Source organism: Pinus tabuliformis, chromosome J (genome assembly GCF_031772625.1).
Source record: "Pinus tabuliformis cultivar Carrire ecotype Pingquan chromosome J, CPIR1, whole genome shotgun sequence".
Taxonomy (NCBI): domain Eukaryota; kingdom Viridiplantae; phylum Streptophyta; class Pinopsida; order Pinales; family Pinaceae; genus Pinus; species Pinus tabuliformis.
The window spans coordinates 1432186961-1432331139 of NC_142295.1; the positions used below are offsets into that span (position 1 = coordinate 1432186961).

Sequence of the window (144179 nt, forward strand, 5' to 3'; positions counted from 1 at the left end):
ATTCTTATCTACTAACAAATCTCACATTCATAGGCCCTTGAATCCCGCTTCTCTCATTCCCCTAGGAGCATAGATGGGGGTCAAATGTTATGCTCCAAATATTCAAAATATCATAAGTAACTAGAAGTGCACACCATATACACCAATATGAAGATGGAGCACAACTCCAATATAGGTAAGAGAGATAAATTACACAATAACCCCTTACATATTAGGAGAAACTCCTCCAAACACCTTAATACATTCATACCTCCAAATCACATCTCAATAATTACTACATAATATATATATATTGATTCACACATTGTGCATGTGGCCCTTTTATTATTAGACCAACCCTATTACATATACATTTACAAATTACATGTATTTAATCTCATATATGCCCACCTTGGGGTCATGTCATATATTTAACCCCATCTATGCTCCCCTTGGAGTCATATCATAGTAACTTCCTTCAAAAAACTTTGTTCTAGAAGCTTTGCAATTAAGAGTGTTGCATGTTATGAAACCAAATAATAGGATTTCCTTGTATTCCTACATTCTTCTTGTCATTGATGATGATCCATCCATCCAAACTCAATTCTTTTCAGTGTTAATCCTTGATGGTTCATGGTTCAATATTTTTTTCATTTGATTCTAGGTAGTGTTATTGTGGCTTCTGCATATTGGAAATATTGAGAGGGGGGGTGAATCAGTATTTATTTTCAATTGTTATTTTTACCAGTTAAGATCACTTATAATTAGAACACAAAATGAATAATGATAGAATAATAATTTTATTAATCAATGATGAGGACTCCAATCCTCTTTACAATCAATCAAGTACAATAATAACTAGGGCTATAACCCTAGATGAAGACACCAATCTCCAATCCACCAGGCTCCAACCTGTATTTTGTCAAGCATCAACTTAGACTTCACAAGGCTCTAACCTCTAGGGCTCCAACCCTATCTTCCCAAGGCTCCAACCTTGTCACTTTGAGGCACCAACCTCTAGGGCTCCAACCTGATCTTCTTGAGGACTCCTATCCTATAGGGCTCCAACCCACAACTTCAATTCGTCAAGATAAGTTTAATGATTCTTCACTGCTCCCAATATCTTCTGCAATGAGCCTTGAAAATATCTTCACCCTTAGCATTGTCCTCAAATGATCTCCAAGGCACTAGCTCATCAATGACAACTTTGTCTTCTCATGAAGGTGTCTCCACAACTCTTCATGTTACCCAAACAAAATTCTCCAAGGTCACCTCATGATGGCTTCAGCACATCATGGTCTCCAATAATGTCTCCAAGATCAGCTAAAGCTTCTCAACAAGATGTCTTCAAATGGCTGCACTAAGCCTGCTCAAAAAGCTTCTTTAATAGATCTACACACCAACCTTCAAGGGGTCTTCAAATGGCTCCAAGACAAATCTACAAAGGCTTCTCCAATATGCTTGCACACCACTCTTAGAGTGTTCTTTAACAAGCTATCAAAACTTGAAGTGTCCTTCAATTATGCTTCAATATAGGATCAACCTTCAATCAAGCCTCAAGTTTGCTTCACACAAGCTCCAAGATCTAATCTGGAAAACCTTCAAAATTTGTTCAGACTATCATCAAAGTCTTCTTCAAAGATCCTTCAATAGTTGCTCCAAGGAGGTTTCTCTAGGTCTTCAAATGCTTCAAATAACTGTCCAAACTAAGTCTTCAAACCTACTATAAATCCACCTTCAAAAGGTCTTCAATGTGCTACAAAAGGGTATCTCAGGACTGTTTGAAAAAGACTTTCAATTGCTGCTATAGGGTTGTTTTTAAATCTGGTCCAAAACTACCTTCTAACAGCCTTAAAAGATGCTCCACAAATACTTGTTATAAACATCTCTCCCAAGCTACCTTTTAAGTTTGAGAAACATTACTTCAATATGGTGTTAAGGTATGCTCTTTAGTTATGCAGAAAATTGTTCCAAGGTGAGACTAATCACAGGTGGCTCCCACAGCGTGTTGCACTAGTAACAGTCTTCTGCAATTGAAGACTGAGCTCCTTTAAGAGATTGTTCTCACAGTCTTAGCACTTAAAACAAACTTGCAGATCCTAGTCTTCACAAAATGTTGTCCAACCACTTCTCCACAGTGTAATTGTTCTGAGATCTGCACTAGTCTATTGACCACAGGTCTGAAATATCATAGACATGATGACAATCCAAATGTAGGTGAGCTTTGTGTCTTGTCATAGGTGGTTGTCCAAGAGTTTATAATCCGACTTCTCTTAAATGACTGCTCTTTGTCCCAAGATCATATAGGAGAATTTCTGAGCTCTTACTATCCAGCGAACATCGAGTTTTAAAGACCCTTAACACAAGAATTATGCCCACATTCTATCTTTATCAGCCTCCTTATTGTTCTTATTCTCTTTTATGAACTCCTATGTATATTCTTCGTTGAATTATGATGAGAAATGAAGTGTTAAGACTTGTATTTATAGTGATTTTCGACTAGAAATGAAGGGACATGTCTCATGGTGGTCAAGCCGACTTAGACAAGTAGGCTTAGGTCGACTAGGGGAAATAATATGATATATCATCTTAAAAATTCAATTTCTCCCAATCTAGAAGGAGTTAGAAGATGAGTGAGGGCTCATTGGAAAGAGGAAGAAATCCTCTACAAGCCTATGCCAATTTTATCTTTGAATGAAGTCATTTTTCATTCATAAAAAATGTTTTTGTGAACTATTCATGGAAGCCTTTAGGATTTTATCATTATGTTTTTGGCATTCAAGATAAAGGCTCCTTCAAGGGTTGACATTAATGGACTTCTTAGGATTAGGGCTTCTGTCATGATGAGTCAAGGTATAAAAGTTTAGGGCAAGGGCTTCTTCATTAAAGCTCTAAGTGTGACCTCTAAAAATCATCCATGTCATTACTATCTAGAGTTAAGGATTCATGATATACATGAGGCATCTAGGGTATGCACATAAGATTAGGGTTTCGTTATGATGAGCATTTAGAATTTATTTAATGTACTCATGCACCTAAGGTCAAGTCAAGTAGATAGGGTTTAGGTCTCATAGGGTTTGCATGAGGTTAGAGCAACATCTCAAAGGTTAAGACATGTATCACAAGAATATTTGCCATCACAAACAATGCCGTATTGACATCAATGACAACTTTTACCAACACTACAATTTGTAGTAGTTGTTGGTCTTTGACAAATAGCTTATTGAATAATGGTTTTGTGATGTCTTGTTCTATGAATATTGATGAGTATTCCATATCCTTCCTTGATAACATCAATATAGATCTTCTTTTCTTTTGATAGGCTCCAAAAATGGCATATTTCTGTAACGTTGTTTCCCTACTTCTAACCCCTCTTCGCTTACCTAGACTTTGTATTAATCCATTATTGTATGGGATTTAGACTTAATGTACAACCACCACTACTATCGGCAAATGCACGTTCACTCATAATTGTTATTTAAGGAAAACCATGTCACCTAGATTTACCCACAAGCTTTCATTCCTACCAGATACTTTTTAATATTAGGTCGTTAACTTATTTCCTTAAGTCCAAGAAAAACAAAATTTTAACCAAACAAAAACAATTTTAGCACTACATTGAGCCTAATATAAATATATAGATTTTCCATAAATATAAATACACATGTTTGAAAAAAAAAAAAAACAGTTGAAAGGCATAGCCTTGCCACAACTTCAATGAGGATCATATGCTCCTGAACCACTACCTCCTGAAGCGCAAAATCAATCAGCTGCAAAGGCAAGGCATCATCAACCACTCAAACGGATAGTATCCCACCATGACTAGTGATTATTAGAAGGGCCAGGGAAAACAAATAAGGATTAGGGAGACGAGCGTGAATAAGGACTAGGGAAACGAGTGCGAATAAGGACTAGGGAAACGAAAGCACAGACAGCCGGGACTAGGGGGATCAATGCCTACACGGATGTGGAGGAGCAATGGAAATGAAGCAAGAGGCATAGGGGAAGCAATAGTACCCAAGAGGAGGCGGAGGCATAGGGGAAGCAATAGTACCCAAAAGGAATCTAGGAAGGATGGAAGCGATGAACCATCCCAAGGAGAACCAATTGGCAAAGGGAGCCAGGAAAGAAATCAAGACACAAGATACCCAATTAGCGAAGGGAGCTAGGGAAGAAAGAAAGATAGACGACTGAGGGAATTAGGTTGAGGGAAAGATACACGTGGTGGTTTAGTCCATTTGGGGATGATTTGGCTTTTGCGTCTATGAATATCATTATTACACTTAGCACATCAATTGGTTATCATGTTGTAGAAGTAGTCATCGGCCCCTAATAATGTTTGTTGTGAGTTCTATGGTACCAACATGCATAGTATAGGCAAGGACCCGAATCTGCAGGCACTAATAGAAAGAATGGAGAGGACTTCGTTTAAGGTAGAATAAAATTAGGAACTGCGAGGGTGAGGTAGAGGTCAAGGAGGTAGAACTGGTAGAAGATTTGGTCCTAACCAGTCCTACAATTGTGATAAGGTGGCCACAACGCTCATGATTATCCACTTCATCGGTGGTTAAGGTGAAACCATTTATTGAACTGCTAGTCATGCCACTGAGGATTTCCCCTCTCCCAGGCTCTATGTTCACTCCTCTTGCAAGTAGTAGAGCATGCAAGACAGCCAACCTCAAAGCAATTGAATGAATCTCGCTCAGTATAGAGAAAGTATCTGAAAAAGCCAAAATTGAGTAATGAAAAGTCAAATTGAGTGGCCCTGATGAGTTGCAGTAATGTCGGTGACACCTAAAAAGGATACTTCACAAAAAGGAAATGATGAATGAGAGGAGTGAGGGTGTGAGGTACGAACCCGCTCGACCAATAGGGAGAGGATACGAGTCACTCCCCCTAAAGTGGTAGGGCCTCATGTTGGAAGTGTAGAAACGAGATTCCCATATTCCCATGTCCTAATACAGTAGAGATTTACCCATTTCATCATGCTCACACTCATGGCTGACAGCTACCCAAGCGAAATACCTTCCTTATGGACTACTAGAGTCTCTTAAGGTTGTCATGGTCTTGACTCTAAGGCAAGTAGTGGGACTAAGGCTCAAGGTCTTATTGTACAACAAGTAGTTCTTCCACTCCATCTTATGCCTACAATTGAACTCTGGCCTTAGGGTCAAGTCAAGTAGATAGGATTTAGGTTTCCTAGGGTTTGCATGAGATTAAGGCAACACCTTAAAGGTTAGTACATGTATCACAAGAATATTTGCCATCACAAACAATGCCATATTGACATCAACAACAACTTTTACTAACACTGCAATTTGTAGTAGTTGTTAGTCTTTGATAAATATTTTATTGAATAATGGTTTTGTGATGTCTTGTTCTATGAATATTGATGATTATTCCATATCCTTCTTTGATAACATCAATATAAATCTTCTTTTCTTTTGATCGGCTCCAAAAATGGCATCTTTTTATAACGTTGTTTCCCTACTTCTAACCCCTTTTCACTTACCTAGACTTTGTATTAATCCATTATTGTATGGGATTTAGACTTAATATGTAACCACCACTACTATCCACAAATGTGCGTTGACTCATAACTGTTATTTAAAGAAAACCACATCACCTAAAATTACCCACAAGCTTTCATTCTTACCTGATACTTTTTAATCTTAAGCCATTAACCTATTTTCTTGAATCCCAAAAAAACAAACTTTTAACCAAACAAAAACAATTTTAGTACTACACTGAACCTACCTAATATAAATATATGTCTTTTCCATAAATATAAATACAAGTTATAAAAAAAATAAGAAAACAAAGAAGCATGCATCATTCGAAAGGCATAGCCGTGCTACGACTCCGATGACTTTAGAGCACTTAGAGATTTTTGCATAGTAAAAGGTGGTTACATACAAATAGTTTCATCTAAAGGGAAAAGGGAATGTACAAAACTATTAAGGGAGTTAAATTTGAAACGCATAGCCCTATCTCGCTTTTGATGAAATTGAGAGCAATTGGGATTTCGCAGCGGAAAATGAGGGAGGCAACCACAATTATAAGCATCAGTAGCGATTCTTCGGATTCAGAGGGAGACCATCCACGCCCCACGAAGCCCGCCTTCTTCGCCTGCTACTTGCTCTGTTCTCTACGTCCTCGTTGCAAAGCCACTTACATAGGGTAATTATAGAGCAATACGCAATTATAACTAATCTATGACAGACACAAAGTTGCATTCCAATTGATTGGATTTGAATTCCTAAACCCTTAAATTCTAATTTTAATGTAACGAAACAAATCTACTTCCGTTTGTGTAGTTAATCAGGTTGTGAAAAGTATGCCTGTTACAATTAGTTCGTGACAAAGATTCCTGCGATTTTCTCAAGCTTTGGATGAAATCGCTTTCAGACTTCACATTAATTGAATAATTTGCTCTGTTAATTTTGTTGTCTTTGTCTCTTTATATAATTCAGTGGATGAATCTGAGATCTCCAATATGCCTTGAAATTTGTAACTGTAAATTGAAGATATATTAGTTCTGCTTTATACAGATATCTTCACTTAATTCTATATGGTGTTCTGTTTTGAATTGTTATGACGAGGTAAGTGTGGTGCTATTTTTAATCCCATTGATGTTCATTGGTAGGATTTATAAAGTTATCATAGCTTATCTACAGCATGCGTGGATGTGGAGAGCTACAGCCTGAGTGGATGTGTGATGTCCCTTACTGTGTGTTGTGGGTAATTCTCTATCCACAGTACCTGCATAAGAGAAAAAAAGGCCACCATACACCAGGATAGATTCAGCTAAACCCCGGTTAATGCTGCTCACCCTTAATCTATTAATCACGCATCAAGAGGTTTTGGTCATTTGGATAGATCTATAGTTAAAATGGATCTATGCTAGTTGACTAAGATAGATGATATTCACAGCTCTAGAGTTAAAATGAACCTATGCTAATTAACCAAGACATAATATTCATATTTACCAAATTTGAATTCCAATTGACTAAAATAGATGATATTCATACATCTAGAGTTGTAATGGACCTTGTAATGGACCTATGCTAGTTGAAGACGATGATACTCATAATTACCAAATTTGAATTCAAGTTTTTTATAATACAGAAAAAATAAATTTGGAAAAAAATCCAAAGCAGAAACATTCCTTACAGTAAATGGACTATATGTTGAGATTCAAGCATTCAAATGAGAAAAACTTCCATTAATTGTGGTTGATGGTGTTCTGTGGTCGCTGGTGTATTGTACGCGGTGGAAATCTGGAATATGCAGCGAGAGAAGTCTAATCAGGTAACAATCTTCTTTCTGCTGGAATCCAGTGTCTCTGAAAGGTCAGTTTCAACTTTCAATTGATCCAGAACTTTGATCGATTTTTTAGCATCGTGGTTGGATTCGAATAGAGTAGAACCCCTGTGGCAAAGTTCTATTATTCGTAGAACTTGGATCGTGGTGGAACTCCGAGCATATCTGAAAATTTGGCTGGATTCAGTTTAAAAAGTTGCCTGTAAATGGGATCTGTGTGCTACCAGATTAGCTTACTCCCTATGCAGTGTGATTATACATGATTAACAACAGTGAAAATGGGGAAAACCTGCAAATTGTATTAATTGCTATCAGGTTCAGCATGATTTCTGTAATTCATGGCAATTACATTAAGTGGCTTAACGATCTTAATGCCTAATAATATTAACTGCTGTTGCCAGCTGTCTGACCAAACGGAACATTGTTTTTTCAGGAAAGAAAAATGGACTGGTTTTGTATTAAAAAAAAACGGGTTACATATAACTGATATTCAGAGTCCTGCAGAGAAATCTAGGCACAATAAGTCCTAGGCCACCAAACTGTGAAAAAAAAAACAAGATACAGGGCACACAGGCTCGTCAAAGAACCTGGTAGGGAGCTCCAGATATAGCCCAACAAAACCTACAAATTGTATTAATTGCTATCAGGTTCAGCATGATTCCTGTAATTCATGGCTATTACATTAAATGGCTTAACGATCTTAATGCCTAATCATATTAACTGCTTTTGCCAGCTGTCTGACAAAACGGAACTTTTTTTTCCAGGAAAGAAAAATGGACTGGTTTTGTATTAAAAAGAACCAGTTACATATAACTGATATTCAGAGTCCTACAGAGAAATCTACGCACAATAAGTCCTAGGCCACCAAACTGCGAAAAAAAAACAAGATACAGGGCACATAGGCCCGTCAAAGAACCTGGTAGGCAGCCACTCGTAACTATGCAGGTTATTAAACCCCATCAAAATCTGATAGGAAAAAGGGTGCAAGGCCCACAAACAAGACCCTAATGGACACCCTGGCAATGCCAGAAGATGCTCTGAACGACAAAAAACAACACCGGATGATACTCTGACTGGCAAGAAAAAAAAACCGGAAGATACTCTGACCAGCAAGAAAAGCCAAGAGTTGCTCCGACAGTCCTCTTCATCCCAACAGACTCATAGACTAGTGGACCCTCACAGGGAGGTGAACACATCTTTGATCCCAGCAAACTGCAGAAACTTATTGGGCACACGCACGGCCACTAACCCGGCGCCTCTAGGTGCAAGCATCATTCTGATGGTAACAGACCATGGTAAGCAGATTCTGCACTCTGTATTCTAACCTAAATACCTAGATAGCTAACACTGAAAACACCAATCAATCAGACCATGGTTAAATTTATTCTGAACCCTGGAATCTAACCTGAAAACCTAGATAGCTAAAACTGAAAACACCAATCAAAAGTACAGCTATAGATTATTTTAACATACAAATCCACACTACTGATAATTAGGGCAGCAAACATGCAAATCTGAACTCTCAAAGTAGCATCCCTGATTTTCTCTTAAACCCAAAAATAGTAAACTAAGAACTAGAGCCCAAGACTCTCTCAATCCATCGCAGTGATTCATCCTGCTTCTTTACAGACTAGGAAGAAGAGAGGATACAATGAATCTGGACACATGCATAACAGTGCCTCAATTGTCATACCATAGTAAACAGATTCTGCATCTGGAATCTAAGCTGAAAACCTAGATAGCTAAAACTGAAAACACTAATGAAAACACCAATCAAAATTACAGCTATAGATTACTTTAACCTACAAACGCACACTGCTGATAATTAGAACAACAAACATGCAATTCTGAACTCTCAAAACAGTGTCAATTATTTTCTATTAAACCTGAAACAGTAAACTAAAATTAAATACTTGTTAAAATTGGCAACTAGGGCCAAATTCCACCCTAGGATAGCTCATTTGATGGAGAGATGATGATAAAGATCATCTCATTTGGACAAGCAGAAGTGTGATTTTGATTTTATGCCCACACATGTGCAAATTGTCAAGGTTGGCCACATTATCATGTAGGCTCAGAAAGCCCAATGGATGTGTCACTTCACCCTTAACAACTTGTATAAATACAAGTGGCCTTTCACCCCATTTGGCATCTTCTTCTCTCACACATTCTCTCTCATTGGTTCGTATTACAATGGGCATTCTTTTCTCTCATACGTGTAGATCAAGAAGGACGAATTTCAGAAGCTGAATTATAGGGCCAAAATTACAGAGTTGACTGCAGTTTGACCAGTGTTGACCAGCACAGTGCACCTTCTAGGAATCACTTGACTTTGATCTTTTGGGGATATTTCTAACTGAGCAAGCCACAGTTTTTGGCACAGAAATCGAGGTTTTCTGAGCATTTTGACCGCAGACCAAATTGCAGGTGACCGCAGATTTCAGACAGCAGTTTGACCATGTTTGACTGTTGACTTTGTCACTGTTTTGGGCTGACTTTGGCCTCCTGATCAGGCCAAGTTTGACTTGGGAAGACTGAGCTGTTTTGAGGACATTATATTGCTGCTTTGACAAGCGTTGACTTTCTGGTTAGGGCTGATGTTTGACTGCAGAAATTGACTTTGAATTGGGCAAGTCAATTTGACTTCTGTACTCTCTCTCTTTGTTGAACATTTTGATATAATAATAAGAAGAATTGATCAAAGGGTTTTCCCCAAGCCCAGGTGAAGACAAAGCCCAAGCAAGAGAGAGAAAAGAAATCACTAAGAAAAGAGTTGTTGGACAAGAATATTGGTCTAGCTCCAATGGCGACTACATCATACATCAAATCCGAAGATAAGCTCAAGGACAAATCTGAGTATTATGCATTGAAGATGACTTTGGATTTGACTTTGGAAGAGAATGATGCTATCAACTATGTAAAGGGAAGAGTGGTGGAGCCTCCTTCAAATGCACCTATTACTGCAAAGACTAAATACAAAAAAGGTGAGGTCAAAGCTAAGAGAATCACTATAGACTCTATTCAACAAAGGCATTTGGTTGTTTATATTTCTGATTTAAAAACATCTAAGGAAATGTATGACAAGCTAGTTGGGATGTTCAAACTTCAAAGTGAACAATGCAAATCAAATCCTCTTTTTCAAAAACAAGTTGAAGGATATCAAGATGGACAAACGGGAGTCTATCCAATCCTACTTCATGAGGATTACAGAAATCAAGAATGACCTTCTATCTATTGGAGAAGTTGTTGTTGGCAGGGAGTTCACTCTCATTGCTCTTGGAGGTCTCACAAGAGCATGGGATGTGTTTAACACCACTATTCTTAACAATGACAGGATTTGTAGTTTTGATGAATTATTGGCTAGATGCACACAAGAAGAGATGAGGATGATGGAGAGAGACAAGCCTTCAAGTGGAAATGAACCTATAGCTTTCCTCGCTCATGCAAAGAGGAAGAACAATGCTGGTCCAAAGAGACAAGGTCAAGGATTCAAGCAGGTGTTCAAAGAAGGAAGAAAAGGAAAGTGCTACAATTGCAACAGGTTTGGCCACGATGCTAGACTGTCCTCACAAGAAGGATACTCCACGGGATGACAACAACAATCACAACAATTTCAAAGGCAATGGCATTCAGAGGAACAACAGGTTCAACAATAAAGGAAAGAGGAATGCTCTCGTTGCTCAATATGGTAATGGTCGACCTCCCAAAAGGACAAGAAATTCCAGGTATGAGGAAACTAATGTTGTAGAAAAACAAAAAGAATTTTATCTTATTTCTGCCCTCACTACTACCTCTCCTCTGGATACTTCGGATAATTGGTTGATTGATAGTAGAGCCTCAAGGCACTTCACCGGGTACAAGGAAGTCCTCTCAAATTTGATTGAAAAGAAGAGTAATTTGGAGATCATTCTTGGAGACAATGCCACCTACCCCATGAAAGGGATAGGGACTGTCACTCTTCACTTAAATCAAGTTCAAACCCTTCATCTACAAGAAGTATTGTATGTACCCAGTTTGAAGAAGAACCTGGTGTCTAATTCTGCGATGGAAGATAAAGGCTTCAATGTAGCATCCATTGATGGAAAGGTACATATTTGGCAAAGAAACCCTAAAGATGCATTTAAACTTGAATTTAGGGTTGAAGGTCTCTATCAAGTTGGAAGAAGTCCTTTGGGAGCTATGACTTGTGATACTTCTCTTCAATCTGAATTATGGCACTGAAGATTTGTTCACCTTCATTACAAAACCTTACCTGGGGTAAGGAAGATGGACGCAAGTATGCCCGAGTTCAACATAAATCGTGAAGGTGTTTGTCAAGGTTGTGCAGCTGGAAAGCTTACAAGGGGACCATTCCCATCAAGCAAAAGTCAAACTATCGACATTCTTCAATTGGTCCGTTTTGATCTATTTGGTATGTTGTCGGTAACATCATTAGGAGGATACTTATACTATGCAATTTTGGTGGATGACTTCTCTCCCAAAACGTGGATCTATATCTTGAATAAGAAGGACGAAGTGTTCAAATGGTTCCGTTCTTTCAAAGTCTTGGTTGAAAATCAAACAGAGAAGAAGATCAAAATATTGAGGACCAATAATGGAACCGAATATGAATCAAATGAATTCAATTATTTTTGTAGAGAGGGTAGTACTAAGAGGGAGACCACCACTCCATACACTCCTCAACAAAATGGAGTTGTTGAAAGGAAGAATCGAACAATCATAGAAGCCACCCGTGCCATGCTTCATGACCAAGGTCTATTGAAGTTCTTATGGGGAGAAGCTGCCAACATTGTCGTATATGTTCAAAATAAGAGCCCGCATCAAGCATTGGATTTCAAGACACCCTAATAAGTATTCTTTGGTAAGAAACCTGATGTTTCTTATTTTATAATATTTGATTGTCCTGTGTATTTTCATGTGCCTAAAGAGAAAAGAAACAAGTTAGAAGCATTTGGGAATAAAGGAACATTTGTGGGCTACAATGAAACTTCGAAGGCATATAAAATCTATGTGCATGGTCAAAGAGAAATGGAAATAAGCCATGATGTCACTTTCGATGAAAATTTTGCCCTTGCGAAAGCCAGAGATCTCCCTATCCCAAGGAAGGTCAATGATGATGTTGCGGAAAAGTAGGATGAATCTCCGACAGATGAACTGATGCCTGATGTTGAAGGCCCGATGGATCCAATTGATCCACCTCTTGGTGATCCCTCTACCTCAAGGAAAAGACCTTTGTGGCTCAAAGATACTCTCGAATATGCTTAAAGATTATTGCTCCAAGAGGGACATTTCGTGAAAGTAAGAAGTCGAACAGGTATCACGGGTACTTAGCTGCTATGAGTAATATTGTTAAATCTGAGACATGTACGTTCGAAGAAGCCATGAAACACCAAGTATGGAAGGATGCGATGAATGAGGAGTATGAATCAATCATGAAGAACGATGTCTGGGATGTGGTTCCTAGATCCAAGGACAAATATGTGGTCACTTCTAAATGGCTTTACAAAATCAAACATGGAGCTGATGGGAGTGCTGGAAAATACAAGGTCAGGTTCATTGCTCGAGGCTTCTCTCAAAAGGAAGGAGTGGAATATGATGTGATATTTGCAACGGTTGCCCGATATACCACTATCTGATCCATTATTGCCCTTGCTACCTCTCAACGCTGGAGCCTACACCAAATGGATGTTAACACTGCTTTCTTGCATGGATCGCTTAAGGAGGAAGTCTACGTAGAACAACCTGAGGGGTTCGAAGTACAAGATCGAAGGACACACATGTGTAGGTTGAAGAAAGCCCTCTATGGGTTGCTTGGTATGAGAGGATTGATAGCTGTCTTATGAAGCTGTGATTTACAAGGAGCGATGTTGATCCTAGTTGATACTTCAAGGCTGAAAAGGACATGCCTCTCATTTTGGTCCTTTATGTGGATGATCTCTTTTTGTCAGGTGCAGACCCTCGCATTTATCAATGCAAGAGGGAGTTGGATTCCCAGTTCGAGTTGGATCCCTAGGTCTGATGCACTACTTCCTAACCCTGGAGGTCTGGCAAAACCAGGTGAGATTTTCCTTTCTCAAGGAAAATACATTATGAACTTGCTCGAGAGATGTGGGATGGTGGATTGCAAGTCTCTGTCTACTTCGATGGAACTTAACTTCCAGAAGCTATGTGGAAGTGTTGCTGGGCCCGAATTGGCAAATTCTTCTGAATATAGACAACTTGTGGGGGCCTTGATGTTCTTGGTAAACTCTCATCCTAACATATTCTTCGTTGTGAATACATTGAGTCAATTTATGGTTGAGCCTCATCGCATACACTGGTTTGCTGCTAAGAATCTCTTGAGATATCTCTATGGCACAATCAACTATGGACTAAGATACACTGCCGAGAATTTGAGGATACATGGATATACTGATGTTGACGGGGCTGGCAGTGTGGTGGATCATAAGAGCATGTTTGGATGTTGCTTCTCATTGGGATATGCTTCAATTTCTTGGATGAGCAGGAAACAGAAATCGGTTGCTCTAAGCACAGCCGAGGCCTTATACATTGCAGCTAGCATGGTCTGTTGTGAAGTTGTTTGGTTGAGGAAGCTCTTTAGTGAGCTATTTGAGCATGTGTTGGATACCACTGTGATCTGTTGCAACAACCAAAGTGTGATTCACCTTTCAGAGAATCCCGTGTTCCACGACTGATCCAAGCACATTGATATCAGGTACCACTTTATCCAGGATATGGTACAGTGGGAAGCAATAAGGCTCCAACACATCAGGTCTGATGAGCAGGTCGCAGATATCCTCACGAAGCCTATGGATCGTCAAATTCTTAGCCTTTCGAGAGAGACTTGGAGTTGTTGCCGCTTGAGTTGGACACTAAGCTCTGGGAGCTCCTGGGGCTTGGGGTACTTCTTGGAGCTATGAGTGACCATAGGGTGAGTAGTTAACCTTCCCCTATTGGTGCGTTGTGTACAGGGTGAGCGGTTCACCTTCCCCTATGATGCCCCATGATGGTAGACATGTCTGTAGGGTGAATGGTTCACCTTCCCCTATGATTACAGACACATGTTTGTAGGGTGAGTCGTTCATCTTCCCCTACGATTGACATATGCATAGGATGAGTGGTTCACCTTATCCTATGGCATATGAGCAAGATGAGTGGTTAACCTTCCCCTGTTGATTCCCTAGCATACATCCTACCCATGTAGTCTAGGACTCATGGGAAGTACCTCTCATCTAGCCAATGAGTTGGGAAACGTGGATAGGGACCATAGCACTACCGATGAACGCATCGTGTACTATCGTACTCCCTATGTCTAGGATGCATGGTGTTCAACAACTTGATATGGGATCAATTGAGGTTCCACCTCAGGACTGACTTTTGTCAGTGGAGAGTGGTAAGGTCTTGTGACTCACTCTCAATCAATTCTTCTTCATTATTACATCATGGTTCAGCAGAGCAGAGATGGTACATGATGACAGGATGGCATAATGGTCGATGATGATGATGGATGTATTGGTGGGTGGAATTCTCCCTAGTTGAGAGGGAGTGTTAAAATTGACAACTAGGGCCAAATTCCACCTTAGGACAACGCATTTAATGGAGATGATGATAAAGATCATCTCATTTGGACAAGCAAAAGTGTGATTTTGAATTTATGCCCACACGTGTAAATTGTCAAGCTCAGCCACATCATCATTTAGGCTCAGAAAGCCCAATGGATGTGTCACTTCACCCTCAACGACTTGTATAAATACAAGTGACCTTTCACCTCATTTGGCATCTTCTTCACTCACACATTCTCTCCTCTCATTGGTTCGTACTACATTGGGCATTCTTTTCTCTCACGCATATGGATCAAGAAGGACGAATTTTAGAAGCTAAATTACAGGGCCGAAATCATAGAGTTGACTGCTGTTTGACCAGCATTGACCAGCACCTTTTGGGCATCATTTGACTTCGATATTTTGGGGATATTTCTATCTGAGCAGGGCACAACTTTTGGCACAGAAACTGAGGTTTTCTGAGCACTTTGACCGCATATTTCAGACAGCAGTTTGTCCAAGTTTGACTGTTGACTTTGTCACTGTTTTGGGCTGATTTTGACCTCCTGATCAGGCCGAATTTGACTGGGGAAGACCGAGTTGTTTTGAGGACATTCTATTGATCCTTTGACCAACGTTGACTTTCTAGTTAGGGCTGAAGTTTGACTGCAGTTGACTGCAGAAATTGACAAGGTTGTTTTGACTTTGAATTGGGCAAGTCAATTTGACTTTTGTACTCTCTCTCTGCTGAACATTTTGATATAATAATAAGAAGAATTGATCAAAGGGTTTTCCCCATCTTGGGGTTTTTCCCTGGCGTCCGCCAAATCTGGTGTCCTCTTGTCTTGGGCTCGTCTTCTGCATATTGCTTTATGTTCTATCTACTTTTACCGTCAATGTGATTAATGGTTAATGTGATTGCTACCGGAAATCTAAATTGGAAATTGCTATTGGGTTGTTTAAAGAACATTGAAGTAATTTTGCTAAGCATATAACATGCCATTGTTAACTAAATTTAACAATACTAGATCTCGAAACTCAAGCTCATGAACCATCACAGTGGTGCACCCTGCTTCTTTATAGACTAGGAAGAAGAGAGGATAAAATGAATCTGGACACATGTAGAACAGTACCTCAGCTAAAAGCATCAAACTGTAAGCCTAATGCACCTTCTTTGCATGGATAAACAAGCCAAAAAAAGGTGCACTTCTATTGGAGATGATCTGAGGCATGCAAGCTCGCATCCTCCTGGAGAAACTGAGGTTGGTAGTCCACATGCATAGGCACCCAGTCTAAGAAGGGAACTGTGCATGCAGATACTAAATAAAGCAAAACTCAGAATTACAACTGAACTCCCAAATAAGGAAAAGCATTTAAAACTGGAACTGAACTGAGGATGGCACATGCATGCTGAAAACATACATGCACCCCCATCTCTCTCTCCTCCGTAAATGTTCCTCTGCCCTCATTAATGCTGTAAAGAACTGCTGAATGAGCTTCACTATTGCTGATGCTTACTCTGCTGGAAGAAGCAAAGTGTTATCACAGGAACACTGCCCAAGCAACACGCAGGTAAAGCTAACATTGCTTTGTAGCATCCCCTTCCGTACAATTCCAACCACAGAATGGAACCCGTTTTAAGTTGTACCCATTAAGATTTTTGGGCCAATAACAACCCAATTTCACTATTGAACTAGGTCTAACTTCCCAAAAGAAACCCAATGAACTATAAATGCATGCATGAGTGAATTAAGTAAATGCAGCAGAATAATCAAGCATAGAATAACTCAAATGATGGCAACACATGTTTGTTTCAGTCATAATCAGATTTACAGAAAAAACATGCTCAATCCATCTTCAAAACATAAAATATAGAATTAAATTACAGAATTATAAACAAGGATAAAACACTTATCATTTAAACAAAGATGGTCCAAGAAACTGGTTGTGTATGAGCAATTCATTGCCCAGCCATAGGCATTCAATGCAAATTCCACCCTTGTCAGGCTGAGGAATGACTCCACACTTTGATGTTTATTTCAATAACTCAAAGCTGCATATATATGTAAGGAAGTGACTATTCATTTCACATTCCATGAGGGACTGTTGGTCCACCTTGTGACTGTTCATTTCATCTACCTATCAATTTTTTTTAATGATAAATATCCATATATTCCATATGAGGAGTATATATGTTCATGTCCATTACATCAAAGTTCATCATGTCACTTGCGGGAATTGAACCCGGGTGGGGAGGATCCCAATCATTCCTCCCAACCACCTGGGATAAACCCAATTGACAGCCTACCTATCGACTTATGTACAATAATAATCTCGAAGGATTATGTGTCTAATAACCCTTAGGTCGCTCTATTGAGACCACCATGGTTAAGAAACCAACCTATAGGTTACAGCTCATTTAACCCAATCCATTGCTTCCATGACTCAGCTAATCTACTCACTACACATCACTCCAGGCACCTCATCCAACCATCGATCGGCCATGGCACTCTTTTCCAATGTTCCACCAAGTTTTCGAGACTAGAGTAGAACAGGGAAATGCATAGGGGGAACATGTGGGAGCACCCTCAAATTTTAGGGAAATTTAGGGGAAATGTCGGAGTATATAAATGACATATTTATGTACGTATATTATAAACATGATTCAAATTCAAATTCGATAATGAAATACATTGATTCATACATCATGATTCATAAATGATTTTATTGAAATAGAAATAGTAAAATATCGTATACATTGATCTAAATTCATCATTCATATTCTAGAAGTTGATCACCACTAAGCAAAATTGTAGATATTAAAGTCTAAAGACTGGAATAGTAAATTGGAATTACTCAAACAAAAAAATAGTGACGAGTCAAAGACTTGGTTCAATGTCATTAGTAACTAGAGTCAAGACTCAAAAGTTAAAGCTGAAAATGAACAATGGACAATTAACCAATGTTGTCAAAACCAGACTGGTCATAAAATCAATCAGCCCCGAAACTTAGAACCAAGAAAAAACTAGACCAAAAAATCAGTCTACTAGAAACTACATAAATATTCAAATTTTGAAAAAAGTGCATAAGTATTCATGTGCATCCATATGAACCCAAACCATTATACACAAATATGCAAAGTTTCTTATATATGTAGCAAGGGTGCATATAACCAAAATAGCACCGATCTCAATCCATCTTTGAACCAAAAATACATCAACAAAGAGGCTTTACATGGCCTCTATAGTCCAAACAAAATCATGCTACAACAAATACCTACATATCATCAAAACCATTGCCTATATTGGGATCCTCATCATCAATATCACCCTCTAAGCATTAAAATAATATAGAAAAAGCTTAACATGTCAAATTGAGATTTTGTTTGAGTGATACGTACAATTTTACTAGGGTAATAATAGTGGAGTTCGACAATCAAACCAACATCGAGGTACATAGAGGGTTTGGTGCTTTTGGTTAAATGCTAGTTCCATACCGTTATACATGATAGAATCCAATGGAAATGTTGCAATCCCCTCAATCTTGAAATACTCAAAACTGTAAAGTTTGTTGGATTTTGAGTGGGATTTAAAATTATACTTTCTCCATATGAATCCAATGAGGTTGGAACCACTCTCAAACATCCTGAAACAATCAATGATAATGTTAAAAATTTAAGTAAAAGGACTTCTACTTTAATTATATGACATTAGTAGGGCCCTTAGATTCAATATTAGACTTCCCCACTCAAATTATTGTTTTTAGGCAAAATTCAAGGGGAATGCCTAACCGTTTTGTGGGGGGACACCCACAAGCACTTATTTTGGAGAAATGCATCCTCCACATTGGGGAAATGTTTCCCTTGCCTCTCCCCAAGTTTCCCCAAAAGGGGGACATGGGAAAATGTTTCCCTAGGTGCCCCCCAATCTGAAGAGCGTGGGAAACGTGGGGAGCGTGCCCCCACCTTGGGGGATGCAACCCCGTGGAACACTGATTTCTTCCATTGCAATAGTCAACACAAGGAAATGTTTTTTCTTTCTTTATTCAAGAGTCTCTCCAAAATTTCATTCCCCTCCAGTGCTCTTCAGTGCAGGCAAGAAGTCTAATTGTTGATTGCCTTTTAGGAATAACCTAGTCCAATAATACTAGCTCCAAAATAGTAAATGGTCTGCAAAATGAGGGGAGTATAACGGTTCCTCAATCTAACCAGCATCTAGGCTCATCTACAAGCATCTATCTCTCTTCCAAGCACTCAACCCAATGTTGATTTGATCATTTTTCGATTTGAAAAATGCACTCATTTTGAAGAATGTAGCATGAATTTGCAATCCAAAGGATGGTGGTATGAATAAATTCCTGTGAGGTTGGCAAATGGAAGGGAGGATTCTCACTCTCTCCCCAAAATGATTGTACTCGGCCCATGCTCAATAATTGCTTGAGGTAGTCATTCCTCACCAACCTCTCTAGATGCAATGATTTGGCTTTCTAAGTCGAAAGTGGTGGATGAGCTTCAAATAAGGCATGTGATGGAAAATATGTGACTTTCTAAGATGGCATTTGGCAACAAAGGCCTTTTTTGCATTGGGCCCCTTTCCATCATTCTCTCTCATGGACTCCTAGCTCCTATCTGCTCTCATAGGAGGGTCTTTCCACAACTTCAAGTCTCTCTCGGAAGGCTAAGAATTTGACCTTCCCTAGGGCTTCGTGAGGATGTCCACGACCTGCTCATCAGTCCTGATGTGTTGGGGCCTTATTGCTCCCCACTGTACCATATCCTGGATAAAGTGGTACCTGATATCAATGTGCTTGGAGCAGTCGTGGAACACGAGATTCTCTGAAAGGCGAATCCCACTTTGGTTGTCGCAATAGATCACGGTGGTATCCAACACATGCTCAAATAGCTCACTAAAGAGCTTCCTCAACCAAACAACTTCACAACAGACCATACTAGTTGCAATGTATTTGGCCTCGGCGGTGCTTAGAGCAATCGATTTCTGCTTCCTGCTCATCCAAGAAATTGAAGCAGATCCCAATGAGAAGCAACATCCAGACATGCTCTTATGATCCACCACACTGCCAGCCTCGTCAACACAAGTATATCCATGTATCCTCAAATTCTCGGCAGTGTATCTCAGTCCATAGTTGATTGTGCCATCGAGATATCTCAAGAGATTCTTAGCAGCAAACCAATGTATGTGATGAGGCTCAACCATAAATTGACTCAATGTATTCACAGCGAAGCATATGCAGGATGAGAGTTTACCAAGAACATCAAGGCCCCCACAAGTTGTCTATATTCAGAAGAATTTGCCAATTTGGGCCCAGCAACACTTCCACACAGCTTCTTGAAGTTAAGTTCCATCGTAGTAGACAGAGACTTGTAATCCACCATCCCACATCTCTCGAGCAAGTTCACAATGTATTTTCCTTGAGAAAGGAAAATCTCAACTGGCTTTTGTGAGACCTCCAGGCTTAGGAAGTAGTGCATTAGACCTGGTACCTTCATCTCGAACTGGGAATCCAACTCCCTCTTGCATTGATAAATGAAAGGATCTGCACTTGACAGAAAGAGATCATCCACATAAAGGACCAAAATGAGAGGCATGTCCTTTTTGGCCTTGAAGTATAGGCTAGGATCAGCATCGCTCCTTGTAAATCACAGCTTCATAAGATAGCTATCAATCCTCTAATACCAAGCCCTAGGGGCTTGCTTCAACCCATAGAGGGCTTTCTTCAACCTGCACATGTGTGTCCTTCGATCTTGTACTTCGAACTCCTCAGGTTGTTCTACGTAGACTAAGTTCCATCGTAGTAGACAGAGACTTGTAATCCACCATCCCACATCTCTCGAGCAAGTTCACAATGTATTTTCCTTGAGAAAGGAAAATCTCAACTGGCTTTTGTGAGACCTCCAGGCTTAGGAAGTAGTGCATTAGACCTGGTACCTTCATCTCGAACTGGGAATCCAACTCCCTCTTGCATTGATAAATGAAAGGATCTGCACTTGACAGAAAGAGATCATCCACATAAAGGACCAAAATGAGAGGCATGTCCTTTTTGGCCTTGAAGTATAGGCTAGGATCAGCATCGCTCCTTGTAAATCACAGCTTCATAAGATAGCTATCAATCCTCTAATACCAAGCCCTAGGGGCTTGCTTCAACCCATAGAGGGCTTTCTTCAACCTACACATGTGTGTCCTTCGATCTTGTACTTCGAACTCCTCAGGTTGTTCTACGTAGACTTCTTCCTTAAGCGAGCCATGCAAGAAAGTAGTCTTAACATCCATTTGGTGTAGGCTTCATCCTTGAGAGGTAGCAAAGGCAATAATGGATCAGATAGTGGTATATCGAGAAACCGGTGCAAATATCACATCATATTCGACTCCTTCCTTTTGAGAGAAGCCTTGAGCAACGAACCTGACCTTGTATTTTTCAGCACTCCCATCAACTCCATGTTTGATTTTGTAAAGCCATTTAGAAGTGACCACAGATTGTCCTTGGGTCTAGGAACCACATCCTTGACATCGTTCTTCATGATTGATTCATACTCCTCATTCATCGCATACTTCCATACTTGGTGTTTCACGGCTTCTTCGAACGTACATGTCTCAGATTTAACAATATTACTCATAGCAGCTAAGTACCCGTGATACCTGTTCGACTTCTTACTTTCATGAAATGTCCCTCTTGGAGCAATATGTCTTTAAGCATATTCAAGAGTATCTTTGAGCCACAAAGGTCTTTTCCTTGAGGTAGAGGGATCACCAAGAGGTGGATCAATTGGATCCATTGGGCCTTCAACATCAAGCATCAGTTCATCTGTCGGAGATTCATCCTGCTTTCCTGCAACATCATCATTGACCTTCCTTGGGATAGGGAGATCTCTGGCTTTCCCAAGGGCAAAATCTTCATCGAAAGTGACATCATGGCTTATTTCCACTTCTCTTTGACCAAGCACATAGATTTTATATGCCTTCAAAGTTTCACTGTAGCCCAAAAATGTTCCTTTATTCCTAGATGCTTCTAACTTGTTTCTTTTCTCTTTAGGCACATGAAAATACACAGGACAACCAAATGTTCTAAAAATAAGAAACATAAGGTTTCTTACCAAGGAATACTTATTAGCGGAAACTAAATTGCACTGGAGAGAAATAAACACACACATACACTGTTGTTTTTGGACCAATGCCCTCGGAAGAACCCAACTTGCGAAAATCGATGCAGCAGTAGAGGGTTTTATTATTGTGCAGTAGTAATCTGAATATAAATCATTAGATGCCCAATCTGGAAATCTGATACAAAGAATAAGTTGGCAAAGAGGTAGTGAGAAATATTTTCACACTGTCACTGGCGATCTGACTCTGATCCAGGCTGTGGATGGCTAGCCCCATGGTGCCTTTGCATGGGCTCACGCACAGTCACTGCGTCACAGCTTCTAGGAGTTGCGTCACCCTTCCAGTTGATCGGTTTGTTGATTGGAACTCGACTCTTTAGCCTTCCAGTCTCACACCTCGTATTCCGGCACTAGATCTCGACTTCTCCCAGCGAAATGACGGACTCCCTCTAAAGCACTGCGTGGCACTGCGCTGCCTCTCTGAACCTCTCATTGCCTTCTCTACCTTGCACTCTCCAAAACTAGAAAAATCCATTCCGGTCTATTATCCTTGCCCCTCACTGCAACAAGATCACTCAATCTCTCTCTAGCAACTCAGCGCCGCTACTCTTGAGAAATTCCATCTCTAGATCTCACTATCTCGGTGTGTACTCCAAGTGCCCATCAAGCTCCTTATAATCTCTTGTTGGAGTACCAATGACCAAGATTAAAACATAATCAAAGGCTAAGATTAACTTGGAGTTGATCCTCGCCGCCTTCTAGAAGACTCCCACTAGATTTAATTAATACCCTTTAATTAATCGCATTTCCTAAATTTAGACTTAGGAATACATTAAAAAAAGATGAATTATTTTAATTAAACAATCTCTAGGTAGAATTTTCCCAAACGATTTCTAGGTATTGGGAAATGCATGTGTCTTAGCCTCTCTGCAAAATCTAGAGGCTAGAGCACTTCCGATGCTACAGAAATGAGCACTCCCTATTAGTGAAGAGTGTGCTCTAGTGTTGCAACCCATTGAAGCATCACTCTATATCTGCACCATATCCTGTTGCATTGTTGATGTATGCCCATCAACTAGTGCGCAACTCTAATTGATGCATACGTGTTGTTGTTGAACTACTGCCAACACTGCATCTACACTGCAACCTTCTCCAACTGTTGCTACTGCAACTGCAACAACTGCAACGGAAAAGCATCCAAAATACTAAACCAAATGTGGTCAGTATGATGTATTCGTCGTCCGAGTTCTGACTGTTGCTAGCCTCTGCGCTGTCACAGAAGCCTCTGCGTTGCTACTAACTCTGCTCTGTGACAACTACACTACTGCCAACTCTGCTCTGTGACAACTGGACTGCTGCCAACTCTTCTCTGTGCTGTTCAGTCTCAGACCACTACTAGCCACTGCATCTGTCACTCTGGCACCTGACTGCACCAACTGCCACTGGTCCATCTTGCTACTGCTGACTATGGGCTCCCATAGCAAGGTCTTGATCCAAGAGGTGGACTCCTCAAGGATCCTGCCCATCCTGTAGCTCTCTAGCACTACAATTCCAGATCGTCGCACCTCACCCCTAGAGGCATCTCGCCAATCATGGCAAGCTCTTCCTCCAGTCTGAAGGACGACCTGTCGATCTTAGCAGATGCAGCTTGTTGATCCTGCTTCTCTTTGTCCTTCTTTTTGAGAGGACATTGAGTGTTGTAGTGGCCCAGCTCACTACACCTGAAGCACTTGATCTTCGAAATGTCCTCCTTTCTTTTGCGCTGCCCCTTTGATGCAAGGGCCACGTCCTCTTCCTTCACTTGCTTCATCCCACTGCTGCTACTGCCACTGATGGTGGCCTTCACCAAATCACGCCTCATTTCCTCCTCCTACAGATCAGCCCACACACATTCCCAATCTGGCAGTTTTTCTCTGCCCAGGATGCTCTAGGAAAAAACTTGCCAATCATCAAAAACATTATTCAACGCAAATCGTACAAACTCTGAGGCTTGGGCACTGACCCCACTGAAGCCATTTGGTCCCGGACATCCTGAAGCCTCGTAAGGAAGAGGTCTACACACTCCCTTTTTTGCATCCTCGTGCATCTCAACTTCTCCTCTAAGTACATTTTCCGCTACTTGGAAGATCCTTCGTACAACTTACTAATGCTTCCCACATCTGTCGAGCAGTATCCTTGCCAGCTATATGGGATACCACATTATCTCGAAATCCGTCAAGAATGATTCTCTTAGCTCTCGCCATCTCAGCATTGTACTTCTTGAGCAGATCTGAATCGACGGGTACAATTACCACACTATCGATATAAGTTTTGAAAGCGTGCTCAACTAGAAGGCAAGAAATTCTAGCCTTCCATATCACATAGTTGGAGGCTTCGTCCAACCGATCTTCATCTCTCAACCCAATTGATGCCATCTCTCTAAAAAAGCCAAATTCCTCCTCTTCTCCTTTGCGCAGCTGTTGCCCAGTTATTCGCACTCCCTTTTGGAGTGAGAAATCCTGCACACAGCGACTGTTGCTCTGCTATGAAAATTCGAACTTCTTGGCAAGAAGTCTCATCCCCTGAGGAAAGAATTCCCTCAGTGTGTGCTCTTCCTTCCTCCTAACACTATTTGCACTAGCAAACTGCTGCAAAATCTGCGCCCCAGCTGAAGATTTGCTCTGCAAGGAAATTGTTGCTACTCCCTCTACCTCTGGTACTCTTCGATCTAGAAAATTTTATTCTCTCTCAACTCACTTAGAGAAGTAAAACTCACGAAAAACTAACCCTTTCGACCAAGGAAATATGTTGCCCCTAAGGGTTTCGATTTGCTACCTACGCAGAGGTTCAAACTGCCTCCTTCCTTATGCGTTGAGCTCCCCAACTTACGATTTATGCCCCAATACCATGTGAAAAATCGATGACCCAATTCCTACTACAACAACCTGATGATATTTCTCCTATTTGTTAAATTACTTGAACAAATTACTTGCAGTCTTCTACGACAAATATTGAAATACATACACTGCAGCCTACACAAAATAAAATACTATGGAAACTAAATATTGCACTGGAGAGAAATAAACACACACACATACACTATTGTTTTTGGACCAATGTCCCCGGAAAAACCCAACTTGGGAAAACTGGTGCAACAACTGAGGGTTTTATTATTATGTAATAGTAATCTGAGTACAAATCATTAGATGCAAAATCTGGTGATCTGATATAGAGAATAAACTGGCAAAGAGGTAGTGTGAAATATTCTCACACTGTCATTGGCGATCCGACTCTCTGGATGGCTAGCCCCAAGCTGCCTCTGCGTGGGCTCACGCAGTCACTGCATCGCAGCTTGTAGGAGCTGCATCACCCTTCCAATTGATCAATTTTCTGATTGGAACTAGACTCTCTGGCCCTCCGGTCTCACACCCCAACTTCCGGCACTAGATCTTGACTGCTCCGAGCAAAATTACGGACTCCCTCTGCATGGCATTGCACTACCTCTCTGAACCTCTCGTTGCCTTCTCTGCCTTGCACTCTTCGGAACTGGAAAAATCCCCTCCGATCTACTATCCCTGCCCCTCACTGCAAGAAGATCACTCGATCTCTCTCCGGCAACTTAGCGCTGCTACTCTTGAGAAATTCGATCTCTAGATCTCACTATCTCGGTGTGTACTCCAAGTGCCCATCAAGCTCCTTCTTATAATCTCTCTTTAGAGTACCAACGACCAAGATTAAAACATAATCAAAGGCTAAGATTAACTGGCAGTTGATCCTCGTCTTCTTTTAGAAGATTCGCACCAGATTTAATCAATACCCTTTAATTAATCACATTTCCTAAGTTTAGACTTAGGAATACATTAAAAAATGATTAATTATTTTAATTAAACCATCTAGGTGGAATTTTCCCAAACGATTTCTGAGTATTAGAGAATGGATGCATCTTAGCCTCTCTACAAAATCTCGAGGCTAGAGCACATCCAATGCTACAAAAATCAATGTTAATTTCTAGTAGCATTGAATGTGCTCTAAGTCTCAAAATTTGCAAGGAGGCTTAGACACATGCATTCTCCAATACCCAGAAACCTTTTGGGAAATTCCACCTGGAGACAGTGTATTAAAATAATTAATTATTTTTAGTGGAACCCCAAGTCTAAACTTAGGAAATTAAAATAATTAATGGGTATTAATCAATGTTTTTAAAACCAAAACCGATCTAATCGGGACTGGTTTGGTCTATACAAACCGGTTTTAAAAAAATACATTAAATAATTAATTTTAAATGAAACAAAACTATTTTTAAGATTTAAAACCATGATTCCAAGCCAATAGAGACAAAATATGCAAAGTTTGCTCATTTATATACCATGTAAAGATGAATATATCAAAATGGCACCAAGTGCAATACATATCATTGACAAAATAGCAAAATACATAAGAAATGAGGCTCTAAATGGCCCATAAAGTCCAAAAACAATGCTACAACCTGCAAGCTATGAAGCCATTGGCCTACTACAAGTCTACAGTGTACACATGATCAATCATCAAGTTCATCACCACTACTAGCCACAAGATCATCATCAAGAGATACATAGACATCATCTGGTTCAGAGTCTGAGGATGCCCTAGCCTGATCTGCAACCTCAGTATCAATCCCACCAATAACAATAGAAGTGGACCTAATGGAAGCACGAGTTTTTCGACCTGCACGACTAGTGCCTTCCATTAGTTCTTTACCTTTCCTTGATGCCGCTACTGATCCTGGTTCTGATGCCGCCACATAATCTGCTTCATCCCCCGCTAAAGCCATGTCGATATCAAAATCAGCCTCAAACACAGGGTCTTTAGTCTCCTCCACCCATTCTGATGTTGGATCAATATCGTCCAACACAATGGGATCTAGATCAGGTGTTTTGCTCATCATTTGGTTCCTCCTTAGTCGAAAGTTGTATTGCACGAAAACAAGATCATTTAACCATTTTTGTTCCAGACGGTTTCTCTTCTCCGTGTGTATGCACTCAAAAACAGACCAATTGCGCTCACAACCTGAAGCACTGCAAGTTTGACTGAGGACTCTAATTGCAAACCTTTGCAATTGAGGACACTGGCCACCAAATGACTCCCACCAATGTGTTGCAAAGAAAAAGACATTAATTAGTAACTTAGTTTATAATTTGAATTGTAAAGAACGTAAACAATTTTAACTTGAAAAGAAAAACAAATTGGAAATTGGAATTGCTTACCTGGTTGGTCCACATCTCTTGCCATCTTTGCCAAGTTTTTGCCAAAAATACCACCTGCCATAGTGAAAATAGTAAGTTGTCTATGTATTTCCCACTGGTTTGCATGGCTAGGGACCATGCGCTCCAAACAATCAATCAATCCAGCTCTGACCTCCCCATCATCCAAATCTCCTAGCCGATTTTTATAATGATACTTTGGGTTCAAAAAATACCCAACTGCATGTATAGGACGATGGAGTTGATTGTTCCATCTGTTATCAATGATCTCCCATATAGGGCCATATTTAGCTAACTTGTCCTTGTAGGCTACCCGTATTTGCTCCTTTGCCTGATCCATAGCCTCGTAAATGTAGCCCATGGCCAATTTTTCCCCATCCTCCATCCTTAGCACCTTAACAAGGGGCTCGGTAATTTTCACAACCTCTACAGACCTTTTCCAAACCAAGATTCAGACCATTCTTCAGAGGAAAACATTTTTTGCAAGTTTTTATGTTGACCATTGAGACATTGCAACGTGAGGAAGTGAGTTGCAAATCTCGTAATTGCAGGCCTAACAAGCTTTTTGCCCCCAGTGTTTTTACTCATTAGGCTCAATACCCATGAGTGGTTGTAAATGTATTTTGTAATGCACTTGGCATGCTCTACAGTGTTTTTTACCCACTCCACTTTGCCTATATCCTCAAGCATGAGGTCTATGCAATCTGCAGCACATGGAGTCCAAAATATGGTCTTATATTTGGTCTCAAGCATCTTTCAGCAAGAACATAGTTTGAGGCATTATCGATGATGACCTGCACAACATGCTGCTCCCCAACTTCCTGAATAATGTTATCCAAAAGCTCAAATAGAAGGGCTGCATCCTTCACCTTATTAGATGCATCAACTGATTTCAAAAACATGGTTCCTTGAGGGCAAGAAACAAGGAAATTAATGATAGTGTGGTTCTTTCCATTGGTCCATCCATCTGACATGATGGAACAACCTGTTTTGAGCCATGAATCTTTAAACTCAACCAAATACTCATCAATGGTAGATATCTCTTTTTGCAAAAGAGCTCCCCTCAAATCATGCATACTAGGGCCTTTGAAGCCTTTTCCTGCAGCTATAACAAAGTCCCACATAGCTTGGTAATAAGGTGAGCGAGCAGCATTAAATGGCATATCTGAATCATACCACCATCTAGCAATGTATTGATGAGAAGTTTCTTTGCATTGTTTTTTTCAATGTTGATCCAAAGTGGGTTGACGACTTGGCTGGGAGGAAATGGGATTAGAAGAGGCAATGTTGGCAGAAGATGAGAAAAAACTTTGGATGTTTCTCTCTTTGCTCCTTTTGATGGTTGGCCACAAGAAGGATGAAGATAGTGAAAGGGGTCATTGGTGGAAGGGATAGAAGTTGAGTCTTGAATCTCATAATCATCATACCCACTCTCTTTCGTGGCTTCTAATAATTCCCTCTTCCTTGCAATGTCATCTTGGATGGCCTTCTCCCTAGCCTTATCCTCATAAAACTTTTCAAGCTTGGAAATGTTTTCTACTCTAATAGGACCTAACACTGTATTTGGTGCATCACATGGCTTTACTTGGCCTCTTACCCCAGCCAAGTGTTGTTTCAATCTAAGAATACCCCCACTTCCAATAGATTTATGGCATAATTTGCATATCATTTTTCCATCAATTACATCACAATGAGCCCATGCATTGTCTTTTCCTCTTGGAGCCATGTTTGTTTGAAATAATAACAATTTGCAAAGAAATTTGCCATTTAAAAAAAAAGATTGCAGCTAAGCAACATGGAAAACCAAAGCTAAATGTAGGAAAACAAATGCACGTGCAAGCTACAAAATTTGATAGCATAGAGCTAGAGATTTGATAGCATAGATGATAGAAGTGAGAAGTTCATAAATTTATAACACATAAAAAAAATTAATTCATGGACAGCAGTCAAATGAGGAATTTTCAAGTGAAAATCCTTACCTGGAAATGCAAACTAGCTTCCTTAGCCTCCTCTTGAAGATGGCAACTCCACTGACAGCTACAAACTATCTTCAAAATAGCTCCAACTCCAACTCCAAGATGACTACTCCAGCAAAAACTCAACACTCTCCAAGCTCACAAACAAACTCACAAACACTTACAAACACTCCAAATCAGAGGGAGAGAAGCCTCTTAAAGGCTCGGAGAGGGTGTTTTTGGATGGGAGGCACCCTTAGTTTCCCTCCAAAACCCCTAAAAGACATTGAGAAATGCACTGGTTGGGCTCACGGTGGGCTTGACCGGTAATCGATCAGTTTAGGACGAAACCGGCCGGTTTGATACAAACCGGCCGGTTCCGTCCTAAACTGATCGGTTAGGACCGGTTAGGTCACTTTTTTCGGCACAAAGGGTATCTAACCCAGTTTTTTGACCGGTTCCATCCGGTGGGCCTGCTAACCGGCCAGTGAGACCGGTAACCGATTAGCTGGGCCGCTTTTTAAAACTATGGTATTAATCTAAACTTTGGGTGTAACTTCTAGAAGAAGATGAGGATCAAGCCAAAATGATCTAATCCATTGATTAGAAGTTAATCTGGGTCATTGGTTGTCCAACAGAAAGATATATGAAGAGGCTTGAGGGGCACTTGGAGAATACACAAAAGGGAGATCAGCACTTAGATTTTCTGAAGCAGAGCAACTGCTGGAGAGATTTTCAATAGTCATCTTTTGCAGTGAGGGGCAGGGATATTATACGAAGGGAAATCTTTCCCAGTTGGAGAATACTCAGCAAAGGAGGTAGAGAGAGATCTGGGAGAGACATCGCAAAGCCAGAAGAGGCTGACGCAGGGCCACACAGAGGCAACGTAGTATGATGCAACGGCAGCACAGACCCTTGAGGAAGTTCGAAAATTTGCTGGGGAGATCGATTTCTGAGCTAGAAGCCGGGGTGTGAGACCGAGAGAGCAGAAGTCAGAATCTCAGAGGCAAATTGATCAGCTGAAGGGGTGATGTTGTCCCTAGAGGGTGTGACGTTGGGCTGACACAGTGACTATGCATAGGCAACCAAGGGCAACGCACTCAATGGCTGGATTAGCCAGGATTTCCAGCGATAGTGTGAGGTAACCTCACTTATCTTTCTATCAGTGATATTCTTTGTAACTGGACTATCGGGAAGGCATCCAAAGATTGTATTCAGAAATTACTACTGCGTAATAATAGAATCCTCAAAATTGTTACACTGATTTTCCCGCATTGGGTTTTTCCGGGGACATTTGTCCAAAAATAATTGTGTAGATGTGTTGTATTTCTTTCTTGTTCTGTTTCTTGTTTCCGCTTATAAATTTAAATGGTGTAGGTTGCAGTGTATTCGTTTCAATGTTTACTGTAGGAAACAGTAAATAATTTGGTTCAGTAATTAACAAATAGGAGAAACGTAATCAGTTGCTGCAGTAGGAATTTGGGCATCCAAATTTTCACAATCAACACTCCCTCTTAGCAAGGAGTGTGCTCTAGTGTTGCAACCCACTGAAGCATCACTCTATCTCTACACCATCTCTTGTTGCGCTCCTGATGTCTGGCTCTATTGCCTATCAACTATTGCGCAACTCTGATTGTGCATCCATGTCGCAGCTGGCCCTATTGTACTGTTGCCAACACTGCATCTACAATGCAACCTTCTCCAACTGTTGCTGGTGCAACTGCAACGGAAAAGCATCCAAAACACTGAACCAACTATAGTCAGTATGATGTATCCGTTGTCCAAGTTCTGACTTTTGCTCGCCTCTACGCTGTCATTGAAGCCTCTGCGCTGCTGCTAACTCTGCTTTGTGCCAATTACACTACTGCCAACTTTGCTTTGAGTTGCTCAGTCTCAGACCGCTACTAGCCATTGCATATCACTCTGGCACCTAACTGCACCAACTGCCACTAGTCCAGCCTTCTACTGCTGACTACGGGCTCTCGTAGCAAGGTCTTGATCCAAGAGGTGGACTCCTCAAGGATCCTGCCCATCCAGTAGCTCTCTAGGACTACAATTCCAGATTGCCCCACCTCACCCTTGGAGGCCTCTCGGCAATCATGGCAAACTCTTCCTCCAATCTAGAGGACAGCGTGTCGATCTCAGCAGATGCAGCTTGTTGATCCAACGTCTCCTCTTTATCCTTCTTTCTGAGAGGACACTAAGTGTTGTAGTGGCCCATCTCACCACACCTGAAGCACTTGATCTTCGAAATGTCCTTTCTTCTGCATTGCTCCTGTTGCCCCTTTGATGCATAGGCCACATCCTCCTCTTCCTTCACTTGCTTCATCCCACTGCTACTACTGCCACTTACGGTGGCCTTCACCAAATCACGCCTCATTTCCTTCTGCTGCAGATCAGCCCACACACGTTCCCAATCTGGCAGTTTTTCTCTCCCCAGGATGCCTTGGACGAAAACTTGCCAATCTTCAGAAACATTATTCAGTGCTAATCGTCCAAACTTTGAGGGTTGGGGCACTGAACCTACTAAAGCCAGCTGGCCCCGTACATCCTGAAGCCTCGTAAGGAAGGGGTCTACACACTCCCCTTACTGCATCCTCATGCATCTCAACTTCTCCTCTAAGTACATCTTTCGCTGCTCGAAATATCCTTCATACATCGTAGCTAATGCTTCCCACATCTACCGAGCAGTATCCTTGCCAGCTATATGGGATACCAAATGATCTTGAACTCTGTTGATACTGATCCTCTTAGCTCTCGCCATCTCAGCCTTGTACTTCTTGAGCGGATCTGCATCGGCAAGTACAACTACCACACTATCGATATAAGTTTTGAGATCATGCTCATATAAAAGGCAGAAAAATCTAGCCTTCTAGATCACACAGTTGGAGCCTCTATCCAACCAACCTTGATCTCTCACCCCAACTTAGGCCATCTCTCTGAAAAAGTCGAATTCCTCTTCTTCTCCTCTGCGCAACAGCTACCCAACTATTTGCACTCCCTTTTGGAGTGAAAAATCCCGCACATAGCCACTGCTGCTCTGCTACGAAAATCTAAACTTCTTGGCTAGAAGTCCCCTGAGGAAAGAATTCCCTTAGTGTGTGCTCTTCCTTCCTCCTGACACTATTTGCACTAGCAAACTGCTGCAAAATATGCATCCCGGCTGAAGATCTGCTCTACAAGGAAACTGTTGCTACTCCCTCTGCCTCTGGTACTCTTTGATCTGGAAAATTTTATTCTCTCTCAACTCACTTAGAGAAGTAAAACTCCCACAAAAAACTGACCCTTTTGGCCAAGGAAATACGTTGCCCCTGAGGGTTTTGATTTGCTTCTTATGCAAAAATTCGAACTGTCTCCTTCCTTCTACATTGAGCTCTTTGACTTATGATTTGTGCTCTAATACCATGCAAAAAATCGGTGACTCAATTCCTACTACATCAAACTGATGATATTTCTCCTATTTGTTAAATTACTTGTAGTTTTCTACGGCAGATATTCAAATACATAAACAACAGCCTACACAAAATAAAATACTATGGAAACTAAATACTGCACTGGAGAGAAATAAACACACACACATACACTGTTGTTTTTGGACCAATGTCCCCAGAAAAACCCAACTTGGGAAAATGGTGCAACAACTAAGGGTTTTATTATTATGTAGTAGTAATATGAGTACAAATCATTAGATGCAAAATCTAGTGATCTAATACAGAGAACAAACTGGCAAAGAGGTAGTGAGAAATATTCTCACAGTGTCACTGGCTTTTCGACTCTATTCCAGGCTCTGGATGGCTAGTCCCACGCTGCCTCTGCGCTGTATTTGCGTGGGCTCACACAGTTACTACATCACAGCTTATAGGAGTTGCATCACCCTTCCAGCTGATCAATTTGTTGACTGGAAGTCGACTCTCTGGCCCTCCGGTTTCACACCCCGGCTTTCGGCACTAGATCTTGACTGCTCCCAGCAAAATTACGGATCCCCTCTGAAGCACTGTGCCACCTCTCTGAACCTCTCGTTGCCTTCTTTGCCTTGCACTCTTCGAAACTAGAAAAATCCCCTCTGGTCTACTATCCCTGCCCCTCAATGCAAGAAGATCACTTGATCTCTCTCCGACAACTTAGTGCTGCTACCCTTGAGAAATTTGATCTCTAGATCTCACTATCTCGGTGTGTACTCCAAGTACCCATCAAGCTCCTTCTTATCATCTCTCGTTGGAGTACCAATAGCCAAGATTAAAACATAATCAAAGGCTAAGATTAACTGGGAGTTGATCATCATCCTCTTCTAGAAGATTTGCACCAGATTTAATTAATAACCATTCTAAGTTTAGACTTAGGAATACATTAAAAAATGATTAATTATTTTAATTAAACCATCTCTAGGTGGAATTTTCGCAAACGATTTTTGGGTATTGGAGAATGCATGTGTCTTAGCCACTCTGAAAATCTCGAGGCTAGAGCACATCCGATGCTGCAGAAATCAACACAATGTGACTATCTCAAATGGAGATATGCTAAGGATTGCCTTGAAAGGGTTCACCGAGGAATGGAAGACCTTCATCAAAGGGACCGTTGCTAGGGAGAAGCTGCGAAACTGGGATAGGCTATGGGATGACTTCATTCAAGAAGAGTTGCGAGACGAGGAGCTTTATCCAAAGAAGATGTCTTTCGATGATGACGTGGCATTTGCAACGCGAATGAAGGGTAAGCAAAAGAATGACTTAAGTAAAGTCAATTGTTTCAACTGTTGCGAGATGGGTCATTATTCATCGAGATGTCCAATGAAGAAGAAGGGAGATGATGACAAGAGGAAAGGAAAGTAGGTCGCCAGTGTTGCCACTTCAACTGAGATAGATGATCTCTCCAGGAGATTGGAAGAAGAGGACTTTGCTATGATTTCTCATTTCTCGCAAGGTACTATGAATAAGGATGGATTGTACGTGGACAATGGTGCGACGAAGCATATGACAGGGTCACAAGAGGTTTTTGAGACTCTAGTTGAATGGGACTCAATGTTGCACATGGTGTTGGGCGAAAAGAGTCAGTTGGAGATCCGAGGATAGGGAGTTATGCCATTCAGGATGAAGACGTGACATGTGATGCAGGTCTAGGATGTACTGTTTGTAGCAGGACTTAGATATAGTGTGATTTTCGTCTTGATGATCAAGAGGAGGGGGTTTGAGGTCTTGTTCCAGGATGGGAAGGCAAGACTTAGGCCTAGAGGCTCTAAGTCCGATGGGATTGTACTCGGAGTTATAAAGCATGGTCTCTACAGGTTGACAGACAAGCCTGTGGATCATGGAAAGATGCAGGTGGAGCAGGTGCATGTTCTAGAGAAGCAAGAGCAGGTGCAGGTGCAAGCTTCAGAGGAGTAGGTACAGGTTCACGAGAAGAAGGTACACCTTCCCAAGAAGGTTAAGGTTCCAGAGACTCAGAGGCACTCGAGTTCGAGAGGGAGCTTGCAGATTCAGAAGGAGACTCTGCAAACAAAGAAAAGCGCGTGGCCAGTGGGGAGCAAGGGTGCTCCTACAAGTGCCAAGAAGGAATCATGGAGAGAGTGGAAGACATTACAAGATAAGAAGTAGGATACTTCCAGCAATGACAATGACACTTCCGAGAAGGGCGTAGTTCATCGTACAGGGATTGTTGCGATTGTGAGCGCCATGAGTTGGGCAAGTGTTGTGAGTAGTGATGATGATGGGGAAGTACTTCCTAGTCTTGTAAGTACCTCCCTCGCTAAGAGAGAGTGTTCATTTGTGTAGCTTGGGAGGTACTTCAAGCCCTACCGTTCAAGGTTTGGAGGGCAAAGCGCCACAAGGGTCATTTGTGGACAACCCAAGGATGGGGTTTTGCACCAGATCATGTTTTAGGTATTTCCGGTAGCACATTTCTACATGTGATGGCATGAGACGACAGAAGGCGGAATGGGGAATCCAATGCTTCGAGAATCGTCGATTTTCGAGTTGTAGAAGTGGACAAATGAATTTTTGATGTTCACAAGTAACTATTGGTTTTCAAGTCATGTTGGCTTGAAGTAAAATTTGTCCAATAGATGTCTCTCTTCATCAATTCGTGGAGCCCCTTTAATGGATATAAATAAAGGGTGAAGACATGTTGTTTTAGCATCCATCTTGTGCAATGCAAGGCATAAAGAGAGCTTAAGAAACTCGCCATACCTTCCTTTGATTGGGCCGCAGATAGGAGACATTCTAGTGTGAAATTGTGGAGGGTTACTACTATTTGGAAGCAGGAATAGAAGCAGACCAGCGAGGAGTTAAAGGATTGTTTGGGCATCCTTTTGTGACTACGTGGAGTTGTTTTCTTCTTGTAGGAGGGTCGATTTAGAGGATCTAAGGAACAGGTCTGTTGGGGCATCGTTGGAGGGACAAGGAACAAGGTTTATGCTGCCTAGAAGCTACAGGAAGACTGTGTGTTAGGCCACAAGCCATAACACCACAGTCAAGGGTTGCGTAGGGGTGTTTGAGGGCTTATATATACCCAGATCAACAACATAACCAAGGAGTTGTCTTGTAAGGTAATGCCGCAGAGTTTAAGGGTTGTTTTGATGATTGGTTGAGGGTTGTTACCGCATTATTTGGTGCCCTAACCAATCACTGTGATGACAACGGCAAAGCAGATTTGTTGCAGCAGTTGAACTTATGTTGGGTCAAATATTTTGACCAGATTTGGATCAGAGTATTGCAGCCTATGGAAGCCATGTATTAGAGTTGACTTGGTTGTCATGAAGACATAAATTAGGAGAAGATTCTGCTGTGGAGGATTGGGCATCTTTGGATTGTTGGAGGGCAGCGTGTGGATGTCCAAAGTAGCCCTAGACGAGCTATCTTGAAGTGACGAAGAGGAGCTGAAGATTGGGTGAAGTTTGGTGCCGAAGTGCAGTACCTTGATGGACAAAGGTGACTGCTAGCCTGGCAATTTGGAGCTCGGGAATTAGGCCTACCTAGAGAGCAGATTGGATCAGCCTGTGTACATGCTACAGAAGTGACTTGCAGCAGTGTTAGGTGGCAGCCCTCCTGGAGTCTCGATGTGTTGTCCTTTGAAGGACTAAGGGGCAGCTAGTGAGCAGTATGGAAGCAAAGGACCTGCAGGACAAGATACAACAAAAAAGTGCAGCGAATATTGTCATTGTATCTTGTATACCATAGACTGTTGTATTATTAAGATTTGGTTTAATATATCGAAGATTGGGGTTGTACATTATTGTACAATTTGTTAAAAATTGTGTATACTTGTGCATATGTGGTTTACTGCTTATATTTTCCGTTGTGTAAAGTAGTTGTTGTTGAGATTCTTGGTTTGGTAGCGTCAGAGATTTTAATATTCTAACTTAGACCCAAGATCGTGGAAATTCAACATGTTATCAGAGCGTGTCTGAACTACTTTCGAAGTAAGTAAATCAGAGTTGTGCGCTGCGAAGTACAGTGTGAGAGGGAGTTGGTCACATTGTAAGTGAAGGGCTCACTACAATGTCGAAGTTGTAGGCATGTCTCCTGTATGAGGGCAGGTTGGAAGGGTTGTCCAACACTACTCCTTGGAAGGAAAGGATCAAGTTGGGCTTGCAGGTCATTAGGATCTGGGATTTTGTCAAGAAAGAAATCAAGAAGCCAACCGACCCTAAGGAGCTAGAAATATGGGATGATTTGGATGTGAGCGCGAGATTGATCATCCTAAATGGTGTGAATGATGCCCTAATACCTCATTTGTCTTAGAAGAACAATGCACGAGATATGGGTGGCTCTTCAGAATTTGTTCCAGAATAAGAACAAGAACCGAGTACTGGTATTGGAGGATATGTTGAAGTCCACCAAGATCATAAAGGGTGAAAGCGTGACCTCGTATCTGACGAGATTGGCTCAGGTCAAAGATGAGCTTGCTGCCATCGGTGTGAATATCTCAGATGAAGATATGGTAAGGATTGCCTTGAAAGGGTTCACCAAGGAATGGAATCCCTTCATTAAAGGGATCATTTCCACGGAGAATCTGCTAGACTAGGATAGGTTGTGCGATGACTTCATTTAGGAAGAGTTGTGAGACGAATATTTTCATCCAAAGAAGAAGTCTTTCGATGATGATGTGGCACTTGTAGTGCGAACGAAGGGTAAGCAAAAGGACTTGAGTAAAGTCAAGTGTTTCGACTGTGGCGAGATGGGTCATTATTGGTCGAGATGTCTGATGAAGAAGGGAGATGATGAGAAGAGGATAGGAAAGCAGTTTGGCGGTGTTTCCACTTCAGCTAAGATATATGATCTCTCTAGGAGATTGGTGTGAAAAATCTTGAATCTAACACATCAGAAACCCCTACTGTAATTATTAGTTTACAATCTCCTACTTGTTCTTTACATTAACAATTTATTTAATTGCATAAACATCAAAGTAAACATTATTGCAGCCTTCAAAAATATACAGATCATGCACTGAAATAAACAAAGACAATAACAGAAGGGACACTGTTATTTTTGGACAATCGTCCCCGGAAAAACCGAATTTGGGAAAACCAGTGCAGCATATAAAGGATTTGTATTATTAAGCAGATTTCGTGAATACGACTAGGGTGCCAGAAATGGCTCACCCAATAGAGAATATCCTCGGCAGTAGTACCTCTATCCGAAGACAAATATTTCGGCAAATCAGCAAACGGATGATCAAACCCCACAGCGACTCCGGCTGTTCCTTATGTTGGACAGTGAAAGTTGCTCCAAGCACTACTCTGGCATTGCGTCACTCCTCCAGGCATTGCGTCACCCTCTCCCGGCTCAGGATCTATTGATCTGCTCCCAGTCTGCCCCATAGAATCTCCCCAACGCTGCCTTTGAGGCCCAGCATCAGCCTCTACGACTTTTGTGTCCTCTGCATCAGCCCGTCTAGGGCTTGCGTTGTCTCTCCTGGCACTATGCTGCCTCTCTGCTATGTATTCTTGGACCTCGAATGAAAATCCCTTGCCTAACTGCCCCTCACTGCAACTGATCACTTGCTCGATTTCATCAGCAGACCTCATCCGAGAAAATTGAACTGACTGATCTCTCTTGGTGTATCTCCAACTGACCCTCAAGCCTCCCCTTATATTTTTCCTATTGATGAATCAACGGCTGAGATTAGGTCCCTAATCAACGGCTAAGATTAGAACTAGCTTGATCCTCGTCACTTAGAACTTTCTCACCCATATTTTATTAATACACATTAATATTTTTATTTTCCTAAGTTTAAACTTAGGAACCCATTAAAAATATTAATTATTTTAATAACTCCTCATCTGGGTGAAATTTCTCCAAACGATTTCTAGGTCTCGGAGATCTCATGTGTCTTAGCCTCTCCACCAAATTTCATGGCTAGAGCACATCCGATGCTACCCAAAGTCAAAACTCCCTCTTAGCAAGGAATGTGCTCTAGCAATGCTTCACCATAGAAGCATCACACTGATCCTCTGCATTGGTCCTCTGTTATGATGCTTCGCCTGCTGCCTCACATCCACTGCACTTCTGCTTCCTGTATTGCCGACCATGACACTGCCACTGCCACTACTATATCTGTACTGCAGCTACCTCTCAAAATGTTGCATCATGTTGCCGATAGCACTGCCACTTCTAACTGCTGCACTGCAACTCAGTTACCGAGAAGTAACTGACTTCACCCAAAACACTGACATCCTGGTCAGTCTGGAAGCCTCGTGATGCTGAAGCTACCTCTGTTGCTATCATGTGCTCCTTCTGTTGCCATTGCGTTGCTGCAACTTCTTCTATGCCTCTCGCACTGTTGCAACCTCCACTACGCTGCTACAGACTTCTGCACTCTAGCACTGCCTTGCCGCTCCATCGCACCTTGCTCCACCCGACACCTGACATCATGCTAGTGTCTTTAAGGGCTCCCGTAGCTGGATGTGATCCAAGAGTTTGGGCACCTCAAGGATCCTGCCCTTTTCTATAGTCCTTTCGACTACAACTCCATGTTTCCCCATGTTAAATTGGCAACTAGGGCCAAACTCCATGTGGGTCGGCTTATTTATGGCAACTGATATTTTTATTGGATCCCTCTCGTCGAGAGGTGTAGGATTGATCCAAAGATCATCCGATTCCGATAAGTATTTATGGAGATATGAATTTATTTTGTTTATATAATTATTATCAAGCCGACCAGCTCTTATGTAGGCTCTAGAAGCCCAAACGTCATGTCTATTCAATCATCCGCCTTTAGTATAAATAGAAGAGTTTTTGATGTCAATTCGCACACTCATTCTTGATGTGATCTCCTCTCCACGTCTTGGGTTTTTGGAAGGAGAGCCACAAAAAGAGTACGCTGGCCTAGATTAATGATGCCCTAATTCAACGCAGTCTTATAAGATATACGCTGCTCATAATACACGTTGTTCATAGTGGATATGCTGTGAATATTATACGCTAGTTTCATGGAGTCATGGGAGATATTCACGCAATCAATACTCACACTAAGGGAAGGAAAGACATCAAACCGCAGTAAGGGATGGAATAAGACTGATATTCACGGGTCATGGGACAGCAATATTTTCGCACAGCATTTCATACGTTGTAATGGAACAGCAGTATATATATATGCGCAAAGCATACACTTTCCATGTAGTCACGAAGACATTTAAACGCTGAGACCTGTTGACGAGTTAATGGCCTAAATGCAGAGATCTGTTCACTGCCATATTCAGATGGATCTGGAGTCGCTGTCATGAGGCCACATGTTATATATGAAACGCAGTCATATATGTCCCTCGCTGTTTGGAACGCAATCATAGAACCCGCAGTCAATGGTGAACGCAGTCATGATATATATATCACGCACAGTCATACGCACAGGTCCAGACAAAGTACGCACAGTCATACATTGCAGTTGTGGTTATATACATTCGCTGGACAGTCATATACGCTAGGCTGTATACATGTGAACGCAGTCACATACATATATGGAATGCAATCATATGAACGCAGTCAAGGTATTGAAGACTATACGCAGTGAAGGTAATATGAATGCAGTCAAGGCACTCAGTAATGAAGACTGTACATATGATCATAGGGCAGCAATATATATACGCAGGCCCTAGATCTGGCAGTGTACAATATATACGCTGGGGTGATACAAGTTATACGCTCTATGCTCATATCTTCTAAACTATGCTCATATATACATGACTAGGTATATGCAGGTTATGGCCATAAATATCTATGCAGGCAGAAGGACGTATTATCATAAGGATGCAACTATAGATATTATGATGCATGGAGCATGGATAACATCATGGTAAATGTAATCATGAGAATGGTACAATTGTGATGAATGATGCAACGGGCAGCAGCATGATAAGATCATGGACATGGGCAGCATGATGATAATCACAACTATTGCAACATGACATCATATGCAGTGATGCAGCAAGTGGACTTCTGTTGTAGATCTAGACAAGTCAAAGTGTTGACTTCTGTTGTAATTGTACTCTCTCTCTCTCTATCTCTCTCTTTCTCTGCTGAACTTTGAAGATAAAAGAAGATTTGATCAAAGGGTTTCCCCACACATTGTGGGGTTTGTCCCTGGCTTGCGCCATATCTTGTGTCCTCTTGTCTTGGCTTGTCTTCTGCGTTTTATATTTATGTTCTATCTGCAGTTTATCGTAATGTTGATGTGATTGCTAACTATGAAAATTTAAATAAATTGCTCTAGCATAGAACATACCAAAAATTAACATGGTATCAGAGCTGAGGTGAAGACAATGCCCAAGCAAGAGTGAAAGAGCAATCACCAAATACAGTTGGGACAAGACAAAAGGATCAATGGGTTCCTCATAATTCACCTAGGGTGAAGTTGAAGCAGAGAATGTTATTAGAATGGCGCAGCAAAACTTCTGATGGCATCACTTCATTGGGAAGTTCAGATCTAAGGGTAGGAAGGAAAGGTAGATGTCTTGAGTTCGGCCCTTATGCGAAGGAGTGCCCGAATGACAAAGATGCAGGTCATCAAGGAAATGGTCGACTCTTCCACGAAGGCAAGGAACCCCAAAATCTCTTTTATATACCTCTGATCGAACCTGATGTCCATCTCGGAAATGGAAGCCAAAGGTTACAGGGGGGGCACTTATCGATGGAAAGGTACGTGTTTGAAAATAGATCTTTCAAAGATGTTTTTGAGTTCAGGGTTGTATCAAGTTGCAGGAAGTCCACTGGGGACCATGTCCATTGGCTCAGCACAGGAGGTCTGTGAGTCAGCTGGTGACTAGGATGCCTGAATTCAAAAGGGAGCATGAGGTACATGTCTGAAATGTACCGAAGGAAAATATTATAAGGGGACCATTCCCCTCATGCAGCAGGTCCATAGGCTTGGAACAACCCGAGGAGTTTGAGAATCATGATCAGGGAATCTCATGTATACATGTGGAAGAAAGCCCTCTATGGCTTGAAGCAAAACACCTCGGGCGTAGTATGAGAGGATTGATAGCTATCTAATGCAGCTGAGATTCACTAGGAGTGAAACCGATACAAACCATTACTCGAAGGTTGTGGATGATAAACCTTTCATACCGGCACCTATGTCTGACAGGTGCAAACCCTCTCATTTATAGAAGACAGAGGGAGTTGGATTCTGAATATGGGAAGATAACTGCTAGCCTGTGACTGCCTCAAGGATCTTAACTTTCAGAAGTTATATGGTAATGATGTCGGACCAGATTTGGGAAATGCCTCTGAGTTTCATAAACTCATTCCCATTGATGTTCTTGGAGAACCTCCGTCCGGACATCTGTGTTGCAGTTAGCATGGTGAGCTCATATTTGGTTGAGCATCACTAGATTGGTGCCAAGAATCTTCTAAGATATCTTCAGGGCACAATCTCTCCTGAATTGAGATACACTGCCAGAAATATGAAACCACATGATTATTCGAATGATGAGTGGGCAGGTAGTATGGAGGATCACTAGAGCACTTCTCAGCGTTGTTTCTCTTTGGAATCTGCCTCGATAGCCTGGATGAGCAAGAAGCAGAAGTCGGTGACTCTGAGCACCACCAAGGCAGAATACATTGCTGATAGTATGGCCTTCTGTGAGGCAGTCTGGTTGCTGAAGCTCTTCAGTGAGCTGTTTGTACACATGATGAATACCACTGTGATTCTCTGTGACAACCAGAGATGGGATTCGATTATTGAGGAATCCCGTATTTGACAATGCTCCAGCAGATAGACATCAAATACTGTCTTATCTGGGATATGGTAAGTCGATGATCAAGGAGGCTCCATCGAACTGAGATGATGTACAGGACAGAGCCCCGAGGAAAGATCAAATTTGTGATTTTCCTGAACGACTTGGAGTCATCTAGAGACCTTTGAAGAAGGGTCCTGCATGTTGCATACATTGAGCTCCGGGAGCTCTGGGGGGCTTGCAGAATCTACTGGAGCAACATACGACCACAGGGTGAATCACCCTCCCCTGGTGGTGCGCACTGGAACAAGATGATTCGCTCTCTTGTGGGACAAGATGATTCGCTCTCTTGTGGAACAGGATGATTTGCTCTCCTGTGTAGCAGGATTGATGTGTTCTCCTGTGAGGCCTGGATTGATGTGTTCTCCATGGCGGCCTGGATTGATGTGTTCTCCATGGCGATTGTAGCAGGATTGATGTGTTCTCCTGTGAGGACAGGATTGATTAAGTTCTCCTGTCGAGGCATCCTACCCATGCAGTCTGGGACTCATGGGAAGTACCTCTCATCTGATCAATGAGCAGGGAAATGAAGTTAGGGACCATAGTAATACCGATGGACGCATCGTTGTATCTACCGTACTCCCTACGCTAGGATGTCCTCCATTGATCTGGGATCAATAGTACTGGTCTGGGACCAGTGGTAGGAGTTGTACATACTATGACGCTGACTTCGGGTCGGCTGAGACTGGTCTGGGACCAGTGGTACATACTCCGAGACTGACTTCGTGTCAGTGCAGGACTGGTCAGGAACCTGTGAGAGTGGTACATACTATGACGCTGACTTCGGGTCGGTTGAGACTGGTTTGGGACCAGTGGTACGCACTCTGAGTCTGACTTCAGGTCAGTGGAGAATGGTATGAGACATTCTCGATCAATTCTTCTTCTTCATAGTTCAGCAGAGCCAACAGAGCTAAGCAGAGCTGAGCAGAGCAGAGAAAATCCATCAGAGTTGAGCAGAGCTAGCAGAGCCAACAGAGCTGAGCTGAGCAGAGCTAGCAAAGCCAGCAGAGTAGAGCAGAGCCAACAGAGTTGAGCAGAGCTAGGCAGAGCAGTGCAAGGCACTAGTGGCCGAGATAGTATAGTTGGACATATGGATCACCGGATGGAGTTCTCCCTAGTTGAGAGGGAGTGTTAAATTGGCAACTAGGGCCAAACTCCATGTGGGTCGGCTTATTTATGGCAGCTGATATTTTTATTGGATCCCTCTCGTCGAGAGGTGTAGGATTGATCCAAAGATCATCCGATTCCGATAAGTATTTATGGAGATATGAATTTATTTTGTTTATATAATTATAATCAAGCCGACCAGCTCTTATGTAGGCTCTAGAAGCCCAAACGTCATGTGTATTCAATCATCCGCCTTTAGTATAAATAGAAGAGTTTTTGATGTCAATTCGCACACTCATTCTTGATGTGATCTCCTCTCCACGTCTTGCGTTTTTGGAAGGAGAGCCACAAAAAGAGTACGCTGGCCTAGATTAATGATGCCCTAATTCAACGCAGTCTTATAAGATATACGCTGCTCATAATACACGTTGTTCATGGTGGATATGCTGTGAATATTATACGCTAGTTTCATGGAGTCATGGGAGATATTCATGCAATCAATACTCGCACTAAGGGAAGGAAAGACATCAAACCGCAGTAAGGGAAGGACTGCACTAAGGGAAGGAATAAGACTGATATTCACGGGTCATGGGACAGCAATATTTTCGCACAGCATTTCATACGCTGTAATGGGACAGCAGTGTATATATATATGCGCAAAGCATACACTTTCCATGTAGTCACGAAGACATTTAAACGCTGAGACCTGTTGACGAGTTAATGGCCTAAACGCAGAGATCTGTTCACTGCCATATTCATATGGATCTGGAGTCGTTGTCATGAGGCCACATGTTATATATGAAACGCAGTCATATATGTCCCTCGTTGTTTGGAACGCAATCATAGAACCCGCAGTCAATGGTGAACGCAGTCATGATATATATATCACGCACAGTCATACTCACAGGTCCAGACAAAGTACGCATAGTCATACATTGCAGTTGTGGTTATATACATTCGTTGGACAGTCATATACGCTAGGCTGTATACATGTGAACGCAGTCACATACATATATGGAATGCAATTATATGAACGCAGTCAAGGTATTGAAGACTATACGCAGTGAAGGTAATATGAATGCAGTCAAGGCACTCAGTAATGAAGACTATACATATGATCATAGGGCAGCAATATATATACGCAGGCCCTAGATCTGGCAGTGTACAATATATACACTGGGGTGATACAAGTTATACGCTCTACGCTCATATCTTCTAAACTATGCTCATATATACATGACTAGGTATATGCAGGTTATGGCCATAAATATCTATGCAGGCAGAAGGACGTATTATCATAAGGATGCAGCTATAGATATTATGATGCATGGAGCATGGACAACATCATGGTAAATGTAATCATGAGAATGGTACAATTGTGATGAATGATGCAACGGGCAGCAGCATGATAAGATCATGGACATGGGCAGCATGATGATAATCACAACTATTGCAACATGACATCATATGCAGTGATACAGCAAGTGGACTTCTGTTGTAGATCTAGACAAGTCAAAGTGTTGACTTCTGTTGTAATGTACTCTCTCTCTCTCTCTCTCTCTCTCTCTCTCTCTTTCTCTGCTGAACTTTGAAGATAAAAGAAGATTTGATCAAAGGGTTTCCCCACACATTGTGGGGTTTGTCCCTGGCTTGCGCCATATCTTGTGTCCTCTTGTCTTGGCTTGTCTTCTGCGTTTTATATTTATGTTCTATCTGCAGTTTATCGTAATGCTGATGTGATTGCTAACTGTGAAAATTTAAATAAATTGCTCTAGGATAGAACATACCAAAAATTAACACCCCACCTCTTCTCTAGAGGCGCATGAGCACTCATGGCACAATCGTCATTAGTCTCAACATCCTTCTCCGCCTTTGCTGAAGTAGCCTTTGAGTCGGAAGCTTATCCCTTGCCTTTCTTCCTGGGGCACTGACAGGCATAATGTCCCAGCTCCCTACAATTGAAGCACTTGACCTTGGAGATGTCTTTCTTCTTCCTCTTTTGCAGTCCCTGTTGTCTCACTGATGCGAGAGTTGCATCCTTCTCCTCTTTCTTGATTTGAACTCCTTCACCGCTACTCCCTGCCTTAGTCAATCTCCTGAGCTCTTCTTGTCGAAGAGTTGCCCACATCTCCTCCCAACTGGGGAGAGTTTCTTTGCCCAAAATGCTTTGGACAAATGTCTCCCACTCCTCGGAGACTGCATTCAGGGCAGTCCTGACCATGAACTCTGGATCCGGTGTAGACCCCACGAAAGTAAGTTGGTCGCGAATCCCTTGCAACCTGAGAAGGAAGGGATCTATCTCCTCTCCTTTCGGCATTTGATACTGTCTCAGCTAATTTTCTAATAGCATCTTTTGTTGCACAGAAGAGCCCTAATACAAGGTGGTTAGGGTCTCCCACATCTCCCTTGTTGTGTTATTCTCAACAATGTGTGGTACTACATAATCTTTGACCCCGTCTAGGATCATGCACTTGGCCTTAGCGTGGGCCTCCTCGTATTTCTTTAATGGATCAACGTCGATCGGTTTAGTAACAACCTTCAAGGCATAGTCCTTGATGCGATGTTTTTCTAAGATTGCCAAGATCCTGGCCTTCCAGATGACAAAATTAGATGCTCCATCCAATCTGTCCTGATCCCTCAACCCATTCATTGCCATCTCTACTCCTCTTCTCTAGACTCCCTCTGAGTCCTGATTTCCCTCTCGGAAATCCTTCGGCCAACCATCGAATCACTCCTCTCCAATCCTCCTTTGTCGCTGCAACTCGGATCTAGATTTCTTGGCTAGAAATCTGTCGAGGTAGTGCTTCCCTCTACCTTGGTTCAGTCTCCTTAGACATTGTTCTGCACCGACAAAAACAACGTCCCACCAGCTCCTCAAATCAAAATCTGCACAACTCCCTTAGCCCCGGCAACTCAAAGAATCTAAGCCCTTCAGGCTCTGCGCAATTTATATGTGGGTTGAATCTGCTCCTCCTGGCCAACTGTGTCAATACTTCCTGGCTCAGAAAGATGACGTGGCTCTGCTTGAGCCTGATCTGCCCTCCTCTACCTCTACACTGGCCCTTTTCCTGACTCAGAGTGCTGACGCAAGCATGCGTGAGCCTCTGCGTCACTCTCTGCACTGCATCACTCCTCTTGCATCTTCAGCTCTGGAACAACGTTGTCTCCCATCTTGTGCAACGCGAGGTAGAAAGAGAGCTTAAGAAACTCGGCATACCTTCATTTGATTGGGCCGCAGATAGGAGACATTCTAGCATGAAAGTGTGGAGGGCTACTACTGTTTCGACACAGGAATACTGAGAGGGGGGTGAATCAATATTTCTTTTTCAACTATTATTTTACCAGTTAAAACATTTACATTCAAAACACAAGATGAACAACAAGAATAAATGCTTTTATTAATATCATCTTTGCAGTAAAATAGATACAATATATATATAGGTCCAATCTGTTGCCAAGCACCAACTTGTACTTTTGTGAGGCTCCAACCTCCAGAGCACCAACTCTGTTTTATCAAGGCACCAACCTTGGACTTAGGAGCACCAACTCCCAGGACAACAATCCTTCCAGTTCCTGAGGCACCAATCCCAAGGACTTAGGAGCACCAACTCACAAGGACTCCAATTCTTCCAACTTCTAAGGCACCAACCCCAAGGGCTCCGACCCAATCTTGTCAAGGCATGTTTGATAGTAATGTTCTGCTCTCAGAACTCTTCTTTACTGAGTTTTGTCTATTTACAGCTTCATTGTAGTCCCCATGCTATAGCATCAATGGTAACCAGTGTTCTTATGAAGGAGTCCTTACAACTCTTCATAATGTCCACACAAAGTCTGCAATAGCCTTCATGATCTCTGATAATGTCTCCACACAGCTTTAGTGAGTCTACTATTAGCTGCACTAAGCTCTACACAAGAACCAACTTTCTGTTCAAGCATCTGTTCTAACTGTCAGAGTAAATGCTTCAGCATGACTACTTCTCTGTTGGCTACTTCTCCCTTCAAACAATGTTAGAAAAAGCTTTATTTATTACATCACAGAATTGTTCTTCAGACTGCATTGTGTACCTGATTAATTCATCACAGGTCTGAGTCTCTCACAGGGTAACACGATCAACAGAGATGCTCGTCCTTCAAATGCCTCCTGTCCTGTTGGTCCTTCGGCCCTTTTCTGTTCTGCTGGACCCTACGACTGCCTCTATTTCTTTCAGCTTTTTAACCAACCTTTTTCTTTCCTTGTTCTCTGTTTTTATATATTCCTGATGCCTCTGACTGTCGATTTCCTCTTTCTGCTGGCTCTTCGGCTTCCTCAACGCTCGCTTGATCCTTCAGCTACCCTCCTCGGTCACTGTAGTTTCCTCTGCGCTTGCTTGCTTCTTCGGTTTCCCGATCCTTTGGTCGCTTTAGCTTCCTCTGCCTATTCAAATTAACCAATGCTTCACAGGACACGTTCAAGAGGAAGAGGAGTCGAATTACAATAGAAATGATGCTTATTAAAAAATATTAGAGGTCTCTTTTTTTCCTTTAATAACGTTCATACATTAGACTTCATTATTTACAGAGATATTGTTAAAATTGGCAACCAGGGCAAAACTCCATGCGGGTCATCTTATTCATGGCTGATAATATTTTTATTAGATTCCTCTCATCGAGAGGTGTAGGATTGATATAAAGATCATCCAATTCCGATAAGTATTCATGGAGATATGAATTTATTTTGATTATGGAATTATTATCAAGCCGACCTACAACTCATGTAGGCTCAGAAGCCCAACAGTCGCATCTATTCACCCACCAACGTTGTGTATAAATATAAGAGGACTTTTCCTCATTCACTCACTCATCTCATCACATCTCTCTCTCTCTACTGCGCAGATATGAGTCTCTTTTCTACTGCGCTGAAATGAGTCTCTCTCTCTCACACATGTGAAGCCAGAAACTGCTGAATTTGAAGCTGCAACTGCAGAAGTAAAGATTGACTTGCGTGGCCTAGAAGATCTCCTCTTTGGAACTGCGCTGTAGGTTCATCTGAACCTCCTTTGAAAGCTGCAACTTTTGGTGGTGGAATGAAGTCAATCCGACGAACGGTTTGCAAGATATCGACTGCCCTAGTTTGAAGCCGGAAACTGCTGAAACTAAAGCTGCAACTGCATAAGTAAAGATTGACTTGCGTGGCCTAGAAGATCTCCTCATCTGAACTGCGTTGTAGGTTCATCTGAACCTCCTCTGGAAGCCGAAACTTTTGGTGGTGGAATGAATTCAATCCGACTGTCGATTTGTGAGATATGATCTGCCCTAGTTTGATAATGAAGCCGCTAATGCTGATGCTACTGATCTAGGGTTTGCTACTGCTGATATGAATCAGATTTATTGTACTATTTCTCTCTGCTGAATTATTGAAGATAAAAGAAGATTTGATCAAAGGGTTTCCCCACACATTGTGGGGTTTGTCCCTGGCTAGCCGCCACATCTTGTGTCTCTTGTCTTGGCTTGTTTTCTGTCGATCGTTTAATGTTCTATCTGCACTTTACTTTATGTACATGTGATTGCTAATCGGTGGAATATAATAAGAAAAAGAAGTAAACTGTTATAAGCATAGAACATACCATAACTTAACATGGTATCGGAGCTGAGGTGAAGACAATGCTCGAGCAAGAGCAAGAGCAATCATTGAAGAGAAGATTGGCAAGGCTATCCTAAAAGAACTATGGGGTCCTCAACACTCTTTCCTGCCGAAGACAAGCTCCGTGAGAAAGCTGACTATCACGGATGAAAGATGTCTATCGATCTAACCCTTGAAGATCAAGGAGTGCTGGACCATGTAAGAGGCAATATTGTTGAGCCTTCATCAAATGCATCTGCTGCTGCCTGGAACAAATGGAAAAATGGAGAAGTCAAAACAAAGAAGATCATCCGGGACTCTATCGACAAGCGCTTGGTGGCCTACATCTCTGATCTAGACACCTCCAAGGAAATCTACGACAGACTGGTGAGTTTATTTAAAGTTAATGATGCAAATCAAGTTTTGTTTCTTAGAAATAAGCTGAGGGAAATCAAAAAGGGTAAAGATGAAAGTATGCAAGCATACTTCTTAAGAATCACCGAGATCAAGAACGATCTCCTATCTATTGGGGAAACTATTACTGACAGAGAAATGGCACTCACAACTCTTGAAGGATTACCATCTGAATGGTATGTGTTCAAGACTACTCTTCTGAACTATAATGTAATTCCTGGTTTCGAGGAATTAATGGCTAGATGCATTCAAGAAGAAACAAGGGAAGAAGTGTAAGAAATGCCCATGCCTAAAGGTCCTCCTGCTGCCTTTTCTTTTCATGCAAAGAAAAGAAATAATTCCGGGACTAAATCAAAAGGAAAGGCTGGACCTAAGGCTAGAAGAAAATGACGATGTTACATTTGCGATAAAGCAAGTCACTATGCAAGGGAGTGCCCTGATAGAAAGGACTCACTCTAGGACGATGATCAAAATCCCTCTGATGGCAATCAAAGGAATGACAAATTCAACAGCAAAGGTAAGAGGAGAGCTGGGAATCAAGGAAGAGGACAAGCATTCAAGAAGGCCAGAAATTCCAGGATGTATTAAATGCACCTGACCTCAAAAAGAACCTAGTGTCCATCTCGGGAACGGAAGACAAAGGCTACAAGGTAACCTTCAGCAATGGCAAGGTATGTATATGGAAAAATAATGTTAAAGATGCATTTACTCTTGGGTTTAGTGTTGATTCATTATATCAGGTCGATGGAAGTCTGCTAGGTGTCATGTTTTATGACACATCTCTTCAGTCCGAACTTTGGCATTAGAGGTTTTCCCCCCTTCATTATAAAGCTATACTCGGTGTAAGACAAATGGTGATAGGGATGCCCGAATTCTGAATAGAGAATGAAGGTGTATGTCCAGGATGTGCTGAAGGAAAGCTCAAAAGAGGACCATTCCCCTCAAGCCAAAGCAAGACCTCTGATATATTACAATTGGTTCACTCAGGCATACCTGAGGTTGGCATTAAGAGGGAGACTACTACACCACATACTCCTGAGCAGAATGGTGTGGTGGGAAGGAAGAACCGCACGATGATGGAAGCTGTCTGGGCCATGCTACATGATCAAAGACTTCTGATGTTTCTATGGGCTGAAACTACAATCACCGTCGTATATGTACAAAATTGATGCCCTCATCAAGCATTGGGTTCCAAGACTCCTAAAGAAAAGTTCACCGCAAGGTGAACAATCTTTCGACTTTGAGGAGCTCTCAAGAAGCCAACACCAGGGAACCGAAAGAAAAGGATGATGAATCAATGCCTGGTGTAGAAGAACCCATGGATCTGATAGATTCTCATCCACATGAGCCTTCCTCTTCTAGGAAGAGGCCTTCATGGCTTAGGGGGATACTTGATGATGCTAAAGGACATGCTGCACCCTGAGGAACCTTCCGTCAAAGTAAGAAACTTAATAGGTATCAAGGATACCTGACCATCGTGAGCACGATCATACAAAATGAGCCTTCGTCATTCTCAGATGCCGTCAAGCACCAAGTATGGAAGGATGCTATGACCGTAGAATATGAGTCTATTATGGAGAATGATGTCTGGGAAGTAGTTCCCAGAGCCTCGACAAGACAATTGTTACTTCAAAATGGCTTTACAAGATAAAGCATGCAGCAGATGGAAGCACAGAAAAGTATAAGGCTTGTTTTGTTGCTCGAGGTTTCTCCCAAAAAGGAAGGTATAGACTATGATGAGATATTTGTACCTGTTGCCAGATATACGACCATCCGCTCGATCATAGCCCTTGCCGCTTCACAAGGATGGAACCTACATTAGATGGATATCAAGACTGCGTTCTTGCATGACTCGATCAAAGAAGAGGTCTACGTGGAGCAACCCGAAGGATTTGAGATTTATGATCGAAAATCTCATGTATGCAGGTTGAAGAAAGCTCTCTATGGGCTGAAGTAAGCACCCCGAGCATGGTATGAGAGGATCGATAGCTACTTGATGAAATTGGGATTCACTAGGAGTGAAGCCGATCCTAACCTTTACTTTAAGGTTGAAGATGACAAGCCTCTCATACTGGTGTTATATGTGGATGACCTCTTTCTAACAGGTGCAGACCCTCTCATTCACAAATGTAAGAGGGAGCTGGCCTCTGAATTTGAAATGAAAGACCTAGGACTGATGCACTACTTCCTAGGACTTGAAGTATGGCAGAAGCCAAGGGAAATTTTCCTATCTCAAGGGAAATATGTGGTAAAGATATTGGAAAGATTTGGTATGATGGACTGCAAGCCTGTGACTACCTCGAGGATCTTAACTTTTAGAAGTTATATGGTAATGATGTCGGACCAGATTTGGGAAATGCCTCCGAGTTTCATAAACTCATTCGCATTGATGTTCTTGGTGAACCTCCATCCGAACATATTTTTTGCAGTTAGCATTGTGAGCTCATATTTGGTTGAGCCTCACTGGATTGATGCCAGGAATCTTCTGAGATGTCTTCAGGACACAATCTCTCATGGATTAAGATACACTGCCGGAGATGTGAGACTACTTGGATATACTGATGTTGATTGGGCAGGCAGTGTGGTGGACCGTAAGAGCACTTCCGGGTGCTGTTTCACCTTGGGATCTGCTTCGATATCCTGGATGAGCAGGAAGCAGAAGTCGGTGGCTTTGAGCACCGCCGAAGCAGGATATATTGTTGCTAGCATAACCTCGTGTGAGGTAGTCTGGTTGCGAAAGCTCTTCAATGAGTTGTTTGGATTTACATTGGATACCACTGTGATTCTCTATAACAACCAGAGGTGGGATTCGATTATTGAGGAATCTCGTATTCGTCGATTGCTCCAGCAGATAGACATCATCTTGGATATGGTAAGTTGATGAGCAAGGAGGCTCCATCGCATTAAGATGATGTACAGGTTGATACACCTTGTCAAAGCCCCGAGGAAAGATCTAATCTGTGATTTTCCCAAACGACTTGGAGTCGGTAAGAAACCCTTGTACAAGGGTCCTGCATGTTGCATACATTGAGCTCTGGGAGCTCTGAGGGCTTGCGGTTATTACTGGAGCAACATACGACCACAGGGTGACTCACCCTCCCCTGGTGGTGCACACTGGAATAAGGATGATTCGCTCTCCTGTGTAGCAGGATGATTAGTTCTCCTGTGAGGCCTGGATTGATGTGTTCTCCATGGCGATTGTAGCAGGATTGATGTGTTCTCCATGGCGGCCTGGATTGATGTGTTCTCCATGGCAATTGTAGCAGGATTGATGTGTTCTACTGTGAGGCCTGGATTGATGTGTTCTCCATGGCAATTGTAGCAGGATTGATGTGTTCTGTGAGGACAGGATTGATTAGTTCTCCTGTCGAGGCATCCTACCCATGCAGTCTGGGACTCATGGGAAGTACCTCTCATCTGATCAATGAGCAGGGAAATGAAGTTAGGGACCATAGTAGTACCGATGGACGCATCGTTGTAACTACCGTACTCCCTACGCTAGGATGACCTCCATTGATCTGGGATCAATGATACTGGTCTGGGACCAGTGGTAGGAGTTGTACCATAGTATGACGCTGACTTCGGGTCAGTTGAGACTTGTCTGGGATTAGTGGTACATACTCTGAGACTGACTTTGAGTCAATGGAGGATGATATTGGTCTGGGACCATTGGAGTTGTACTCACTATGACGCTGACTTTGGGTTGGTTGAAACTGGTCTGGGACCAGTGGTACATACTCTGAGACTGACTTTGAGTCAGTATGATACATCCTCGATCATTTCTTCTTCTTCATAATTCGGACAAAAGCAAAGTAGAACAGAACAATGCAAGAGCAGAGCATAATAGAACAAAACAATACAGATCAGTGCAGGGCAGAACAAGACAAAGCAGAACAGGCAAAATAGAGCAGAGCAGGGCAAGGGTCAGGCTGTACAGGGCAGTGCATTTGATGGATGAATAGTAACGACCGATAGACAGATTGCAGATGAAGTTCTCCATGGTTGAGAGGGAGTGTTAAAATTGGCAACCAGGGCAAAACTTCATGTGGGTCATCTTATTCATGGCTGATAATATTTTTATTAGATTCCTCTCGTCGAGAGGTGTAGGATTGATATAAAGATCATCCAACTCCGATAAGTATTCATGGAGATATGAATTTATTTTGATTATGGAATTATTATCAAGCCGACCTACAACTCATGTAGGCTCAGAAGCCCAACAGTCGCATCTATTCACCCACCAACGTTGTGTATAAATATAAGAGGACTTTTCCTCATTCACTCACTCATCTCATCACATCTCTCTCTCTACTGCGCAGATATGAGTCTCTTCTCTACTGCGCTGAAATGGATCTCTCTCTCTCACACATGTGAAGCCGGAAACTGCTGAATTTGAAGCTGCAACTGCAGAAGTAAAGATTGACTTGCGTGGCCTAGAAGATCTCCTCTTTGGAACTACGCTGTAGGTTCATCTGAACCTCCTTTGAAAGCTGCAACTTTTGGTGGTGGAATGAAGTCAATCCGACGAACGGTTTGCAAGATATCGACTGCCCTAGTTTGAAGCCGGAAACTGCTGAAACTGAAGCTGCAACTACAGAAGTAAAGATTGACTTGCGTGGCCTAGAAGATCTCCTCATCTGAACTGCGCTGTAGGTTCATCTGAACCTCCTTTCGAAGCCGAAACTTTTGGTGGTGGAATGAAGTCAATCCGACTGTCAGTTTGTGAGATATGATCTGCCTTAGTTTGATAATGAAGCCGCTAATGCTGATGCTACTGATCTAGGGTTTGCTACTGCTGATATGAATCAGATTTATTGTACTATTTCTCTCTGCTGAATTATTGAAGATAAAAGAAGATTTGATCAAAGGGTTTCCCCACACATTGTGGGGTTTGTCCCTGGCTAGCCGCCACATCTTGTGTCTCTTGTCTTGGCTTGTTTTCTGTCGATCGTTTAATGTTCTATCTGCACTTTACTTTATGTACATGTGATTGCTAATCGGTGGAATATAATAAGAAAAAGAAGCAAACTGTTATAAGCATAGAACATACCATAACTTAACAGATATTGTACCAACAGGGAGGCCCCACATGCCATGTCACAATCGCAATCGCAATCGTTCAGGCCCACTGAACTATCGGAAGAGTTTATTCATGCATTTGACCTTAAGAACCCTGGGCAATACATTTATTGAAATACACAGGAATACATGGAAAAACTCGACCAAACGCTTAAGGCCGGACTTCAAATGCATTACGCCCGCATTTATAACTTCATCGAGTCCGCTCCTCCACAACGTTATCGCAATAGGCAGTTGTGGCTTTCGAAAGTCTTTTATAAGTTGAGCGCATAACATCGTCGATGGCCGTGGCTGATTCCCCTACTAGACGCAATATTATATTAAGCCGCAGTTGATATACCCTTTGGGTCCATGTGTATATATCACAATCGGCACTTTCAATGCGGCAAGGCCTTAAACACTTACGATATGGCGGGTGCAATATAGTATTAAGTCATTTTACAATGTTGCAGCGGGTCCGCGTACTTTATCGCAATCGGCGCTTGCAGGGGTGACAACCCTTTATATATTGCGATTACCGCAGATACGATATATCAATAAGGCATTTTATAATCTCGCTATGAGTTCGCATACGTATCGCAATTATATAATATATATCTATATATATTGCAATCGCATATTTTAATGTGGCAAGCCTTAGAGCCGGAATATATGAAATCAATGTTACTTGGGAGCGGGAGCAGGAGCGGGGAGCGAGAGCGGAAGCGGGAGCGGGAGCAACCATTTTCAGAAGCTCCCGGTTTGGGAGCGAATCGGGGAGCGATTTTTTAAAAATATATATATTTTTTATATTTTTTAATTTTTGATACATATATGTCAACAAAAACATGTAGAATGATGAAATAGACATAAAAAACATAAATTGATCATTGAACCATATATCACATCAATCATCTAGAAATTATAATCGTCATCAACCATGTCCACAAGTTAGTAAAATACATATTACAACTGCAACATAACATGAAGTTGATACATTGAAGTTGAAAGCTTTCAGAATTGAAAATTCAATAACATTTATCATCATTGATCACCAAAGTAACAAGTTGTACTTGTAAGCCAAGTTTAACCATTACAAGAAGTAATATCGAAGATATTTCTAAGTCCTAACTTCTAACTGTTAACATGATATGAAATGTTAAAAATTTATAAAATGAAACATGAATAATGAGATGAAATGAAACAACTTTAGTCTTTCACAAAGCATCATATTCATAATTCACAATCATTACCAATGAGTTATAATTGCCAAGGCCCAACTTCAAACTTCAAATTTTCATTGTCACAGTGATATAATGTTTACAAAAAATATCATAATGTCATAATGATATGAAAGAGTCAAGAGTCAAGAGTCAAGAACTCAAAACTCAACAGTTATGAAAACTAAAGTCTAATAGAAACTAAAAAAGACAAGTAAACTGTAAATCTACAAGTGGCCCTTGCCACGAGAGTCCCCAGGAGTATAAGTACGTCGTGGTGGTCTTCTAGGAGTCTCCCGCACAGACCGACGACCAGAACTAGAGCCTCCACGTGAGGGTGTCGATGGAGGTGGCGACAGCAATGGAACAAGACTCGGGCCCCGAGAACTGCTACTGGATGGTGGAGGTGGAGGTGGCATGGCTGCTGCAGCTGCTTCATGTTCATCCCGTACAAGCTCCTCTTCTAGTTCTTCCATATGTACAATGCCATCCTCCAAATTGTCGTCCTCAGGGTGATTGTCCCAAATTTTATATGTGGGATCTTCATTAGCCCGATCACAGTAATGGCTCAACAACCTCAAATTGTAGTGCACATAAACCAAGCTTTCTGCTCGGTTTTCGTTGAGCCTGTTTCTTTTCACATTATGTATATAACTGTAGGTGCTCCAACACCTCTCTGCAGAAGAAGAATTTACAACCTGTGAAAGAACTTTTTTTGCCAATTTTGGCAAAAGTCCGTGGCCGCCATATGTTTCTCACCATGTGAGAGAATCAAATTTATCTTTGTCGTCCATTGCATGGAAGTTACCATACAAACCACTGCCACTGAAGTATCTGCCTATTTCAAGGCGCACAGCTGCACATTCCTCCCTGTCAGGCACCAACTTTTCTAATGCTTCCAGATATCCTCTAGTTACCTCTTGATCTAAATGGGGTTTGGTCCTAACACCACCCCCTGCTGCAGGTTTGCCCAACCAAGATTCTGAGTAGTATTTTGGCGTAAGGATATACGCCAAGCAATGTAGTGGAAGGTTAAGCCTATTCCACCGTTCACACACACAATCATGAATCAGTTTGTACAAGTTGGGATCTTTATTATGAACAATGTCTTTTATTTCCCCCAACATGGTATCCATTTGCTCATACACCTCGCCAATCACTGGTTTGTCTGTATCTGCAAACCGAATCATGTTATAAATTGGCTTGGTGAAATCCAATACCTGTCTCACAGTTGTCCAAAACTGCCCATCAAGAGCGGCCTCCTCCACCGTTTCAAAACCTGCCATGTCAGCTACATTTGTAGCCCTTTCCTTTAACACCTGCCAATGTGGACTTGATACCATGCTAGCTAATGCCTCTCTTACCTTCAAAAGGCGCCTGAAGGTGAGGTAATAGCTACCAAATCTAGTCCTCGCAATCTTCAGCAACTCCAATCTCGAGTGACTGCGGAAAAGGCCATGGGTATTGCTATGATTTGTAATAAATTTTATCATTTTTTTTCCTTTCTTGTACAAATCACCAATCCATTGGTATTGTTCATTTTTGTTTTTGACAATATCATGCAACAGAAGGTTCAATGTGTGAACCAAACATCCAGACCAAAATATGTTCGGGTATTTATCCTCAATAATTGCTCCCGCTGCCTTACAATTAGGAGCATTATCAGTGATGACTTGGATGACATTGTATGGGCCAATACGCTCAATTGTTTCAAGCAATGCTTCTGCAATGTTGATAGCGGTCTTGAACTTGTCTGAGTAATCATGTGCAGCTAGAAAGATGGGACCACTTCGGGACACAGCAAGAACACTTATCAATGGCTTGCCTTTTACATTTGTCCATCCATCAGATACAATGGACACCCCATTGTCAGTCCAAGAACTTGTCATTTTATTCAAAGACTGTGATATTTTTGCTTTTTCATGATCAAGGCCAACAGTTCTTGCCTTGTCATACCCAGGGCTCTTGTATCCTTTAGGGGCATCATTTATGGCAGAAACCATTTCGTGCCAATAAGGTGAGCGTAGAACATTGAATGGTATCCCACATGCATAGAGGAACCTGTAAACTTTTGAATCCACATCATTCCTACACCCCTCATCAAGGAAATCTGATATGGTTCTACGCCTTAAAGATGATGACCCTGTGCCTCCATGTCCATATCCACTGCCTTGGGAGGATGCTGAAGGAGTTCTTTGTGATGGTGAGATTGGTTCAAAGAAACCCCTTGATCTTTTTGTTCTGTATTGGGCGTCCTCCTCTTCCTTTATGTATTTGGCTCTATCTGCTGTTGACACCTTGTCACAAGTTTTGATTCCTATTTGTTTCTCTCCATCCCATGGCCTTTTCCCGCAGAGGTGTCTTCTAGCACGGGTGTATGAGCCTGTGTAGTCAGTGTTGCAATGGGGGCAATGAAATTTAGTGGTTCCACCCCCTCTCCCTGTTTCAGCCCTGTGAAGATATTTCCACAATGGAGTTTGGTCTTGTTTAGTTTTTTGACCCTCATGTTCACCCTCGTCCACCTCCTTCTCACTGGGGTTTTCACCCATTTGACTTCCTCCGGCTTCTTCATCCACCTCTTCAGTTTGAGGCCCCCTCCGTTTCCTACTCTCCACCACCATAATAACCATAAAAGGGACCAGGAAGAGGAAAATGCCAATAAATATCCCCAGGTCCATGGTGTTTGATGTTTGTAGGGTTTGAGTCTTGAATCTGCAAATTAATTTAGTTTATTGGGATTAATTCATTTAATTTATTAATTTAATTTAAATTAATGAGCTTTAAACTCAAACAGGTAAATTAAACTAACCAAATTAACTACCTAACCAGCTAAACTAACTAAATGATTAAGTTACTTACCTCTGCAGGCTTGCTCCTCGCTCCTTGGCACTTGCTCCTCGCTCCTCAGCTCTGGCTCCTTGCTCCTCAGCTCTTGCTCCTTGCTCCTTTGCTCTTGCTCAGCTCTCAATCTCAAGCTCAATGAAGTTGAAATGATTTTTTTTTGGCCCATTGGGCTTATAAACAAAAAAAAAAATTCTAAATTTTTTTTAATTTTCGGGTCCGGCGGATTTTTTTTCCGCCGGACCGCTCCCGGTCCGTTAAAAATCGCTCCCGGAGCGTCTTTTAATGCCCGGGAGCGATCAGGGAGCGATCGCTCCCCGATCGCTCCCGGGCATTAAAAGACGCTCCGGGAGCGCGGGAGCGATCGCTCCCTGAAGCGCTCCCTCACAGACCAGGGAGCGCAAATTTTTTTACGGGAGCGATTTTGGGAGCGCGCTTCGGGAGCGGGTTCGAGGGGGGGGGGCGCTCCCCCGCAACACTGTATGAAATACACTGAAAAGCCCCACTTCGAACCACTTAGTTGGACCTCAACTGTTTATACACCCGGACATATATATCGTCGGGTCTGCACACGTATATCGCAGTCGGGGGTTTCGGGTAGTGGCACATAATAGAACCCCCCAATATGATTTCTCCGATATATTCGGGTAGTGGCACATAATAGAACCCCCCGATATGATTTTTCCGATATATATATATATATATATATATATATACTCCGCCTCCGATAGTGTATATTGCTCCACTGTTTCCTTTATGTCCTCCGCTCTTTGTACTCTTCCGCTCTTCCTCTATGCTCCTCTGATCGGTCTTCCTTTGGATTCCGATAGTTCTTCTTTGGCATATATTACTCCCGATACTCTCGATATGGCTCCTCCTGTAGCTCCGATAGCTCTATTTATGCTCCTCCGATAGCTCTGTTTATGCTCCTCCGATATGCTCTGCTTTGATATTCTGCAATACTCCTCTGATGCGTTAACTCCTCTTTTGATGAATTCTTCCTCTCGGTTCTTCTTGGGCATGTATTACATGCGATGCTCCTCCGATGTGGCTCCTCTTGCTCCAATGTCTTCCTTTGGCTTTGCAATGTCTTTCAATGACCTTCTCTGATACCTTCATACCTTGATGGCTTCTGTCTTTTCCGATATGCCTCTCTTGCTCTGATATTCTACAATACTCTTAAGCATAAGCGATAGCTTTGATATGCCTCCTTTGTTAACTCCTCCGTTAACAGACTCTTACTCATGGCTTGGCTTTCCTGATGGCCTTGCTCCTGTTTCTTCATGGATCTGCTCTGCTTCCCCTTGGCTTCATATCATCATCTAGTATCTAGAATATTGCCATATTGACATCAATGACAACCTAGGTCAACAATCTCCCCCTTTGTTATTGATGGCAATATTCTTCTTCTCTCCCCCTTTGACATCAATGGCAAAGGAGTGCTCTGGGACTCCCCCTATCAAACTGCTTCTGTTCTTTATGAATGGTAGATCTTCATGGGTCTGTTACTCCCCCTGTCATAGTGCTCTTCTTTTTACTCAAGATAGAAGGATTGATGCTTTATCATCAATTAGCACATTATCCCCTCTTCATGTCTCAGAACTACTTTATTATGGCTTCTACAATGCTTAAAGATGCTCTACTTCAATGCTTTCAACCAGATTGCAAATAGCCACACACCAAGTGTCCAAGTCCAGGTTTTTATGCTTCAATCCATATTTTGTTGTCTCCACAGTTAGAATTGAGAGGCCTTCATAGTCCGAATCAAGAGAAAATGCCACTGAAATTGTCTTTCTTGCTATCTTTCTTCAAATCCGAGTTCCTTTGTGTCTTTGTGCTTCTCCTTAAGTCACTGCCATCCAGTATTCAACATCATTGCATTTGGATGAAATGGTGAGAGGTTGTGCCTCACTGTTGCTATATTTTCTAAGTGACCAGTATCAACTTAAGTTATATTTGACTGCACAACATTCTCCTTTCTATGAGCCATCTTTTCCTTGTGTTCTTGTACATATCTCTGCAAGTTATTTCCGCTAGCAGATTTAGATATCCAATCTGTGACTGTCTTTTAAATTCATTTTGCTGATTTGCATCTTCTTGCAATGCTTCAGTTTTGTTATATGCTGCCAACTGCTCTTACTTCAAACTCCATTCCAGATGTATCTGTTTGTTTGAAGGTTGCCTCTATTTGTGTCCATAATCTACCTGTTCTCACATCAAATCCCTGAGTCGAGACATTTAACATTTGTAATATCAGCACCATAGTTATTTGCCCTATTTCTCTAGTATTAGATGACCTTCTCTGTTGCTCCAAATACTACTTAGTGATTAAGTGGAAAGCATCTTCAACAACAGTCCAAAGAATGGTTACAGGATCATGTTCTTCAATGGAGTACTCCTGAGAAATGATCTTTATCAAAGAATGATTGTTAATATAGCTCAACAAGGATTTCATAAGGACCCTTTCACTAATAGCTTCTGCAATAATGATCAAGAATCACAGGCTCCCCCTAACTGTATGCATCATCTCTTTTGGCAGAGTCTTCCCATCAAATGCTCAGATTGTCGAAGGTCAGGTCAACAACATGTGTTGTTGGTTGGAGAGTTCAAGAGACTTTCGGATTGTATTTTCTTCCTACTCCATGCTTGTGTAACTTTCTTCTTTTGCATGGTTCTAGCTTGTGTAAGAGCCCAAGTTAAGTTACAATCACGTGCCATATGACCAATGTTATGACATTTGAAGCATTCTACATTATTCATGAATAAGAATTCATAATTTCTTCCTGCAAAATTGTTCCCTGGAGATTGTTGGGGACCATAATATCTATCTTTATGATATGCTTTACAATCTTTTGCCATGTGACCAAAGTTTGTACAAGAATAACAATAACCAAGAAATAAACTTTGGTACTCGGGAGATGGAGATTTCCTTGATGTACTTCTGAAGTCTTTCTGTCTTGAGTTCCTTTGATGATAACCATTGCTTCTAGCATCCTTGACATTATCTACATTTCTTCTTGGAGCAAGATTTCTTCCATTGTTGCCTTGATTTTTCTCCTTCCCTTTGCTGGAACTGGGAGCATCACCATTTCTTTCTGGCTTCTTCACATCCCTTTTGTTTGAAGCATTATTATTCTTGTTTGAGGATTCACCTGCATACCCGAGACCTGATTTATCAAATGGACATCTTTGATAGTTGAGCATGTCATCCAAGGCTTGAGAGCTCTTCAAGATTTTGTTCATCCCTTCAACCTTTTTTCTGAGGAAGACAATCTCTTCTTCCAATCTTTCACACTCATTATTCTTCTTAGCAAGTTGTTTCTCAGTTTCTTCCTTGATACCAGTAGCTTCATCTGCTTCTATTTTAAGGGAGATGATATCTAACTTCATTTTGAAGATTTCTTCATTTTCCTTTCCTAGACTGCTCTCCATTTCTTCCTTGATCCTTGTAGCTTTACATGTTTTGGCCTTGAGAAATTTGATGTTCGATTTTAATTTGAAGATTTCTTCATCCTTTGCCTTTAGTGGACATATCATGGTGTTTCTTGCCTTTCCTGCTTCATCACCCTGTCCTTCTATGATTTCCAATGCTTCCATTGTCTTCTCAGCTCCTTGTTCTTGTTTCCTTGCTTCTTGTAATTGAGATTTGAGAGAGGAGACCTCTACCTTGTACTGACCAATCTCTTCTTCAAGTTTGTTCAAGCTCTTGTGCCTTGTTCAAGTTGACATGACAAGGTATCTTCTCGTTTCTTTGCTTTATCCAATTGATTTGTCATGGATATGACTTCTTCATGATGCTTTCTTTTGCATTGATGAAATTCCTTCTTAAGCTTGGCAAGCTCTTCATCCCTTTCTTGTACTTGAAACTTGACAAGGTCAACTTTCTCCCGTGTTTGATCTTGGTCACCAGCTAGTGCTATCTTCTTAAGTTCCTCATTTTCCTTTTGCAAATTGTTAATCTCTTCCATGGCAACCATAAGTTGAGCGAGGAGATCTTCTACAAAAACTTTTTCATTCTCTTCATCTTCTAGGTCTGCTTTAGCCTTGATGTCATCATTCTCATTTTCAGCTCCAATGATGGGTTCTAGATTTCCTTCTTGATTTCCATCATCTTCTTGACTGATGGTCATGGTCAATGCTCCTTTTGAGTGAAGGTCATGAAGTTTGTCCCATATACCCTTTGCTGATGAATATTTTCCTAGATTGTTCTTTATAGAATCAAATAGCCCATTCAAGATTGCCTTCATTGCTTTTGCATTGTACTCCTTGGATTCTCCATCCATCCTACTATCAACAATCACTGATTTCCAGATTTCAATGCCTTGAGTCTGTAAGAAATTCCTCATTCTTACTTCCCATATATTAAAATTCCCATTGAACCATGGAGCCTCCTCAAATTGATTGTCGTCTATTTCAGTGGTAGAGGGAGACACATATTTAGGAGGATTGGAGACTTTCTTCCTTGTCTTTGCCATTTGTGCTCTAAAGATCAACCTTCAAGTTGTTAGGATTTGAATGAAGATACTGGCTCTGATACCAATTGTTGGAAATACTGGGGGGTTGAATCAGTATTTCTTTTTCAACTATTATTTTACCAGTTAAAACATTTACATTCAGAACACAAGATGAACGACAAGAATAAATGCTTTTATTAATATCATCTTTGCAGTAAAATAGATACAATATATATATATAGTTCCAATCTATTGCTAAGCACCAACTTGGACTTTTGTGAGGCTCCAACCTCCAGAGCACCAACTCTATTTTGTCAAGGCACCAACCTTGGACTTAGGAGCACCAACTCCCAGGACACCAATCCTTCCAGTTCCTGAGGCACCAATCCCAAGGACTTAGGAGCACCAACTCCCAAGGACTCCAATCCTTCCAACTTCTAAGGCACCAACCCCAAGGGCTTTGACCCAATCTTGTCAAGGCATGTTTGATAGTAATGTTCTGCTCTCAGAACTCTTCTTTACTAAGTTCTGTCTGTTTACAGCTTCACTATAGTCTCCATGCTACAGCATCAATGGCAACCAGTCTTCTTATGAAGGAGTCTTTACAACTCTTTATACTATCTACACAGAGGCTGCAATAGCCTTCATGATCTTTGATAATGTCTCCACACAGCTTTAGTGAATCTACTATTAGCTGCACTAAGCTCTGCACAAGAACCAACTTTCTATTCAAGCATCTGTTCTAATTGCCACAGTAAATGCTTCAGCGTGACTGCTTCTCTGTTGGCTACTTCTCCCTTCAAACAATGTTAGATAAAGCTTTATTTATTACATCACAGAATTGTTCTTCAGACTGCATTTTGTACCTGATTAATTCATCACAGGTCTGAGTCTCTCACAGGGTAACACGATCAACAAAGATGCTCGTCCTTTGAATGCCTCTTGTCCTATTGGTCCTTCGGCCCTTTTCTGCTCCATTGGACCCTACAGCTGCCTCTGTTTCTTCCAGCTTTTTAACCAACCTTTTTCTTTCCTTGTTCTCTGTTTTTATATATTCCTGATGCCTCTGACCATTGGTTTCCTCTTTCTGCTGGCTCTTCAGCTTCCTCAACGCTCGCTTGATCCTTCGGCTACCCTCCTCGGTCGTTGTAGTTTCCTCTGCGCTCACTTGCTTCTTCGGTTTCCCGATCCTTTGGTCGCTTTAGCTTCCTCTGCCTATTCGAATTAACCAATGCTTCACAAGACACGTTCAAGAGGAAGAGGGGCCAAATTACAATAGAAATGATGCTTATTAAAAAATATCAGAGAGGTCCCTTTTTTTCCTTTAATAACGTTCATACATTAGACTTCATTATTTACAGAGAGACTGTACCAACAGGGAGGCCCCACATGCCACGTCACAATCACAATCGCAATCGTTCAAGCCCACTGAACTATCGGAAGCGTTTATTTATGCATTTGGCCTTAAGAACCTTGGGCAATACATTTATTGAAATACACAGGAATACATGGAAAACCCGACCGAATGCTTAAGGCCAGACTTCAAATGCATTACGCCCGCATCTATAACTTCATCGGGTCCGCTCCTCCACAACGTTATCACAATCGGTAGTCGCGGCTTCCGGAAGTCTTTTATAAGTCGAGCCCATAACATCACCGATGGCCGATGGCCGATTCCCCTGCTGGACGCGATATTATATTAAGCTGCAGTTGATATACCCTTCGGGTCCGTGTGTATATATCGCAATCGGCACTTTCAATGCGGCAAGGCCTTAAACACTTACGATATGGCGGATGCGATATAGTATTAAGTCATTTTACAATGTTGCAGCGGGTCCGCGTACTTTATCGCAATTGGTGCTTTCGGGGGTGACAACCCTTTATATATTTCGATCCGCAGATGCGATATATCAATAGGGAATTTTATAATGGCACGTATCACAATTATATAATATATATCTATATATATTGCAATCACATATTTTAATGTGGCAAGCCTTAGAGTTGGAATATATGAAATGCACTGGAAAACCCCGCTTCGAACCACTTAGTCGGTCTTCAACTGTTTATACACCCACATATATATCATCAGAGCCACACATGTATATCGCAGTCGGGGGTTTCGGGTAGTGGCACATAATAGAACCCCCTGATATGATTTCTCCGATATATATATATATATATATATACTCCGCCTCTGATAGTGTATATTGCTCTGTTGTTTCCTTTATGTCCTCCGCTCTTTGTACTCTTCCGCTCTTCCTCTATGCTCCTCTAATCGATCTTCCTTTGGACTCCGATAGTTCTTCTTTGGCATATATTACTCCCGATACTCTTGATATGGCTCCTCCTATAGCTCCGATAGCTCTGTTTATGCTCCTTCGATATGCTCTGCTTTGATATTCTACAATACTCCTCTGATGCGTTAACTCCTCTTTTGATTAATTCTTCCTCTCGGTTCTTCTTGGGCATGTATTACATGCGATGCTCCTCCGATGTGGCTTCTCTTGCTCCAGTGTCTTCCTTTGGCTTTGCATTGTCTTTCAATGACCTTCTCTGATACCTTCATACCTTGATGGTTTCTGTCTTTTCCGATATGCCTCTCTTGCTCTGATATTCTGCAATACTCTTAAGCATAAGTGATAGCTTTGATATGCCTCCTTTGTTAACTCCTCCGTTAACAGACCTTTACTCATGGCTTGGCTTTCCTGATGGCCTTGCTCCTGTTTCTTCATGGATCTGCTCTGCTTCCCCTTGGCTTCATATCATCATCTAGTACCTAGAATATTGCCATATTGACATCAATGACAACCTAGGACAACACCTCAAACAATGATCAAGGCTATAAGCCTGCTGGATTTTGAACATGTGTCATTATCATGGTAATGCACCATCTCAACCAATAAACCATAGCCTGATGGACTCATTATGTGAAATGGTAGCAGCAATTAGATTGTAATTCTTTTGGTCTTCAGTTAAGGTGCAAGTAGAAGGAGAGACCATGAAGTTGATTAACCTTCAGACCGTATTGCCTAGAAACCATGCTGCTGGTGTGAAAGTGAATGAGAATAAAATAGAAAGTTCTTTTGTTTCTTCGAGCCCCATTCCTGAGTGAATCATAGCAAGGAAATCAACCTCCCTGGTGGCCAAGTGTTAAAGGTTCAATTTGTAATGATTCAATTTTATGATCTATATCTAGCCTGAACTCGGCGATCAATAGAACGCACTTAACCTTTCACTGTTTGAATATCTTTAGCATGCTGCTGGTGTAAAGGTGAACAAGAATAAAATAGAATAAGTCATTTCTGTATTTTTGCAATAAATATTTATATACTCGATTATTTTGTATTTTGCTTGTCTGGCAATAGGTTCACTGCTAATCCTCGTCGACGAATAAGACAGCATAATGGTGTAATAAAAAATGGAGCACGTCAAACCAAAGCGAAACAGCCTTGGGAAATGGTTCTGTGTGTGTATGGTTTTCCATCAAAAGCTTCTGCACTCAAGGTACCCATTGATGCCATGGCAGATTTTTCTATAGTTCTTTATGTTTTCTTATGTGCAATGTAGAATGGTGAGTTAAAAACATTTTTGCATTCATTGGTTTTATTGTTTCTTTGTATTACTAATTCATTGTCATATATAATCATTGAAATTTTAAAGCAGTCAACTGCATATCTTATATGCCTGCATTTTATAACATGCAAACAAAGAAAATTTGTTAGGAAAAATGAAAGCTACAATCACATTCTGGAATAGAACTCAAGAATGTTGATATATGATAATTTGATTGCGTCTTTTTGTTTGTTGCATAATTTATGTCTCGTTGTTTAGTATGCAGCATGCACCTCATTCATGATTACCATTATATTGGAGGCAATGTTTTAAAACTCAGAATCAGTTGAGGGTCAATTCAAACTTGGCCATGACTTGGACCAATCTGAATTGAATGACTGAGTTTACTAAAAAATACATAAAAAATTTAATTTTTAATGAAAAAATATATTTTGAATATTCCAGACCACCAGAGACAAAATATGCAAAGTCTGCTCATATATATACCATGTAAGGGTGAATATATCAAATTGGCACTGAGTGCAATACATTTGGAATCAAACCCATAATCAACAAGGCTCTAAATGGCCTTCAAAGCCCTAAAAATTGCTACAATCTACTGGCCTACTACAAATCACTGATCAACGTGATCAATCATCCAACTCATTACCACTGCTAGAAATGGGATCCTCATCATGAGCTACAAAATCATTTCTAAATCACATCTCTTCAGTGCTGCTCCAAAACTCCAAATGCTTAATGAGGGAGGTGTAAAGCAAATAGTGATGAGAGGGTGGGTTGGACAGAGGGGGTGTCTCTTTATAGTTTTTTTGTAGGGTTTAGGGTGTTAGGAATTTCTTTTTCCTGAAAAATGCACAGCAGTGGGGTCCTGGACCCCTCCAGCTGTGTTGACCGAGTTTGGAACCGAACCGGCTGAGTCATGCATTGATTTGACTGGTTTGGTACCAAAATGGTCCCCGAACCAAGCAGAGTCTGAATTGACCCAGTTAGGGGTTAACTTGGTCAACTCAACCAAGTCCAAATCCAAGCAGGGCAAGTTAAAAAGCTATGATCGGAGGAAGGCAGAACATAAGTGCTTTTATGATGGACTTTGTTTAATATATCCACTGCCTTGTCAGATTTATTCTTATATATTATGTAAAGTCTTTTTTCAGAATAGTACACTTTTCTGTTTTACTTTCTATTTCTTGATTCTAAATATATGTAAGATGCATTTATACTTATACATCATGCATTTTCCCTCTAGCACAACATAGGTACTTGTATACTTCATATCACCATTGCTCGCTTTTTGGGCCTTGTTTTTATAATCTACATATGGGTCTATTCCTATTCAATCTTGAATACTGTAAGTGAATATCTGGACCAAAGTGTTCGAAAATACAACAGAAAAGACGAGTTTAAAATAATTGAAGTGCATTTGAGAATTATTTTCAACTGTGAGTTCTAAATTGTTTTTTATTGTATATTGTGGGGGAAGTTGCTTCAACAAACATGCCCTGAGGTTGGGCGCTGCATGTTGAAAATGTAACCAGTGTCGGTCTTCATAATGAAATTCAAATGTATCATTGATGTACGTATTATATTCATTATTATTATTTTATTTCTAGTCAAAGCATGTTTTTCATGCTTTTAGGGTCAATTGAGTCAAAAGAAAATTTATCACAAGTCAATGAAATGTAATTGAGTCAAAGTCCTATTTGGAAAGTCTCTTAACCATCTATTCAAGTTTGCTGTTGCTCAAGGCTAAAGGTCAAGTTTATGAGAATCATATTTACAAAAGGATCAATATATTCTGGGCAAACGAAGGTAGAAAATGAAGCATAATGAAACTTGGAAGAGTACCTTATATCAGCAATATGTGACTTTAAGTATCAAAGTTTATATCACAACAAATTTGATGAAGCATCTAATCTCAAAAGATTGGGAAAATTGTTTACAATAGCAAAAACAAGAAGCATACATGACAGATTCGAACCTATGACTTCTATTGTGGCATCTGAATCTTTTATGGCACTATAGTATATGAAATTTTTATGACACCATGACATACAAGTTCTGAAATCTCTATGGCATTGCGCCTATGTGGCATCCGAGTTCTGTGAGATATCTCTCTATCTCGAGCTCTAGAGGAACAATATAAGTTCTTCACTATGTGATCCAAGATATATTTACTGATGCAAAGTCCCGAGGATTAATCCAAATTCAATCAAAGCTTTGTGGGTTTGGTTCAAGATATGAAGGACAATAGAATTTATAACAAGAGTTTGTCATATCCATGATATATGCAATGGACAAGGCTTATATAAGAAGGACAAAAGTCAAGACATGTCATCTTGTTGTGATATGTAGTAGATCATCTATGAAGTAATAGATCGAGACTTGGTGATTCAAATTACTGAGGAGCAGACTTATCAATGTAAGAGATGGTGTTATATCCTCCTGAAGAAAATACTGTGATATATGTGTTGGAAAATCCAAAAGGCAAAAAGATTTTCTTATGTTGATAATTACTTGTGATTTCTTTGATTTATTATTATCTTTCTTATGTTCTTCTTTTATCTTATTTCATCAAGCAATTACCAAAACCAAAATATGAAGATCAAGGACACCAGATGTAGGCACGCAGCCAGGGAAAAACCCCTATATAGGGGAAAACCCAGTCATAAAACCTTCCTTCAGTGGATTCATATGACAGTGAGACAACCAAGACCTTAACCAACAGACCTTCCTCCTCCACCAAGTCAGCCTTTCAATGAGATACAACAACCTTCAATAGTCTCTTCTTGTCCAACAGCTTCAACCTAGCATCAACCCAGAAATATTGGCCCATCTTCACCAGCAGCTTCAGAATTTCAGCCTCTCTAGCAGCTGTAGAATTTCGGCCCTCCAACAGCTTCACAAGTGTGGGAAAAAGAGAGAGAATTTCAACTTCTTATGCTTGTGAGAGACCACCTTCTCCTTTTCTATCCTTCTTCCTCTTCTTCCTTGAAATATGCACTTTTTCTGGCCCTAGAAGTTGCAGATCGAACTTGTTGTGTGTGAGTGTCAAATGAGGTCGAGTTGTTGCCTTTACATAGTGATTTTGCTGCCCAGTTGAGGCCGACTTGGTGGAGGAGGCCTAATTGACCTATTTTACAAGAAAATAAATTTCTTCTTTGACAAATAAATCCTAAGAAGGGTTCTTTACAAACATGGACAATGACACTTGACATAAACCCTAAAAGTCTTCAATGGAGAATTTGACCTAAAAACAATTGACCCAAGCATGAAACCCATGCTTTAATAAGTCAATTTCTTTAATAATAATTTCTTTCTTTTGATAAATACATTTCATTATGACTTAAGTACAATTATGAAGATCGACACTAGTTACATTCTTCAACAATATGAAGTTCATTTCTATGTGAAGCAGCCACACTATCGAAACTCCTTTCATATACATAACAGAAGTATGAATGACACCATGAAGCCAACTTATCTGACATTGAATCTTGAAAGAAAGTACATAAGACTTCTCTCTTGAAGACCGAATCCTTCTAGGATTCATATTTGTGGGTTGTAGCCTAGCTTGAAGGACGAAGGACTGAGATCAAATGTTCGACATCTTCAAGACCATATGGGACCTGATTGCAGAAGTGTATGGACAAAATTGAATGAGAAGTTTGAATTTAGTGTAAGCACGTCTCCTTGAAGCAGCCTCTACTAGTTACAATATAGTACCATACTATATTGGAAAACAAGTTGGTAAACATGTCCTAAATTAAGAGGGAGTTAACCCTCTTCAAAAGATAAGTACTCCGCATCTCCTTGTTTATAATTATTACTATTATCTTTGTACTTTGTCTATTTATGTTCTTTCATAGTCTTCTAACAAAGGTTGTAGATCAAAAGAAGAATTATCTAAGATTGACTAATAGTTAGAAGAATTGGAAGAACGTGACAAAGCATGAAGATTAAGGAGGCAGAAAAGTCGATTGGATGTTCAATTACCTCAGCTGAAAAGAGGGAGTTATAAAATCATGGATGGATACAATATTAATTGAAGTTTGACAAAAAAACCAGAAAGCTTGAGATCAAAAAGAGAAGATGACTAGGGAAATATCTTGTAGCAAGAAGTTGAAGAGTTATGATATCGTTGTATCGGCAATTGATTAGTTCGATCCAGGAGCACATTGATTGGTTTGATCGGTACTATCACTCATAAAGATACAACTGATGATTAGAAGCTGATAAATTTCTTGGAAAAGCATGAAAGCATAATTCTATTACAGTACAAAGAAAGAAGATGTGAAGGCTTGTGTAATCAATTGTGAAGAAGTTTGGCTCTATAAGATGTTTGATGAACTACTTAATGACAATATGACATGTTGAAGTTGCATGAAGATTGCCAAAGAACCAGGAAAAGTTGAGGTGATCTGAGAGTGTGATGCATGTAGGAGCTGAGAAGCTACAACAGGTCTCCATGGAAGAACAAGTAGTCGATGCATTGAAGAGTATTTTTGAGACAAGCTTAGGCTTGTGGTTATTCATCTATGTTTAAGAGGGAGTGAGGGTGGACACCATATTCTCCACATATCATGCACTATGGCCAGGACTAACAGCTGTAAACCTAGTGAAGGCACTGGTAAGGAGAATGGTGGATTGGATAAGCATCTGGGACCGATATTCTTTGAGGATTTGTATCCATGATAAGAATAGTCCTGAGGACCAATATTCTTTGAGGATGGGGTATTCAAGATAAGAAAAGTCCTGTGAGGACATACCTGGTAAACATTCAAATGGGGTATGTGCCTAGAGAGGCGGTGGTGTCCAAATTTATGCCTCCCAACATTGTGCTCTGATCTAGTGGAGAGATAGAGCTTGTTAGTTAAAGCCTTGCTATTTTTGACAATGTTGATTATGATGATGCTTGTCAATCTGAATCCCTTCTTATGATAATATTTCAATTTGAGAGTATGTTGTTGTGTCCTTAAGAATACCTCCCTAGTTAATAGGGAGTGTTGAAAATGTAACTAGTGTCGGTCTTCATAATGAAATTCAAATATATCATTGATGTACTTATTAGATTCATTATTATTATTTTATTTCAAATCAAAGCATGTTCATGCTTTCAAAGCAATTGAGTCAAAAGAAAATTTATCATGAGTCAATGAAATGTAAATGAGTCAAAGTCCCATATGGACTTCTTGTAAAAGAAAAAGAAAAATTATTTTTCGAGTCAAAGAGTCAAAAATGTCACCACAAAGACCAAGTCAACCCTCCTGGACAAGTCGGCCTAAAGAGGCAGCCATTCGACCTCCTGGACATGTATAAATACAAGATAGTTCGACCTCATTTGATCATCTATCCATCACTTCGATTTATGTGCAAGAAGGAGAACTTCAGAAAAAAGTCAAAGGAGAGAGAAAATTATGTTTTCTGCCCTAGTTTCTATTCATACATGCAAGTTTTCTGAAGCTGTTTATGTGCTACTACAAGCTCGAAATTTCAAGGAATGATCAGATTTCTGACATTTGACCAACATTGACTTCTGTTGACTATGACTTGTTGGAGATGGATTGAAGGAGAGTTGACTTGGGTCTTTGTCGTAGTCTTGGTCTTGGTCTAGGGTCTTGGATATCTCACTTTGTTATGATTCTATAAGAAGAGGATTTTCTTGGGTTTCCCCCCTTGTGGGGTTTTGCCTTGTTTTGGAGCCTAATTTCTTAAGTTTTGTCTCTTGTGATATTCATGCTTTTGTACATTTTGATAATTGCTTGATGAAAAAAATATAAATTTAATAAGAAGCCAATAAACATTCACAAGTAATTATCAAGTTAAGATAAATCTACCCTAATCTACAAGCATCTTGATTTCACAACACTGCAATGCATAATACAAACTTCCTTGGCTTAGGTGCCATGTTTGAGGGGTATTTATTTTGCTAAAGTTGCCGGGACTTGTATCCATCCTCATCCATTTTTAATATGCCATCTAGGTAGGGTGGAAGACAGCAGGAATGGAATAATGATGGATGGATTAATACTCCGTCAAATTCTCCAGTGAACCAATGCCTTGTTGGCAAGAGTTTGAAATCTTGGTTAGAGAAAGTTCCATTATATAAGGCCATCATAGGACTCGACAAGGTTGATTGCACAAGCACACCTTCATTTGTCACTTTTACACTAATGGTTTTAAAATAAAGTGGGCTAAGTTGTTGACAATCTCAACCTTTTACTGGTATCGTTGTTGTACGAATATTAACATGAATGAGAGCATATATTTCAGGACCTATAGAATGTAAGGAGGCAACATTGGGAGTCCTAGAAACTTGTCCATCCAATCACTGTGCATGACTGAGAGAATTGAGATATTGATTTCTATTTTATTGACGAACTTTACATCACATTCCACTGTCACTATAATTCACATTCAAGGTTCAACTTTTGCTTTAGAGGATGGTTTCTTCATCTTGAACTATTTCAACCCAGGATAGTTTCCTTCATAGATGAAACAATTGTTGAATAATCAACAAAATCACGAGAAATTGTGATGTCAAACAAGAAATCACTTGAAAAAATGATGACATTATGATGTATTTCTAAAAATCAGGAGTTTTGGGGAAAACTGCCAAAAATATCCAAGGCTTGAAAAATGGCTAATATAAACCTGATTTTTTTTTGTTGTCATTCATCTGACTTTAATTTTTGTTGGAAGCCATAACTGACAATTTTAGTTTAATAAATGACATCCTTGATATTGAACTTGATCTAATTTCTCTCGTGGCACTATTTATTGGATATTGCTTTCAACTCTATTATATTGTCCATAAAGGTATTTTCCCACGTTTATGTGGAAATTTATCATGCTTTACATAATCGAAAGGAATATGATTGAAATCAGATTTATACATCTCTTTTTCACCTTTGTTACCTTCATGAGGAGGTGAATCAAATGAAGAAGTGGCTTCCTTTGGAACGCCATCAATCTCTTCAATGCTTTCAGAGCTTTCACAATTCTCTGGTTCAAGTGCCTACTAATGAACACCTTCTTCCTGCAAAGTATGTTTCAAACTATTGCATTTCCCAAGAATACAATCTTTACACTCTTGAGGTAGAAGACTTGACATGAAACTCCTTTTAGGAACTATTTCAATTGCCTTCATGGCTGCTTTGGAACTTTTTCCATCAGCTTGTCCATAGCCAAGACCCAAATACTTAGGCCTTTCCTCAACCATTATTGGCTCAACAATGCCCTGTGCATGTTTGCCCAATCCTTTTCCTTCATAGCCCATTTGTGACATCAACTTGGACCCTATGCCTCTTGTATGTTTTTCAAAAGAACCAACATAATCATTTTTAGAGGAAATTGAAGAAAAACTGGAAATGTTTACCTCTTCTGCAAGGTGATACTTGACTAAGGCTTCTTTGGCAATAAAGAGTTATGTCTCCAACTCATGCATCCTTTCCAGGTTCATATTTGCAATATGAAGTTGGCTTTCCACTTCCTACAATTTGTTAGAAAGCAACTGCTATCGAAGCTTGGTGCTCTTCCTTCCATCCTCATACATTTCTCTCACCATATTCATCATGATGAACATGTCTTGCTTCAAGTCTTCATCAAAGAATCTTGTGCAGGAGGAAGATTTTGAAAACTCACTTCTACAAGTTGTCATTATCAAAATGAACAAAAGAACTTCAACAAAATTCACAAAGAGCTTATTCAAACAGCTTTTTACACACAAACCTCTTGTGCTTCAAGGATTGCCTTGAGGTCCTTGGGGTAAGGAGAATGCTTTCAGCCCTTCTTCCTTCTTGTTCTCTCCTGGACTTAGCTATCAATAGCTTTCCCTTCACTTTTGCAAACTCAAACAATAGTCAGTTTACAAACAATCAAACAGTCAAATCCTTTATACTGTTTAACACCTTTCAAGTCAAACAAGCGATCTATTGCTCTGTTAATCAAGCAAATATGCTCTGTCAATCACGCAGTTAACTCTGATACCATCTGATCTGAAATGGGGGTTTAACATCTTGTCATACTTACAAGAACCTCCCACTCCAAAGCTTAATAAATTTATGATCTAGCTTAGGTTGACAATTGCAGAATTAAGGACAATAAATAGGTGTATGTCCTTGTTTATATTGGTTAAGTGCTTATTTGTTTATGCTGATATTAAAGACAAATAACAAAAAAATGCAGCAAATAGACAATCACACATAACAACAATATAATATAGGAGTTCACCCTGATATCATGTGCTACGTCTCCTTCAGCTCTGGTCAACTTGACTAGGCTCTTTGGGATTATGGTAAAACTTCTTTTATAAGTTCCACACTCAACTCCAATGGTTTACAACTAAAACAATGGGCTTAGAATACCATCTTATCCCTGGTTTTCCTTACTCTGCAGGCAGACCTAGGCTTCTCTGGACTAGATTCCTTCAATTAGTACACTGAGCTGACTTGAGCTTCTGGATGGCACTAACTCCCTCAAAATTCTGCTAACTGTCTCTGGAACTCCTTCTTCTGTCTTCAGCACACATCAGACACCAGCAACAAACTTGATCATTTGATCTATTGTTGTTCTGCAACTTCACTGTAGCATCTTGTCCCTTAGAAGTCTTCAGATGCTTCTGAAAATCCCTTCAATGGATTCAGAAGGTCCTTTACAGTCATAATTGACTATTGGATCACTAAGAATGAGCTCTAGTAGCTCTTGCGACTGCCTCCAAACTCTGGTGGCTCTGAACTCCAGAATCAATCTTCTTGGATGGAATTCTCCATGAAGATGACTTCTGCAGCTTCTGTGGATCATTCCATGAGCTTCAAAAGGCTCTATTTAGTCTAGAGAGCCTCTTGTTTCATTCTCGGGCTCTGCCTCTGTTTCTCTGGAAAAAATCCATTTCCCTTTGGAATCCTCCAGCTCCCTGTAAACTACTATGTCTCTACTTTTATTTGATATCTTTAACCAAATTTAGCGACTACCCCTAACTTCCACTAAACTTAGCACATTCGCTAAACCTGAGCCATTCCACCATGCTGACCATCAGAGGTAGTCGTTTAGCTTTACCGCAATTGTTGGGCACACATATGTACGATATAACCCCGGTGGTTAGGACATTCAGCCATTGAGCTTTTGCGGTCGGGTTCATCCTAAACCGTCGATCTATCCCGTCATCCAACGGCTGTTGCGTCTTCTAATGGCCAACTTTCCCGGACAATCTCCACCGTAGATGTGGCCCCACTCGATTGTTGAAATTTGGTACCGGAGGACAAGTGGTTCCCTTAGGCTTTGATCTTTGGCCTAGGGAAAAGTGTCCAAAAGAATTTAATTTTTCTCCTAAAGTGACTTTATAATTTTATAAAGTTAAATCTAATTTAAAAGTGACTTTAAGTGATAAAGTTATTAAGTCTAATTTTGAAGTGACTTTTATAAAGTCAATGAAAAATTAGAAAGAAAAAGTGACTTTGGAAATAAATGACTAAGTGGGTCTTTATTAAAGAGGGGTGAATTAAAAAATAGAAAGTGAGATTTAAATGAGCATTTAATCTCAGCCATTGATCTAAATCTATTTCAGCCATTGGATTTAGAGATCACCCAAAAGTCACTTGGATCACCCAAAAGTCACTTGGAGTTATATTAAAGGAAGAAAAGGTCATTCATTCTTTCATGAGCAGATTGGGAGAAGGAGAGCAAGAGAGCAAGAAAGATTTCTGAGCAAGGAGGAGAAGGAGACAGCAGCTTGGCACACATTCCAAGGCAGCAGTTGAGCAGATTTGTACAGCTGATTCAGCACATAGTGAAAGGCAGATTTTTGCATAAAAATCGAGGAGCAGTTTGCTGATTTTTCTGCACACAAAACGGAGGCCGTACAGCATTTATTGCTGTCCTGTTTGCTGTAATTTCCAGATTGCTGTGAGGCACGGGAAAGGAGATAAGTTGTAAATTTGCTTGCTGATTTTTTGCTGAATAATTCTCACTGTAAAAAGACAATTTTCAGAAATAAAGAAGAGCTCTCAAACTGGTTTTCCCCAAGAGTTGTAGGGGGTTTTTCCAGGGTCAAGTTGACCAAAAATATCAGTGTTTTAATGTGTTTTAATGGCTATTTTTGATTGCTGATTTTTAATTCTGCAATTTCCAGCATTCTGAAAAATTTCCAGAATTTGTGTTTTCAGCGATATTTATTTTTTTCAGTCTGTTAAATGTATGGTTATGGGAATGGGCATTTAACTACATGGGAGAAATAAAGAGAAACTGAAAACCGAGGTGGGAAAACAGAAATTTTTACATGGTATCAGAGCTTGAGTGCTGAAGGGCAGTTTGGAACAGCAAAAGGAAAAATTACAGTTGCTGATTTTTCACTCAAAAAATTCCAGCAAGCTGATTTTTTCATAAACAGCAGTTTTATCTTTACTACAGCAGTGCTATTTTTCAGTTTTAGGACAGCAGGATGTCATTGGGATTGAGGGTGGAGGATAGGTTGGATGGGCATATAAATTACAGCGTTTGGAAGGAGAGAATGCAGAGTATCTTTGAAGAGGCAGAAGTCTGGGATATCATGGTGCATACCGCACAAAACCCTGTTGTTGTGCCCACTGATGTTACTCAGTTGGCTAAGTATAAAAAGAAGAACAATAAGGGTAAAAGGCTGATTCTAGACGGAATCAAAGACCATTGCATTCCTCATGTGAGAGGAAAGAGCAATGCCCATGAGATGTGGACAGCATTGTCCAATCTCTACCAGAGTACCAATGAGAACCGGAAGATGGTCCTGAAGGAGAAGTTGAAGAACATTAAGATGGGTAATGATAGTGCAGCTGGATATCTCACAAAGATTACCAATGTGAGAGATGAGTTGGCAGCGATTGGAGAGGCCATTCCATCCACTGAGTTGGTGCGTATTGCAGTGAATGGCCTCCCCCGTTCATGGTTGAACTTTGCTGATGGGGTTTGTGCACGTGAGACCCTTCCCACATGGGAGAGGTTTTGGGATGATTGTATTCAGACAGAGATCAGGAAAGGACAGCTTGGGGCAGCCAAGCCAGTTGAGCAGGATGAGGACGTAGCACTGGTGGCAGGAGGCAAGAAAGGCAAAGGGAAGAAGCAGGCTTCCACAAGCAGTGGTGGGGGCAAAGGCAAAGGTAAAGGTAAACAGGGAAACACACAGAAGGACTATTCCAAGGTGAAGTGTTGGAATTGTCAAAAGATGGGACACTATGCAGTTGTGTGTCCGGAGAAGAAGAAGAGAAGGGGAAGAACCAGGACGTGGCAGCTTCAGCAGAGATTGAGGACTTTGCAGGTCGTTTTGACCGGGAGTTTGCATTCACTACGTGTGAGTCCTCTAGTGCAGGATCACCTGCCACACAGGTTCAGAGGGAGCATGCTTTTCCCTCGATTAGCGGAGCATCTTCAGGTATCTGGTATGTGGACAGTGGGGCTTCACGTCATATGACAGGAGTCCGTGAGTACTTCTCAGAGCTTTCAGAGAGTGGCACTGATATCGAGATAGTACTCGGTGATGACAGAGTTGTTAGAGCAGTCGGGGTGGGGACAGTGACATTTCAGAGGGAGTCCAAACCTCCCTTGAAGGTGTCAGAGGTTCTTTATGTGCCAGGGATGAGGAAGAACCTCATATCCGTCTCAGCTTTGGAGGACAGAGGATATGAGGTACTGTTCAGGGGAGGACAGGTGTTGATGTATCCCAGGGGCACTCCAGCTGATTCAGCTAGAGTGATAGGTGTACGCCATGCAAAGGTGTACAAGTTTGCATTCCAACCCCTTTTGGCATTGAGCAGTAGTACCGACAGCAGAGCTAGCAGTTCTGAGCTGTGTGAAATTTGGCACCGCAGGATGGGACATATGTATCATGGAGCCTTGAGGACATTGCGGGAGATCACTACAGGTGTGCCAGATTTCAGTACTGATCACTTTGATACTTGCAGAGGTTGTGCGATGGGCAAGTTTGCCAAATCCCCTTTTCCCAGCAGTGACAGCAGAGCGACGGGGATACTTGATTTGATTCATTCCGATGTGAGCGGTCAGATGTCTCATGTTTCCTTGAGTGGATATGAGTACTATGTCTTATTCATTGATGATCACTCCAGGAGGCCCTGGATTTATTTTTTGAAGACCAAGAGTGAGGTCTTCAAGCGGTTTCAGGAGTTCAGAGCTCTTGTGGAGACTCAGACAGGTCGAAAGATCAAGTCTTTGAGGTCGGACAATGGAGGAGAGTACACCCTTGGAGAGTTTGTTGACTATTGTGCGGAGGCAGGCATTAGGAGGGAGTTCACTGTTCCTTACAACCCCCAGCAGAACGGGGTTACGGAGAGGAAGAACAGATCCATCATAGGGGCTGCCAAAGCCATGTTACATGATCAGGGGTTGCCATTGTTCTTGTGGGCAGAGGCCTGCAACACAGCTGTTTACTTGCAGAACAGGAGTCTGCATCGTGCCTTGGGGCACATGACTCCGGAGGAGGCTTTCTCTGGGAAGAAGCCTGATCTTGGTCATCTTCATATCTTTGGATGCATTACATACTCCTATATACCCAAGGAGAAGAGGACCAAACTAGAGCCCACCGCAGAGAAGGGTATCTTTGTGGGCTACAGTGAGACCTCAAAGGCCTTTCGGATTTACATTCCTGCACAGAGGAGAGTTGTTGTCAGACGGGATGTGAAGTTCGAGGAGGACAGGGCCTTTAGGAGGTCACGGGAGTTAGAGTATCTGGATCAGCCAGACCCTCAGCAGCAGTTGAGTCAGTCGCAGGGATCCAGTGGGCAGGGATCAGGAGGATCCGGAGGTACATCTATGAGGATGTCAGGTCCATCAGTGAGCAGTGGCTCGCCGAGCCAGAGGGGTGGTGCTCCGGGCAGCATGCAGAGCAGTTCACAGAGCAGTTCACTAGGGAGTCCACTGATGGACAGTTCACACGGTACCTCAGCTTCTACAGGTTCAGGTGCAGGCAGGAGGACAGCAGACAGACAGTCAGGAGTTCAGGCTACTGATGATGATGAGGAGGAGGAGTTTCATTCTCCAGTGGGAGAAGTGCGCTCAGGGAAGAGGAAGCCCAAGTGGCTTCAGGACACCTTGAGAGATGCCACATCTGTTGCTGAGCCGAAGAGGCCGGTCAGAGAGAGTAGACCACCTGAGAGGTTTTGTAGCTATATGGCGATGGTTACCAGCATCCTTGACTCTGAGCCTTCTAGCTATGAGGAGGCAGCTAGCCAGCAGGTCTGGAGAGAGGCCATGCAGGAGGAGTATTCTTCTATCATGAAGAATGATGTTTGGGAGGTGGTGCCGAGGCCTGAGGGCAAATCCGTGGTTACTTCCAGATGGCTTTACAAGGTAAAGCATGCTGCAGATGGCAGCATTGAGAAATTCAAAGCGAGGTTTGTGGCTAGAGGGTTCTCCCAGGTAGAGGGAGTTGATTATGAGGAGACCTTCGCTCCCATGGCTCGATATACTTCGATCCGCTCCATTATATCGATAGCAGCAGAGATGGGTTGGAAGATCCACCAGATGGATGTGAAGACCGCATTTCTCAATGGCTTCATACAGGAGGAGGTGTACATTGAGCAGCCACAGGGCTTTGAGGTGCATGGGAAGGAGTCCCATGTGTGCAGACTGAAGAAGGCCCTTTATGGCCTGAAGCAAGCTCCCAGAGCTTGGTACTCCAGGATAGATACATACTCGCAGGGGATGGGTTTCACAAAGAGTGAGGTAGATCCGAACCTTTACTTTATTGTGATTGGTGAGGAGCCTCTCATTCTGGTGTTGTATGTGGATGACTTGATCATTACAGGTGCAGAGAGACTCATAGAGCACTGCAAGAGAGATCTTGCGGCGGAGTTTGAGATGAAGGACATCGGCCTGATGCATTACTTTTTGGGTTTGGAGGTGTGGCAGGAGGAGGGGCATTTCTTCCTGGGGCAGGGGAAGTATATTGTGGACATCCTTAGCAGATTCCACATGGAGGATTGTAGACCCATGTCGACACCGATGATCACCAACTGGAAGAAGCTTCATGCTTCGGATTCCGAGTTGGTGGATCCCACATTGTACATGCAGCTGATTGGTTCCTTGATGTATTTGGTCAACACTAGACCAGATATCTGTTTTGCAGTCAACACGATGAGTCAGTTTATGTGTGAGCCTAGGAAGGTTCACTGGGTGGCTGCAAAACACATTTTGCGATACTTGCAGGGGACAGTGGATTATGGTCTGGACTACAGGCAGGGAGATGGAGTGAGATTGGCAGGGTACACTGATTCTGATTGGGCAGGTTGTGCTTCTGATAGGAAGAGCACTTCAGGGTGTTGTTTTGGGTTGGGTTCAACAGTAGTGTCATGGTTCAGCCGGAAGCAGCAGCCAGTAGCACTGAGTTCAGCGGAAGCAGAGTATATGGCAGTCAGTCTAGCTAGTTGTGAGGCTATCTGGCTTCGCAAGATGTTGTTTGGCTTATTTGGTTAGCCGTTGAGACCTTCAGTGATTTACTGTGATAATCAGAGTTGCATTAAACTCACAGAGAATCCAGTATTTCATGACAGGTCAAAGCATATCGGGATCAGATATCATTTCATCAGAGACTATGTTCAGAAGGGAGCTGTGAAGCTTGAGTATATTTCCACTGATGAGCAGGTTGCAGATATTCTTACCAAAGCCTTACCACGGGGCAAGCATGTCTACTTCAGAGACAAGATGGGTGTGGTGAGGAACACCTTCCTCGGTAAGAGGGAGTGTTGAAATTTGGTACCGGAGGACAGGTGGTTCCCTTAGGCTTTGATCTTTGGCCTAGGGAAAAGTGTCCAAAAGAATTTAATTTTTCTCCTAAAGTGACTTTATAATTTTATAAAGTTAAATCTAATTTAAAAGTGACTTTAAGTGATAAAGTTATTAAGTCTAATTTTAAAGTGACTTTTATAAAGTCAATGAACCATTAGAAAGGAAAAGTGACTTTGGAAATAAATGACTAAGTGGGTCTTTATTAAAGTGGGGTGAATTAAAAAATAGAAAGTGAGATTTAAATGAGCATTTAATCTCAGCCATTGATCTAAATCTATTTCAGCCATTGGATTTAGAGATCACCCAAAAGTCACTTGGAGTTATATTAAAGAAGGAAAAGGTCATTCATTCTTTCATGAGCAGATTGGGAGAAGGAGAGCAAGAGAGCAAGAGAGATTTCTGAGCAGGAGGAAAAGGAGACAGCAGCTTGGCACACATTCCAAGGCAGCAGTTGAGCAGATTTGTACAGCTGATTCAGCACATAGTGAAAGGCAGATTTTTGCACAAAAATCGAGGAGCAGTTTGCTGATTTTTCTGCACACAAAACGGAGGCCGTACAGCATTTATTGCTGTCCTGTTTGCTGTAATTTCCAGATTGCTGTGAAGCACGGGAAAGGAGATAAGTTGTAAATTTGCTTGCTGATTTTTTGCTGAATAATTCTCACTGTAAAAAGGCAATTTTCAGAAATAAAGAAGAGCTCTCAAACTGGTTTTCCCCAAGAGTTGTAGGGAGTTTTTCCAGGGTCAAGTTGACCAAAAATATCAGTGTTTTAATGTGTTTTAATGGCTGTTTTTGATTGCTGATTTTTAATTCTGCAATTTCCAACATTCTGAAAAATTTCCAGAATTTGCGTTTTCAGCAATATTTATTTTTTTCAGTCTGTTAAATGTATGGTTATGGGAATGGGCATTTAACTACATGGGAGAAATAAGGAGAAACTGAAAACCGGGGTGGGAAAACAGAAATTTTTACATCGATCCAACGGACATCGCTCATATCGCGCAGATTTCATGCACGAACGTTATCTAACCGAGGGTGCGCGAGAAAGGCAATTTTGCTCTGCTATGTCGCCTGCTGAATGGAATCGCGTGCCTTGGGTCGAATACTGCTTCTAGCCTTTCACCTGCGCGATATACCATTTACTGCTTGGCCAATACAACCCACATGCTTTATTCGAATTTAATGAAAAAGCACTTTATAAAAGGTTTAGCGCTTTAACAAAGGTTTTTACGTTTACCAAAGGCTTTAGCGCATAACAAAGGTTTTAGCGCTTTAACAAAGCTTTTGCGCTTAAGGCTAATATGCACCTTTTTAACCCTTTAACCCTTTGTTATTTACCTTTGGTCTTTAACCTTGGTTCTTGACTGTGGTTAAAGTCTTGGATCATTTTCTAATCAGTATGAGAGGATTGATAGCTATCTTATGAAGTTGGGATTCACGAGGAGCTATGTGGATCCCAACCTATACTTCAAGGTTGAAAAGAACATGCCTCTCATTTTGGTCCTTTATGTTGATGATCTCTTTCTGACTGGTGTGAAACATCTCATTTATCAATGCAAGAGGGAGTTCACTTTTGAGTTCGAGATGAAGAAACTAGGACTGATGCACTAGTTCCTAGGCCTGGAGCTTTGGCAAAAGCTAGGCAAGATTTTCCTTTTTGAAGGAAAATACATTATGAAGCTACTAGAGAGATGTGGGATGGTGGTTTACAAATTTGTGTCTATTCCGATGGAACTCAACTTCAAGAAGCTATGTGGAAGTGCTAATGGGCCTAAATTGGCAATCCCTTCCGAATATCGACAATTTGTGGGGCCCTGATGTTCTTCGTAAACTCTCGACCGAACATATGCCTCGTTGTGAATATGTTGAGTCAATTTATGGTTGAGCCTCATCACATACATTGGATTGTTGCTAAGAATCTCTAAAGATATCTCCATGGCACAATCGACTATGCACTGAAATACACTATCGGGAATTAGAGGCTACACGGATATACTGATGTTGACTGGGCTGGTAGTGTGGTGGATAGAAAAAGCTCATGAATATGTTGCTTCTCTTAAGGGTCTGCTTTGATTTCTTGGATGAGCCGAAAGCAGAAACTGGTTGCTTTAAGCACCATCAAGGCCGAATACATTGCAACTAGTATGGCCTGTTGTGAAGTTGTCTGGTTGAGGAAGCTCTTTAGTGAGCTATTTGAGCATGTGTTGGATACCACCGTGATCTATTGCGACAACCAGAGTGGGATTCACCTTACAGAGAATCTCGTGTTCCACGACCGCTCCAAGCACATTGATATTAGGTACCACTTTATTGGGGATATGGTACAACGAGGAGCAATAAGGTTCCAACACGTTAAAACTGATGAGCAGATTGTCGACATTTTCACAAATCCCTTGGGGAAGGCCAAATTCTTAGCCTTCTGAGAGACTCGGAGTGGTCGAAAGACTCTCTCATGAGGATCCCATTTGAGTTGAACATTGAGCTCTGGAAGCTCCTGGGGGTTTGGGGTACTTCTTGGAGCTATGAGCGACCATAGGGTGAGGGGTTCACCCTCCCCTATAGGTGTGTTGTCTACAGGGTGAGTGGTTCACCTTCCCCTGTGATACCCCATGATGGTTGACATGTGTGTAGAGTGAGTGGTTCACCTTACCCTATGATTAATAACACATGTATGCAAGGTGAGTGGTTCACCTTCCCCTACGATTGATGATATATGCACAGGATGAGTGGTTCACCTTCTCCTATGGCATATGAGCAACATGAGTGGTTCACCTTTTCCTGCGAATGCCCCAACATACATATGGCCAATGAGTTCGGGACTCATGGGAAGTACCTCTCATATGGCCAATGAGTTGGGAAAAGAGGATAGGGACCATAGCACTTCAAAGGGATGCATCGTGTACTGTTGTACTTCCTATGTCTAGGATGCATGGTGTTCAACAACTTGATTTGGGATCAAGTCTGATTGGGGTTCTACCCTTGGACTGACTTTTGTTAGTGGAGAGTGGTAAAGTCTTATGTCTCACTCTCAATCAATTCTTCTTCATTATCTATATCAGGGTTCAGCGGAGTTAAGAAGAGATACAGAGATGGTACATGGCGATAGGATGACATGATGATCAATGATGATGGATGGATTGGCAAGTGTAATTCTCCCTAGTTGAGAGGGAGTGTTAAAATTGGGACCTAGGGCCAAATTCCACTTTGGACAGCTCATTTCATGGAGATGATTGCATTCTATCAATTCTTCTTCATTATCTATTTGAGTCTTCAACGTAGTTGAGACGAGATGCAGAGATGGTACATGGCGATAGGAAGACATGATGATCGATGATGATGGATGGATTGGCAAGGGTAATTCTCCTTAGTTGAGAGGGAGTGTTAAAATTGGGACCTAGGACCAAATTCCACTTTGGACAGCTCATTTGATGGAGATGATTGTATTGAATTCCTATTTTTGAGAGGACCAAAATCAACTTAAAGATCATCAAATTTGGACAAGGGAAAATATGTTTTTGAGGTCAAGCCCACACGTGCAAAGTGTTAAGGTCGGCCACATGGGGGTCTAACATCTTGTCATACTTACAAGAACCTCCCACTCCAAAGCTTAATAAATTTATGATCTAGCTTAGGTTGACAATTGCGGAATTAAGGACTTGAAATAGGTGTATGTCCTTGTTTATATTGTTTAAGTGCTTATTTGCTTATGCTAACATTAAAGACAAATAACAGTAAAATGCAGCAAATAGACAATCATACATAACAACAATATAATATAGGAGTTCACCCTGATATCATGGGCTACGTCTCCTTCAGCTCTGGCAACTTGACTAGGCTCTTTGGGATTATGGTAAAACTTCTTTTACAAGTTCCACACTCAACTCCAATGGTTTACAACTGAAACAATGGGCTTACAATACCATCTTATCCCTGTCTTACTTTGCAAGCAGATCTAGGCTTCTTTGGACTAGATTCCTTCAATTAGTACACTGAGCTGAATTGAGCTTCTAGATGGCACTAACTCCCTTAGAATTCTGCTTTATAATTCTTCAAATGCTTCTGAAAATCCTTTCAATGGATTCAGAAGGTCCTTTACAGTCAGAATTGACTATTGGATCACTAAGAATGAGCTTTGGTAGCTCCTGCGGCTGCCTCCAACCTCTAGTGGCTCTGAACTCCAAAATCAATCTTCTTGGATGGAATTCTCCATGAAGATGACTTCTTCAACTTTTATGGATCATTCCATGAGCTTCAGAAGGCTCTATTTAGTTTAGAGAGCCTCTTGTTTCATTCTCGGGCTCTACCTCTATCTCTCGGGCTCTGCCTCTATTTCTCTAGAAAAATTTTGTTTCCCTTTGGAATCCTCCAGCTCCCTGTAAACTACTGTCTCTACTTTTATTTGATATCTTTAACCAAATTTAGCAACTACCACTGACTTCCACTAAACTTAGCACATTTGCTAAACTTTAGCCATTCCGCCAAGTTGACCGTCAGAGGTAGTCGTTTAGCTTTACCGCAATTGTTGGGCGCACATATGTGCAATATAACCCCAACGGTTAGCCATTGATCTTTTGTGGTCGGGTTCATCCTTAACCGTCATTCTATCCCGTCATCTAACGGTTGTCGCGTCGTCCGATGGCCAACTTGCCCGGACAATCTCCGCCGTAGATGTGGCCCCGCTTGATCCAACAGACATCGCTCATATCGCGCAGATTTCATGCATGAATGTTATTTAACCGAGGGCGCACGAAAAAAGCAATTTTGCTCTGCTACGTGTAGCCTGCTGAATGGAATCGCGTGCCTTGGGTCGAATACTGCTTCTAGCCTTTCACCCGCGCGATATACCATTTACTGCTTGACCAATACAACCCATGTACTTTATTCGGATTTAATGAAAAAGCACTTTATAAAAGGTTTAGCGCTTAAACAAAGGTTTTTACGCTTACCAAAGGCTTTAGTGCACAACATAGGTTTTAGCGCTTTAACAAAGCTTTTGCGCTTCAGGCTAATATGCACCTTTTTAACCCTTTAACCCTTTGTTATTTACCTTTGGCCTTTAACCTTGGTTATTGACTGTGGTTGAACTACTGGATCATTTTCTAATCAGTATGAGAGGATTGATAGCTATCTTATGAAGTTGGGATTCACGAGGAGCTATGTGGATCCCAACCTATACTTTAAGGTTGAAAAGAACATGCCTCTCATTTTGGTCCTTTATGTTGATGATCTCTTTCTGACTGGTGTGAACCATCTCATTTATCAATGCAAGAAGGAGTTCACTTTTGAGTTCGAGATGAAAAAACTAAGACTGATGCACTAGTTCTTAGGCCCAGAGGTTTGGCAAAAGCTAGGCAAGATTTTCCTTTCTGAAGGAAAATACATTATGAAGCTACTAGAGAGATGTGGGATGGTGGTTTGCAAATTTGTGTCTACTCCGATGGAACTCAACTTCAAGAAGCTATGTGGAAGTGCTAATGGGCCTAAATTGGCAATCCCTTCCAATATCAACAATTTGTGGGGGCCTGATGTTCTTCATAAACTCTCGACCAAACATATGCCTCGTTGTGAATACGTTGAGTCAATTTATGGTTGAGCCTCATCACATACATTGGATTGTTGCTAAGAATATCTAAAGATATCTCCGTGGCACAATCGACTATGGGCTGAAATACACTATCGGGAATTAGAGGCTACACGGATATACTGATGTTGACTAGGCTGACAGTGTAGTGGATAGAAAAAGCTCATGAATATGTTGCTTCTCTTAAGGGTCTGCTTTGATTTCTTGGACCGCTCCAAGCACAATGATATTAGGTACCACTTTATTTGGGATATGGTACAACGATGAGCAATAAGGCTCCAACACATTAAAATTGATGAGCAGATTGTCGACATTTTCACAAATCCCTTTGGGAAGGCCAAATTCTTAGCCTTTTGAGAGACTCGGAGTCGTGGAAAGACTCCCCCATGAGGATCCCATTTGAGTTGAACATTGAGCTCTGGAATCTCCTGGGGGTTTGATGTACTTCTTGGAGGTATGAGCGACCATAAGGTGAGGGGTTCACCCTCCCCTATAGGTGTATTGTGTACAGGGTGAGTGGTTCACCTTCTCTTGTGATACCCCATGAAGGTTGACATGTGTGTAGGGTGAGTGGTTCACCTTACCCTACGATTAATAACACATGTATGCAAGGTGAGTGGTTCACCTTCCCCTACGATTGATGATATATGCATAGGATGAGTGGTTCACCTTCTCCTATGGCATATGAGCAACATGAGTGGTTCACCTTCTCCTGTGAATGCCCCAGCATACATCTGGCCAATGAGTTCGGGACTCATGGGAAGTACCTCTCATCTAGCCAATGAGTTGGGAAAAGAGAATAGGGACCATAACACTTCAAATGGATGCATTGTGTACTGTTGTACTCCCTATGTCTAGGATGCATGGTGTTCAACAACTTGATTTGGGATCAAATCTGATTGGGGTTCTACCCTTGGACTAACTTTTGTTAGTGGAGAGTGGTAAGGTCTTATGTCTCACTCTCGATCAATTCTTCTTTATTATCTATTTTAGTGTTCAACGGAGTTGAACCGAGATACAAATATGGTACATGGCGATAGGATGACATGATTATCAATGATGATGGATGGATTAGCAAGTGTAATTCTCCCTAGTTGAGAGGGAGTGTTAAAATTGGGACCTAGGGCCAAATTCCACTTTGGACAGCTCATTTGATGGAGATGATTGCATTTTATCAATTCTCCTTCATTATCTATATGAGTGTTTAGCGGAATTGAGACGAGATACAGAGATGGTACATGACGATAGGAAGACATGATGATCGATGATGATGGATGGATTGGCAAGTCTAATTCTCCTTAGTTGAGAGAGAGTGTTAAAATTGGGACCTAGGGCCAAATTCCACTTTGGGCAGCTCATTTGATGGAGATGATGGTATTGAATTCCTATTTTCGATAGGACCAAAATCAACTTAAAGATCATCAAATTTGGACAAGGGAAAATATGTTTTTGAGGTCAAGCCCACACATGTGCAAAGTGTCAAGGTCGGCCACTTCATGTTATGAAACCAGCTCACAAAAGATAGAAAAGATAGATCAACACATTAGAATTCAGCCTCTTCGAGGGGGAAACCTCCTTTACATTACACAAATGAATGATTCTTTGATGATTCAAATGACAAAACCTCCTTTCTATATATAGGAGTCTAAGGAGTCACAATATAACCCAGCCGACCTAACAATAATAATATAAAGGCACAAAAATAACAATAGAGAGATTCTATGGGGCACAGTAATAACAATATGGGGACAATAGGGGCACAACAATATTAATAAGGGATACAACTACAATAGTAATGGGGTAATCACTAGTATTATAGGGACCTAACATGCGCCTCTCCTTCCAAAAAGTGTTGTCCTCAACGCTTGAGTAGTTCTTGATGCTTCTGTATAAAATTCTCATCCTCTCATGTGGAATCTTCAGCGAATAAGTTCTTCCACTTGATAGGATACTCCGAAATTAATCGATTTCGTAGCTGTCGAGTTCTTGTTTCTGTGACTGCTTCCGGTTCCAATATAATTTTTCCTTCCTCGTCAAGTTCTGGCAATATTGTTTGAACTGGGAGCTTGTCGCCTATAACCCTCTTTAAACATGAAACATGGAAAACTGGGTGCACTCGAAAAGCTGCAGGAAGTTCAAATTTGTATGCCATAGTACCAATATTTTGCAACACCTTGTACGGACCATAATACTTTGTTGATAATTTATTATCCTTCTTAGCTTGCTTGAGGGACATTTGTTTATGTGGTTGTAGCTGTAGGAATACCCAATCACCTACATCAAAATTTCTTTTGCTACAATATTGATCTGCCTGTTGTTTCATTCTATTCTGCGCCAACACGAGGTTATCCTTTAAGAGTTGGAGGACTTGTTGTTGATGCTCGATGTGATGTTCCATTGCTTGAACCTTAGAATTTTCTCTTAAATATGATTTGATGGATGGTGGTTAATATCCATAAAGTGCCCTAAATGGAGTCATTTTTGTTGTTGTATGGAAGGAAGTGTTATACCACCATTCAGCCAGAGGCAACCATTTGATCCATTGTGTTTGTTTATCAGATACAAAGCAACGAAGATATCCTTCCAAACATTTGTTTACTATCTCAGTTTGCCCTTCAGATTGAGGATGATAAGATGAGCTATGAGCTAATTGAGTACCAAGACAAGAAAATAATTTTGTCCAAAACTTTCCAGTGAAAATGGGATCTCTGTCACTTACAATAATCTTTGGGTTTCAATGTAGCTTTTGAATTGTTTCCATAAATGCAGTAGAAACTGTATTGGCTTTAAATGGATGTGATATTGCACAAAAGTGTGCATACTTGGTAAGTCTGTCAACTACCACCATGATGACACTCTTTCCCTCAGACTTGGGTAAACCTGTGATAAAATCCATTGAAACCTCCTCCCAACGTTGGTTTGGAATGGATAAAGGTTGTAATAGACCGAGGTCTTAATTGTTTCAACTTTATTTTGTTGGCAAACCAAACATTCCGCCACAAACTTTTGAATATTCGATTTAAGGCCATCCCAAAAAAAATCCTTCTTAACCCTATGGTAAGTTTTTAAAAATCCTGAGTGCCCTCCTAAGGGAGAAGTGTGCAATTCCATAAGAATCTTTCGTTTGAGTTGGGAATTCTTACAGAGGTATAAGCAATCTTTGTACCATAACGAATCATTTTGCCAGCTAAATGTATCAGATGTACAGGAATCTTGTTGTAACTTTCGAATAAATGCCCACACTTCTTTATCATTCTTCCATTCCTCTCTTGCTTCATTTATCCAATCTGATTGGATAATAGAAATGGCGCACAACAATGCTTCCACATCCTCATCCTTTCTTGAGAGTGCATTTGCCACCACATTTTGCTTCCCTTTTTTGTAGACGATTTCAAAGTCATAGCCCAACATCTTTGTGACCCACTTTTGTTGCTCTTCAGAGGATAATCTTTATTCTAAAAAGTATTCAAGGCTATCATGATCTGTTTTTACCTTCCCATTAGGCAGGGTCGCCATTTCTTAAGTGCATGTAATATTGCCAACCTTCTCTTCTCATAAATAACTTTGTGTAAAAACTTTCCCTTGATTGGATGACTTTCAAAAGCAATGGGTCTTTCATCTTGCATTAAAACAGCACCAATTCCATTTCCTGAAGCATCACATTCCACAACAAAGGTTTTTGTGAAGTCCGGTGTAGCTAAGACCTGTGCTTGGCACATTACCTCTTTAAGATGTTCGAAAGTCTTTGTTGCTTCTGGAGTCCATGAAAATGCATCTTTCTTCAATAATGTTGTTAGAGGTGCTGCTATTCTCCCATAATTCTTAACAAACTTGCGATGATACCCTGTCAACCCGAGAAATCCTCGCAGATGCTTTATGGATGTGGGGATTTTCCATTCCTTAATGGCTTTAATTTTGCTAGGGTCTACCTTAACTCCTTCATGAGATACAATATGACCCAGATATTCCACCTCTTGTACTCCAAAGAAACATTTGGATCTTTTTGCATATAATTGTTTCTCCTCCAATAGTTGTAGCACCCTGTCAACATGTTCAACATGATCCTTCCAAGACTTGTTGTAGATTAGTATATCATCAAAAAATACTAACACAAATTTTCTAAGAAAGGGTTTGAAAATGGAATTCATTAAACCTTAAAATGTAGACAGTACATTGGTAAGGCCAAAAGGCATGACCAAAAATTCATAATGACCTTCATGAGTTCTAAATGTTGCTTTCAGAATGTCTTCAGTCTTCATTCTGATTTGATTATATCTTGAACGAAGATCCAACTTGGTGAAGTAAATTGATCCATGCAATTCATGCAGTAATTCATCAATGACAGGAATAGGAAACTTATTTTTAATAGTGAGCTTGTTGAGATCCCTATAATCCGGACACATGCGCCATGATCCATCCTTCTTGTGCACCAATACCACTGGAGCAAAGAAAGAACTTTGACTAGGTTGAATTATACCCACCTCTAGCATTTCTGCAACCATATGTTCGATTTCACTCTTTTGGGCATAGGGATATCTGTACGGCCTGATGTTTGGAGGAACACTTCCTGGAATCAGATGAATAACATGATCATGATCGCGAATAGGTGGGAGACCTTTGGGAGTCTCAAATACCTTGGAATGATTGTCCAAGACTTTTTGGAGATCTAGAGAAATAGATGATTTTGATGTAGAAACATCTAGCGAACATAATTGTGCTTACACCTCTTTGTTCCTTTTTTAGAAGCTTTATCATACCGTTAGCACTGATTATCTTTCCCGGTTTCCCTGTAATACCCCTTAATTCAACTTCATTTCCTTCCGCAGAAAATTTCATGAGAAGTTCTTGAAAATTAAAAGCTATTGTACCCAAGAATTGTAGCCATTGGACTCCTAGTACAACATCAGCACCTCCCATTGGAATGGAAAGCATTGCGCTAGTCAATACATATTCTCCCATGGATAGCTTGATATTATGGCACTTTCCAGAGCAATTTATCGTTCCTCCATTTGCAACCATCACTTGACACTCTGGTGCTGGATATAGGAAGCAATTCAATTATTTTGCTATCTTACAATGAATAAAATTGTGGGTACTTCCTGAATCAATCAACACTATTACCTTTTTCTTCTTGATTTGTCCTTCTATCTTAATGGTATGAGGAGTGGTAATTCCAGCCAATGCATTACAAGATATGGTCGGATTCATTTCTTCTTTCTCTAGGCTTTGTTCCTGAAGTATATCCTATTCTTTTGACCTTTCTTGCTCATTTTCTTCTTCTTCTTCACAATCTATGCAGAATAATTTATTCTCAGCACACTTATGACCTTTAGTGTATTTTCTATCACAACTGTAACAAAGCCCTTTTGCTCTTTTTTCTTCCAATTGTTGTGGTGTCAACCTTATAGGTTGTGGAAGGCTAGAGGCAACAACACTTCCATCTTTATAGTTGTAAGTGGTATGTTTCCTAGTTGCCATAAGTTTGCTTTCCATTTTTCTTGCTAACCTGAATGCCTTCTCTAATGAATCAAGTTCCCAAAGGCGAACATCATGTTGGATATTATCCTTTAAAGTCCCTATGAACACATCAATCCTATGCTCCTTTGGAATATTTTTTACCCTTATGTTCAATTTTTGGAACTCCTCAATGTGCTCCATTATTGAACCCTTTTGTTTGAGACTTACCAATTGGCTAAAAAAAATGTTGTTTTTTGTATCCTCGTAATGTGCTGTCAATTCTTCCATAAAAATTGCCCAAGTGATAATATGTTTACGAGAGCAAAGCCATTGATACCATACAAACTGATTTGGTTCCAAATATAAAGTTGCAATACGTACCTTTTGTGTGTTTTACACATTATTGAGATCGAAAAATTGCTCCATCTGTAATATCCATGTTGAGGGATACTTGCCATCAAACTTCCTCATATTGATTTTTGGAATATGGTGGGTCTTCAATCCAACATTAGAGTCTATCAAAACATGATTAACATTTCTTTTGTTCTCATCATGAGTTTTCTTTACTACCCTTTCACCATTAATAAGTATTTCTTGTAGAAAATTTGTCAAATCGGTCTTCAAATCGTCCATCTTAGCTTCCACGTCATTCATCTTAGCTTCTACATCTTTCTTTAAACCATCCATCTTAGATTTTGTTACTTTTTGTGCAAGTGACATTTGTTGCACTTGGTCTCGTAATTTTGATATATCATGTTGCATTTCTTCCTCTTCTTCATAAGTCATGCTAGAGCTTTCAGGTTGCTTACTAGGTGTTTGCATTTTCTTTCATCGGGGCATCAGTTACCGATAATAATGCTCTACTATGCCTTTTGAATTCCTTCAAAATAAATTTTCAAACCAAGCTTAAGCAAAAATTTAAAAAAATCTACACACATTGTTTCACTTTGTAGGAGCTCGATATTTCCTCTGATGTATCTCTGTAATTTCGGATCATCCATTTTTGAAATTGCGACCTGCAGTAGCCCTCTTTGTCCTCTTTCCAATGCCACCAGTCTGATCGAATTTAGATTCTCCAAGGCAAAGTTATGCACAATCTCCCAAGATGACCTGATTATAGACCTTTTCAGAAGAGTGAACTTGTAGGAAGTGTCTCGTGTCACTGTTTCGACCTTAGGATCTGAAAAATATACACATGAAACTACAGAGCGTCCTCTTTCTCTAACTTCTTACAAAATTTCAATTTGATGCTCAAAACAAAAGTTATGACTATTTTCCCCAGGTCACCTGTTTGGAATATAATTCGGGAGTCTACAAAAATGCCAACTTCCTTAGATCATATCTCCGCAAATATAGCGCGAAAAGCTCTGAAATTCGGACCTGCGGTTCAGAACGATTTCAGCGCAAATGGGTTTTTTTAACGTCGCAAAAAAAAAGTTATAGCGCAAATGCCACGATGACCTGTTTGGAGCAGCGAAACCTTAGAATTCAAAGCTTCAATACCAAATGTTATGAAACCAGCGCACAAAAGATAGAAAAGATAGATCAATGCCTTAGAATTCAGCTTCTTCGAAGGGGCAACCTCCTTTACATTACACAAATGAATGATTCTTTGATGATTCAAATGACAAAACCTCCTTTCTATATATAGGAGTATAAGGAGTCACAATATAACCCAGTCGACCTAACAATAATAATATAAAGGCACAAAAATAACAATAGAGTGATTCTATGGGGCATAGTAATAACAATATGGGGACAATAGGGGCACAACAATATTAATAAGGGATACAACTACAATAGTAATGGGGTAATCACTAGTATTATAGAGACCTAACACATCATCATGTAGGCTCATGAAGCCCGATGGACATGTCACTTCACCCTCAACAACTTGTATAAAGACAAGTGACATCCAACCTCATTTGGCACCTCACTCACTCAAACATTCTTCTCTCGCCTCTTCTCATTGGTTCATACAGCGATTGGGCATAACTTCTCACTCACACATGTGGCCAGGAGAACGAATTTCAGACAGAAGACAAGGCCAAAAATTTCAGAAGTTGACTGAAGTTTGACCAATGTTGACCAAGGACTGTTTGACCAAGTTTGACTGTGATTTTGGAGGGTTTGAGTCTATTTGACCAAGCTGCATTTATTGGCACAAAAACCAAGATTTTATGGATTATTTCATTTGCGTTGACCACAAGCTTGTTTTGTCGCAGAATTGACTTCAGTTGACCAAGTTTGACTGCTTTTTGGATAACTATTTTGACTGTTATTTGACTAGTTAAGGAGGCTGAGTTTCACTTCCTTTGATTGAGCTTCAAAGGGGAAGTTTTGTTGTTGCATTGACCATCCTTAACATTCTGGTTAGGGCTGAATTTGACTGCAGATTTGACAAGGTTGTTTTGAATTTGATTTGGCAAGTCAATTTTGACTTTTTGTACTCTCTTTGTTGAACATTTGATATAATAATAAAAAGAATTGATCAAAAGGTTTTCCCCACATTAGGGTTTTTCCCTGGCATTCCATCAAATTTGGTGTTCTCTTTGTCTTGGCTTGTCTTCTGCATTTTATTGTTCATGTTCTATCTACAGTTATTGTCAATGTGATTTATGGTTAATGCGATTGCTATTAGAAAACTAAATTGAAAACTGTCATTGGGCTGCTAAAGGAACATTGAAGTAATTGTGCTAAGCAAAAATCATACCATTGTTAACTAAAATTAACAAAAAAACCCTAGGAAAACAAGTAGAATCATAATGATGCATTGGGTTACAAGCCAACCAACTAGCATAGACATAAATCAAATGATTTTCCCACATGTGTGAGCCGCAAGGCCTAGAAAGCCTGAAGACATCAATGCGTTGAGCTCCATGTGGCATGCGTTGAGGCTCTAGGGTGCCATGAGTGGTGAAGAAACCTCAAAAATCATGATGTGAGGGTTGGCCTTCAAATCTTAATTAAAATCCCCTTTGTGGACCCCAAAATCCAAATTGGGGCACCAAAGGTGGTCTACTAGGTCTCCAACTACTCAAAATGTCCATCTCTACTCCATGTTGAGAGCTTTCCAAGTGCTACTAGCCCTTTCATGTCTTGGAAGGTGAGACCATCCTCATCTGGGGTCTGGATCAGCTACCATCTCTTAGAGAATACCAAGGTCAACTTGGGGGCATGCTGGTCCAAGTGCATCATCCTGAAGAATGTAGTGCAAAGTGGCAGACTGTCTGGGGTGCAGAAGGTGTCAAGGGGTAAGCGTGATGCATTGCTACAATTCAGAGACCCAAGTATTTCAATGCTTCTCCCGTGGGTGCCAATATACTTCTCTAAGGCCTGCGTGCCTTTGGATAAGGTGCCCAAAGCCTGGGCTGGGGAACCACTTGATAATTATAACATAAAGTCTAGTGAAAGCAACTAGTCATCAGGTATAATAATCACTCTTGTATCTAAGTGATACCAAGCTTGAATATAAAGCGATATTTAATACTTCAAATGAGACTGCCCTTCCAAAATTAAGACCTTGAACTCGTAACAGTGTTTCTTCCTGTTAATTTCCCACTGTTTTATGCTTAGTACAATCAATTAGCCCAATTTTTTCTTCAATTAGCAATAATTTGTAAACAAAATTAATCTTCCAATGACAACTAACAATTGTAGATAGAACAGTAAATCCAATATGCAATAGAAGACAATCGAGCAATGACAAGAGACACGAGATTTGGTCAAAGACCTGGGAAAAACCTTTCAAATTCTTTTGTTAGATTGTCATCAAATGTTCAACAGAGAGATACAATGTTCCCATAATGAGTCAAACATCAACAACTTTGACTATCCAACAATTCACTAAACAATATCCAAGAGATGAACCCAAAAGTCAAATCTGGTCAACAAGTCAAATCTGCAATTTTTGTCAAAGTCAACAACAGTCAAAGATGCACTAACTAGTCCTAAATTCAACAATCAAACAGCGTCCAAATCAGATTGATCAAATGTCAAAATACTTGGCCTCCTTTGTTGGTCAAATTCAAGTCAAAACAGTGCCAAAAGGAGCTCGGTCAAAGGAGAGAATTTGTGGTCAACCCCAATCAAATAACCCAAAAAAGTTCGTATCCTCCACAGAGAAATTCGACCTCCAAAAATCAAAATTTTGAAAGTCAAAATGCCAAGTCAAACTTGGTCAACAACTGGTCAAACTCTCCATGTAGAAAAGTCAACGCATATTTCAGATTTGCCCTTCTTTCCTTCGCACATGTTAGCTCAGCTACCTTTGGTTTAGACCTGTGAGAGAGAGAGAGAGAGAGAGAGAAGATGTGTCGATGTGATGCCCAAATGAGGTTGCCTTGATGTGTATTTATATGCTTCTTTGGAGACCCAATTATGACTTTAGGCCGACTTGTACTTTTGTGTACTTGTGGGTTTTCCCTTAAAAATAATATTGTTCCTTGACCAAATTAAATTCTTCCAAGGGGTAGTAAGGGTCTTTCTTGACGAGGAAGGTTGTCCAAAGGAGGGAATTTGTCCTTGAGCTATCAAATTAACACTCCCGCTTAGCTAGGGAGAAATTTCCAACTACATCAAGAATCTTGTCATCTCAAATCAAGTCATATCTCATCTCTGCTCATCTCTGTTGAACACTCTCGATTCCAAAGAAGAAGAATTTGAGATCATAAGGGAACTCAAGCTACCACCCTCTATCTTAAGGATAATAGGCAAGATCAACTTACCACAAAGGTAAGGATCACACTCTATCCTGTTGACTTGTGACAATAGGCAAAATACCACTTACCGTAAAGGTAAGGATCACATACTATCCTATTGTCCGCTGATCTTCCCAACTTGACCCTCAAGAGTCAGTGGTAGAACATGTGCATCCCATCACTTGAGCAGGATACCATTTATTAGGAATAGTAAGGATCTCAAACTATCTCAAGTATACTCACCCATTAGCTACATGGGAAGAAACAATCCCAACAAGCTCAGCTTGTAGGTAGGAAGCCAACCGGTGTATACTTTGTCGAGTCCAATGAGTGACAATAGGCAGGATACGTCTTACCATGGAAGGTGAGGATCACAGACTATCCTATTGTCCAAAGTTCCCTCAACCCCAAGAGCTCTCAGGCTCAATTCCTCTCCCTGTGAGCTCAAACAAGGGGGAAGAGCATAGCTCAATATTCTCGATTAGTTAGGATCCTTACCCGATAGGGTCACATCCATTAGTCCAAGCTGCTCTCTGAAGACCAAAAACTTCCCTTTCGGCAAAGCCTTGGTGAGTATCTCTACTATTTGCTCGTCAGTCAAAATATGATGGAGTCTAACAACTCCTCTCTGCACTGTGTCTCATAAGTAGTGATATATGATCTCAATATGCTTGGACTTGTCATGAAACACGAAATTCTTTGCTAATTGGATCCCACTCTTGTTGTCACAGTATATCATTGTCGTATCCAAGACCGGCTCAAACAACTCTCCAAAGAGCTTCCTCAACCATATTGCCTCGCAGCTAGCCATGCTAGCAACAATATATTCTGTCTTGACCATACTCAAAGCTACAGAATTTTGTTTCCTACTCATCCAAGATATCATGGAAACCCCAAACTAAAGCAACATCCTGATGTGCTCTTCCTGTCAATAAAATTTTCGGCCCAGTCAGCATCAGTGTACCCATGAAGTCTCACGTCCCTGGCAGTATATGTCAGGGCAAGATTGATCATCCCATGCAAATATCTTAGCACATGCTTGGCAGCAACCCAGTGTACATGAAGAGGCTCTATCATAAATTAACTCAATGTTAATTGCAAAACATATGTTCGAATGGGTGTTCACGAGGAACATCAATGCTCCAATCAATTGTTAATATTTAGAGGGGTTCACCAAGTCAAGTTCAGCATCATCTCCACATAACTTCTTGAAATTCATCTCCATCGGTATGGTCCAAGACTTGCATTCTACCATTCCAAATTTTTCCAACAATATCACAACATATTTTCCTTGACAAAGGAAAATCTCATTGGGGCTTTGCCACACCTCTAAGCCCAGGAAATAGTTCATCAAACCAAGATCTTTCATTTCAAACTCGGAGGTCAACTCCCTCTTACACGCTAGCACCAAAGGCTCACTACCTGTCAAGAATAAATCGTCAACAAATAAAATGAAAATAAGAGGCATACCTTGGACCACTTTAAAGTAGAGGTTTGTATCAACATTGCTTCTCGTGAATCCAAGCTTCACCAGGTAACTATCAATACGGGCATACCAAGCTCTAGGGACTTGCTTTAAACCATAAAGTGTCTTCTTCCACCTGCAAACTTGAGTCTTCCTTGAGTCTTCCTGTCCTTCACTTCAAATCCCTGTGGTTGCTCAATGAGTATTCCTTACAATAGTATGTCATGAAGAAATGCAATCTTCACATCCATCTGGTGAAGGGTCCATCCTTGATTAGCAGCAAAGGCAACAATGGATCTGATATTGGTATAGCGGACCACTAGGGAGTTGAAGAATCTAGGGCAATTAGATATAATAGGATTCTTATAGACTTGATAACAATTTGTGAAGCACTTTTCCAATTTAACTTGTTAACTTGATCTTCTTCTCTTATTATTATTGTATGTGTGTTTACTTCATCAAACCGATATCAAAACACAAGAAACAAGAACACAAGATATTGGATCTCTGCCAAGGCAAAACCTCTCTCTCTTAGAGAGGAAAACCCTCCCGTAAATTTCTCTTATTGAAGCTTCTATTGATCAATGCCAAGCCCTAGACCCTTGACAAGAATATCCTCCAAGCACAAGTCAAGTCCTTCCTTCTTCCGACATTTTGTTTCTCAGCACTTCGTCCTCCTCTTTCCGGCACTTCATCCTCCTTCTGGCAACTGGTGATAGACCTTGTTATGTGAGCTCTAGAAGAGATACTTTATCTTTGATCCTTAGTCAGGTTCTTCACTTATAGAGATGCCTTCCTTCTCTTGACCAACTGAGCACCTTCTTGATGTGTAGTTGCAGACTTTATATGACAACACTGCAGCCCTAGTTTCTCGCATGTGTGGGAGGTTTCCTTGTGTATTTGACTCCTTTTACCTTCGCTGGGGAGAACCTCTACTTCGCTCTAGTGGGAGGCCTTATAGGCCTAAGTTTCTAGCCCAAACAATGAGAGATATGAAACTATTATGTTGTTGTTATGACCACAGAGAGACCTAATTTTCTTGTACGTGTGACTGTGATTTACCCTTAGAACAACCCTCTAAACTTCAGTTTCTTTGTTGCACTAGAGGCTCCTTTTACTTTGACTTTCTTCACCCTTTTTCAGTCTTCCTTTTCTCGTTAATTTCAGAGGTATCACTGCTTATCATTGGAGGAGTGGACAACCTCTGTACATAGAGGATTGTCCCTCCTTTAGGCCGACTTGACTTTTCCACTTCGTTTTTACTTCCTTGGTGATGTCATTGCATGGAAGGACTTGTGACTTTGCTTAGATGGATATCTTTGACTCTTATACAAATATATACATGGTGTAACATGCCCTTAAGGGTCTTCAACATTTTCTTTTGACTCTTTGACTTACCTATAACACTTTGACACGTGCTAAACCTATTTCAATGAACAAGAAAGTCATTGATAAATATAACAAAAATAATATTTCTTTTCTTTTATAAATACAAAGATCAAAAGTACATTTATGAAGACCGAACCTAGTTACACTTTCTTCAACACTCCCTCTTAACTAGGGAGGTATTCATAAATCATTACAAGGTGTTTGGCTATTTTTCAATCTTGAAGAATTCACATAAGAGAAATCGGATTGGCAATCCATCTGTTATAGCATCATAGTAACCAACATTGTTTATATCAAGGCCTTGACTAACAGCTCTATCTCTCATAAGATCAGAGCACAATGTTGGTGAGACCAATGACTTATAGACACCTTAATCATTGTCTCTCAAGGTACATACCCACCTAGGTGTTCACTGAGTATGACCTTCTAGGACTATTCTTGTCTTGGGTTCCCAACCCTCAAAGAATATTGGTCCTCTTGCTCTTATCTTGGATTCCCTACACATCCTCAAAGAGTATCAGATGTCAGATGATTACCCAATCCTTCCATTCTTTCTTCCCAAGTGAAGACAAGAATGTTGTGTCTATCTCTTCCTCTTAATTGAGGAAGACATGCCCAAGTTTCCTCTGACCAAAAACTTGATCAAGCTCCTTTGTAATTGGGAACTTGTTAGAACTCCCTCTTAGTTAGGGACTTGTCCATTCATTAGCAACTTCTTCTTCATGGGTCATTCAACTACTTGATCTCCTTCTTTCTTTTGATGTCATGAAGTCTTTGTTTGAACTTCTTCTTGGTAGGGCATCAGCCACATATCACTTTCCTTCCTAGATTGTCATGTCATTTTTTTCTTCGTGGAAAGTGCCCTTCTTGGTGTATGTTAGTATCTTTCGTCATCTGGCTACTCCTTTATCATTTGTCTATACTTCTAAATATTTATCATAGGGATGCTTAGTTGTACTTGCTTGTTCCCATATTTCGATCTAGTAGCCCTTCGTGACTTCATCCTGATATTACTTTAACATCAAATAGTGCTTTTATTGGATGGCTTCTTCATCATGACATCTTTGTAGAGTTGAATCAGGTATTTGTACCTTAATATCTCCAAGGCCTTCATAGGTGTCAAGGGTCCCTTGATCTTTTTCTTCCTTTGTCAGAGTTGTCATGCCTTCTTTCAGGAGATGTCTTTAATGGATCTTGTCAGATAGTGATTCTTTGTGACCATGGTGTTCTTCACATGCTTGATCTCTTTCTTCATTTGCTTCTTTTTGAATTGATTAGTCAACCACCTTATACTCCTTATAGGAGCACTTCTTCATGTTGACCTTCATTCAATTATAGTATATGCCTTCGAGCATGTCATTGGTGAAAGAGATCCTTTTATACTTGATCATGCTTTAGAACTATTCCCATGACCCAATAATATATATGATGACATGACTTAAACTTTGAAGCATACATACCTCATCTTGATTTTGCTTTGATCATCGTGGCTTCATTTGATGGTTCTTCTTGATTGGTGTGGCATTTCTTGCTTCATCTTTTCTTGCCTGCATATCATTTTTTCTTGAATTCCATGAATGGGACTTCCAATGAAACATCTACTCTTATTTATGAACCTTCTTTTGAAGATTTTATGAGAGGATCTTGAAGAACCTTATCTTGCAAATGTTTCTTCCTTTTGATGATAAAGGCTAAGATTTTAATCATGATCAAGTATTCTTTCATTGTGGATGAGGTCCTATAATAGGTATGCTCCTTCTACATGAATATCTTGAGCTATATCTACACCAAGCTCCTATATTCTAGAAGATGCTACTTAACCATGCATTCTATCCTATTTCCATATGCTCCTATGCTACTCAAAACTTTGAAAGAAGACTTAGATAAAGAGGTTGACTTAGTCATATTAGAGATCTGGAGGATCTTCCTTCTTTTGCTTCTTGTCTTCTTCTTTCACTTCTTTCACTTCTTGAGTTATGTGAGCTTTTTCTCTTTTTCTCTTGTTGTTGTTGTCCTTCTTAAGTTTGGGACAATCCCTTTCATAGTGTCCATATTTTCAATATCCAAAGCATTGGACTTTGGACATATCTCTATTGCTTGTTCTTCGTGAACCAAATTTTCCCTTTCTCTTGGCCATGGTAGTAAATGCTTGCTCCTTTGATCCCACATCATCCTTGGCTTTGAGTCTAATTTCCTCTATCTCGCATAGAGACCATAGTTCACTTAGTGGGGTAGCTTCCGTCTTGGCATATATGCTTGATGTGAAGTTGCCCCAATCCTCAATTAGAGCATTGAGTACTACAGTTGTCATTTCTCTGTCAGACGTGACTTCTCCTAGTTCTTGAAGTTGACCTCTCATCTCAAAAATCTTCATGAAATAGGGAGTTATTCCTTCCTTTGATATCTTCATCTTGTACAAACCATTTCGTAGAGATATCACTTCTCCAGTTATGCTTACCTAAAATTAGCTCAATTAGTTTATCATAGAATTACTTTGATGTTTCAAATTTGCAGACATAAGGAATAAGAGTGTCTTTGATAGATTCTATTAGAATTCTTTGAGCTCTTGTCTCATCCTTATTGTACTTTGCTAAGGCTTGAGTTTGTTCCTTAGCAGGGATAGTGGTATTCACTTTGATGAGGTCTAGAAGTTCATTCTCTTTGATAAGTAGATCAATCCTCTTCTTCCATGCAAGGAAATTAGTGGTCCCAACCAATTCGTTGCTTTCCTTGCAAAACAACATTGATGTATGTTCAGGAGGGGACATATATACTTGATAGAGTTTGAGATGTAGTGAACTTGCTTTCTTCTTGAAAACTTGATGGTTTGCCTTCTTGGATCTTGATGCTCTTCAAATTGCTTTCTTCAAATAGACTTGCTTGATTATGAGATTTGCTTAGACAGTGAGACTTGACTTGTAGTGCTTCTTCCCTTGAAGATGGTGTAGCTTGATGTAGGTCCTTCTTTGACTTGATCTTCTTGTAGGTGTCTTTGTATGAAAGGCTTCTTGCTTTGTAGTCCTTGATGAATAGTAGATGGTAGACCTTCTTGTCCTTGATGTGTTTGAGACTTCTTGGCTTGATGCTTCAACCTTGTAGTTGTTCTTGAGATGTCCTTCCTTGATGAGTCACCTTATGAGTGTTCTTGAGATGCCCTTTCCTTGATGTGTCACCTTAGCTCTGATACCATGTTGAAGAATCTAGGGCAATTAGATATAGTAGGATTCTTCTAAACTTGATAACAAATTGTGAAGCACTTTTCCAATTTAACTTGTTAGCTCGATCTTCTTCTCTTATTATTATTGTATGTGTGTTTACTTCATTAAATTGCGATCAAAACACAAAAAACAAGAACACGAGATATTGGCTCTCTGCTAGGGCAAAACCTCTATCTCTTAAAGAGGAAAACCCTTTCATAAATTTCTCTTATTGAAGCTTTTTTTTGTCAATACCAAACCCTAGACCCTTGACAAGAATATCCTCCAAGCACAAGTCAAGTCCTTCCTTCTTTTGGTACTTTGTTTCCTTGATGTGTCACCTTAGCTCTGATACCATGTTGAAGAATCTAAGGCAATTAGATATAGTAGGATTCTTCTAGACTTGATAACAATTTGTGAAGCACTTTTCCAATTTAACTTGTTACCTTGATCTTCTTCCCTTATTATTGTATGTGTGTTTACTTCATCAAGCTGCTATCAAAACACAAGAACACAAGATATTGGCTTTCTGCTAGGGCAAAACCTCTCTCTCATAGAGAGGAAAACCCTTTCGTAAATTTCTCTTATCGAAGCTTTTATTGATCAATGCCAAACCCTATACCTTTGACAAGAATATCCTCCAAGCACAAGTCATGTCCTTCCTTATTTCGACACTTTGTTTCTCAGCGCTTCGTCCTCCTTCTTCTTCTTGCAACTGGCGATAGACCTTGTTATGTGAGCTCTAGAAGAAATACTTTATCTTTGATCCTTAGTGAGGTTCTTCACTTATGGAGATGCCTTCCTTCTCTTGACCAACTGAGCACCTTCTTGATGTGTAGTTGCAGACTTGATATGACAGCACTGCAACCCTAGCTTCTCGCACTTGTGGGAGCTTTCCTTGTGTATTTGACTCCTTTTACCTGCGCTTGGGAGAGCCTCTTCTTCGCTCTAGTGGGAGGCCTTATAAGCCTAAGTTTCTAGCCCAAACAATGAGAGATATGAGACTGTTATGTTGTTATTGTTATGACCGCAAAGAGACCTCCTTTTCTTGCACGTGTGACTGTGATTTACCCTTAGAACAACCCTCTAAACTTCAGTTTTGTCTTCTCCTTCTTCGTTGCACTAGAGGCTCCTTTTACTTCAACTTTCTTCACCCTTTTTCAATCTTTCTTTTCTCGCTGATTTCAGAGGTATCACTGCTTGTCATTGGGGAAGTGGACAACCTCTATATATAGAGGATTGTCCCTCCTTTAGGCCGACTTGACTTTTCCACTTCGTTTTTGCTTCTTTGGTGATATCGTTGCATGGAAGGTCTTGTGACCTTGCTTGGAGGGATATCTTTGACTCTTATACAAATATATACATGGTGTAACATGCCCTTAAGGGTCTTCAACATTTTCTTTTGACTCTTTGACTTACCTATAGCACTTTCACATGTGTTAGACCTATTTCAATGAGCAAGAAACTCATTGACAAATATAGCAAAAATAATATTTCTTTTCTTTTATAAATACAAAGATCAAAATTACCTTTATGAAAACCAAACCTAGTTACACTTTCTTCAACATGGTGCAAATATATCATCATTCTTCTTATGAAGGCTACTCTCATCCCTTTGTCTTCCAAGGTAGATATACATACCAAGTTCTTCTTTAATCCTGGAACATAAATAACATCGTGAAGAATAATGGATTCCCCAAAATCCCAATGAAAATTAATAGAACCAAAGCCCTTCACTGGATATGTAGAGTTGTCTTTAAAGATTATCTTTAGATTTGTCTTCCTCTCAATCAGATTTGAGAGGACTTCCTAGCACCCAGAGAAATGTCTAGAAACCCCATTCTCTACCAGCAAACTATCACAAGTATCTGGAGAGGAACTAGAAAGAGTAGAAATAAGAATAAATTCAAATTGAGTGGCAACTATATTATTTCCATACCTAGAATTCCTTGATCTCTTTCAAGGACGAGGTCCTTCTTCGCGATCATCAAGAGCATCTCTCCTATCATCTCTTCTTCTTTCATCTCCTTTTCTTCCATCATTGAACCTAATGTTGTTGAAAGCATGATTGTTGTTGTAATTGGACCTTGGAGCATCTCTTTCTTTCAGACAGTCTCAGGTATAGTGACCAGGCTTGTGGCAATCGTAGCATTCAATATTCCTTAATCTTCTGTTAGAGTCCTTTGATTGAAGGTCAAACTTTCTTGAACCATATGGTCTCCCTCTTCCTTTTCTCTTCTTGTCTTGTGCAACAAATGCAGAGGGATCTTCTTCTTCGCCTTTGAATCCTCCCTCTGAAGATCATCCTCGTTTGTTCTTAACTATATTTGCCAACCAACTCATCAAATGTCGAAAATTTGTCATTGTTGCTTATAGTAGTGATTACAGTTTCCCAAATAGGAGGAAGACCTTGAAGAGTGACCAACACCAACTCTCTATCAAATATAGGCTCACCGGCAATTTGCAATTGATCCCTTAGTTTGGATATCCTCATGACATAGGATTGCATAGATTCCCCCTTGTTCATCTTCATGTCCTTGAGTTGATTCTTCAAGGAGAGGATATGATTCAAATTGTTGACCTCATACATCCCAACCAGCTTATCATAGATGTCCTTAAACTTCTTCAATTTTCCAACATAAGTAAGCAAATGATCTTTCAAGGAATCAATAAGAATTTTCTTGGCTTTGAGCTCACCTTTCTTATATTTTGACTTGGCAGTAGCAGGAGCATTTTCTGGTGGCTCAAGTACTTTTCCTTCCACATATTCCAAGACATCATTATCATCCAATATGACTTCCAACCTAATCTTCCAAGGAGCAAAATTTGATGAGTCACCCAGATTCTCTATATCCTTGAAATAAGAGGTGGACACCTTGACCAAGTCAAAATTAATCTCCCAATGACAAATAGCAATTGTAGATAGAACAGTGAATCCAATATGCAATAAACGATAGTGGAGCAATGACAAGAGACACAAGATTTGGTCAAAAGACCAGGTAAAAACTCCACAAAGGGGAAAATCATTTCAAATTATTTTGTTATTAGATTGTCATCAAATGTTCAGCAAAGAGATACAATGTTCCAATAATGAGTCAAAGGTCAACAACTTTGATTATCCAACAATTCACTAACCAATATCAAAGAGATCAGTGCAAAAGTCAAATCTGCATTTTTTGTCTAAGTCAACAGCGATTAAAGATGCCCTAACCAATCCTCAAGTCAATGATCAAACAACTTCCAAATCAGCCTGGTCAAAGGTCAAAATACTCAACCTCCTTTGTTGGACAAAGTCAAGTCAAAACAATCCCAAAAGCAACTTGGTCAAAGGAGAGAGAATCTCCGATCAAACCTGTGGTCAAACTACAATCAAGGGTCGCAATCAACCCTAGTCAAACAACCCAAAAAAGTCAGATTCCTCCACAGAAAAATTCGGCCTCCAAAAATCGAAATTTTGCAAGTGAAACCAAGTGAAAATGCCAAATCAAACTTGGTCAATGCTTGGTCAAACTCTCCAAGCAAAAAAGTCAACGCATATTTTAGCTTTTCCCTTCTTTCCTTCGCACGAGTGAGCTTGGGTACCTTACTTCAGACCTATACCAACCAATCACAAGAGGAGAGAGAGAGAAGATATGTTGATGTGATGTCCAAATGAAGTTGCCTTGATGTGTATTTATATGCTTCTTTGGAGACCCAATCATGACTTTAGGCCAACCTTTACTTTTGTGTACTTGTGGATTTTCCATTAAAAATAATATTTTTCCTTTACCAAATTAAATTCTTATAAGGGCTAGTAGGGGTCTTTATTGATGAGGAAGTGGTTGTCCAAAGAAGAAAATTTGTCCTTGAGCTGCCAAATTAATACTTCCCTAGGTAGAAGTGGCTAAAGGACAACCCTATTAGGTGTTTTCCGCGCACAAAGGGAAGTAACATTTCCTCAGTTCAGCCTTCAACCGATAGGTGCTACTAAATAATGACAGTACGGAAGGGAGAAGACTTCATGGCCAAGTGCCATGGTCAAAGGGACCAACATGATGGGGATCCACATCCTGAGTGTATAGATGTGAGGAGGGAAAAATCGTGGATACATGAGGTTACCAACTCGGCCTTTGTTTTTCCACCCCTCTTGTGCGCCTTTTACTTTTGCTTGATTTTTCTTTGTATTACTACTCTTAGCTCAAGGGTCAAAACTTGCTTCAAATGATGTACAGCAATTGTATCACCCCTTAATGATGAGGCAGCTCATTGCCCATCGAGGTTGGGACATCCAAGGGTTCCTTTCATGATGTATAAGAGCAACATGTTTTCAAGAATGGGGTAATGGCCATAATGAGTGAAATGGAGTTCATGCTAAGCTTTTGCCCACGTGTTAATGTGTGTCTCGACCATCTTTTGCATTTTGATATTCTTTGATTTTATTTTGTAGTCATAATATGCTTTTTCTTTTTATTTTAGCTGCATCAACCTCCTAGGGCAAAGTTTTGGGCCCTACCCAAGTATGTGGATGTATGGGCGCCAAATCCCAGAGAACCAATGGTCAACTGATCCCTGTGAAATATGGGCTTGAAATGTAAGATTGAAAGAAGTATGGAATAGGGATAGATGAACATGTTATCTCAAGCAAGGCTTCACAAATAGTGTATCTCCTATACCCATTAGGCCATTATGGGAGGTCTCATTAGACTAGTATCAAATATTAACCCCCCATTTAAGTTGAGGGAACAAAACAATGGTCAAAACCCCACTTCTGGGTCACCCCATAATCCATATCAAAAGCCCAAATACATACAAGCATAAGCACCCGATTGAAAATGAATAAAGTACCTTTTGATTGGAAGCCCACCTTCGTCCATATGCTCATGCGAAATGGGTGAAAAGGCATATGGCTGATGCAGGTGGCGTAGATAATATGGCACGTCATAAGTTAGCAGTGGTTGTCAAGTGTTGCATGGTTGGCCCAATGGATGTGCAAAATGGGAGAATATTTTCCCCTATGCGGTCACCATTTTTTGGTGGGTAACAGGACCAATGAATTTTACTTAGAATAATAAGTAAGTTCTAGTCAATGTTGCACGACTCGTACTCGTATAATACTCGTCTGGGTATTGACTCGACATCCCATATAAGACTCGGGAACGACCCATATAAGACTCGGCAAAATGCCAAAAAACAACAACAACAACAAGAAGCTAAGTTGCAGGAAACGCAGGTACAGGGTCCGTTTCCGTACGGAAACGAAACGGAAACGCGTTTCGCGTACCCGTATACGGCCACGTTTCCCGAAACGGAAACTTGGCCGTACGGCCGGAAACGCGTTTCCAGGCTGTCTGTGCCACGTTTCCCCCAAAAAAACACTTTTTTTTTAATTTTTTTTTTTTTTTTAATTTGTTTTTAAATTTTTTTAGGGTTTCCAGGTAGTAAATGTGATGTAAATTTAATCTTAATGTTTAAATGTTTATGTAAGTAAATGTATCATTCATGCTTTATGATTGCACATATATATAATAATAATTTTTAAATATTTTTAATATATATATATATATATTATTATATATATTCGCGTTTCCCCGTTTCCAAAATTTGGGGAGGTCGCATTTCGTTTCGCTTTCCCGTTTCGTTTCGCTTCCGCGTTTCCCCGTTTCGTGCAACTTAGACAAGAAGGAAACATGAAATATATATATCTATGCGTGTGTGTTTGTGTTATTTTATAAATAACACATTATATTGAAAATTAAGGAAAAGACAAAAAAAAATGGCAACATGAATAAATGAGCTGGAATATTTAAATAAAAAACATAAAATTACAAGCAATGTGCACCATCACTTATATCAGTATTTTCATCATTCAATTTACATATATGTAATATTGACATTCAAGCAAGCAAAGCACCGATGATTCAACCGATAGGGCCTGTTTTTATGTGTGCGCTCTTTAGGGAGAGGAGAGGATCAATCAATTCGTAATGTGATTTCTTTCACATTGTAATGAATAGGTAATTGGAAGAATGTTAAGAATGTCTTGGCAAATTCACTAAGTTTGCTACTCTTTTTTCCTCCCAGCTTTGCATTTCACATTTTTATGTAGCATGGATGTTGGTTCAACAATCAATCTAGGCAGCAAATTAGGCTCTAGCCGTGGGTTGGGGCTTGCCTTGTGGGGAAAGGAAGGCAGGGAACAATATCTTCCATTGACTCATCTAGCCTTTGCCTCTACCTCGATTCTCGAAGGACATCAATTAAGACTATCCACTTTTGATGAAACTACTTATTCCAAGTCTTAAATATGGTTAAAAAAAGCTTAACATGCCTTATCAGTGATTTTGGTTAGAGTGAAAAGTACATTTTTGTTAAGGCCATGCCATGGAAGTTCAACAATCAACACCACCAACCTTGGGGCACATAGAGGGCTTGGTGCTCTTGATTTAAATGCCAATCCCATGCCCTAACTCAAAGAGTAAAGATGTTATCAAAATTATGATGATCACTCTTGAAGCATTTTTTATTATTGGACCTAAAGTTACCATGATCAAACTGAGAATAATAACATGTAGTTTGACAAAAATTATGCCTAATTATAACAACCCAATGATAATGATCCATGGGTGGAATAAAAAAATGATTGAATCATCTTTGCACTTATTTGGAAGAATATGTGCACTACAAATAATTTGATTGCCAATATTTGAAATTTTATCTTTGTTAAATTCAAAACTGATTCAATATCTTTTTTTTGCTTCCAAAGGTGGAAAAACCTATGATAACCCAATTTTCAACCAACAATTATAACAACCATCATTGTCTACTATCCATAGATGAGATAGACTCATCTCCATTATTCAAGGAAAACCACCCCACTTAAAATGACAAACTAGTGGTTTGTAAAGAGACAAAGTTTCGCTCCTACTAGATGGCTCTAATGTTGAAAATAACGGTCCAAGGAGGTGTTTCCTAATGCATTCATCATTTCGATCTATGAAGACGCATTAATGACCCTTTTGTTTAATGACATTACAAGTTTTATTAATGTCATGGAGCAAAGTATTTTTTATGAAATATGTACTATGTACTTTAATTTATTAAAAGTGACTTTATGAGAAAAGTACTAAGTACACTTTATAAAATGAAAATGATCTTTATGTTTTAAAAGTAACTTTACGAGAGAGAAAATGCACATGGTACAAAACATTAAAAGTATTAGGAGGCTCATTATAGGGGGACCACATGAGAGAGGGGATCAAGAGAGGGAATGATCTCCACCATTGATCTAATGAGCTGAGATTTAATCTCAGCCATTAGATCAATGGTGGAGATCATTCCTCCATTAGATCTAAGGGTTAGTGTTCTCGTCTTTTGAAGAGACAAAAAGGGAGAAAGGAGAGAAGAGAGGCTCATTATTCTCATGAGACTTGAGGAGAGAAAAGAGCAAGGACCTTGAGAAAAGGAAGATAGCTTTGTGAGAAAAATTTACCGTAGAGAACAAGAAAGCAAAGCCACAATAGTTCGAATCTTCTTGGAGGCCAAGTTTAAGTCAAGAGGAGAGCTCGAATTTGAAGAAGGTAGTCATAACTATTGTTTGCACATAGGTCGAGGGTTCTAAGCCAGGTCGAGTTGAATCTCTGTCAGGGCCAGCATACAGGCAGCCCGAATTTTCCTCATCACAATCTACACGCATTCCGAGATTCCTATGCACTGTCAACGAAATATTTGGACCTGTTGCAGTGGGTGTATTAGCTCACATTTTAGGGAGAAAACACTTGTTATTTATGTGTGTATATTCTGCTAAGAAAACCCGAATTTCCAGACAGATTAGTGACTGTGCAGTGGTCCGAAATTTATGTGTAAAAGGAGCAGACAGAGGTCTGAAATTTGTCGCTGAGGAGAGTTGAACGTGGGACAGACTTAACAGTTCAGAATTCAGACTGAAAGAGGATTTCAGAGGCTCTCTCCTTAAGGGAAGAGATAAGTACAAATATTCTTGTTGTATTAATCATTGTAAGAAATCTCTAGAGAAGCAAATAAAATTATAAATCATCCTTTCATTGGTTTTCCCTTTGTGGGTATTTCTAGGGTCATTAGACCAAAAATACTGTGTAATTTTCTGAGTGTGTTTGCTTGCATTCATGTCTTGTCTCAGCTGTGAAAACAAAAGAGTAGAGTAGTCTTAAATGTTTTGAGTTAAATGCATGCTAACATATATATCAGCTCTATGCTATAATGGGGTTTCGGCATTAAACCTATGCAAAAACTTGAAACTGGAAAGGGCTACAACATACAAAAAATTTCTACATCCAAGTCCTAGGCCATTAACTTATTTCCTTACATCTAAAGAAGACGATATCTTAGCCAATCAGAAGCAATTTAAGGTCAACTTCGAGATCAAAAGGTGGTTTTAGCCTAGATACTATCTGCAAGAAAGCCATTGTTTGTTGCCATTATCATTGATGCTATGTCCAATGGAATCATGTGCTTCTCATAGCATCTATAGGTTGCGTATATATTGTCTATTAATATAATGAATCTGTAGTCATACTAAGAAAAGGACAAATTTTATTGTCTACAAAGATGCCAATTGGCCAATGATATTGGCTTTGTAATTCAAATATGAAAGCAAATTTCAGGTCCTCTAAGAAATTCAATTTGGTTCACTGCTTGCTTATTCTATGCAAGTGGCGTAGATAATATGGCACGTCATAAGTTAGCAGTGGCTGTCAAGTGTTCCATGGTTGGCCGACGGGATGTACAAAATGGGAGAATTTTTCCCCTATGGGGTTACCATTTCTTGGTGAGTAACTGGACCAATGAATTTTACATAGAATAATAAGTAAGTTCTAGTAAATTTTGCACGACTCATACTCGTATAAGACTCATCTGAGTATTGACTCGACAACCCGTATAAGACTCAGCATATATATATATATATATATATATATGAAAAGAAAAAAGAAACATGAGATATATATATCTATGTGTGTGTGTGTTTGTGTTATTTTATAAATAACACATTATAAATAAATAAACAAAAAAGGCAACATGAATAAATGAGTTGGAATGTTTAAATAACAAACATAAAATTACAAGCAATGTGCACCATCACTTATATCAGAATTTTCATCATTCGATTTACATATGTGATACTGACATTCAAGCAAGCAAGGGACTGATGATTCCACTGATAGGGCCTGCTTTTATGTGTGCACTCTTTAGGGAGAGGAGAGGATCAATCAATTCGTAATGTGCTTTATTTCACTCGACAACCCGTATAAGACTAGGCAAAAACATATATATATATATATATGAAAAATAAGATTAAAAACAAAAAAAGTAAACATGAAATATATAGATCTATGTGTGTGTTTGTGTTATTTTATAAATAACACATATTATTGAAAATTAAAAAGAAAAAAAAATAAAATAAAAATAAAAAAATAAAAAATAGGCAACATGAATAAATGAGTTGGAATATTTAAATAACAAACATAAAATTTTACAACTAATCTAATTTTACATAACCCTAACTAATTTTTACATAACACTCAGCAAAATATATATATATATATATGAAAAATAAGATTAAATTAGATAAAAAATAACCAAAAAAAACATGAGATATATATATCTATGTGTGTGCTTGTGTTATTTTATAAATAACACGTTATATTGAAAATAAAAAAATAAAATCAAAAACAATACAAAAATAAGGCAACATGAATAAATAAGTTGGAATATTTAAATAACAAACATAAAATTACAAGCAATGTGCACCATCACTTATATTAGTATTTTCATCGTTCGATTTACATATGTGATATTGACATTCAAGCAAGAAAGGGACTGATGTTTCAACCGATAGGGCCTACTTTTACATGTGCGCTCTTTAGGGAGAGGAGAGGATCAATCAATTCGTAATGTGCTTTCTTTCACATCGTAATGAATAGGTAATTGGAAGAACGTTAAGAATGTGTTGGCAAATTCACTAAGTTTGCCACTCTTTTTTCCTCCCAGATTTGCATTTCACATTTTTATGTAGCATGGATGTTGGTTCAACAGTCAATCCAGGCAACAAATTAGGCTCTAGCCATGGGGTAGGGCTTGCCTTGTGCGGAAAGGAAGGCAGGGAACAATATCTTCCATTGACTCCTCTAGCCTTTGCCTCTACCTCGATTCTCCAAGGACATCAATTAAGACTATCCACTTTTGATGAAACTACTTATTCCAAGTCTTAAAGAGTAAAGATGCTATCAAAATTATGATGATCACTCTTGAAGCATTTTTTATTATTGGACCTAAAGTTACCAGGTTCAAACTGAGAATAATAACATGTAGTTTGACAAAAATATGCCTAATTATAACAACCCAATGATAATGATCCATGGGTACAATAAAGAAACGATTGAATCATCTTGTGCACTTATTTGGAGGAATATGTGCACTACAAATAATTTTATGCTAGATATTTGAAATTTTATCTTTGTTAAATTCAAAACTGATTCAACATCTTTTTTTTTGCTTCCAAAGGTGGAAAAACCTATGATAACCCAATTGTCAACCAACAATTAGAACAGCCATCATTGTCTACTATCCATGGATGAGATTGACTCATCTCCATTATTCAAAGAAAACCACCCCACCTAAAATGACAGACTGGTGGTTTGTAAAGAGATAGTTTCGCTCCTACTAGATGGCTCTAATGTTGAAAATAAAGGTACCAAGGAGGTTTTGTCCAGTGTTCCACGGGGACTCGCCCCCCCCCCTTAGGGGTCTAGTTTCCTCACTCTCCCGTGCTCCGGGGACTTGGGGACGAGTAGGGGACGTTTCCCCACGCTCCCAAAATGGAGGAAACTCAGGGGGACGTGCCAGGGAAACGTTTCCCTTCCCTGAGGGGACGTTTCCCCACGCTCCCAAAAAAATGGCCTTGCTTATAGTTTATGATTTAATAGACCTAAAGTGGTACAAAGCTACTCATGTTCTGTATGGGGATAACGTCTTGTGCTGTCTTTTGGTTTCAACAAGCGTTATTTTAGAGGGTCAGTATCATGGAAGTTTGTTGGACCATATAGCACGTACATGAATTTTCCCTTTTAAAACTTCTCCTTTTTTTCTCAAGTTATGGCTGGATTACAGTGGGGAGATAACTGGAGTGACGGGCAAAGAATATGAGACATTCAGTTTGTGTTTTTAATTTGCATGACATTTGACATACAAACTATGGAAGCAGCACCTATGTCATGTGGGAAATAATTGGGTGGACTATAGACTAACATGCCTTTACTGCAAGCATGACAAAATACTATGGGCAGCAAGAAATCTCAGAAACTGTCGTTATATATGAATTTATACAGTTACAAAATTTATACAGACCACAGTTGCTCAGCTTGAATTCTCAGGTCTGAAAATTATTTTCACCCCTGAAATACACTGCTAGTTTGAAGTTTGAACTGCATGGCATTGCTCTAATAAGGTAGACAAATTATCTATGCCATCGTTGGTCACCCAAGTTGGTTTGCAGATGGTCATCCTGCAGTCAATGTCATTTGATAGTAAACTGTCAGAAACTCTTTCATGTGATCTTCTCATCTCTCCTGGAACTAAAACTCTTCTTTCAGCATATGGTGTACTGTCTATATTATATATAATATAACAAACTTTCTAGATGTTGGATCCAATACAGCTGGACAACCCATTGTAGTTGCCCCTTCTACTGCCAATGCAGTCTTCCTAATCTGTTCATTTACCTTTTCACAGAATTCAGTGGCTACCTTATCAAGCTGAAGCTCTCCCTCTGTCTGACCAAAATCTAAATTAGAATTTGACCAAGCTGAATTAGAATTTTAAATTTATTATTTTATATGATATTATAAATTTGGATAATGTCAAATGATATTCATATCAATGATCATGCTTTGCAGCTTTTCAATTCAAACCAAATTGTCATAGTGGACTCAATTAATAAATTATATTTTATATTTATAAATTTTTAAGACCCTGACGCCCCCCACGTTTCCTAAAAAGTGGTAGGGAGCTTTTGCATAGGCCGCTCCCGCGCCCCCGCGCCCCCTCGCCCCCTCGTCCCGGAACCTTGGTGGAACATTGGTTTTGTCTAGTGACATTATAAGTTTTATTAATGTCATGGAGCAAAGTACTTTTTATGGGATATGTACTATGTACTTTAATTTATTAAAAGTGAATTTATGAGAAAAGTACCAAGTACACTTTATAAAATTAAAATGACTTTTATGTTTTAAAATTAACTTTACGAGAAAAAATGCACATGGTAAACATTAAAAGTATTAGGAGGCTCATTATAGGGGGGCCACATGAGAGAGGGGATCAAGAGAGGGAATGATCTCCACCCTTGATCTAATGAGCTGAGATTTAATCCCAGCCATTAGATCTAAGGGTTAGCGTTCTCATCTTTTGAAGAGACAAAAAAGGAGAAAGGAAAGAAGAGAGGCTCATTATTCTGAGACTCGAGGAGAGCAAAGAGCAAGGAGCTTGAGAGGAGGAAGATAGCTTTGTGAGAAAAATTTACAGCAGAGAACAAGAAAGCAAAGCCACAGCAGTTCGAATCTTCTTGGAGGCCGAGTTCAAGTCAAGAGGAGAGCTCGAATTTGAAGAAGGCAATCATAACTATTGTTTGCACACAGGTCGAGGGTATCTTCTAAGCCAGGTCGAGTTGAATATCTGTCAGGGCCAGCGTCCAGGCAGCTCGAATTTTCCTCATCACAGTCTACACGCATTCCGAGATTCCTGTGCACTGTCAGCGAAATATTTGGGCCTGTTGCAGTGGGTGTATCAGCTCACAGTTTGGGGAAAAAACACTTGTTATTTATGTGTGTATATTCTGCTTTTCCAGACAGATTAGTGACTGTCCAGTGGTCCAAAATTTATGTGTAAAAGGTGCAGACAGAGGTCTGAAATTTGTGGCTGAGGAGAGCTGGATGTGGGACAGACTTAACAGTTCAGAACTCAGACTGAAAGAGGATTTCAGAGGCTCTCTCCTTACGGGAAGAGATAACTACAAATATTCTTGTTGTATTAATGACTGTAAGAAATTTCTAGAGAAGCAAATAAATCCTCCTTTCACTGGTTTACCCCTTGTGGGTTTTTCTAGGGTCATTAGACCAAAAATACTGTATAATTTTATGAGTGTGTTTCCTCGCATTCATGTCTTGTATCGGCTGTGAAAACAAAAGAGTAGGGTAGTCTTAAATGTTTTGAGTTAAATGCATGCTAACACATATATCAGCTCTATGTTATGATGGGGTTTGGGCATTAAACCTATGCAAAAAATTGAAACTGGGAAGGGCTACAACATACAAAAATTTTCTACATCTAAGTCCTGGGCCATTAACTTATTTCCTTACATCTGGAGAAGATGATCTCTTAGCCAATCAGAAGCAGTTTAAGGTCAACTTCGAGATCAAAAGGTGGTTTCAGCCTAGATACTATCTGCAAGCAAGCCATTTTTTGTTGCCATTATCATTGATGCTATGTCCAATGGAATCATGTGCTTCTCATAGCATCCATAGGTTGTGTATATATTGTCTATTAATATAATGAATCTGCATTCATACTAAGAAAAGGACAAATTTCATTGTCTACAAAGATGCCGATTGGCCAATGATATTGGCTTTGTAATTCAAATATGAAAGCAAATTTCAGGTCCTCTGAGGAATTGAATTTGGTTCACTGCTGGCTTATTATATTCTGCCTGGAAATAATACAACAGAAAGAACAGTGCAAAAATGATGATGTAACTGCTTTATCTTCTCTACCATACTTTGGTTTTAACTTTTATCTGTCTATATGTATCTAATGTTAAAACCATAGTGATGCCTATTGTCAATACGTTGAATTAGAAGATGCATTCTTTTACATGATTGTTCTTTTCTAGGCAACCAATTCTTAACATTGCTTCCTACTAGTTTCACCTTTCTCGGACCCAAACTCATGCCCTACATTTTGTCCTGGTATGTACATATGACGAAAAATCAACTCTCTCATTGCTTTGCTGCAGTTTGAGTGGGCTTGGAAGCATCCAACGCGGTCTGTGGCTGTGAAGAAAGCAGCTGCATGTCTAAAGTCATCACAAGGGACTGCAAGGAAAATAGAAGTCGTTTATACAATGTTAACACTTACAGAATGGAAAGAGTATGTTAAATTGTGATGTTCGATCAGTTTATATTGTATAAACTTGATTTTAACTTTAGTAATTACTGCAAGAAGATTTAGCGGATACTTTTAATCCTGAATTACATCAAAAATTTATGTATAGTTAGATTTAAGTCTAACAATTATGCAGGCACTTACCCACTGTTTTCAATTTATTGCAGTTTGAACCTTACAGTAAACTTCTTGTCAACAAAACACATGAAGTATACCAAGGGTTGCCCCCCTCTCCCTTCTCATATGAAGGTTCAGATTTGTCCCATGGATGAACTTCCTTGCTATCAAGGTACTTGTGGGTCATCCAAAGGAGAGCATTTTTCTAGTGGAAGTGGTCCTGAAAAAACACCTCAGATGTTTAACGGTGAGATGCACCAAAATATATCAAGTGATTTAGTAAACACAAAAAATAAAAATAAAGAAATGACATGTAGATGAAAAGGAAATGCAGGTGAACAAGCACCTTACATGTTTAATGGTGAGTTGCACCAAAATATATCAAGTGATTTAGTAAACATAAAAAATAATAAAAATGACATGTAGGTGAAAAAGAAATGCAGGGGATGTCCTCAAAATTTCTAGATGCAATGTCTCACTGCAGATATATTGGGTCCTGAATTTGCCCCTGCAAGTGAACATGCCCTTCTTCAGCACAACCCTATGTGCAAGGCTGCAAGCTACACCAGAGGGGAAAATAAGTGGAGAAGAAACCACATCTTAGCCTGAGCTGAGAGTTCCTCCAAAGAAACTTTGTGAAGCAAATACAGATGATTATAAAATCACGAAGCTCGTAGATTCATGTTTATTGTTAATACTTCATTACCTGTTATAAAAGACATTTATGACCTGCTAGAACAGATTAACATAGCACACTGACATGGCAGTTCAGGAAATATTTACAATATTTTAGCACAAATTGCAGCCTGCGTGACAATTCTATGAACAGGGTCTGCAGGTATTTCCTTTCGAGGAATTTACTTGTATGTAAATTAACAAGTATATATGGTTTTATTTATCAATACAGGTCCCCCTCACTGAAACTAACTGGTTGAGTATGGTTTTTTAAATTGTTTTTTATATTCAATATGTGTAGCATCATATTGCTTGAGGCACTAGTACTTGTACTACTGCACTTCTCATCGATGATGGATTCATGTATTCAAAATCTAAATAAAATAGTAAAATGCTCATCATGTTACCCATGACATCATATTAACGCACTACAATCATCATGTTGATTGTGGTTTATGACAATTAAGTCATGATCAATTTATAACGTTCTTGAAGGGGCAGTGTGAAAAATTGGCCAACTACTTTAAGGGTTAACTCCTTTTGGCTTCTTGGTTTAAATAATGCTTTGAAAAAAAAGGTGCTTGGTGAACTAAGGATATGTACTCAACATGAATGCAAGCATAAAGTAGAGATAGTGTGATTGTTAAATTTGAGTCTGGATACATGTATACTCAAGGAACTGGCCATGATGACCAAGTCTGAGCATAACGAAGAGAGCGATTGTTAGTGTTAGTGTGGATGCATATATGCTTAAGAAACTGTCAATGTGATGACCAGGTTTGAGCATTGTTTATGCAATCTACAGTCATTGCACATGTAGGGAAAGTTACATGTCCAGCCAGACTATTTCTGGTGTCTCTACTTCAATGATTAGTTTCATGGGAAGACTACTATCCCTTTTATATTGGTAAATAACCTACAATTGACTCCACCATCATATAGCTCCTGCCACACATCTCACTTGAGTGCCTCAAGAGTAGCTTACCACAAAAGGTTAGAAAATGCATTCCATTAACTTGATGGCTACAAAATCTGTAAAGAATTTTTAGGCCTCTAAAGATCAGAGTAGATATGGACAACTTCTCCACGAGTTTATGAAAAGATAGTAGTGGTGCTAGGAAGAAATAAATTCCATTGAATAAGGATGTACATTCTGCATAGGAAGTTGATATTAATAAAAGAGATGCTAAAAAAAGTGGAACGAAAAAGTTGTTGACGAGATTCCAAATTTCCATCAAAATGAGTCATTTGATGCAGAAATGTCCAATATACCAGGTGGAATTCAAGAGTTATTGCAAACATCCAAATTCCAAAGTTAATGAGTGAGCTAGCATGACAATTAAAGATTGTGCAAAACATGCCATGGAATTCAGCACACACAAGCACAAGCTTCTGGAATCTTACACCATTTGGGAATGAAACAAAGAAACTAAGCCTTCAATAACCACGTTTATTGCATGCCTTTATAATGAACATCGCAACAAACTATAAATGGGAAATATGTTTAACAATAGATAAGGAACACGTGAGAAGGATGATTAACTTATAGTTTATTGCTCACGAGGCTTTCTACGTAGGATGAATGGCTAGAATTCTAGTTGTGTACTCTACCCTTTCTGATATTAATGTGATAAGCCAGCAAGTGGATGTGTTTGATGGAACTAGAAAATGGATGGGCAGTCTTGACTAAACTTTGTTATATCTTTGTAAAGGTCAAATTCTCCATGTAAGGGTGGTTCAGAAGTAATATGTAAATAAGGTAATAAATAAAATAATTGAAATGATATTATGGAACGTGTTATAGGACTTAATATCCATGCAAGAAACATTTATTGCCATTTTTCATTCCTTCTCCAAGTCGACACTAATTAACAATGAAGGGATGATCGTAAAATTAAAACCTTATAAACTCTCTGATGCAAGAGAAAGCAAAAGCAACCTTGCATCAAATCTATGCATTTACGCATACACATTAAAAGGTACCTCGATGATAGTGTTGTAATCATAGAAGAATATGCCATTTGTACGAAATTAATCCATAATAAAAATTTCTTGACGAGTGCAAGTTGCCAAGTAAAGGCAGTCACAAAGTCATGCATTGTAAAAAATTGAAATCTTTTTAGGTTTTGAATTTTGCACTGCCATGGTAATAACATCGAGGTTTCACGCTCACAAGCAAACAATGGTATTGAATGACATAAGCTATTATTTGAGCCCAACGTCTTTGGTTCACTTCCAAAAACATTGATTACAAACCCTTATGGCGAGCTTTTAGTGAACAATGGTGTTATTCTGTTAAATGCCTACTGCTCTGTCATTCATATCCATGATTGCATTTGTAGATTGTGAAAATCTCCATTTCAATGGAAAATGTCTAGCGCATTGTCAATGAGGGAAAAAGAAATGGTTGGTCATGTGGAATAAACAGAAGTCATATAAGACAAGCTAAAGGGAGAGGATTTCGAGTTCTAGGTCTACTAGCAAGTATGGTGGTGTGTTATATGGTTTGGGTGTTGGTAATGGTGATGCTTAGGCCTTCGATGCCTCTTATTTATGTACATTTACAGAGTTTGACATTATAATATTCTTTGCTTTGAAATTGATTTTTCACTTGTATTGAGTGGCTCATGTTTTCACCTATTTCCATATTAAACAATTGTAGGACTATATAATGTATATATTTTTTGGTAAATCAAAGATAGCTTTTAATGTATATACATGAGAGCTACGAAGGTTAACTTGGAAGCTGATTGCTCACTTAAAGTCTTCACTAGCAAGTTCCCATTAAATAGTAGACACTCTTTGCACTAGTAAGGGATTAAACCTTACTTGACTAGAAGTACAATAATATTTATATTGATTGTTAGACATGTAATTCTCAGATTGGATGAACATGTGTAATATGTAAATAAGGAAATTTAAATATGATGGGATGAAATTGTGTAAATAAGAAAATTTGAATAAGTAGAATAAGAAAAAGACTTTGAAATTGGAATCCCAAAGGTCACCCTTCGTGTATATAATGATGATTACACAAATGGAAAAGATACAATTGGGAGTTACCTCTCCTATGCCTAGCATGGTATCAGACCACAGATCCCAGATTTAAACATTTTCTGCTCTTTACTGTAACTCCTTTGCCTCAGTACTGCGGCTGAGACAGCCCCCTCAGGAACGTCCACTGATCAATCTCTGCATTCATCTGCTTCTGCCTATTCCAAGAGAATACGTTTGTTGGGTTCTGCCGATTATAATCTTCTTTAGAGCTTGCAGTCGGCCCTTGCTCAGTCCTCATTCCACTTGTCCTCTTTGCAGAACCCGCGCCCAGCCGGAAGAGACAGTTTTGGAATCCATTGGAGTAGAGCAACTTTCGATTACAATCTCAGAGCCAATTCCTTCAGGAACGTTCCTTGCCATCCCTGTGCGACCTGACATCAGCCCAAACGTTTCTCTGTCCCTCTAGCGCCATCCGTTACAGCATTATCGTTGCTAATGAGACTTATGGCCACACCGCTGAATTCCTTCTCCTGTTTGTTACAAGTTTTTATGACAGAGATAAGGACACACAGGGCTGGTGGGACAATTCTAACGCCCGATATTAATAGATACATTCGCAGAGGGCAGTAGTGTGTTCAAAATGATCGCACACTGGTCCTTAACAACAGTATAAATAAAAAGTATAGATGGATTTTACGGTTAATTGATGTTGAAGCGAAGAGTTCTGGAGATCATATTCTATCCATAGATTCTGCTGGTGGTGATTACAAACAATGTTGCCTGAATCGACACCAAATCTGATTTACCGAATGTGAAACGGTAGATTACCATGCTGTTTGCGGCTGCTTTCGGATATCTGGTACAATAGCTGTTCTACTGTGACGTGATATGTGCAGAGTCAAACAACAGCGTCATGGGGGTTTTCGGATATCTGGTACAATAGCTGTTCTACTGTGACGTGATATGTGCAGAGTCAAACAACAGCGTCACGTGGGTCGACATCTATGGGAATTGGGCGCCAACGAGCTGCTGATAGCAAAGATCCAGAGCTCCTACGAACACAAAATTCCCGCCTAAAGGATTGGGAAGGAGCCCGTGGTTCTGGCGCGCGAACTCTTGAGTGGAGTATATGCCTGTCCCACGGGGAAAGTGAACGGCATACTTTATATAAGTCCTTTGCATGGTAAAAGGGGAGTAAAATTCATAGAAAAAAAGTTTGCCATGGTCAAGGTACACCGTTTTGATTCTATTAAAGAAGTTTGAATTGTTCTCTTAAACAAACTTATTAGAGTGTTTGGAGATGATACGGTTAGTTAGTTATTATTGTAGCTATTTTTGCTTATCCATTTTTTTGAGCTTGAGCTCAAAGTTTGGTTAAAAATTCATCACTCATCTCCATTGTTGGTGTGGCACGCTCTTGGTAAAGAGAATTAAATAGAATGGTCAAGCACATTCTTATGGAAAGGGATTTGTGAAGGAGAAAGTGATAATGCATTTGTCAAGCCCACATTAGATAAGGAACTTGCCATTTGGGATAATAAGGACAACAAAACCTATGCCTTAATTATTGTTTTTGTAAGTGAAGAGGTGAGTCATCATATTACTCTAATAACAAATGTGTTGAAGAATTTAAAAGATTTATATGACTCACCCAAAATTGGAAGTAGTTGAGTTGATGAGCATACTCTCACTAACTTGAATCCTTACAAGCTACTGTTCAATTTAGAGACATTGATACTCGTGTGGAGAAGTTTGCAGGACAATAAAAAGCTTTTTGGAAGAGGAAGATAGCTTCTCAATCCCCCGAAGAAGCAGTGTGCCTTGCATAGAAATAGAAGAATCAATCACAAGATTCTTCTAAAGGAAGAGGTGGTGGAAAAAGACGTGGAAGGAAGAACAACAAAGACAGGGGGTAAACATCATCAAGGAGGAAGATCTGATATCCACTATATTCATTGTAATAGAGATGGACATGATGCTTCCTCATGCAAAATACCTTGGGAAAGAAATAAGCAAGAATGCAAAGAAGAGAAAGGTAAAATACCAGATCCAAGAAAAGGTACAACACCTAAATCTGTGTATTATATTGTTGCCCATTGCAATTTTGGAGTAACTGAAGATATTTTTGATACTTCATTTGCTTCTTGGAAAAATGCATCGTTGTTTGATATAGGTGCAACCTGCCATATGACCTTTCTGAACGAATTCTTTGAAGACTTCAATGACAATGTAAATGGAGTAGTATACTTTGTAAACAAGTCAAGTCTCAAGTCATGTGGACTTGGCACGATTAGGCTTAAACAGCTTGGATTTCTTAACTTTATTATGCATGATGTACTCTACCTTCCAAAATTGTGGAGAAATTTGTTGTCCCTTGTTCACATTCGCCAACAAGGATGCTCCATTCACATGTTTGATGGCAAATTCAAGATAAGTAAAGTATCATAAAACATAGTTGTCATGATTGGAATAGAGGAGGAAACATTGTTGAAGCTACAAGGAACATTTGCTCGTGCACAAAACTCTACATACAATTCTTAGTACAACAAACGTACATTGTCATCGGCATGCAAGATTTGGACATCTTAATTATGACAGTGTTCATTTATTGTAAATAAATGGCGCTTTTTGGTTTGTCAGATATTTCAAGGAAACTGAAGCAATATGATGTGTGTCTCCTAGGAAAAAATAACAAATAGCTATTTCATGATTCTACCTCCAAAGCGCATAGAAAACTTGCACTGATTGATTTTGATTTGTGTGGCCCTATGCTTGTTCCTTCTACAAATGGAAATAAATATATGATGACTTTTATTAATGAACACCAGAATGTGTTGGTTATACATGTTGAAAACTAAATCAAAAGCTTTTGAAACTTTCAAAAACATTCATGCATTGATTGAAAATGATGTGCAATCACATATTGCCTCGTTTCATATTGATAATGGAAAAGAATATACTTCTAACGAATTTGAAAATTATCTTCACCAACATGGGATTTAACATCAAACAATTGTGCCGTGCAATCCTCAACAAAATGGTGTCACTAGAAGAATGAAAAGGACTATCTTAAATATGGTGTGTTCAATGATGTTTTTCAAAAGTTTATCGTTGATGTTTTGGGTTGATGCAGCTCTATGTGCAATGTATGTAGAAAAAAAATGTCCATCTCATGCTCTCAAAAACAAGACGCCTTGTGAAATGTGGTATGGCTAGATTCCTTCGATAAGGCATATTAGGATCCTTGGTTCCACTTGCTATGCCTTAACTCCGAAGGAACAAAGAAGAAAACTTGATGCAAGGAATCGAAATCATGTCTTCTTGGGGTACTTAGATACCACCAAAGCATATAGTCTCTATGATGAGGTAAATAAAAATTTTATATTGTCTAGAGATGATTTTTCTTTAATTTTCTAACACTGATGATACTGTTGAGCAACATCTTGATCATTTGGACAGATTCAATCATGTAAAACCTTATCATGAATTTGATAACGAGATTCAACATCTTGAAGGGGGGGTTCCCTATCTTGGATCAATCTATGAAATCTCTCTCTGAACCGTTGTTTCCTTCCTGTGAAGTTCTAACCACTTCTTCATATCGGGAAGACCCCCTTGAGTGATGTGATTGAGAGGATTGGAAGGCTAAATCTTGATGCAACGCCATCTCAATCAACAGAGCAACCTTGACCATCTAAAAAAGGTCCTCCAAAATGGCTCATTAAAACACCTGAAAATGTTCATCTTGATGAGGTTAGAAAAATAGGAACTAGATGTTCCACCAGACAAAATGGAGGTGATGTAGATGATTCTAATTCAGTTGATGATATGGATGTTTCGTATGATTTATAATTAAATTTGTCTCTTGATTTTGAACCAACATCCTTTAAATAAGTTGCTTCTCATGGTCAATGGAAAGAAGCAATGCAAAAAGAGTATGATGTTCTCATCAAGAATGGAACATCGAAGCTAGTGGACCCTCCATTTGGAACCAAACCAATTGGCTACAAGTGGGTCTTCAAACACAAGTATAAACCAAATGGCTGACTTGACAAACACAGAGAAAGGCTCGTGGCAAAAGGATTTGCATAGAAATAAATTATCGATTATGAAGAGACCTTTTCCCCCCACAGCAAAATGGACCAACATCCAAACTCTCTTTGCCTTGGCAACTCACAATGGATGGAAAGTCCATCAAATGAATGTAAAGATTATTTTCTTGAATGGAGACTTGAAAGGAAATGTTTCCATGTCTCAACCAAAAGGTTTTGTTGTAAAGGGACGAACAAAAATTGTACAAACTCATCAAATCCCTATATGACCTAAAAAAAGCACCGTGAGCCTAGTAAGGAAAATTGACTAAGCACATTTTGAAATTAAATTTCAAACACTTTAATCTTGATGATGCAACTTTGTTTGTCAAGAAGGTTGGCAAAATTATCGTATATATTGTGATGTATGTAGATGATATGTTGATAATAGTGAACAATGAAAAACTATATTGCATCCATAAAGAAAGAATTGAGGAAAGGATTTGAGATGACAGATTTGGAACACCTCCATTACTACATGGGCATTGGAGTGATCTAACATCCAAGATATATATTTCTCTCTCAAATGAGGTACATTGGAGAATTGTTGGACAAGTTTGGCATGGCAGAATGCAGTCCTTTGTCAACTCCAGTGGAATAAAGTTCGAAGCTCACATCTAAAGAAGGAAATGAATTTGAGGATGCAACTAAGTATTGACAACTTGTGGGAAATCTTATCTACCTTGCCACTACCAAACCAAATATTTCATTTGTTGTTAGAATCCTTTCTAGGCTTATACAAAAGCCTTGTGAAGGACATTGGTCTGTTACAAAAAGAGTTCTAAAGTACTTGAAAGGAACTCGGCACTTTGGACTCAAATATTCACAGGTGGATGACTTCAACTTGATTGAATTTTCTGATTCAGACTTTAATGGGGGTAAGGAAAATGGAGTGTCTACTTTAGGTTATATTATGAGCCTTGGATTAGGATCTGTCTCCTAGAGGTCATGCAAACATTTAATTCCAACATATTCCACAACAAAGGTGAAATATGTGGCAGTTGCAAAAGCGACCAAGGAGATTGTGGATCAGGATCTATCTCTTGGATTTCACGCAACAACGAGTTCCAGCATATTCTACAACAAAGGCGAAATATGTGGCAACTACAGAAGTAATCAAGGAGATTGTGTGGCTTAGGAATATTCTTGGAGATTTGCAGGAGAAACAAGTGAACTTTACTCCTTTTCTGATCAACAATAATTGTAATTAAATTGCCCAAGAATCCCAAATTCCATGATCAAACCAAACATATCAACACAAAGTACCGTTTGATTTGACATCATGTAGAGGCCAAGATTATTCACCTATGACATTGTTCCACAAATGAGAAAATTGAAAACATCTTCACCAAAGCACTTGGAACCTAATCCTTAGGGATTAGGTGAAAATGTGTAAATTTGTAAATAAGGAAATTAGAATAGGTAGAATGGGAAAAGACCTTGGAATTGCAATCCTAAAGGTCACCACTCCATGTATATAATGATGATCACAGTAATGTAAAATATACAATTGGAAGTTGTTGTTGAAGAATCTAGGGCATGCATAATTACATTGATTCTTCGTTACATGATAACAATTTGTGAAATGTTAATATAATTTATCTTAGATTGATGTTTACTTCATTATTAGCATGTATGTGTTAGCTTCATCAAACTACTATCAAAAACAAAAGAGACAAGAACACAAAGTATTTGGCTTTCTGCCAAGGCCAAAACCTCTCCCTCTGATGCAAGAGCATTCAACCTAAGGAATCAGTGGTTCATATTTATATATACAAAGGTTTATTCCAAAACTGTATAGATGTGTGAAATGAATATTGAATGATTAAATTACGTGAAAGTTGTATGTTATGTAACAGAGGCTGCAAACAGAGTTCTGTAGAACTACATAGAGGAGACGAATGATTCAGAGGAATCATAATGGATCATCGAATCCAATTGAAAGATCAGAGTGAAACTCTGGAGAGGTAGCTAAGTGAGAATTCGCGGAGTTAAGCTCAAAGGAAGTTGAGCAGCGGAAGAGCGAAAGGTCGAAACCCTTAAGAAAAACCCGAAACCACAAAACACTAAAAAAATGCATTAAAGTCAAAGCAAAGGGATGAACGAAGAGGCGAGTCGTTGATGCAAAGGAGTCGTTGGATCTCGGAGATCAACAAACGAGGTCGAAGGAAATGAGCGGCCAAGATTAAATCGAATAGGATTGAGTTAAGGAATGAATAGTGGAGATTAACTAGAAGCATTGGTGGAAGAAGAATCTGGAGGAGCCGTTGCAGCCGTCGATGGTTGAAGATCTATGATAATCGAGCGCGAACAAGTCCGAACGTTAACCAAGAAGAAAGGCGGGTTTAAAAGCAGAAGTGGTATTTCGAGTGAGGTAGAAACCATAAGTGGTAAAAAGGAGTGGTCACCCGATTCCGCTAATCGAGCGACACGAAGCAACGAGGAGAGAGATGGAAACTGCTTTTTTCGGGTAGTTAAATCTCGTGCTTGTTGTCTACTCGAAATCGTTATGAACCGTCAGATCCATTGAGTACAGATCGATAATGGAGGATTGTTGCGCAAGTTTGATTGATCAGTCTAAGCAACAACCATCAGATCAAGAGGCTAGATCGAGGGTTGCGATTTGATCGAAGATCGGATAAAGGAAGGAGTAGCGCTGCGGAAATGGCTTGGGAGTGTGGACCCGACGATAATTATAGTTGCGGGTGAATGTTTTTTGAAGTCCGGTTTAAGTGCTCGGTCGGGTTTTTCCCGTGTATTCCGATAGAGTTGAAGTCCCGGGTTAAAGGTAAGTTTATATGTATTTCTATTAAAAAGGGGTATAATAGAAATAATGCGTGGATAAGGTTTATGGGTTAAGTTTACACATAACCAAAGTTAAGAGTGGGAAGGTTATATACATATGCGGCTAAGGGTTAATGAAGGTTTATGAGGGTGAATGAGTCCCGATAGAAAGGAAAGGATGGATTAAGGGTTAGACTTGGTTAGTCTATAACTTATTCTGCAGAGATTAAGAAATGGGCCTTAACCATGTTCTAAATGAAGATTTGACTTGTTTGTGAGTTAAATTCCTGGAACAAATGTGCTTATGCATTTTACATGCATATTGTGGGTGTAAGCAGTGGTAACCTTGCATCATTTGGTATCAAAGAAGAATTGTAATTAAAACAATTGGTGTTAAAACAGAACAAAGGAATTCTATGTGAAAGAATTGAGAACAAAGTTATGTGTCAAGATGTTTATGCAGGCAAGGAAGAATCAGATTCTAATCTGACAGAAAGTAGGCACACATAGGTGATGTGTAGCAGAACTTGCAGATGCAAGAAACAGAGGACAATTCATTCAAGGTACAGGTGGAATGGTGGAACAAGATCATGCAGAGATCTTGAAGGTGAGGTGATATGTTCTGCTTTGATTTGATTGAGAATGTGTGTTTGTACATTGATTCACAAATAACAACAAAAGAAGGGGAGAAGGTCGCAACATCTAGAGCAAGGAGTGACTGAATTGGTTCTAGAGGAAAGAACCGGAGAAATGCTAAGAGACTACGCTCAGAAAAGGAGAGAAGCTTAGTAAAGCATATGTAGCAAGAAGGAGACTTGTTACTACAGAGGTATTGTTGCAGATCACAAAGGTAATTCCACAGAGGATGTGGGTAGAATTGCCAAGGTAATGAAGGAAGCTGGTAAGATGTTCTAAGTGGAAGAAGAGGTGGTCAGAACCAAGTATTTTATGGTGATTGCAATAGAAGAGGACAATTGTGTTCCTAGGAGATGTAGAAGAGTTGAAGCTTAGAGGGAGTAGAGAAAAGTGCTTAAAGGAGGTTCCAGAGATAGAGAGCCAATTGCTTGCCAAAAGACCAAGTACAGAAGAAAGCTTGGTGAGGTAAGTTGCAACAAGGAGGACTTGTTGTTGCAGAGGCTTTAATTCAACTCATAGTGAGTGAGTGAGGAGCTCATGAAGAGAGAGAAGAAGAAGATGGCTACTGATAGTCATAGCAGAGGTTTTGAGGAAGACCACAACAGAAGAAAGATGAAGAAAGAGGATGCCAAGGCAAATGGCAAGAGGATGAGTCAAGAGAAAATTGACAAGAAAATTGCAGAGTTAAAAGAAGAACTCGATGCATTAAGTAGAATACTTGAGGAAAGCCAGAGACTAGGTTGGATCTTGAAGAAGAAGCCAGTGAAGTGGCATAAGTTGCAGAGAAGGCTACAACAGAGGCAAGTAAGGTGGCTGATGGAAAAACTTAGAGAAGCTGAGTTGGAAATGAAAATGTAAGTGTCCATTTGTGAAGCAGAACAGGGTAAAATTTTGAGTGAAGATGAAGACTTGAAGACTGAAACTTGAAATGAGCCCAAAGGGTCACATGGTTTTAAATTTGACAATTTGTGTATATTTGTAGGTGAAACATGTAAAGAAGGACAATTTGCTGATATTGTCATAAAGGAGGAAAAAGCCAAGCATAATCTAAATTATGTTCTAGAAGAAGATGAGATAGATAGGTCTCATATACATTTGGGGAAAGATATCAAGCAACCAAGTGAAGGGCTTGAGGAGATTGAAGAGGAGACCATCGAATAATTTCTGAGTCATAAAGAGAACTTGGAACAGCAAGGAGATATGATGGCTGAAACATCAAGTGGGACCATAGGGTCTTATGTTTTTAAAATTGATAGTTTGTTTGTGGATGCAGAATGAATGTAGGAGAATATTAATGTAGATGGTGAGACAAGAATAGCTTTTGGAGAAGGTAAACAGCAAGAGATTAAAGGCAAACGTGAAGAAGAGACTATGTTAGTTGAAAACATAGTAAAGGATCATCAGTTCATCATGATGATAGGCATAGTGGAAATAGCCATGGAAGTTGTTGAGATAGATAGTAAAAAAGAAGGACATCTACTGAAAGATGTTAAGAAAGAAGAATCCTATGCAAAGGATTTAACCTTGGGAGAATTGACATATGATGATTAGTCACTTACAAAGGAGGGTTTTGCAGAGGATGAGCAATCTTTTGAAACTATCAAAAGTATGGAGAAGTATCTTTCAGAAGATGAATACTCTGGAGTAAAGGATAAAGGAGAATATCTCTTGAATGAAGAAGGCAGTGACTTATTGCAGCAGAAAGAAATTAGTAATGAAACTGTTACCACACACGGACGATTTCTTGTGGGAAAAAGAGATGAAGTTCAATTTGAAGAACTGATATGTGAAACAACAGTTGAAACTGTTGAGCCTTGTCATTTTCAATCTAACAATTCGTTTATAAATGCAGGGATTATAAGTGATGATGAAGTACTTGCAAAGTGTCACAAAGAAATTGCATTGCTGGAATATTTGCTGAGAAATTCAGAGTACGACAGTGTGATTGCAGAGGAAGAAGTTCACTACAGTGAACAAGGACATTAAGACATCATTAGAGCAAATGGTGTGGAGGAGAGATTAGTTGATAGTCTCATGAATTCTTTTGAGAATTCAAAACAGCATATTGATGTGTTGACAGAGGAGAAAGAAACAGAGCAACAAACTGAATTGTTGCCAAAGGAAGATAAGGCACAAAAGCCTTATGTTTTTTTAATTTTAACAAGTGTTTTGTGAGTGCAGGTTTAGTTGCAGATGTTGGAGGAAATTTAGTACATATGAGCAACCAAATAAAAATGAAAAAAGAAGATTCTATGGAAGAATTGAATCCATGGAACAGAGATACTCAATTGCTGGAGAGAATGCTAGAAAGTTATGATTAAGTGCAGACAGAAATAATCATGAAAGAGGCTAAGGATGAAAGGGAGGCAGTGAGCGTAAGAGTCAAAGCAAAAGTTGGAGCAAGAGCAAGAACAATGTCTACAATGATAGCAAGAGAAAAAGTAGAAGAAAAAGTAAACCAACAACTACAAAGTGGGAGTAACCTACAATAGTTTGAAGAGTTAGTGGACAACAACGACAACCTAAAGCAAAGAGAAAGAGGAAAGTAAGAGGCATAATATGGACCAGTCCAAGGATGAACTGGAGACAAAGATTGAAGAATTATGGCAGTTGATGATGAAACAGTCCATGTGGAGGAAATTGATAGCAATAGGAAGGATGATCAATCAGAACTTGAACCTGATTGACAAGGAGAGGAAGATGAAACAGAATACAACATCCATACAACAACGACAAAGGTGCAAGGCATTTGGGCAGCTACAAACTAATGTTTGGGACCCTGGAGGTTTTCTATCAACATATGAAGACACATGATCAAGAGATCATGAATATTTTCTACTTTGGGAGTCTGATGTAGGAACATTCAACCCAAGGAAAATCATTGTAATTTTAGTAGACATAGGGGGTCATGTGTTTTAGGGAAGTTGGTTTCCTAAGTGTTGAATTAATGTAATATTTAGGCTTTTGAGTGAGTAGAATAGGAATTAATTAGATGTTGTGAGGATGTTTGTAAATACTCTCGAATGAAGGATAACATGAGTGGTTAATAATGACGAAAGAGTTAGAAGTCAATTATAACTCTTAAGGTAGTTTCATGATTCATGGAACTAGAGAGGATTCTTAGGGATTAACTAGAGTTAGAAATGGACTTAGAGGACATTTAGGAGTCAATTTAGTAGATTAAGGATTTGAACCAGAATTAGTTCAACGAAACCTTTCTGGTATAAATGTAAGCCTATGGGCAGAGTGTAAGGAAAAAGAGGCCACTGATATTGAAGATCAGGCCTGAGAGACAGAGTCTCAATATGTAATCAATTGTTCATATTTATATATACAAAGGTTTATTCCAGAACTGTATAGATGTGTGAAATGAATATTGAATGATTGAATTACGTGAAAGTTGTATATTCTGTAACAGAGGTTGCAGGTAGAGTTTTGTAGAACTACGTAGAGGAGAAGAATGATTTGGAGGAATCATAATGGATGATCGAATCTAATTGAAAGATCAGAGTGAAGCTCTGGAGAGGTAGCGAAGTGAGAATTCGTGGAGTTAAGCTCAGAGGAAGTTGAGCAGCGGAAGAGCGGAAGGTCGAAACCCTGAAGAAAAACCTGAAACCATAAAACACTAAAAATTTCATTAAAATCAAAGCAAAGGGACAAACGAAGAGGCGAGTCATTGATGCAAAGGAGTCGTTGGATCTCGGAGATCAATAAACGAGGTCAAAGGAAATGAGCGGCCAAGATTAAATCGAATAGGATTGAGTTAACGAATGAGCGGTGGAGATTAACTGGAAGCGTTGGCGGAAGAAGAATCTAGAGGAGATGTCGCAACCGTCGATGGTTGAAGATCTATGATCATCGAGCGCGAACAAGTCCGAACGTTAACAAAGAAGAAAGGCGGGTTTAACTGCGGAAGTGGTATTTCGGGCGAGGTAGAAACCATAAGTGGTAAAAAAGGAGTGGTCACCCGATTCCACTAACCGAGTGACACGTAGCAGCGAGGAGAGAGAGGGAAACTGCTTTTTCAGGCGGTTAATCCCATGCTTGTTGTCTACCCGAAATCGTTGTGAACTGTCAGATCCATTGAGTGCAGATCGACGGTGGAGGATTGTCGCGCAAGTTTGATTGATCAGTCTAAGCGACAACCATCGAATCGAGGAGCTAGATCGACGGTCGCGATTTGATCGGAGATCAGAGAAAGGAAGGAGCAACGTTGTGGAAATGGCTTGGGAGTGCGGACCCGGCGATAATTATAGTTGCAGGTGAATGTTTTTTGAAGTCCGGTTTAAGTGCTAGGTCGGGTTTTTCCCGTGTATTCCGATAGAGTTGAAGTCCCGGGTTAAAGGTAATTTTATATGTATTTCTATTAAAAAGGGGTATAATAGAAATAATGCGTGGATAAGTTTACACATAACCAAAGTTAAGAGTGGGAAGGTTATATACATATGCGGCTAAGGGTTAATGAAGGTTTATGAGGGTGAATGACTCCCGATAGAAAGGAAAGGATGGATTAAGGGTTAGACTTGGTTAGTCTATAAATTATTCTGCAGAGATTAAGAAAGGGGCCTTAATCATATTCTGAATGAAGATTTGACTCGTTTGTGATTTAAATTCCTGGGACAAATGTTCTTATGCATTTTACATGCATACTGTGGGTGTAAGTGGGGGTAACCCTGCGTCACTCTTGGAGAGGAAAACCCACACAAAATTCTTCTTATAGAGATTTCATTGACGAATACCAAGACCATGACCCTTGACACATTCTGCCACTCCAAGACCAAGACATTAATCCTCCACTTCATCTCTGTTGGGATCATCATCCTTGTTGCACCTCTGAGGTCTCCATTACTGCTACCATCATTGAGAGCACTACTGCTGCACCTTAAGATCTTCACTGAACTGATCTTTGCACCATGATTGTTTCCTAGAAATCACCACTGAGATGATCTATGTACCTTCATCGAGATCATGACTAATATGTATGCTATGTACTACACAGAAATCCTCTTTAGACCATCATCAAGATCATGATTATTATCAGAAGGTATGCAGAGACAGGTTGATTATTGTGATCCTCTTCATCAAGACTGTGAGATAGTAATGATTATGCTAAATTATTGTGATCCTTCTTTCTTAGGACTGCGTCTGCACTTTCACGGAAGTCTGTTGTAGCTTATGCTAGGATTATATCACTGTGACCCTTCTCCTCACACGATGTCTAGACTGTGATCGTGTTAGTGGTAGTGACCATCAGGTGACTGCATATAGAATAACTGTCGAGACTGTGATAGTCACAGTCATGGATGCTTCTTCCCATCATATCAAGACCACCGAGAGGGCTTCACCAAGACTGTGGCTCACTGTGCCATCCAGAGTCTTGTCTGCCTGCAGCTATGTCCGAGATTATATCTAGCCCATAACATACATTAATATTGTGCCTATATCCGCAGCCTTTTTCTGTTCTATCTATTCGAGGACTTTACCTTCAGATCGCAGTTGAACCCTAGATCTAACCTACCAAAAATGTGAATCCTCTGCTCCTTTTACACCCAAAAATTCAGAGACAGATTTGCGAAATTTTCTTGTGTTGTTTTCACTGACCCTTCGTGGGTATTTATAGTAATTTGCCCATATATGCAAGCCAATGTGAGTTTGTGAATCGTCATGACTATTTATTGAGCCGACGTGACTTTCATTTTCTTAATTAATTTGATTTTGGAGTTGACATGAATAGCTTCTTCTTGATTTTGCTTGCAGACTTCTTTGGAGGATTATGCTTGGTCTTTGGAGGGCTTCTACACACCTTTATGGACTTGATTACATTTACATAAACTCATGAAGAGTTTCAATACACATAACATGACTCTTTGACATAAATAAATCCTAAAGACATCAAGAAGAAGTCTTTCATCTAGTGACACTTCTTGCTCATGAAACCCATGTAGCAAGGCATACAAAAATAATTTATTACATCAATTACAAAGATCATGTCATTATGAAGACCGAACCTAGTTACACTTTCTTCAACACTCCCTCTTAACTAGGGAGGTATTCATAATGGTACTTGGTCATTCTCAATCTGAAGAATTTCTCATAAGAAGAATCGGATTTGCAATCCATCTGTTATAGCATCATTTCAACCAACATTGTTTCCATTTAGCAAGGCCTTGACTAACAGCTCTATCTCTTACTTAGATCAGAGCACACAATGTTGGCGAGACCAATCACTTGTAGACACGCATCATCATTATCTCTCTTAGGGTAATATTGACTCAGGTGTTCTTCGAGTATGCCCTACTAGGACTATTCTCATCTTGGGTTCCCAACCCTCAAGAATATTGGTCCTCTTGCCCACTCTTGTCTCGGATGCCCTACCACATCCTCAAAGAGTTTTGAATGCCAGATGATTACACAATCCTCCATTCTTTCTTCGAAACTAAAGACAAGAATGCCGTGTCTAACTCTCCCTCTTAACCAGGGACGAGTTCCAAGTTTCTCTTTACTCAAAAACTTGCGCGAGTTCCTTTGCTCATAAGAACTTCCCAGAGCTCCCTCTTACCCAACAACTCTCTCATCAGTGCTTTATCGGGTCTTCTAGTTGACTGATGATTCAAGACTTTGATGTCATCAATTTCTTCACATGTAGGGTCAGCCATCCATTACTTTCCTTCGTCACGTCATTCCTTCTTTTTCGGAAAGTATCCCCCTTGGCTTCATATCTGGGGCTTCCTTCATGTTAAACACACACATGGCAACAACAGAAGATGAATGATAAACATGAGAGTTCACTTATTATTAGCAAATGATATACATTTATAGTACATGGTGTGACTCTTGGTTTCGTATTCCAAGGTCTCTTGGACTTCCTTAGTCTATTCGGCTTCCACACTAACCCATAGAGGATTAGGTGTCCAACATTCCCCCCTTTAATCCGAAGGGTTATGTATGAGTTCAAGAAGAGAGTTGTAATGCAAAATGTACAAAAATGCATGGCAGCACTAGGCTAAATATGCTCTCTGAAATGTTGGTATAAAGGGCGTGGTTTAAGGATGACCACCAACAATGGAATGCTTAGTGCAATTTATAGAACTCTTCCAAAACTGGCAAGAAGCTAAAGTCTTCTGCTAGAGGAATTGCTCCTATTGTTTTGAAGAGGGAAACCTTCAACCATGAAAGGGAGGTCTCACCCCACATAAAAGGGAGAATCTCAAATTGAAAAGGGAGGTCTCAACCTATGATGGTTTAAGGATTACCAACAACTCTGGAATGCTTGATGCAATTCCTGGAACTCTTCTGAAACTAGCAAGAAGCTAAAGTCTTTTGCTAGAGGAAGTATCCCAAATTCTTTGAAGAGGCATTACCAACTGAAGGCATGCTCAGGGGCATCTTTATCTCTGGCTACAACTTTGAATCTGGTGCGACAGGTTGTGGCTCAGGCTCGCTTGATGTGGCTTTGAAGCTTGTAGATGACCATCATTCCCCCCCTGTCAGATACAAGGTGAGAAGATGAAGAAATCTCAACTGCAAGATTGTTCAATACTCTAGAACAAGTTCTGACATGTGACTAGAATATCTTCTTGGTTGTTGATGCCCATTACCAAGAAGCGATCCATCCAAGATCAATCTTTGTTCTTGCAGGAGGTTTGTTTCTGAAGCATCTGTTTGAAGAATGACTGGTTTTATGATAGTGCTTACATGGATGAAGATTAAAATAGTGATCTTTCAGATGGCCAACTCGGTCACAGTGTTAGCATTTCACAATCTGTTGTTGTTGTTGTGGAAGAGGGGCAGAATCTGGAACAGCTGGAGGTGAACTATCATGAAGGAATCTAGCACTCTGAAACTGAATGGGCTTTGAGTAATTTGGAATATGAAAGGACACATCCTTCTCATATCCAAGACCAGTTATGTGCTTGTTGTAGACAAGCTCTTCCCAAGGTCTAATGATGGGCTTGGGAAGTGCAAACTGAACTTCTGCTTGTGCATGCAATTTTGCTGCTTTATTGGGCACTTGATTTGAATCAACTTCAACAATATTGACTTGTTGTTGATGGGTGATTGTCTTAATGTTCTGAATAGGTTCAGAATTACTATGCTTCTGCTAAAGCTCATCTCGCTGGAACTGAGATTCTAGTTGCAGAAAATCAATCTTTTCTTGTGCATTTTGTAGATAGTTTATGATATCGGAAAGATTTTCCTTGTTGATGTTTACCATCCCATCATCATTGGACTATATCAAAGTATTTAATAAATCTAATACATCATAAATTAAAGCCATTTTGACTTACGACAAAAGAGTACTGAAATAGCTATGCTTTTTGTAAGCTAGAGAAAATTGGAAATTAATAGAGTGGCTTGGATATAAGTCTTCTAGAATATCAAAAATATGCAGTAATGTCTCTGAAAAAGGACCAAACGATCATACAACTTGTTTGCAGTTATCTCAAAAAACAATGTTGGAATAAAGCTTCAACACAGCAACCCATATATGTAGGACTGCTCAATATATAAGCAATGACAATTTTGTTAACAAAATTTTAACGCACAAATTTCAATGCATTTAGGACTCCATGCATTGAAGAATTTGTCATTGATGAATCAAGTTGGGGTCGTGGTGATATCAATATACATGCGCAATATCATATTCGATATGCAAACCCTGATATTCTTGATTGGCGAGGTTAGTCACCACTACCTGCGCCTTCTCCTGAGGAAAGGTCTTGGGAAACTCTTCGTGAAAGCAGAGAGTATGGTGCTCCGATGTCAAAACAACAAGAAGTTGGTTATCAGTTTGCTCGTCAGGAACAATTATTTGGATTGGAACCTTCCTCTACCTCACAAATTTCGTCAAATACATGAATTGATTCACTGAACAAGTTGCCTCTTTTTACAAGTCCATATGATTCCAATGCAGATTGGAAAAATGGTGTCCACGCTTCCTTTCTTCGAGTCAATTAGATTCCTTAGGTTGAGGAGTCCCCAGGTCATATAAATGGTACACAATCGATTTCTTGTAAAAATAACCACAACGTGCCCTCAATTTGGTGATTTCTAGACAAATAACTTAAATGTCATCTTAAAATAGTGCGGCCATTCCCCTCTATTCTTGTTGATGTCATTCAATACTAGAACTCACGGTGTTCAATACCACAATGCACACGTATACCAAACTCATAACATTCAACCTTTTCTTTCTGCTTCTGGATTGTATCGAACTCTTAAATATATTGCATGGAAGAGAGCAGTCAATCTGGATTGTGTCCAATATATAAGAAGTCATTTTAGCATCCTATTCTTTGCATTACTCAATAACAAAGTCAGGTTTTTGAGATTTATTACTTTCATTGTTCTTTTCACCCTTATAATTAGGAGCGGATTTTTCCAACAAGCATGACCTGCTTTTCCATAATAAAAACAATTTTTAGAATCTAAACTAGAAACGCATCTATTCTTATTGTCTAATTTCCTCTACTTAGTAAAATAATTACTTTGTTTTCCTGTTACCATCAATGCTCTGTCGGGAGCGCCTTCCTTCTCACAGAAATTCAATCCTTCCTACATTAATAAACCAAAAAGTTATTGGAATGTTAACTTATCTGCTTTGTCAGTTGACTTGAAGAAGTTTTTATAAGAGGTTGGTAAGGTAATTGGTGCCAGCGTTTTCCAATTCCTTATTCTTCATAACAACACTGGCCAGTGGCCACTGCTAGTTTATAACCTAAATAAGAGATAATTTACAGTAATTTCTCTACTTTACTTCCTTCACCCATCTTATGTCACATCCTCGCGCACACACATATACACTCTCCAATCATCACCCATCCATAAAACAAAATATCATTTTTTCCATGCAATTTAAGCATCTTTCACTTTTCTGGGATGTTTGATCATTGGTTTATGAACATGCAATGTCAATACCATTGTCTCATTATTTTTGTTTTCAAATTTGGTTATCACATCCTAATCTACTAAACTGGGGGATTATTTTCGGTTCCCCTCGCTAATCCCCAGAATCCCCATAAATTTTAAATGTAATGTTAGTAAAGTACATGAGGCATAATTTTTACCATTCAAGTTCTGTGATTCAGAAGAGTATATTGAGCTCCCAACATGTTCAAAATTCTAAAGGTAAATCGATTTACTAATTACCTCTGTTTCGTTGAACCCACAAACTATTAAGCCCTCACTCATTCTCTATCTCACCATTGCCAACAGCCACTACTGACCCAAAATATTAATTTATTTATGCTCCTTAACTTGAATTTGTGTTCAGTGATGCCTGGGCGAGTTCCAGCTTCCTCCCAAAATCTGGCTGCAGGACTGACATGTAAGGAAGGCAACAAAACAACAAGCTCACATAAACAAGTGGTTCATACTAGAGCAGGGTAGGAGATCACCCGCAACTCTGATACCATGTTAAACACACACATGGCAACAACAGAAGATGAATGATAAACATGAGAGTTCACTTATTATTAACAAATGATATACATTTATAGTACATGGTGTGACTCTTCGTGGGTATTTATAGTAATTTGCCCATATATGCAAGTCGATGTGAGTTTGTGAACCGTCATGACTCTTTATTGAGCCGACATGACTTTCATTTTCTTAATTAATTTGATTTTGGAGCCGACATGAATAGCTTCTTCTTGATTTCGCTTGTAGACTTCTTTGGAGGATTATGCTTGGTCTTTGGAGGGCTTCTACACACCTTTGTGGACTTGATTACATTTACATAAACTCGTGAAGAGTTTCAATACACATAACATGACTCTTTGACATAAATAAATCCTAAAGACATCAAGAAGGAGTCTTTCATCTAGTGACACTTCTTGCTCATGAAATCCATGTAGCAAGGCATACAAAAATAATTTATTACATCAATTACAAAGTTCATGTCATTATGAAGACCGAACCTAGTTACACTTTCTTCAACAGTTGCCACTCTTATGCCTAACATTTATGTGCATGAAGAATGAACAAATGAATGGAAGATATCCAATAAGTATTGTTGAGTGGCTGATATTCACATGTACACCCACATTTACGTGATACATTTGTGTGTAAATACCAATAAGGCTTGGTCATTCGTTTATGTGTACTAAAATTCATTTGCTTGCATATGGTCAAGGGACTTCACTAAATGAACCTCTGACATGGCATGTGTGTTCGTGGCATGCTAAATAATACCCTTAATTTGACTACATATTGGAAAATACCTCTAAAAATCACATGATTTAACCCCCTACGAACATGACCCCAATACACCTTCCCCATTTATAAAACTCTTTACTTTCGCTAGATATTGGAAGTATCCATTTTTTCATTAGCATTTTTTATACCCCTTTATATTTTCTTTTATTAATTTTGAGCTCCATTTTTTATACTTGCTAATATAAAAATCTTTACCCCTTATTATATGCTCAATATTGTATGTCATGTTTTCCTCAATACATATCCCCCAATATGAACGCACGTGTTATGGTATTGCTCCCCCATTGAAGCCCTCGTGCATATGGCACACACATAGGCCTTGCTCAAGACATTATGATGTGTATCTGAAGGGCAACTGTTTTCCCTACACTTTGATAATATATTCCAAATGAAATGTTCCATCAAAGATTTAATCACCACCATTAATAGGATTCACAATTCTTACACAGTCTCATAATGTTGTAAGAAAGTCACCATAGCTAAAATGAAGAGAGATATTTAGTTTTATGGATATAAGGATAATTTATATAATCAATTTCAATTAAGGGTTATCCATTCAATGATATTCCCTTATTGGCCTTATAGTTTCGGTAGCAAATCAAATAGCATTATAAGCAAGACCACCACAAAATTCAACCTTATCTAAAGTATAGCCAACAATAATGGCTAGGGTTATTTTCACAGTGTATGGGTGTCGTTATATTGCATGTAATTCATTATGAAGAAACATTGAGTTTGGTTAGTGAATTAGTTATGGTTGTGTTGTGACAATATGTTCTCGATGGTATTAAATTTAGTATTATCATATGGAATTCCTCAATAATTGCAAAGGCCACCCAACTATAATTTCTTATGTATTGCATTTAGAAGAGCGTATGAGATGGCCTCGATATTTGTATACGAGATCCAAAATGCATATGTGATAAACAAAATTCCTATACCTTATAATTGATTTTAAAAAAAATCATAAATATATAAGAATGACACTAAATAATGGATAATCGCCAATAAGAATGACAATTACAATGACCCACATGATGATATATTTGTATGTAGTGAATAGCCATGAGGTGAAAGGGTGTGTCCCTTTGACCTTTCATTGGCTTAGTTATTTTATCATTATTTTTACATTGCCACTCTTTGAAGGAATGCTTTCTCTCCAAAGCATATTAAATAGGATTTTTTTTTGTTAAAGAGCACTTATTAATTTGATGTTATTCCAGTAATGTGCACCTATTCTAACACAATAAGATCATTCTTGATTTCATATTCCAAGAGATCTGCTAGCTTTTTCATATTCACCTATCTATTTGCATTTCTCTTAATATTTATAGTGCCTAAAAAATACTAAAGGATTATGTGTTCAACATTCCCCTTAAGTTAAAGGGGTGTTTTTTAGTCCATGCATCATTCTAGACTTTTCAAACTCTTATCTTTAGATTCCTTTGGTGAAGATGTCTACAATTTGTTCACTTGTGGAACAATGTCTCAAATTAATATTTTTGGCCCTCACGTGATATGAAATAAAATGATGCTTTGTGTCGATGTACTTGGTTTGATAATGGAATCTGGGATTCTTGGCCAACATGATTGCATAAGTATTGTTAACTAGAAGAGGAGTAGAATTCACTTGTTTCTCCTACAAACCATCGAGTGTTTTTTTTTAGCCACACAATCTTCTTTGTTGCTTCTACAACTGTCACATCTTTTGCCTCTATTGTGGAATCTACTAGAACTGGATTGTTTGCATGACCTCCAAGAAATATATGTTGATCCAAGACTCGTGAGACAACTTTAAGTCAACACTCCATTTTATGTGTCCCCATTAAAGTTTAAATCAAAATATTCAATCAAGTTAAAACCATACAATTGTGAATATTTGAGTTCAAATTCTTTAGTTCTCTTTAAGTACTTTAGGATTCTTTTTGCAATATACCAATGTCCTTCCCATGGTTTTTGCATAAACTTGGAAGAATCCCAACAATAAATGAAATATTTTCTCTAGTGGTGGTAAGGTAGATAAGACTTCCTACAAGTTGTTTGTACTTGGTTGCATTCTCAAAAGCATTCCCTTCTTTTAATGTGAGCTTCAAATTTTGTTCCATTAGAGTATACAAAGGGTGACAAATAGGAACTTTGACGTCAACCTCAACCTCTGGAAGGAACTTAGGCCACATAGAGAAACAAATGTGAGCCAATGTTAATCTTTGTAAACAAAATTCCACCGTGGTGGTCAAGCATCTATGGTTAGGTAGAAGATTCCTAAAGGGAGAAAAGATACTTGCAAGGGGTAGGTAATGAAGTAGATCATGGAGTTACAACCTTACTCTAATACCACTATCAGAAATAATCCCATAATTGGATGACACTCCATTAGCATGAATCTATTTTTATACAATGAGATGACTCTTGGTTTGAAATTCCAAGAGGTCTAGTGGCCTTTCATATTCAACTATCTATTTGTATTTCTCCTAATATTTACAAATTATTTACAATGAGAGAAATCCCAAAGGATTATGTGTCCAACACTCTTTGGTTGAGCATGATTTTGTGGTGGAATCAAGTTTGTCTACTTTTAGAGGTTTGAATGTGTTCCTACTTTGAGTGTTAACAAGGTCTTTGAGTATTGTTTGCATCATATTTTGAAATCTTTTGACCTTATAGTTTAATAGAAAACCTTGACATTTATTATTAATATATTCTCCTTACTTCTATTGTTGTATATTCATTTGTGCTTCTTACCTTTAGTTGTACTTCATTATTCTTGAGAGTGGAACCTTTAACATCATACAAGTTATAATGTTGACCTTACAATTAAAATTCATGAGATGTTCTTCAAGGTTTGTAGTATAAGCACCCAATTACATCAACCTTTTGTCCATCGTGGTTGCTAATGGCGCCTTGAGTTTGCATTCTTTTTCTTCTTGGAACTTGGATCTTCAACCTTTCTAAAAAGTGGGGGAATGTATTTTGCAATCAACTATTGTAATGGTTTTTGGAGTAATTATTTCCATTTGACGCATCCATTGTTCATTTTTATTTTGTTGAGTGCATGGATTGAAGGTAATGGTATTTTTGGTGGAGATTATTTTTTAATCGTCAACATTCCATATTTAAAATCTATTGGGTTGACTTGTTGTACCTTGATCTCTTTCATGAATTATGGTTGATTAGTTCATACTTTCAAGTGTGTTACCTCCCAAATTGTACTTGATGATAAAGTCCTTGATCCACAAGGTACAACCCAAGAGGGAACAACTAGTATGATCACCATTGTCACTGAAGTAACCCCATCTTCTCCTCTTTAGGCTAGATCTCCTCTAGTTTAAGGGGGGTATCCTTAGTAAGATGACTAAATCCAAGCAATGAGGCACAAAGTGATATGAGAGTAGTTTTGGTCAAAAATGTTTTTGGTATTTTTTAGGCTATAAAATAAGCGATGGAAGTAGAGATTAGTGTCAAATCCAACAAGGGTAAGGGAGTCAAGGTGAATAAAAGGGTTCTTATGGGGTCAAGAAGAAAAACACTCTTTAAAATTGGTCTAGTTTATCTCAGGATTAGGATGAGGAGACTAGAGGCAAGGAGAAAAATAGTCTCTTATCTAATCAAGATAAAAAATGAAGATCAATGCCCTACAAGAAGGGGGGCTCAAGGGAGCAACTTTGCCAACAAGATCAATTACAATTTGATAAACATACCCAATACCCTTGATAAGGTTCCTAGATGGATAGACAAAGCAAGGGATCAAATAATTACCAACCTAACAAAGAAAGAAAGATAGGAGTTACCCATTACATCTTCTTTCAAAGTGGTAAAATTTTCCCTTCAATGGATTGATCTTGTTAGCTTGTAGAAGACTTGCACATTCACAATCAAAATATTTGCACCAAATAGAAACCAAATTATAAGAATTTTAAGAATTGACACCAGATATCACAAAGAAAAAGCCCTTGCACATCATACATGATACCAGAAAGATACACCAACTAGGCTCCAAGGAGTGGAAGCTCCAAAAATCCAACCATGAGTACAAATGAGGAAGGGTCACTCTTCATATAGAGTTTAGATTAGCTGCCTTTATAATAAAATAATAATAGTTCAAGTGAAAGCCTTAGATCTAGTCTAGGAGTGATTAAAGAATTATTTCCTCAAATATTATTCAGCAGTATATAAAATAATGAAGTGGTCAAGCCACATAAATCTCAAACAAACATATGTTCAAGAGATTGGGATGTCCCCATCAGGCAAGGAAGAAGATAAGTCAAAGGTGCAACATTTAACCTCCAAAGACTTCCAAATGGATAGATCCACAACC

The 144179-nt window shown here is 39.8% G+C and overlaps 1 protein-coding gene across 1 annotated transcript; it reads left to right on the plus strand.

Annotated features, from left to right (window-relative positions):
* Positions 1–5918: 5918 nt before the first annotated feature.
* On the plus strand, positions 5919–118387 carry LOC149232744 (uncharacterized). The gene is made up of 5 exons (XM_089379489.1): positions 5919–6159; positions 66418–66556; positions 117199–117332; positions 117515–117711; positions 117949–118387. The coding sequence occupies exons 1-5, from the start codon at positions 5924–5926 to the stop codon at positions 118071–118073; spliced, it is 831 nt and encodes a 276-aa protein (XP_089235615.1). The 5' UTR covers positions 5919–5923; the 3' UTR covers positions 118074–118387.
* Positions 118388–144179: the final 25792 nt, after the last annotated feature.

Excerpts from the sequence above, each read along its gene's own strand:
- LOC149232744 (XM_089379489.1), top strand. The coding sequence starts at position 5,924 with ATGTACAAAACTATTAAGGGAGTTAAATTTGAAACGCATAGCCCTATC. Across the intron at positions 6,160-66,417 it reads TGCAAAGCCACTTACATAGG|GTTCACTGCTAATCCTCGTC; the intron begins GTAATTATAGAG and ends GTCTGGCAATAG. Across the intron at positions 66,557-117,198 it reads CAAAAGCTTCTGCACTCAAG|TTTGAGTGGGCTTGGAAGCA; the intron begins GTACCCATTGAT and ends GCTTTGCTGCAG.